Raw genomic sequence first — 111003 nt, 5'->3', positions numbered from 1 at the left:
CTTAACTATATGCTATTTGCTATATAGAGAGATATAGACATATAGATATATAAAAACAGGCTCTTTGTTCCCTCTTAGTGTGGCTCATGAAGGAGCTGGAGTGGAGAAGAGGCTCTCACAAATGGTGGGTAAATAACAGAAGTTCACTGGTTTGCTATATTTTTGAAAGGACCGTGTTAGTTTGCACATGAAACTAAAAATCGTTGATGCCCCAATGGTTAGCTTCCTTCCTTTCTTGCTGGCCAGAATGATCAACAGGGCTTGGGCATCAAAATATCTCCTATAAATCACATCCTGTCAGACACAACTCCTTTTTTCATGGTCAGAAGAGTTAAAAAAAATTATATAGAAATATATGATAACAGAATGCATGATGTGTACCTGTTACTTCCATTGAAGCAGGTGACCAACCCTATCATCAAAGAGCAGAATTTGGGATGTAAATACACAAATAAGAGCCTAATTATCATCTCTGTTGCCAAAACTCTCAGGGAATTCTGAGGATGTCTCAGGTATCCAGGTGAGAAGAAAATTAGGCTTTATAGCCAAAGCAGTAGTTCTCAGCAGCGACCAACGGCTTCTCCTGTCTGAATTCTTGGTTTTCCATCCTGCATTATTCTGGACTTTATTCTTTCAGATGCTCATGGCATTAACAACTTAATTTCTAATCAGTGGGAACTGCATTTAGCCACTCTTCATAAAATCAGGGCAAAAGGGGCAGCAGATTAAACAATCAAAAATAAAGGCACTCAAATCACTGTCTGATTTTGAAAATTTGTTTTGAAATAAAATGGAAAGAAATATCTAGACATTACTTAATGTGTCACACATGACATGCAGTTTGGTTTTATCTTATTGTGTTAGATATAAGCATAAATTGTAGAACATTCTTCAGTGGTAAGCTCCTTGCATATTAATATAATGATACCAGAGTTAATTTCCATTCTATGTTGCTTTTACATAAGTCCATTGGCTTCTAAAGCTAAGATGGAAAAACTTCCAAGGGAAAAAGGATTCTGAACATTTAAATGAATGTATGCAATTAGAAAGAATATAGAAATATCTGTACTACCAACCTTTTTGCATCATGAAAGGTGACAGAACTATGGTATTTCAAAGGCTGAGTTATGTATTGTAAAATGTCTCATTTAAAGAAGCATTTTTATATAGAGCGTTCTTATGTACCCTGAAAAATGTAACTAATAATTTTATAAAACAAACCCACAAATTGTGAAATCAGCAAAATTTAAATCTAAGAGTTGTATTTACTTTATTTGAAAAATAAGTAAAATAACACTATGGCACCTCAGCAGTGAAAGATTTGTCATCCTCTCCTATGGTACTGGTGGCAGCCTTGCATTAAAATTCAAAGTTTGGTTTTTTCCTTTCTTTGTCACTGATGTTGATGCGGAGGCCACTTCACTGGTGCAAGCCCAGCTGCGGGTCACCGGGGAGGCGAGCCGGGCCGACGCGCGGGTGGGCAGCACGGGAGCCTGCCCCACTGCTTGCCAGCGTGCCTGGCTGGAAACCTCCACCTGTGCCCCAGGGAGAGGCTCTGCACCAGGTACTCGTGCTGCCGGGCTTGTTCCTGGCTATATCCAGGTACAGGAGAGTCGGGATGCAGAGACATCCTGGGCTGGGCTAGTAGGGGTGAATTTAGCCCATGATATGTTGTTTCTTAGGTGAACCAGGTCTTAGGGATGCTCATTGTGGATACTGTGAACTCTGGCAAACCAATCCTTTAATTTCAGGATGGAGTAGACTCCACCGGTTAAAATGCATTTTCTCGTCTCCTGTGCAAGAGGATGCTTCGTCTCAGTTAATTCTGCTAGAGCTAAACTGCTAGCCTTGGGAGCAGTCCCATGAGTACCAGATTTGTCAGGGCCCCAGCACAACTTCTTCCAAGGGCTGATGCAAACAAGGCATATCTTGAAATGAAACAGGAATTCTTGTCACAGAGATTCCTAATTTCTTCAGCCAGGGCCTGATAGCTCTAAGGATTAACATCTAAAACTCTGCCAGTAAGGGTTTACCTAACATCAGGAAAAGTTCGTCTCCCTGTGCAGGTGGCATGTGTCCTCAGCATGGGGACCTCACCATCTAGCCTACTTCTTCTGGAAGATTTAGAAATGTGTGCTCTCCTTCCCCCTCTGAAACGCAGTAAGTACATTTGCCATGCTATAGCAACCGTTTGCTAAATCCAGAGCTAGGCAGGTGGTTCAGTGACTGGGAAAAGAGACTATAAGACTCCTGGGTTGGGCTTCGGTTCCTGCCAGTCATTTATTTGATGTCCTTGGATTCTTCTGTCACCTTTTTTGCCTTTTATCTAACTCTAAGCACTCTGCCACGTATAGGATGTTGAGGTTTACAGAGTTTGTTTCCGTTACAACCCTTTGCTTTTATATGCTCCCAACTTTGCACCACATCCCACTGGAACAGGAATTTTGCTGAATTTCGTGCCCTCCTGGAATAAGGAATTTCCCATTGTTCAAAGGCACAATATATTTTTATTTTGTAAATAAAGCTGCAGCAAAAATTAGTGTCTGTGCTTAGAGAATTTTCTAATAAAATATGAATGTCTTAAAGTAATTCAATATTGAGTTTACATAACAGGATCCCTGAACCCCTGTGGCCTAGCTCTTTAGAGAAAGGAAGAGCGGGGGAAGTCCTTTAGAAGCAGAGTCAGATCAGCTACACCTGAGTGCATTGGCAGACAGGATATGAGGGGCTGGGGGGGGGGGGGAAGGGTGTGCAGGTGAGGGGTCTCAGGTGGGCCTGCAGCTGGTGGTGTCTGAAAGCTCTTCTAAATACAGGTACTCTTGTTTGCTTCCCCCCCCTGCCCCCCCAAGTGTGAATTTTAAAAGTTTAAAGTTTCTGAAATTTGTTTGCTTTTGCAATAAGCTCTATGGGTTTCTTTAGAAACACATTTTAGCTTGCCTGGTTTTGAAACCAGGTAAACAGGTCCATGCCTTCAAGAGACACCTATAGTTTTTCTTAGAGAGAAGAGCATGGAAGAAGTACTGTGATAAATGACAGGACTGTGTTCCTTCTACCTCCCTTTTCGCCTTTTCCCATCCCATTTTCAGCAGCGCATGTGCTGTAATTGTGCTTGGAGTTGTGGGGGCTCTGCAGGGGCTGTGTGATCTAGTGCAGCGTGCAGCTTGTGCCCTATCACCACCTCTGCTCTGAAGAGCACTAGCGAAGGAAACTCCGGGCTTCTGTTTCTCTTGCTTCGACAAACCACGCCAATGCCTTGAGCTGTTCATGCAGCGTTGTGCACAGGCCCCTGTCTGAATAAATGCTTTACTGACAAGATAAACTGAATGCATAGGCTGTTGGCCATAAGCCAAAGGTTCTTGTTAAGCTCTCAAATGAGTGAAATCATAAAAACTTGCAGAAAGTCTCTTTATTTTATATGTGGAGATCATGTGCTAGGAGGTGGGGGGATAAAAATGTACAGGCTTGCATTTCACAAGCAAAAAAAAGTGAAGTTTTTCCTTTTTTTAACTACAAAAACTTGTATATAGTTAAATGAGATTGGCCTCATTAGTGAGTGCTAGTGTACAACAGTACTGTAACAAAAAAAAAAAAAAGAACTGATGTTCTCTTATCCTTATTCAAGCATGAGGTTATAAATATAGAAGGAACATATAAAATTTAAATTTTCTGGTTCATGGAAACATTGCCATGTTAGTTGCCTTGTTGTTATTTTTTGTTATTTGCCTGGAAGCCCTAAAATCAGTGAGCCAATAGTTGCTCTCCAGAGCCACGTTCCTCTAAAGTCTCCTGTATTTCTACAAAGGGTCTGCACTTTCTGCCTCTCCTACAAACACTTGGGTATTTCCAAAGGCTAATGTAGCTGACTCCTGCTGTGTGTAGAAAAGTCTAGGTCAGAACTGAAGACTTGCAAACTGAGACAACGTATCATGATGCTGAGAGTTTATTCATTATTCTCTTGCAAAAATGAGCTACAGCCCTTAAGGCTCCAGACTAGCTCTTGGAAACAGATTGGAGACATCTCATGGCATCTGTTCAGGCATAACAAGGCTTCTGAGCTGGCCTCCCATCCCATGTCCCTGCTGTGTTTCCTACCCTGACTTCTCAACAGCGGAGTTCAATTTGACCAGTGATTTTTCACCAAGCACACTGATACGGAGTTGATTCACGTATCTGAGGATGTGCATTGCCCTCGCTTCCATGCACTCCTATGTATTATGATTTGATGGTGAAAATGATTCTTTGGATCTGGGGGTAGTTTCTTTCTCTCTCTCTCTTTTTTTTTCTTGAACTAAGTTACTAAATAAGAGCAGCATAAAAATATTGTTGTATGTGATGTGGTTATTTGCAACTTGTATAAAATGGTTTCTTTTGATTGCCAATGCAGGCTAAATAATAATTAATACCTTATTTTGGTATATGTCCAAAATATATTTGGTGTATGTCACTATTGTTTTATATTTTCTTGGCATCTACTTCATAATATTAGCATAAAGCATATCCAATTTTACACATAGGCTTTCATAGCAGGTGCTTTTCTTACATTTTCCATGTGAAATGGATTGTTAAACAGCATTTATTTTGCTTCAGTACTGTCCACAGCAAGCCTTTACACACACACACACACACACACACACACACACGTTTGCTTTCTTCGGGATGGCCCAGTGCCTTGGGTGTTGATGTGGGGGATGGTTCTGCTCCCAGTTTAGCTTCTGAGCTGCTGTGAGACCACAGGGAAACACTGTTGTTGGTGGTGTTTTTGTTGTTTTTTTTTTTCTGTAGAGATGGTATTTGGCTGCAGTTCAAAGAATTGCTCTACATGATTAAGTGTAATACTTTATTGTTGCTATTAGGATAGCCCAGAGAACTGCTTCCCCCAGTGTAATTAGTACTGTTTCCAAAGAGCCTTTTACTAGCCATGAGAGAGTGAGTTTGACTTGGATTCTTGCTTCTGTGGCTTGCTGCTTGTTGTGTGTTTATTTATTAATTCTGGTATGCTTATCTTGTTCTTATGTTAAGGACACTACAAACAAAGATTCAAAAATGGTATCTCACTACTACTGATCTGCAAACGACTTTGAATCTCGTCATTGTGTGTTTTTTTTCCTCCCCCACCCTCCAAGGCTATTTTGCATTTTAAAAACTAGTTAGCATTGCTTATCCCCTGCTTCTGGGATTTTGAGTCAGGGTTCTCTTGAGTTTCATAAATACCAAAAGGCAGGCATCACTTCTCCTTACAGCTCCGGGACAGAGGCTGGGATTAAATACTTGCAAAACATAGTTAACAGCTGGAAAAACTGAATGGCTGCCAAGCAAGAGTAGGAAGGGGTAAATGCTTGAAGACAGATGAATGCAAGGTAGCTGTACTTCTTAAAAAGTTTGATAAGCAAGGCTGAACAACCTCCATGCATGCAAGACAGAGGACAGAGCAGCTGAGCTCTATTAAGCCAAGAAAATAATGGAGAGGCTTCAAAAAAACTTGCTGATGCCACTGTCCTGCTAAAACTTGTTTTTAGCTTGGAAGTATTTTTTTGTCTAAGGTGGTTATCAACTGACTTTTTTTCCTTCCTCCAGCCTCACTGTGCTGTGTTAAGGAAGCTTGTACCTTTGCTTCTCTAAAATGAAGCACTCCTAATTATGCTAACAGCAAGCTGTTAACTTCTCAAAGCTGTGCTTTAGCTACAGCCACTGCAGGACCCTGGTGGAAGGATGTGAAAGCTGGATGGCCAAGGGCCCAAGGGCTTGGACACAGTCAGCTCTGCAGACTGGTGGTTGGAGAGGTTCCAGCTTGGAAATTCTGGTCTTATTTCCAGTTTCATTGATGGAAAGTGCACACTGGAACCCAGATAAGAGCAGGCAAAATGGCACACAATTAAGACAAAAGTCTTTTACCATAATTCCTTGTGAACTTAACTGGTCTTATTATTATTACACCTCTTCCTCTGTACACAAATGCATCATGAAAGTATTGAGGCAAAGCTATTCCTTTTAACCCTTCATACTCCACAATTTAATGCTGATTAAATTCAAACAGAACTCATCTTAAAATGCATTATATTATGCCTACACATCTTTTTAGAGCAATGGAAAGTTTTGAGGGTCTTCTTGTTTGTTTTGTAGTGGAACAGTGAAGTGTTGATGTAGCTACTGTCCAGAAATACCAGGCTTCTGTGGGACTTGTTTTGGATACTCATCATCTTTACATACCACTATGAGTAATCAGGTAAAATATTTTGTACAGACATTTATCTCCAGGATAAATAAAGGAAAAGACTTCACTTTTTTTTTTTAATCTTTATTCTTCAAGAATCACAGGATAAAGTTACACAGTAAAACACAGCCCAGGCCCTTGACACAGCTGTGGATTTCTAGCCACTAAACCTGGCTTTCCAGTTCTCTAGATGACGCTAATCTTATCAGGTGACCATTTTTAAAAAAACACCACTTCAACCCCTTCAGCTCTCCATGCTTTTAATACCAACTGAAAAACAAAAAAATGAATGTATCTGTACTCAAATGAGACCTCTCTATCAGTAGTGTTAGAGTCTGTAGGTACTGCACAAGGCATAAATTTACTTGTTACTGCCTCACTGGGGTTTTTCATTAGGGGAAGAACAACCTTTCCCTGGCCTCTCTTCCAGAACAGTAGCACCACAGGCAGTGAGGTAAAACTCCCCACAGCATAATATTTTAAATAATTATTACTCTGTAGAAGTGCTAAAACAAGACAGGCTAATTATTTTTCAAATACTTAAAATAAAACACAACATAAAAGACTCACTACACATACAGAAAATATTAAGGGAGGCTAAAGATAGTCTCTGCAAAGATTTCAGTACATCAGCATCTGGCTACCAGTGGTGTACATTTATGGATGAAAAGTAGACATACTGAGTAAATGTTCACCTATGTTCTGGAATGTTAACTGTTTTGTTTTTTTCCTCCTTCTCCCTTGGCTAATAAGTTTTTTCATAAAAGCTGCCCTCAAAGCTACAGGATAACTATTTTAGGCTATACTAAATCAAAGATTAAGACCTTCATTGAAAAAAGAGGTCATGCTGCATGAAACTTAAGGCACGTGTAGTAAACCAAGTTAAAGTGCTTTATGTATCCTGACTCATCACTGCATCTCAACCTGAACTGAGACTTGGTCTTTTTTAATGTGCCTGCAGCAATAAAGTGGCCTGTCCTTTGTGGAAGAAACTAGGTTAACAAACCAAAAGACAAAGACCAAGCTCTAACCAAAAAGCATATGATGCTATTAAAAGGTCTGGTAGAGAAAATGTAGGAAAACTAAATCCTATCACAAAACAGCTTTGTGGCTGTAAATAACTGCCCCTGTTAGGAAAGAAAATTCCTCCACATGAAAGAATAATTTAGTAACCACTATTGCCAGCTATCATGGATTTTTCTTCTCCAGTAAATATCTGAGAAGACAAGCTATGTCACACACTGTAAATGAACAACTTTTGGGTTCTTGCATAATATGGGATTAAACTTTGGCAGCCCCAGATTGAAGGGCTGAATTTCTACTGAACTATCTGCAGGGCCCAGTCAATTATAGCTGTTAAGTGTCTTATTTAGTAAGAAGAGAGTTGCTTTGGTGAGAGGGCATTGCATCATGTAGCAGGAATGTAATTTAGTTAATTACAGCACCTAGACATGTAAGTGAGGTTATTCTCTGAAAAATGAGTGTGAAGAATGTAAAAGACTTCTTTCAGTCTTCTAGTAGTACTTCTTGGCTGGAGGTTTGTAAGACACCAGAAGACCAAAGGAAGCATACCCAAATAAAAGCGTCTGAATGAACCAATGGAACTGAACTGCGGGGTCAGTGATGCCTTTAGACCTGTAACATTAAGAAAAGTATGACATGTATCAAAATTTAGTCTTGTAGATTATACTGTGATACTTGCAAAGTAAGGTTAAATGTCTCTACCCATCCTTGTAACTGTGCTCTAACTTATTAATTTACAAGGGAGCTCCCTCTACTGATCTTTGCTAAAACAGTTCAGCTCTTCATTGTTAAGCATCATTTATACATGCAAAATGAACATCTAGCAAATGTTGATTAACACAGGTTCTTAAATTTCATTTCTTGCCAGCTGTGAAAGACTATCTTTTTATAATCAGAGCTGCAGTGTTTCCAACTGAGTGCAGAAATTGGAAAAACTAGGATTTCAGATTTTAATCTGCTTACATAAAATGAGGACAATGAACAGACTATATACACAAATATAGACAAACCAGCCAAAAGTAATGCTATTAATTAACAAATCTATAATATCTACTTCCTCTCTAGTTGTTTTTCATGCCTCCTTAGTGATGTTCACAAGCAGACATTAGCCTATCTTTTACATCAGTAAAGAGTATATGGTGTTTAGTGCTAATAGTAAAACATAGCTATTGATTAAACTACAGAAATATGCCTGAAAAAGATGCTGGGCAAACAAACACTAATTCATTTTTACAGTCTTAATCATTACTCCATAGGACTTCATTAAGTAACTTGATTACAATGTACCCATCTGGTATGTTCACTGGTAATGAAGTTCCCTCACACTTAAAAATCACCTTAAGCCCATATACCTATAATCTATCTGCAGAATCAGAGGAGTTTAACTTTAAAGCTATAACTATAACTGGAGCTTTGTAAATACAATTTCTTACTAATTTCCATTCTGGAGGCAGAAAATACTCATCCATATTCTATTATCTTGAGAACAAGATTAAATAGCTTTCAGTGGAACAAAGTCTTCTCAGGTAACACCTCTTGAAGCTAAGAGACTTGTGACACACAGAGCCTGAATGAAGTTAGGGTGAAAAACATCTAGCTTTGAAAACAGCAAATAGACTTGCTATCTACTTTGTACAGGTCACAAGAATTAAAAAAAAAAAAAAAAAAAACATGAAAAGTCATATCTGTATTCTTCTGAAACATTCTAAGCAAAATCCAAACGAATACAAGAATGACGTGTTTGGACAGCATACCTTTTTGAATAATCTGTTGTCCTAATGCAAGACTTGTTGGCCTTACATTTACGGTCCAATTAGTCTAAGAGTTTTATCCCACAAATCCCCAGAGGTACAACTAGATCTTAATTAGCCCTGAACAGAAGCATCCTGTTGTATTTTCACAGTATGGATGCAATCTGTTTAAGAGGGTAACTAGCAGTCTTAAAATTCAGGTGTTTGTTTCTCATCAAAAGTTATCAGATTATTTCTACACTACAGATTGTCTCCACTGCTTCCTAAAGTACTATGAACACAGTATCCGAGCTAATAATGAAGAATAAAAAGATATTCTGTCCTGTTATCTAAAGAACAAATCTCAAAAGCTATTAGCTAAAGAACAGTGAGTTCAAAGGCATGGACACACACCCTCTGGCAGACTTTGCTGCCACAAATTCTGTGAGTTACCATCTCCCACCTTTGACACCTTGTACAACAGTACAGAAGAGAGCACGTGTCTGTAGCTGAGTGAGAAATCTGCTGGCAATGAAGATGGGCTTAAGCTATAGTGCCAGATATAGGACAGTTGAGTATAGGTGTACAACTCAATTGTGGGGACAGTAACCTCTTGTGGAGGCTAGCAAGTTATCACTGCAGTAAGAACTTAAGAATTTTATCAGTGTCCTCAGAACTAATACTGCAACTGACAGTTGCCAAAATCAGTTTGTAGCTCAGGTGACATGCATCTGAAATCCCTTCCAGAGAATCTAAGGGGGGGTAGTGGTGATGACAACTTACTGGCATAACTTAACACCGTAGAAGGCTTCTACTATGTGAATCAACCAGGATACCCAGAACCTAATAAAAAGAAAGCATGTTTTGTTGAAAGTAACAAGGAGACCATTGCATCCAAAGTCCATTTTGCAGAGAATGTAAAACTGGAAGTAATAGTGCACTTTAAGCTAGAAAATGAGGTATGTTTCTTATCTTAGAAGCAAGTTAGGGGAAAAAAAAAAAGTATAGTCTTAAAAGAAACTAAAGTCCCTAGAGAAAATGACAGAGCAACTGAAACTCATACAATACACCTAGACCTGCGACTTCAAGGATCCACTGAATATTTTTAAAATTTTCAGCACTTAAGTTAAGACAAATGCTTACTGCAGGCAACACAAGTTGATCTTAGTTAAGCGTGCAAAACCTATCCTTCTACCCACCAAGGTATTTAGTAGTCCTAATGAGTTGCTGAATATTTTCATGCTTTTAGCTCTATGAAAACAATTGTGATTAGATTCAGAATATATCATGTGACTATTAGCCAAACTTGGTCTACAGATCTTCATATGAAAGCTTTATATATATTTAAAAAAACAACTACACAGGGTATTCAGTTAGGTTTAGTCAATGCCTTACTAAAGCAAAGGATGTTTTGAGCAAGCACTAAGAACGCTTAGGTTTGTCTGGAGATGTATGGCTGCAACAGACTTATCTTCTACGTGATGCATAATAAGGAACAAGTTAAAACAGTCTGAGATCCCATTTACAGAGAGTCAGAGACCTGGTTACAGGGAAGTGTTCTCCAACTCTTATTTGTAAGCTGAAATAACAGAAAAATTGTTCATAACTCAGCAAAACTTAGTGCAATGCACAGCTTCTTCAGTAGACTAGTTTTAATGCAGATAGGATCAAGGTAAGTTATTAGCAGTATATGAAGTGTTCTTTATTTGAAGCTGGAAAAAGTGGAACATTAGAAGACTCCTAAAGAGAGAATCAGAACTACCAGAGTAACAAACTGACAAAAGATGGGATACTACAGAAGGAAGTTTAAATATGGACTAGTAATTGTCTCCAGAAGTAGCATCTTAATTTTTTCCTTTCTCATTGTAATAAGACGGATGCCAAATTCTCAGTTGAGTTTTTAGCTTTCATACTGGCCTTGGCCCATCTGTTCTCCAATCTACTTATTGCCTCACCCCTTTAGTTGTACAGGGCTTGAAAAAGGAGCTCTTTAAATGTAATTAACAACTGGGTTACAGGAAAGCTTGTTAACACAGACTAACCAGAGAAGTCAGAGAAACAGCAAGAGAGATAGCAAAGAAAGTAAACAGCTAAATGACTTACCCATAGCATACCCATTTGTGGTAGTTCTTCACTAAATAATTAAGAAAGCTACCAAATATTCCCAAATAACTATAAGGTATAGTTGAAGGTGAGAGTGTCACCCACTAAAAAACAAAAACAACAAAAAACAAGATTAAAGTTAGCATACTTCAAGGCAGAATTATTAACAACTTAATCTTTAGCTTTCTCACTGTCATCCTCCCCCCCAATGTTTGTTTAACATGGTTTAGGGCTCACCTATTTATGGTATTGCAATTTGTTCATTTCTTTAACCTTGTCCAAGACCCACACTCTTTCTTAACAGCAAGATTACTAGTCTTTTAAAGCACACTTGCTACGAGGATTCAAACCTATGACATTTCTTTTGCTTGACATACCATGTGCCAAGCTGATGAGTTTAAGGTTGCTATCTGTGTACCAAGTGTGCATCAGCACATTAAGTGGTATTTAATTTGTAAGCCTGTTACCTATTACATACAATAGCAGACAAAAAAAAAGTACTGTCCTGAAGAGTTCAAACAATAACTAGACTGGGAATGAGGAATAACAGGATTTTTTAAAGTACTTAAAACTACGGGATCAGTTGTTTCTTCTTCTTTTCCTCAAAAAAAGACTCACATTTAGGTATATTTTAGAGAACAGGGCACAGAGGATAATCCAGCATGAAACTCAAGACCAGAGATGTAATGCAGTGTTTGGGTATCTTTCTTATCACCAAGTTGTCTCTGCAGTACTGACAAGCACAGTGCTTACCACTTTCTATTTTTATTTTAATAAGCTATGAAGGCATAGTCAGTGAGTTGTGCACTTTAAAGTCCATTGGGAATGTAAGGTTCACACTATGCTAGGCCAAAGTTGGCTTGTCCTCCCTTTCGTACCAACGCTGCAGTTTCTAACTATACTATAATTTAACTTGGGTTATGTAGTGCCAGGATGATGCATCTAAACACAGAACTTGCTTGAAGCTCATTCAATTTCTTGAAACAGTCCAAAAGTTGTTTTGTGAGCTGCTTGGCCAGCATCGATAACCATTTTTCAGTGGTGGCTCTTGTATGTAGAGGTCCACAAAAACAGAAGGAAAACTACAAGTGAAAGTCAATGGAAGACTTTCATAAACTTTTGTCAGACATATTAAAAACTGACATTAATCTTCACCCTACAGTAATCTGACCTGTCTTAACTGAAGCCCATTTTAGGACTTAAGACACCAAGACTGAACAGTGACTGAGCTAGTCTACCGTCTTCCACCAACAGCTGTAATGTCTATAACTAAAGCCATTGCTTGTTATTGTGCCTTATTTTTAAAGCAACTGGCAGCTCTCACAGGTGAGTTTTTATTGACAAAATGTCATTTCAACTTTATGCTTTTAAGATGTTTTCTCAGGCTGCCTGCAACACAAACTCACAAGAGTCACAGCACTTGTGCTGTTCTAATCATAGGTCAAGATGCTGCCTGTCTTTAATACCACATCCTTGGTTCACTCTGGAACCCAATCGAAGCCTTTCTATGGACTTTCTTTGTAGATTTGTTCAGTTACCTCCCCAGCTGACCAGGCCAGAGCACCATTTTTAGTTTCCTTTTTCTCCCAGAAGTGTATTTCACAGAGTAACTCCTCAGTGAGCACCGAGACCACTAAGCAGCAAACCTGTTCCACAAGCCCTGCGGCTGCTCGGCTATCTGCGAGCCCCGCTGAGGGCCACCGCGGCGGCGACAGCCCCGCCAGAGCCCCGCGGCCTTCGCGGCCCCGGCGCCGGGGAGCTGCAGCGCGGCCCCCGCGGCGGGGAGCGGCCGGTGCCGTCGCTGCTGCCGGCTGGCGGGCGCCAGGCCCCCGCGGGTGGCCGTTGGCCGGGCCATCTCTGCCGAGCGCGGCGGCCCTGGCCAGGGAGGGGGGAAAGGGGGAGGGGACCCGCCGCCGCTCCTTACGCCGAGGAAGATCATGCCGAGGGTGATGCCGATCATCCAGAGCACCCTGGAGCGCTGGAAGTAGCAGGTGCCGTCGCGGGCCCGCTCCGCCGCCATCGTCGCCGTCATCCCTGCTGTCACCCCTTGCCGCTGTGCGCGCCGCGCCCCGCCGCTGCCGCCGCTAAGATGGCCGCGCGGGGGGCGGGGCCGCGGCCGTTGGGGCGGGGCGGGAGGCGACGCGCGGCCGTTGGGGCGACGCGCGGCCGTTGGGGCGGGGCGGGAGGCGACGCGCGGCCGTCGGGGTGTCGCTCTCTAGCGCCAGCCCCCCAGATGGCCGCAGCGCCGTGCGGGCGGTGGCTCAACCGCCCCGGGGGGTGCCCGGGAGAGCGGGAGCTGCGGCGGGCGGGCCCCGGGCCCGTGATCAGAGCGTCCCGCCATTTCATGCGGGACAAGAAGGGTTGGGGTTGGTGTTGGGGTGGGAGGATTTCCTTCTGACCCGAAGCCACATAAGCTGCTTGTAGAGTCAGTAGCTTAGTTTTGCTTGAAGTAAACTTCAGCGGTTGATGCTCTTGCTAGAAATAAGTTATTAATGTGGGCCACGGTCTGGCTCCTGCGTGACAAGTGCCCCCTGTGCCGGTGGCTGTGCTGCGTGACCCATGCGTCAGCAATGCGGGAGTGGGAGCTGTTGGCTACACCAAGCCTTAGGTGCCCCGGGAGGGACCAAACCGGCAGGGCCTGCTGCAGGCAGCGGCACTGTCACAGGTCACCCTGTGACTCTGATGCGTACCCAGCCTCATGCCGTAATGGAAGGATGCCACCGGAGACTGCTGCCATTAACAGGCAGAGCAAGGCCAAGTCACTTCCCTCCTGTGGGCTACTCCCAGGGACTGCTCTCCCCTCTGTGGTATGCAGTCGTGTCTTGGGGCTGGTGGTTATCTGAAGATACTGTTGTGCTAGTCTTACGGTCACAAAGTTGGCCATTCCTGAGCGACTGGGTCTACCCCTAAAAGAGCAGATTAAGAACTGGAACTGATAACGATTATGAAACTTGGGGTGGACACAAAACTTGGAGTGAATTTTTTCAGCTCACCTCTTCATAAATAAACCACCCCAGTCTGTTTTAGGGATAGAGAAAACCTGAAAATTACCACGAATCTAGTTTGAAATGCCCTGCGTGCTCCAGCGTGCCTGCCTCTTTCAGGCAGTCCTCTTTCCTCAGCCATTTACATTCACCTTAATTACATAGGTCATTTTTAGACCATTGCTAGTCTGATACATTCACCTCAACTTTGAGGTGACCAATACTGTAGTTAAACAACTAGTGCTCTCTTGTGGCAGAAGTGATAAACTGACAAATTAGAGAAGGTGGGTGAAGGTGAAAGGCAGGCCCAAGGGGAGCACAAGTGCCACGGGGCCCTAGGAAAATGTGGACGAATGCCTCTGGCACCAATGTGCACTATATCGTTTACACAGCCCACCTCGTCTGTGCTCAAAGAGACAGTTTTTAGAGGATTTCAGGTAGTAAATTGATTGGGAGGGGAGGGCAGGGGAAGTGAATGTTTTCCCCATCAACCTGGCCCCTTCCTCTGCAATAGATGTTGGCAAAAAAACGACTGGAATCCCCATGCTGTGATATCAGGTAGAAACCTGTCTTGTGCTGGGCTATAAGAATTGAAATGGGGAGTGAAGCAGGCTGGAGACAAGCAGGCTGCAACTGCAGCCAAAGTACAGACAGCATGGACTTTCACTGCAGCAGTGATAACAGAACAGTTTTTCATAGGAGCTCTTAGGACAGGGCCCCAGAGGATGTTTGGGAATGTGACATGAAAGACAGGAGTGTCTTAAATGTTTTAAATTGGGTACAGCTACATAAGTCAGTTTGGTATAAGAAACAATACCCTTAAAGAAAAAAAAAAGTGTACAAGAAAAGTGAAATCAGTGGCTTACAGCAGTAAACTTACCCCACTAAATAAGTGTGTGAACTAAATACATGGATAAGCTATAAAGATTTGATATAGTTCTTGTTACCAGGCTAAAATAAATGAGTAACGATAATTCTATCTAAATCAATTTGTAGTGTATTTATGAGGTTTAACTGGTTACAATGCATATTGAGATCTATGCTTCATACTAAATAAATTATTTGAACTACTTCTGGTTTAGAAAAAAAGGAAAAACACACACTCCTGTAACAACACTCCTATTTCTATTATTTAGAATTCTGCACAAACCTTCATCTTTATACCTTCCTTTGTGAAAACTGCCAATTTGAAGTGTGTATTAAATGCAGCATCTTTCACTGTTTGTCCTGCTGGGACTTTGGCCTCGGTGGTGAGATTGCCCAAGTCTCTAGGCTCCTGGGAAAGTTGTCCACGGACAGAAATGTTTGGGGGTGTCTTACACTTTCCTTAGGACTCTGCTACCTCTTTGACAGTGACTTTGACAGGGTAATAGCTGTTCATGCAGGATAAATAGAGTGAGAAATGTTGACTATGTTGTTCTGTGTGACTCCTGAAAATGGAGTACAGCTGCTCTTGTCATTATGTGTTAATGATGTGTCTGCGAAGCTGTTTTCTGCAACAACCAATTCGGCAAGTCCTGAGATATTCCCAGCATGAGCAGTGTGCTGCATGAAGGGTGTACACTACAGAGGGAATTGTTTTTTTGCATGTGTGTGTTAGTTTTGTTTTGTTCTGAGACCGTTCTCTTTTCCTTGTCTCTGTATTTCATTCCCAGCTATTCCTGCCTAAAGCACTAGGCCTTTCATTGTCGTGTCCTGTGGAGACTACAGGAGAGATTGATAGGGAAATCCTACAGAAGTAAAACTGTTGTTGAGAGAAGGTGTATCTCAAGCCATCTATAAAAAAAGAGAGATTCACAACAGGGAATATGATCTTCATAATACAGCTGCCTCAGTTGATTTGCTAATGCAGGGAAAAAATATTATTCAGAAGATTTTGTATTTGATTTTAGGCTCTGGTCCCTGGATGTTTTGTTTTGTGCCTAGCTGCAGATAATTTACACTACTTCTGCCCCCAAAATGTAGAATGAGCTGCCCAAGGGACCACTCACGTTAAAACTGTGAACACTGTTGATGGTTGCTCACATCTGACTATAAGGCCCTGTTAGCCACTAGTGCCGAATAGCAGGATCGTGGAGATGACAGCTATTTGGAATGCAATCCAAAAAAAGGTCATTAAACTCTTCTTTGTTCTTGTTATTTTCTGAAACAGGAGAATTTGGCTGACTTTCAAATATAGTATAGTTTGACAAATGCGTCCTTCCATGTTACTTCATCTTGCAGCCTTTGCCTAATTTCATTTATTGGAGACAGGAGCTACAATAATTGGGCCCAGGTAACACAAAGATGTCACAGCTGCAAAGCCATCTTCTCTCTTAGATAAAAGACCTGAATTTTGTGTCAGGTCATGTGTATTTAGTTCACGATGACGTTTTAACCTTTGTGCCACCTTGGACAAGTTACTCAATCCTCTGAGATTCCTTCCTTCCTTCCAGTTCCTCCTTTGAAGGAGTTTTATGATACACGCAGTCGCTGCCCTCTCTACGGGGACTGTGTGTCCTTCAGAGGTAGGGATGCGCTCACTGCATTTGTGATCGCTGGAAATAGCATTCTGTTAGACCATGTACTTACCTTACAGTCATATTCGATCATGTCACAGCACTGCAGATGGGGAAATTTTAGTTGGTGACAGCCAGACCCTTCGGATTTTCAGTAAGCTATATGACAATTTGCTCTCTTTTGTCCTCTTTTAAGTTTTCATGACTCTGCATAGTAGGTCTTGATATCAGGCAGTATTTGCTAAAATTCAACTTATTTTTCGTAGCCCATTATTTAATTTCTTGCTCTTAAGAAAGCTCTATGCAAATTATTTCTGCCTGCCTGCAAACCCAGGCTCAAGGGTTGCGATGGGATCCTGAGATGCCCAGAGCTTTGCGGTAGGTGCGGCTGGGACATCCCCTGACAGGGAGCTCTACCGGCAGACCAAAGAGAACTTCTGAATGCCCCCAAAGCCAGGCTTATTAGAATGAAAACAAAGCAACTAATTGGGTAGGAGGATGGATGCGCTCGCAGGGGTTTGAGAGAATCCGAGTTCTCTACTGAGCCATGTCTTGGTTTGATTTCTGCTCGTGCCTGGCCGGGAGCCCCGGTGCGTGTTACACTAGGTGCTATTGCACTGAATTGACTGGGGAGGGCAGCGCGGAAAGAAACTGGGTATGGAAGACAGGGCGCTGGTGTGGCAGGAAGGTGTTTGGAAGAGGAAGGTGGCGCGGAGCTGCCGGTGGGGCGCGGGGCCGGCAGCTGGGCCCGGCAGCTGGGCCCGGGAGGCGCCGCTGCCGCCGCTGCCGCCGCTGCCCACTGCCCGCTGCCCGCGGCGCGGAGCGGAGCGGGACGTGCCGGTGCCGCCCGCAGCCCGCTGCGGCCTGAGTGCCTGCAAGCACCCGCATCATCTAGCCTGGCCATCACAGGCCATTATATCTTACCTGCTGTCTCTGAACTGAACTCAGTAACTTGCACTTACTTAAAGCATACTTTTCAGGGGGGCATTTGAACTTATTTTGAAGATCTCAAAAGACAAGAGAATCCACTGCTTTCAGTGATTAGTTCTACTCTTTCTTCCATCATATTTTGCAAAATATTTGAATGTCTACCTTCATGTCTTGGATCAGGTTAAGTGCTTCTGTGACTTCAACACGGGAAGTATTTTTTTGTTACTGAATTGCATTTGTTGGCAAGTATAATATGAATTAGAAATTGCAAATCCCAAACCCAGTTTTATGTGGAGTACTGAAAAATGCAGAACCAATTTACTTCGCCAAGTTTACAGGAAATATACTATTTTTGCATGCCTTGCTTCACCAACCTTAACTATGGAGTTTTCTGCTTTTTCCTTTCCTGTTCTCTTAATCAGAGTCACAAAGTGACTGAATTAAGATCTGGCATGCTGTTATGAGTTGGCAGCTCTCAACAGCAGGCCACGTACCAAAATATCACCAGGGCTTAGTGCAGACATACGGCTCAGTCAGCTCTGACCATGCTTATTAGAGGTCAAATTTTGATTTATAGATTGGAACATGTATCTTTGTGTGACAGAATTAGAACAACTTTATGTTCTTCCTAAGGCCTTTCCTATGCTAGAGTACATGCAGATATTGGTAGCTAACAATCAGCATAGCTGCCATGATGATGATAGAGCTGTGTATGCATTTGAAGAAGATGAGTTAATCTAGCTTTACTCCTGCTTCAGGCTACACTGATTGCTGAGTCTGTTTTATAGTAGTAAGGGCTGTAGGAAATTGAGGGAAAGCATAATCTTAAAAAAAAAAAAAAAGAAAAAGTGAGGAAGAAAAAATGTGCACCCCCTCATAGTCGCACACAAAAATTTATCTTTCACTTGCATCATTTGGTTTAGATTTCAAATTTAGATTGGTAATTAAAGCCATGAGTATTCTTTAATAATCTAAGTCTGAAATAGATATTATAAAGAGATCAATAGGTAAAGTTAGTACTAATCATATAGTTACATGAAAATGAGGGGTGCACGATCTCCTTCAAGATTTCGAAGATGAATACACCAGTTAAAAAAATCACTGAAGTTGTGTCTTTAGAATCCCGAGGTTTCCATAATGAGTAGGTATGTAAACTGAGGTGGGTTAGTTCTGCTGAAAACAAGAAACTGGACCCATGCCTTCTTTCTGTCTAATCCCTGAGACATATGTGGCTCATTTCAGACATTGTTTTTAGAAGTATGTCACTCTTTTCGTTCTTCAAATACTGAAGTTGTCTGTTGTAGTTACTGGCATAGAAAACTCGTTCCCCCTCCAGTTTAGAAATGTTTGCTATCTCTAACTTAGAGATATTGACTATCTCACTTTCATCTGGAAGTACAAAGGGTATTTGCCAGGTAGTCTGCCTCTTTTGTTTTGTGTTCTTGGTAGATGCCAGAGACTAGATAGAGACATGTTAGCTCTTCTGTGTCTTTTAAAATTCTTAAAAAAAAAAAAAAAAAAAAAAAAAGCGGCTTAGTCTAATCCAGACCAAGCCTTCACTGCATGAGTCATCTTAGTGGAGTCAGTGATGTGACTTGTGTAAACAGCAACTTTCTGTATAAATAAGGATAAAGGATTGGGCTCCTTTTAGGAAATTACTTGGAAATGAACTGCAGCCAACTTTAAACTGGATTTGAAGCTGGTATAAAAAAGATGAGATGTACTCAGTGAAAGTTACCTAAGGAGATGGAATTATCAATAAAATACTTTTTCTCAGAGTTAAATGACACAGTGCTGCAGTGAAACTTCTGCAAACAATGCCTGATTCCTAATTTAACTTGAAATTGAATTAACAAACAATTTAGTTCCTTTTACATTTTTAAATTTTTTTAATGGGGAGTTAGAAATTATTTCTGTTTGAATTCTAATGAAACAAAAGTATGGTCTTATAAAGTGTTTTATGTTACAGATCCACAAACATTACAGTATTAAAGTTAATGGTCAAGATTTTCATCACTAGAATGCCAAATTCACATGCCTGCAAAGTAAATCATTTTTAAAGAGCAATGAGAACCGCATAGGAAGAAACAAAGGAGCATATTAATTCTGCTTGTTGTTGTAATGGATGTCCTTTGTGACTTGGAAGTGACTAAACCTTCTCTCATACCTCTGATATATCCTTCTCATAGGTGAATGGATTCCATGAGTGTTTGATAAAGCTAGTTCTTTACTGTCACATTTTGAATAATTCAAGCCTCAGAAATTGTTAGCTATAAAGGCCTCAAACTAATTTTTGTAGTCTTTACAAAGATTAAGAACTAAGTAATGCCTATAAGCTGTAAAGGTGTGTATCTCTCATTGATTTTACTACAAATTCAGTCTGCTCCCTGTAGAGATGAATTTATGTCAGAGTTCCATATGCTTATCTTAAAACTATCGCTATGGTTTTCTATTATTAAAAAGCAAAAGAAAGATGAAACAAACTTTTAAGTCATGATGCGCTTCAACCAACATTGCATTAATAAGCCCTTGTAATTAGACAGTACAAAAGCTCACTGGTTGGAAGCCCAGGTTGCAAAAGAGCTTCAATTTTGATCACAGTTGTGCTTTTTACAGTTCTATAGTTGGCTTTACTGATGTCTGTTGGAAGTCAATAACTTTAGCCCTACTAAAAATATTCTGTGAACATCTCTGATGGCTTTCTTTTAATGTATGAGATGGTTTAAAAAAAGTGAAACAATTAACATTCATTTGAAATCTCAGTGTATAAAGGTTGGATTTATGCTACAAGTATTTGACTAAATTTTTTTAAAGGTGTATGGGCAAAAGAATATATTATGTCTTTTGGGGAAGCTATTTAATAATGCTAGCCAACAAACCTACCTTGTCATGATAAATTACATCTGACCAGGTAGCCTTGTTGATATTGGTTATGCTGGAAAGCTCCGAGTAGTTTAGACTATTCAGAAACTCTATTAAATATGGATTGCGGGCCCATGACTGCATACCAGTATCCTACAGCATTATACATTAAGTGGTTAAAATGGGCCAAAGGAGTAAGTCTCTGATAAACCATCAGCATTTTGATGCCTTGTTACCTACTTTAACCACTTGATGACAGTGCTTGTGTACTTAAATACATAACCTTCTGGTATCACTTCTTGATTTTCTCCAAAGGAATTCCTAACTTTTTCTTTCTGCTTCCTATTTTGAAAGACACTGCCTTAGATTGCCAAGTTCCTACATGCAGGGTAATAAACATGGGAGAGGATAGTGTTGGGAAAGAGGAAAGATTTCCAATTTACTGCACTATTCCTGAGGGTCGCTTGGGAACAGCTAATGCATTTTTAACATGATTCTCGGTTAAGGAAAAAGTCATGTCAATTGACACAATTTTCTAGCTCTATTTTTTTTTTTCCTCCTATGGGCCTGGAATAGGAATCTTATGAGGGGAAAACTGGCTGCAGTACAAAAAGCCAGCACAGATCCAGTAAAAAGTGGGGTCACTAGCAGATGGGTGAGATGGGTGGGAAGCACTTCCAGTACAACCACATGGGTGGGGATGTTGTTTGGGAGGCGGGAAGGAATAGGACTGACAAGAGAGGTTAGAGCGATAGTTCTGTGAACAGGGAGGAGAAGACTCCAGACAACTTGTCTCCAGTCCCAGCAGAATAGCCTTAAGGCCAAATTCACTCGTCTTTAGGTGACTGGTTATCGTAATCAAGTTTGGCAGACTATGATGTTGTGATTTGTATTATTTCTGTAGTATCATATGGGTGTGTTTGTATTCTGGCAACACAAAAAAGGTATAGTCCTTGTCCTAAAATATCTGCAGTTCAGAAGTCTGATCGTCTAAGGTGCTAAGAGTCCCAGCTGTTTCTGGAGCTGATCAGTCATTGGGCATTTGCCAGTTACACAAACAGCACGGATGGATGACAGAGATTCTGTTACAAAGGAAAAAGGGATACCGGAAAGGTGATGGTGGGGAGGACAAGGGAAAGGACTACAGTAAAGTGATGCAGACTATGAACCTGACCATACTGGGGCTTAAAATACTGCTGCAAACAAATGAAACAGTACTGTTTCCGGTGGTGCCAGCGCAAGTGAGGGCCTGCCAGATGGAACTGCATCCAGTAATGCTTTGGAGGCCCAGCCTAGATTTGGGGAGGACGTTCTATACAAAAGTATTTGATGTTTCTTGAGGTAAGATTTTAGTGAAGAGAGAATGTTTGCTATTGCACAGGTTACTGCACAGATTTTCTACTTACAGTTCAGAGGGGTACATGAATTTTGGTAATTTACACAATAGGCATAGTGGGGATCCTTCTCCAGCCCATCCTGTACTGGTGAGGACTCTGCAGATCTGTCCTTCTCTGTGGCAATCCTAACTCTTTGCAGGCTGAGGCTGAGCCTGTCCAAGCTCTAGGTCACTGTTTTGCAAGGTGTATCTGTCCCACAGAAGAGACTTATCTCCACTAACTCAAGAGACACTGTATTGCGTACCAGCAGGAGCACTAATTACTGCCTTCCCAGCAAGCCTGTAGCTTTCCTCCCTCTATACCCCAAGATTTTTTTTTCCCATAGCTCATCAGAGAAATGAATGGTTTGGGGCTGGGCTGGGCTACCTTTTAATATAAGACAAAAACTTTGCAAACATTTTGGCTTCAATTTTACCCCCCATGAAATTTTCTTTGAAAATTGAGGCAGTCTTCTCTTTGAAATGGATGCAAATTTCAAGATTGCCACACAATCCGAAAGTTCAACAGTAGGCAGCATGATGAGGGAACAAGTAGTGAACCATTTTCAGGTACAGACAACACTGTTAGGTGACCATTGTGACTCAGGAATGAGACCTTGGAGTTTGATAAATAGTTCTATGAAAATGCCAGCTCAGTGATGGTCAAAAAAGTGAAACAAAGGTTAGGAGTTATTAGGAAAGCAATGGAGAACAGAACAGTTAACATCGTAACACTACTCAAAACACCATGGTTCATTTACATCTTAGAAACTAAGAGTTATTCTGACCTTTCTTTCTCAGGAAGGATACAACAGAACTGGAAAAAGTTCTGAAAAGAGCAATGTGAATGAAGAAATGCACAGAACAAGTACCATAGCGTGAGTAACTGTGGATCAGCTACCCTGAGTAAATTAGGAGTTTTCAGTCAGGAAAAGAGGTAGCTGAGGGGAGAAACTGTTGGAGATGGGTGGAATAATGAACAGCTTGGAGACTCCAGGACCGGGGTAGGTTGTTTCCAAGTTCTTATGTTGGAGGCAGCAAGCACCAAATATGTCTAGGTGACAATATGATAAGAACAAATGAAAATGAGTGTTTTTCTTCATATAACACACAGTTAAGCTGTGGAAGTCCTAGTCAGAGGACGCTTTGGAAGCTAAAATTTTACATTGATTCAAAAAGAAGCTGGATAAGCTCACAAAATAGAAGCCTATTGTGTTTTCTATATATACAGAAAATCTCACCCACCTTAGGAACTCTCTGAGCTGAAAATGACAGCGAGAGTACTAGGTGAAAAGTAACATTATATGACTGACTGAGCTGTTTACATACACATATCTTCCCTGGACAGGTATCCATTTTTGGTCACTGCTGGAGAGTGAAATATTGAGCTAGACAGACATTTTGGTCTTAGCGAGTATGGCCATTTTTATGTGGTTAACCTCATTTCAATTATTGACAAGACCCAAATTTCAGATATTTAAATTCAGTGCTATGAATTATTCTATATTATTAAATATAAGAAAAACTTAAATGTGAGGTTTTTCAAAAGTTACGTGAAATTGGCTTAATGCCTTTCTCCTTGATTTTAATGAGAACCAAGTTAGAGCAACACTGGTATTTTTTGACTGTTAATGCCAATGGTTTTGGTTCTGGTTTAGACTTAATAAAATGTATGACAGCATTGTTGTTTCTTCCCACTGTTCACCCTGAATAAAGGTATAACAATGCTCTGCCATAATAAAGGTTTTTACTGCAAGGAAAAGCTCAGTGGTGCAGGTGACACAGCTCTCTTGAGCTGGTTTTGGACTGGGGAGTGAATGCTCTTGGAAAGGAAGGATTATCATAAGTTTCGCCCCTTTTTGCTCCAGCTGCAAAATGTGTCTCCGTCCAGCTTGTACAGACACATCATGGAAGTGTGCATATGTAGTGACTGAACTCCTTTCAAAACAAGGCACACCACTGTAAATGCTCCCTCCTCTGAAGAGCAGGTGAGGGCACAAACATCTCCTGGCTCCTCATGTTCTTTAGTGCACTCCTAGGGGGCATTTGCCTGTGACAGGATTGTGCATGGGCAGGAATCTTTTTAGAAGAGAAGCTATGTTGTTCTGCTGAATTCTACAGCCTCACACTCGAACATGAAATTTCTTAGCAAGTCTCTGGAGTTGTTTTGTAGCGTTTTTATTTCAGTGATGTAAGGGCTGTTTTTTACTGCCAAGCCCCTAATTAAAGCAGTGTTGACTGGTAAGTAATGGGCTGCAAAAGGTGTACCAAAAGATAATTAAAGATGCGCTCTAGATAAGCAGGGCAAGAGCATCCTTTTTATGAGGTGTAAATGTCTGAAGACCAACTAGTGAAATTGATCTGCCCTCCGCCAGGATGAAAGTTTGCTTAAACATCAATAGCACTATTCTGCCCTAGAAAATGTTTGATGTGGGGATGTCTGGAGGGCCACACTTCTCCTAAGAATCCCCAGGCAGGCGCCAGGGGACAGGGCCCAGGCGGCACTGGGGATTCCTCATGCCCTTCCTGCAAGCGTCTTTCTGGCGCCTCCCTTGCTTCCCCTAATGCTAAGGCTGCTCGGGAGGGAGGGAGAGGAGCTCCTGCTGCCCTGATCTGGACCAAGATCGATATAAACCTTTTCCACAGCCATTCTAAAGAGCACTATAGCTAGTCCTTCTCTAGCAACTTTGGTGCCTCTCCTAAATGTCCTTTGCATACATGGCCTTCATTTTTGCTCTGTTTTCAGCATTTCCCCTGTGTGATTTGGATTCCTCTGTAGATGCCCTTATACCCTGACTCTGGCATAAAGGGGCATTGGCAGAAGACCAAGCAGGTTCCACATTATGACTCTATTGAAATCCAGGGCAAAAATGCCATAGATTTCAATGGGAGCCTGAGGAGGATCTATGGATCAAAGAAATGTTTTTATTATGCATACCACTTTCAGGGGTATTCCTGCTTCTTTCATGACAATTGTCCTATCCCCCCCCTTTCAATTCTGTTGACATCTGGTTTTAGAGTGTGTTGTGAAATGAATCAAAAATACGGCAAAAAAAGACTATTACTCCTGATTCAGTTTAGAGGAGAGATGGGGAGGCTCACAAACAGTTCTTTTCATTATGACCAGCATGCAATAGCAAAAGATACCAAAGGATTATATGGGCAGCAAGGGCTGGTCAGTGGTGTTGCCTGTATCAGGGTATGGTCAAAGTGCAGCTGTAGCAGAAATTATCTCTTGCGTTAGGCCAAGTCCATATGTCTCGGCAGAAGGGGGGAGGAGGGGAAACAGAGATTGCCATCGTGCTTCCTGGAATCTCACTTAAAAACAAAACTCACAATCTAAGTCTCTATCAATTAGCATTGCAAAGAAAATCTCTGAAAATGAAGGGTGTAAAGAGGCTGCCTGGCAGAGTGCCTGAAACAATAACTCTGGGAAGTGTGAACTGCTCTCTCCATCGTCAGGGGATGTTAACAAAAGCCTCGTCTGTTTGACCTAGCAGTAGTGATGGACCAAGTAGTGGCAAGTCGGTGCAAGCCCGAAAGGTTATCCTCTGCTGACTCCTCCCTCTCTTCTGCACTGGCTATAGGGTGTATATGTGTGTGTTGGGGGACGGGGGGTTGCTCTCCTTTTGAGATCAATATTGCAGGCCGTCTGCAGGGTCAGCTTTGTGTTGTAGCCATTCCTATGGGATCATGGTTTCAGACTTTCTTTTCTGCCATGAAAATTGGAAATCCAGAAAGAAAAATAACAGTATTTGTTGCAGCCTTTCCATATGGCTGTGGTTCCTTGTAACACTTTCCCTGTGGCCAAACTGAGGAGTTCTCCTTGTACCCTGCAAACGGGGGTTATCCTTGTCCCAGTTCACTATGCACCCCATGCACAGCCATCCTGGAACTGGAAGGAGGTGGGAAGCTCAGGTTACAATTCCAAACTTTCTTGGGCCAGTTTAAATCAGGGATGCCCATGTCCCTTTTCCTTCTGCCTCGGTGCATTCCAACCCCATGCTGGTGCTTGAACTAAGCTGCTCCAAAATTAACCTGCCCCCCCCCCAAAAAAAAAAAAGTGATCAGGTTTTGGAAGGAGTAGCTTAATTAACTGGCTCCTTTTTCTAGTCAAGCGTGCCCTGGAGATGGCACGTGGGAGGGCGCAGGACCATGTGTGAAGGCATATGGGGGTTTAAGACTTGTGGCATTGCACCCCAAGTGCTTTGAATTCCATAGAAGGAGTAGCTGAAGTTGGACGCGCTATAGAGATCATCCATAAAATTTGCCACCAAGCTTTATGCATTTGCTTATTGTGTCTGACCCTTAATCCACCCCTGCCTATATATGTAGCTGAACATTAAGGGCGAACCGAAGCTCAAGGCCTAGCAGCACACACTCACTGTATTTAGCATCTCTTGCCACCTGGCTGCTTTTCCCCCCTTCTTCTCCCACACCCAAATTCTTGGCTATATACAAATTTTATTGTTTACATGGAAAGGAAAATCTTTGAACCATCCTGGAATTCTGAGGATGAAGAGGAATCTCATGGGGTGCATCTGTGCTGTGGCAGTCCTGGCTTAGGGGGACGGTAAGGTCGAAGAATGGGGAGGAGTAGTAAGAAATTGTTTAAAGCTGTTGTTTCCAGATGTTTTGGACTACACACTGCTGTCATCGCTCAGAGCTTCTCACTGCCAACATATACACGTATTTAGGTAAAGTGGTTTCTGAGGGCATTCAGCTAGCCTCACAGACAGAAGTTGAGTTAGGAGCTACAAAACAAATCTCATCTGGACTACTAGACTCACGGGGGATGACTGTCACCTCTGGGATGGCATTCATTTTTGTTGTGAAGTACTATGGTGTTGTGTGTAATGTTAAAACTCTTGCCCAGTTGAACCCAAAAGTAGTTGCATGGGTCATGGATCATGCAACAATCCCTGCAGAATGTAAATATTATGCAGTAGCTCTTAGACTTCATCCCTGTGCCCTTTAACTTCAGCGCAAGCTGAAGCAGGTCCCAAGGCTGACAAATGTTTGGGGACATGTTGAGACAAAAGACACATGAAGTAATGATGCCGTTATTCTTGAACACTTCCAGTGATAGCCTTTAATGACCTCATTTGACAAATTATTACATTAGCTAATTGATTTGCTGCTGTTCTGATCCTTTTCTAATATCTAATCCTTTTAGGCATTACAACTCTTGCTCCCTGTAAGTCCTTATGTCACTCTTGGCTCTCTAAATAATACTTCTGGCCTCTTTTGGATTAATACTTTGGTCATGATCTTACCTTGGGCTGAAAGCAGGAGGCTTGCTTGCTCTGTACATGTCTTGGATGTGCAGAACTGTCTGCATTAAAAGAAAGAAAAGTGTGAGGAAAGGTTGTGCGGAGCTCTTCAGCACACACTCCAGAGGGAAACTTCTCCTCCAAGTCGCCATGGAGTGCACTGGAGTGCGGCCTTGGCCTTTAGCATGAGCAGAGCTTTTTGATGCAATCTCTAGTAAAGCTGCTTTATTAATAACAGGATTCCCACTCCCCTCCACTAAGAGAGTGAGTGGAGCTGCCTGGTTAAATAGGAAGGGCAAGGAATTGTTTTCTGGGTGCGGTAAGAGCCGGGATGGTTTCCCTTCGAGAGAAGAGGCGAGCTGAGGAGCCCCACAGCCCTTTCTAGTGAGGGATCTCCACGCACTCAAGGGAGCCTGGGCTTTTCAGAGCAACCCTGTGGGGGGCCCGGGTTGCCTTCACTGTTGCAAAGCACGGGGAGCCCTTTCCGAAGGCCGAGCTGAAGCGGAGCGACAACTCCACCGAGTTATCGACTCCGGATGGGAATGAAAGGGCCTCCCGATGGGCGCGCGGCGGCGCTGGGGGAAAGGGGGCCGCAGGCGCTGGGCGACGCGGCGGCTCCGCGGCGGGGCGCGACCGCGCCGTGTTTGGCGGCGGGAGGACAATGGAGGTGTGGGCGCCTCTGAGTCACCGCCGCCGGCCCGGCCCGGACCGGCCCGGCCCGCCGGGTGGGGGTCGCCGCCGCCGCGGCCTCATAAGGCGGCAGCGGCCGGGCCGACCCCGCCGCCGCCGCCGCCCGCATGGAGCCCGCCGGCCGCCAGCGCAGCCCCGGCGCCGCTGCCGGCCCCAGCCCGCCGCCCCGGGGGGCGCCCAGCCCCGCCGGCGCCCCGCGGCCCGGCCCGCAGGGGTCCCAGCCTGGCGCGGGCCCGGCCGGGCGCGGCCGCGGCGCCTCGACGCCGCCGCCGGGCCCGTGGCAGCGGGCGGCCCCGTCGCCCCCCGCCGCGGCCCCCAGCGAGGTCCCGCGGCGCGCCGGCGCCCCGCGGGAGGGAGGCCGGCGGAAGCGCACCACCTTCAGCAAGGCGCAGCTGGAGCTGCTGGTGAAGACCTTCGAGGAGGACCCCTACCCCGGCATCGCCGTGCGGGAGCGCCTCTCCGGCCTCACCGACATCCCCGAGTCCAGGATACAGGTCCGCGGGGGCGCGGGACGGGGAGGGAAGGGAAGGGGGGGGCCGGGGCTGCGGCGGCGCCGGGACGGGACAGGCCGGGCCGCGGCCGTCGAGGGCCGCCTGCCCGCGGCGCAGCGCGGCGCCCGCCGGCCTGGCCGGGGCACCGGGGCGGCCCGCGCTCGCCCTGGCGGTGCCGCGAGCGCCGGGCGCCTGCGCCTCCGTGCGTGTGGCTGCCTGCGAGGGGCGCTCGGGCCGCCGCTGCTGCTCGCTGCTGCTCACTGCCTCCCGCCGCCTCTCCGCAGGTGTGGTTTCAGAACAGGCGAGCCCGGCAGCTGAACCACAAGAAGAGCGAAGCCTCCCCCTACGCCAGGCCCGTGTGTGGCAAGCAGAAGCTGACCGACTTCGGCGGCGGCTGCCAGGAGAGGCCCCGGCTGGCACGCAGCCTTGGGCCGGATCAGAGCCTCCTCGGCCTGCAGCCCGCTCTACCCAGGGGAAGTCCGAACTTCTCTGGTCAGCCGCTACCCTGTGCCGGGCCGCAGTACACAAGGCTCGATACTCATTTCAGGAGCTTGGATAACACATTTGGAGCCCACAGTCAGACCCCTTCTCACTTCGATTTGGACTACATGGCAAAAGGGGTCCAATTCAATGTGGGAACCATAGGGAGTTCCCCCCAGCTCTCACTCCCTGTGCAGCAAGTGCAGGAATATCCATACTTGAAGAAATCTTTCCCTGAAAACTACTACACAGATGCAGATGTTTTCCAGCCATGTATAGAAGATCACCAGTATCTGGCAGCTAAAGAGAACATGTGTAGGAGGCCTGTCTTAAACTACTTAAATGCTAATCAAAGCCTGGGCGATGAGAACTGTTTGTATATCAAGTCAAACACCTCTCCTTTAGGTAAGGGTTTCATTTCAGATTATGGTGAAGGAGAATCTAATGTGAAGCTTGAGCTTGAGCAGATGAGGCACAGTCCATCTCTGCTTGCAGCTCATGATGCTAGTCCCCCTTTGGTACTTGCAAAACATGAGGGGAAGTATCAAGGGACACTTTCTCCTCCAGCCCCGTTGTTTGGGCAGCAGCTGCTGGAGGCAGTAAATGACTATGACCCTTATTGGCTGGGCATGAGAAATGAAATTTGGGGAACTGGTTTAGATTCGGTGTTTGAGAATGAGCAAAATGGAGAGCAAGGTGGGCCAAAAAGTTACCTTTTTACTTTTGATGGCCACAGTTCAACCTGTCATTTGGGTCACACATGAAATGGTGACAAGTGAATCTGTTGGCCTGATGAAAACTTAATGGTTTTTGTTTGATTGGCAGTTTCATCCAAAGTGGCTAGAGGTTTTGCAGGTCTAAGTATGGAGTACTTGCTGTGAGTTTTGTGTGCTGTCCGGAAGGGAAGGAAAGGAAGAATACACAAACTTTGCAAGGCACACAAGCGAATAACCTGCTGTGTGTGTGTGTGTGTGTGATTCTTCCTTCTTCCTCCCCCGCCCCTTCCCAATCCTACCTGAATTGTCACCAAGCTGCATACAGTATTCTTGCATGCATTTGATTACTGGTACCCACACATTAACCTGCATGTACAGCTCAGCCTGTACGTTGTTCGCAAACATTTCAATAGTGAAGTCTTTGATATTCAAAGTGGGTTGGATTCATTCTGCCAGGAGGCCTGGGTCTACAGATGGGTTTTATGGCCTTAGTGTACTGGTTTTCTGTTTCCATCCTGGTCAGAAATCACTGTAACTTAAGAAATCTGTAGAAAACAGAGGTTATATTTACAGCTTTTGGTGGAGAAGGTGTAACACAAAGGGGATACAGACATGGGAAAAGCAACCTTGGTGGTGGAAGGGGAAGGGTCACAGGGTGTGTTAGTGGTTTAGGTGTGCTCCTGATTAAGGGCACTGCTGGTCTTTTCCTGGATATTTAATGCATAGTGTTTTTATTTAAAAATGACCAAATATGTAGCCTTTTAAAAGGCAATATTTTTGTTGGTTTTTTATAATTTTTTCAAATTTTTTGATTGTTAATATTTTAAAGGAATGGTGTTAATTTAATAAGAAACCCTCTAAACAAGTTGTTTACTATTTACTAGAAGGAGATTCTCTACCTGTGTATGATAATGAACTTGCTGAACTGGACTCACAGAAAAATGTAATTGAGTCCTGTCCTTGCACTTTGGATGTTGGGCCTATTTTTAGACTTTTCAAGACCACTGGCTGTCTGGAAGCCCAATGTGATCATATAGTGCTCTAACAAAACCAGTGGAAGGTGGGGGGCACACACAGCCATGACTGTGTATTAAAGCAATATTGGGGCTAGCATGTTGAAGACTATGTATGCAAATCCTTTATCATGCTCAAAACGTGGCTCTGGACTACTTTTAAGTATGCCTTGATTTTAAGATGTATGCTATTAAGCTAATTATTATGCTGCTTTTGCTCTGTAAACAAAATCAAATTAAATACAGACCATTATTTTTTATTAATAAAATTGATGTCTCTCTGAAGAAGCTGTCTATTGATGTACACGTAAGAAACCGAGAGTATTAGTTGTTATTTTGTCAGTAATTTTTATCTGTGGCTGGGAACAAATCCCTCAACTTTTCTGCCTCAGCTTCTTTATGTTTGATAATGAAGAGTTGTAACGAGGTGTTTCACTCTCATGTATTATGGAAGATCCATCAGACAATAGCTACAAGGCACTCAACACAAAAAGGCTTATCTGAGAGTTAAGTACAAGGTGATGATTGTATTTTTGGTTGTATATATGACTGCCTTAGTAAATTCTTTAAAGCTGTGTATTAAGACTGACTTTTTTTTTATATATGCCCTCTCCTTCGTTAAGATCTACTTAATGAGAAGTGAGACTTGTTCCCAGGCACAAAGAACAACAATTGTACCCATGAGAAAGATAACTGACAAAATGGTGTTCAAGAGTGTGTAGCAGTAATAACGGCCTTAACTTTATGAGGAAGGGTTGAGTTAGTTAAAGAAGAAGAGAAAACAGACATCCAAAAGAATAGTACTCCCACTAAACAAACAAGGATGGGGGCCTCTGGCCTGGAGTCAGCGGCCAGTTGGGAGGCAGCACTGGGTCTTCTCGGTCTATCCTCCCTGCTTATCTCGGCGTGTGATAACCAGCTCCCTCTTTCTTAATGGTGCTCTGCAGGTAAATATTTGGGAGGTCACTGACATGAATTCGCCTAAGCGAGCCTGGTCTCGTGCAATGCGTCCTGCTGTGTTTTCCCCCCTTCTTTGTCTATAGAGGTCCTACTCCGTCAGCGCTTGCAAAGCTACACCAAGGCCAACACAAACATAGCTGTATTAGGCATTTCGCATTAAGCTGTCACTACCGGTTGCTGCAGTAACACAGGGCTTTCCGACCCCTTCACGTGGTCTAGGGAAGAAACTTCCCTATTATCAAACTTGCATTTCTAACGTTGAAGTGGAACGCACTGTGGATACTTCTCATAAGCAAGTACCTGAAAAATCCTTCTCCCCTCAAGGAACTACTTACTGCACAGCATAGAGCTCTTCTGTAAGGAACTGGATTTCTTTATTTTGTTGCAAGTTGCTTTTAACTGACCTATCTAGCATATATTTCACAAATAAGAAAGTATGTGCGGAGCAGCTAGATGCAGTGCTCTCCTGTGACATTTCTTTAAAGTATCACATTCTTAAAAAATACTAGTTAGTCTGAGATGATTGAGAATGGCAGAATACAAGTCACATGTTTATTCATCATGGAGGAGGTACTTGCACAGCAATGACATGCATGTCAAAAGCATCTCTGCTCTGATACGAACAAATTACCCTGAGGAAGAAGAGGTGGGGCAGTAACCAAGTGTGCTGAATATTTGACCAACGCTCTTCTGCTGCCTGTAAGATGCCCTTTATTACAGGTTAAAGGAGGAGTTTGCACACTGAATATTTAAAGCTGTATTTTCTTTTATGTAACTTGTCAAAAAAGAGTGGGGTTCCAGGTTTACTAACTCAGTTTATATTCAACCTGGACCTAACCCATTGTTAGGCCTCCGAGTCATTTATTCTCTTACTTTGTTGGAGCCTATAAAGCACATTCCTGCCCCAGAAACATCCTCCCGCGCGGGGAACGACAGCGGGTGCCGGCAGCCCCTGTGATGGGGGCAAGCCCTGGCACCCGGCGCCCACCGTGCTGGCATCCGCCCAGGGGTCCTGCCGCATCCCACCAAGTCGTCCATCACCCGCACACCTCGTTAGCAGCCTGGCCCTGGCCCTCCCCGGCAGAGGGCAAAGGACCTCCAAGAAAAGGGCTCTTCACTTCATTAAGCAGGGCCTGTACCTGCAAATAGCTCCCGGAGGACTTGCCTCGAGGCATAGGCACAGGCCCGAGATAAACAACCGCTTCTCGCTTTACCTGAAGTGGCTCCAGCATGCCTGGTCATGTATTTGTGGAGTGGTGGACTTGGTATCTGAAAAAAAGACCCCGTCCAAACATGTTTTATCTGAGTTTATAGCATTAAAAATCCTTTATAGTCTTTCTGTCGTTTGGAACTGATTTGTCTGTCCCCTTAGTTCTTGGTAAGAGTCCGTATTTTTGTATTTATTTCTAGGACCAGAGGCGAGGTTCTCAGCAGGTAGTTCACAGAGGCACAGAGACCCAAATCTTGTGTGATACCTGAGACAGACTCACACCTCTCACCATGCTGCAATTCAGTTCCTCCGAAAACTGTGCTGTCCCAGGCTCTCCCCTTGCAGAAAAGCCCTGTGCGGGGCCCTGCTGGCGCAGAAGCTGCAGGGGGAAACACGGGGAAGTTTGGGGGAATCGTGAGCTTTTCAGGCGACTCAGCGCTCATCAGTGCCCGCGTCAGGACCTCGGTGGCTGGATCACGCTGGGGCTCGGGCTCGTGTCCAGCGCGCCGTTGCAGCCAGGGGGAAGCGGGGCTTTTCCCAGGCCTTTTTCAATTAACCGGCCCCGCTGGTCCGGCAGTCAGCACCCCCCCCCCGCCCCCAAAAGCGGGATTTAATGGAGCCTGGACGTCGCAGGGGGCACGAAAGGAGGGGAGCACGACCCCCCCCCAACCGCCGCTACTCCCTCAACCGTCACTGCCCCGCCAACCGCCACCGTTCGGCCCCGCCCCCGCCGCTCGGCCCCGCCCCCGGAACTCGAGGCGCCGCCGGTGTTTCCGGGCGGGCAGCGCGCGTGCCCGGGCGGCGGTGGCCCTGCAGGTACCCGCGTGTCCCCCTTCTCTCCCCCGCGGCGCTCGGGCGCCCGAGACTCGCCCTCCCCGTGCGGGGCCTGGGGCCGCCCCGGCGGCGGCCTGTGCGGGGCGAGGTGGGCGGCGGGAGCGGGCCGCGCCTCCGCGCCGCGTTGCCGCAGGCGCCGGCAGTGCGCTGGGCTCGCTGGGGCCCGCGGGGGCCCGCGGGGGCAGCCGCGCTCCCGGGGGGAGCTCCCGGGGCGGGGGGGAGCGGCGTTGCCGGGGCGGGGGGCTCCCGGGACGGGGGCTCCCGGGGGACGGGGGGTGGCATTGCCGGGACGGGGGGCTCCCGGGGGATGGGGGGCGGCATTGCCGGGGGGGGGCTCCCGGGGGGGGGCGGCGTTGCCGGGGCGGGGGGCTCCCGGGGGGGGGCTCTCGGGTACGGGGGGCGGTGTTGCGGGGGGGGGGGCTCTCGGGGAGGGCGGCGTTGCCGGGGCGGCGGCTCGCGGTGACGGTGCCTCCCTGCAGCTGCGCGGCGAGGGACAGGCCGGGAGCGCGATGGAGGAGCGGGAGAAGAAGCAGCACCGCGCCAAGCGGAGCGGGCCGCAGGCCGAGAGGAAGCGGCGGCGCTGCCTGGGCGCGCAGGGGCCGCCCCGCGAGCAGGACGCCCGCCGCAGGAACCCGCGCGCCTTCGCCGTGCAGTCCGCCGTGCGCATGGCCAGGACCTTCCACAGGTGCGAGGCCGACGCCCCACCCGCACCCACACCCGCGCCGGTGCCGGTGCTGGCCGGGCCCCGCGGCGCTTCGGGGGCACGTGGGCGGCGGGGCCTTCGGTGGCGTCCCGGCGCCGCTCGCGTCCTTCGCCACCGCGTGCCCCGCTTGACGCTTGCGCCAGCAGCACGGCTTTCTGCTCGCAGACCCTCGGGTGACACGTGTTGCTGCTTCCTAAGCCCTTCTTGTGTGCATTTACTGTAAGCTTCTCCGCAGAACGCAGGACTTGAAGACTAAGAAGCATCACATTCCCGTAGTTGACCGTACTCCCCTGGAACCGCCTCCCGTGGTGGTGGTTGTGGTTGGCCCTCCGAAGGTTGGGAAGAGCACTTTAATAAAATGCCTCATTAGGAACTTCACAAGGCAAAAACTGGTTGAAATCAGGGGTCCTGTGACAATTGTTTCAGGTGAGAACAAAGATATGAGCAATGGGAACGTTTATTTTACACTCCTTACTTGTCTTTTAGAGCTTGACAAAGAAGGGGAATTTGTTCCTAGGACATGGCCATGTTCTCTTGATTTTTGGTCATGTTGAAAAACCACACCATTTTGCTATCAGTCATACTTGCTAATGGTAAAAGAATAGTGATATTTGGGGTTTGGGGCACCTGCTCCTCTGAATTTGTTCCTTCTACCCTGCTGGGATCTCAGTTCTATTTTCTTTCTGACTGCTTGTCCAGTTTCTTCCTTCCATGGATTTTTCTCAGGTTTTCTTTTTCCACTGAGTTCTATTTTCCCCTGTTCTGTGTCCCTGCTTAAACTGTTTTTCTCTAGCTTTGTCTTAGTCTCTATGAATATTTCTTTTTTTTTTTTTTTTTTTCAGATACCCTGTCTTATCATCCCCTGTGTTTGTGTCTCTTTTCTTATTTTACCTAGCCATTTCTGGTTGCTTTTCTCTACCCAAGCCCCTGATCAGTGTTTTGTTTTGTTTTTCAGTCTCAATTTCCACCTGGCCTAGTCTGTTCCCTCTATACTTTTCTTGCGTGATACTAGGTGGATCATTGAGACCTTAGGAGGGCACAGCCCACAGCAGCTCAAAGAAACAATTTGTAAGGCAAATCTTCCTTGGCCCCAGACAACTGCATGTTTGGTGCAGGTAGACTGACTCTTCAGAGATTTTAATAACTAAATCTACTCTTTGAAAGGAATAATTGCCAAATATGGGAAAGAAAAAATTGGAAGGGAAAAGTGTTGTGTTAGGTTAGGATATTGGTAAAGATTGATCTATGAAAACTCTGGGACTAAATTTAGTAATTAATAATCTGAAGAAAAAAACCATGAACCTGTGGTTATCTAAAGCTCAGTTAGCTACCACAAGTTATCAAGCCAAGTTAACAGCATGCTTTCTGCTAATTCAGACGTGTTTAGAAATCGTTTGATATGGGAATCTGCTCTTTTTGAAGGCTAGAACAGGGTGGATTTTTCGTGGTAGTATTGTAAAAACAGAAGTATTTGGTAAGAGGAAGTCTGTGATACTAACTCTGGGACGCTAGAGATAAAAGAAAAGGTGATAAGAAATTTTCTTAAGTTAGAAACTTCTATTTGATGTTAGCCTTGTTCTTGGAAAGGGTAGAACAGGTTCCTTGAAAAGATGTACTACACTGATAATTTAAATCAAAGTTTAAACTGTAGCAGAATTGTAAACAGTTGAAAAAAGATACTTCTACAATGACAGATGTTTGACAGTTTGACTAGGCAAGAATGCAAGTCCCAGATAGTATTTAGGAACTTTAGGAATTCAACCTGAAAAGAAAATAGTGAATTATTTAGTTTGCACTCCTTCTGTTTCAGTTTTTGATTTTTCTTAATTTTTTTTTTCAGGTAAAAAACGTAGGCTAACTATTATTGAATGTGGATGTGATATTAACACAATGATTGACTTGGCTAAAGTTGCTGATTTGGTAAGTAAGCAATAGCACGTGATTTCTAATATGATTTATATTGAAAATACTACTTTTTGACTAGGTTACACCTATGTCTGATCTCTCCATCTGCTGCCATCAGAGGCAAAAAAGTCATTGTTTTCAGAGGGAACAAGACTAAGGTCTACAACAAACCTAATTTTCTGGAGCACCCCAGTAATCTTTAGGCCCTGCCTTGTTTTTTTTTGTTTGTTTTTGCTTTGCTTTTTGTTCTTTTTTTGTTTGTTGTTTTTTAAATGGGAGGAGGATGTGGAAGAAGAGAAATGCATGTGAACTTCATTGCTAATACAACTTGTAAATTTTTAATGGAAGATCTTTTAATAAGCCAAGATGATAAAGTGGCTTTTCGTTAAGGACTGTGGTCAAACTGTGTGAAGTCTGAAAATGTTTTTTGTTAAAGAAGTTTTCAATCAAAGTATAAAATAAAAACATATATTACTTTTATAACTGTTTTTTTTGATGTACTCTGGATCTGTCTTTGAAGAGCTGTGTGTATTAATATGATTGATTTTGGTGGAGTGTAATCATTCTTGGAATTTACTTACAACTTTTAGTTCAGTGAATTAAGCCTAGTGGTCTAGAGGACCCAATGCACAATCCATTTATCTTTTCAAATTTTCTGTTCAAATTATCTGTTCAAACGCATCAGCGAATTCAAGTGTTTTTCTACTTATATGATTTCTACTTGAGGGAGTGAGATGTATTTAAAAATAAAAAAATCTTCTAGTAAATAGGTGTGGCAGATGTTTAAGGTTCTGAATATATGTGGTGGTGCTGAGAATCTATTTGATTTTGTTGTTATGAGTCTGAGACTACACAATTGGCTGCAGATTATTATTTTCTGTTCCTATGCATCTTAGGTTCTTCATTGCTGACAAGCTAATTTGGCTTTGCTTCCATTTTCATGTGCCTGTAGGGTTCTAGTTCCCCATGTTAGTGGCTTTCAGTGATGTACAACAGTAATTGCAATGTGTGAAGGAAGTTTGTTTGTCTCACTTTACCAAAAGACTTGGTCATAGAGGAATTAGTGCATCTAAGATAAAGATACCCAAAACTGTGGGATTTTTACTAATTTTATAGGACATTCATACAAATATTGGAAGATGCTCAGTTTTGCGTGTTTTCAATTCACCGAGCAAACATCTGTTCAGGGCCATATTGTGATACTGTATATTATTGTATTCATAGAGCAGACTTATTTTTATTCTTCTGTAGTTTTCCTGGAGAGAACAAGCAAATCAAAACTATGTAAAGGAGATTTGATTGATTGAAAGAAGAGACTTGATTTCCTAAGCCCTGTTAGCTTTTAAAGCAGCTAAGATAAACATTTTAATTTAAAAGCCAATGTTAATTTTTAGGTTATATGAAAATAACAGATCCATATGCAATATTTTGGTGCCTAAATTTATGACTTGAAAAGCTTGATATTTAAAATTAGCTCCTATGTTTTTACTAGAGTAAATGATGATGTTATGCTTTCAGGTTTTAATGCTCATTGATGCCAGCTTTGGATTTGAGATGGAAACATTTGAATTCCTGAACATTTGTCAGGTGCATGGCTTTCCCAAAATCATGGGAATTCTTACCCACCTTGATACATTCAAGAACAACAAGCAATTAAAGAAGACAAAAAAGAAGTTAAAGCACAGATTCTGGACTGAAGTGTATCCGGTATGACATTCGACAGGCATTTTCTGTATATTTTGCATTATGGAACTTAACTGAAAAGTAGGGAAATACTTAGATATTTAAATTTATTATATTCTTATACCTTTTAATAATACTATAAGTGGAGAGTTCTGATGTTATCCAACTAAAAAACATGTGATTCCAGAAAAAATGTTCGTTATATGCAGGTATTATGCAAGGAGGATCAGCATCTAGGTCTGGAAAGCAGGTTAACATTTTGTATGAGGTTTTGGCTGTGAATTGTTTTCCCTAACAATTAGGGGACAATTCTCATGTTAAGGTAAATTAATTAGTTTCAATCTTCTGGAACAAACTGTAACTTGCAATATGCAATTATGATAGACAAATTAGAATTGCATTTGTTTTGTTTCAGTTTTGTAGTTATTTAGTTGATGTTTAATGTTTTTGTATAATTTTAATGTGTTTAGGGTGCTAAGCTGTTTTATCTGTCTGGGATGGTTCATGGAGAATATCAAAAGCAGGAAATTCACAATTTAGGGCGTTTCATCTCAGTTATGAAATTCCGACCTCTTACATGGCAAACGTCTCACCCGTATGTTCTTGCAGACAGGTATGTGCTTTTCTCTTTTCCTCAATCTCAGCATTGACAGCACCTTACTGTTTAAAGAAGTATGTTAATAGAGCCAGTCAGCTCTGTGTGTGTAATGGTTATCTAATTTTTATCTAAGATACAGTGAGTATGTTTCACTATATACCTAGATGGTTTTGAGGAAATGAAGGCGAACCTTTCCGGTCTGTGCCAATAACTTTGGCTGCTCAGTTCCTACTTGCATCGGATTATACAGATAGACCTTTGCTGTACTGTAAATCCCTTTGAAGTACAAAAAAAAAAAAAAAAAAAAAAAACCCAACATTTTAAATAATCCTGCTTGTTGGTGATGGTGTTGAATTTCTGTGAAAAAGAATTATTAAATTGTATTCCAGCAGTTTAACAGCAGCTGGTGAACTAGTCCCCTGTGTTCCCTGGAATATCCCTTCTGCTCAATCCCTATGCATAGTGTTTGATTCAAGGTCTCTGTTTGGGATATGAAAGCACATTGAGGATGGCTCTGTCTACCCGACAAATTACCTCTGCCTTCATGTTTCCTTGCCGGAATGCTTACAGGTGTGACTAAACTCTCACAAGAATTCAAGGTGCCTGGAACACATTTCTTTCAAAGCTCTAAATCTAAAAACAACAACAACAAAAAAAAGTTAGAGAAGTACATCCTGCGTCATGCAAAGTCCTGTGAAATGCACAAAGCAAAGACAGGGCAAAGAAGAAAAAATATTCTGTAGTCTTTCAGTAATAGTTGGTTTAGGTTGCTATAGCCATTACAATTATTTTCGTTGTTAGGCCGGTTAAGCCAAGGTAAGTGCAGGCTGCGTGCAGAATGCGTCCCCATGCTCGGCTGTCCCCCTTGTGCGGGCATGATCGCCGGTGCAGTGCCCAGAGGAGCTCCGGAAGGAGTTTCGACCTCATCTGGCTGAAAACTGCCGGCCTTCCCCTCTCCTCTTCCTGCCAGTGTGTTTTGTATAGTTCACTGTTGTTATAAGGGAGAAGAAGGTGCTGCATGGCTGAGGGGATTGTGTCTTTTGGCCATTGTCGCTACTTGCCGTGTTTTCAAGTGTGCCCGAGTTTAGGATGTTCATTCTGTTTTTCCTCTAATGGTAAAATTGATTTGAGGAGGGGTGTGTGTGGAGAGAGTATAAATAATGAAAATGTGCTAAGTGCATATTTATTGAAATGTCAATAAGACACCTAGAAATATATTGTTGAACATGATTATATAAGTTTTAAAATACAAATTTAAAATATTTTTGAGAAATCTTTTAATAACATTTCTCTTATATTCATATCATTTTAACTATTAGACTCTGCGAAGCACTTAGTGGCAGCTGTCTCCTATTGATGCAGCAACACTCTTTTCTTAAATTAACTTTTTTCAAAAGTTACTGTTAGGACTGCTTGATAGTCTAACATATTTTTAAATGCTGGATAGAATGGAAGATTTGACAAACCCAGAAGATGTCCGAATTAATCCTAAATGTGACAGGAAGATATCACTTTATGGCTATTTGAGAGGAGCACACCTGAAAACCAAAAGCCAAATTCACATGCCAGGTAATTTATAAGCTTCTTAAAACCGTGATTGTATTGATCTATAAATTACAATGTAGCTGTTGCTATTATTGTTACTATTATTGTGAGTTGATTCGTATTTTTAAAACTGTGTATTATAAAACTGATTTTTCACCTTTCTAAAAACATTATGCTTTTAAAAATTATTTTTCATAATACACATTCTTGTAAAAACCCTGTATCTCTGTAAATAGTTCTGCTTCTAATTTTGCAATTTTCCTGCAGCATTAAACACAGTAATATTGGCAGCATCTGAAGATTTTTTTTTAATTATCAGTAATGTTTTACTAAAAGATGCTTCAAGTGCAAAACGTGCCAGCCCTAATAGTGAAAGGTAAATGTGGCGTATTGAAGATTTCTCTTACTTGTTGTCTAAATTTAATATTTTAGGTGAATGATTAAAAATTTTAAAAATTCAGAGATGATTTAATAATGAATTTACACACTTACTCAGAAAAGTGAGTTGCTACTTTCTTTATTAAACGAACAAAAAGCTCAAAGCTTTGCAGTTCTCTGGTTAACTGTGCATGCCTCTCTATGTTCAGTGCTAAGGCAGAAGCATCAGATGCTGTTTGATACAGTGTTCGCTGTTGATGAATCAGTGAATGCTGCAATGTTCCTGTGTCTCTCTATGATAAATTGTACAAACTTTAGAATCAAAACTGTAAAAACCTTATTTCTCTTCTTGTCTGTCATCCTAGGTGTAGGCGACTTTACTGTGAGCGATGTGAGTTTCCTGCCAGATCCCTGTGCCCTGCCTGAACAACAGAAGAAGCGTTCTTTAAATGAGAAAGAGAAACTAGTCTATGCCCCTTTCTCAGGAGTTGGGGGTATTGTGTATGATAAAGATGCTGTTTATATTGACCTTGGTGGAAGTCATGCTCATGAGAATGAAGAGGTGAGGGAATGCTGTTGGTGGTTTGAATCTCTTCTCTTGCAGAATGTAGTTTTTACCTTTAGAGTTGAGACGATAGCGTTTAAAAATAAGTTGCTTAAAAATAAAAAAAAATCCCTGTATATTCATAACTTTTTTTTTTTGCCTCTTTTGGTAATTTTTTTCTTCCTATAGTGATTTTAGGGGAGGGATACTTTCATTATCTATTTGTAAAATATGGTGCAAAGCATTGAAGGATCACTTACTATTGCGTACTTAGTTTCAGAAAGTTCCCAAACACTGACAAAAGATTTATAAAACCCCTGGTTGTGGGATATGACCATTCTCATTTTGCAGGGCAGGGGATTGTGGGAGAGTAGTTACAGGTTTTGACTTGTGAAAGGGATAGGTGGAATATGTTTGCATGCAGATTGAATTCAACTGTTTTCCCCTGTGTTGGGCTAAATATTAAATACACTTAGGTCTGTGACATGCATGATTGCTGATATTTACCAATGTTTTGCTTGCATACTGTGAAGGAGGCCATCTTTGCAATTTTCTTGGGTTAACATTGTATGTGTTTTTTGAAATGTGAAGAGGGGAAGGGAGACCTTGGTGTTCTGAGAAAACGTTTATTTAAAATGCTTTGGGATTTCTTTTACTAGTGCATATTTCTACTCTTTTAGGCAGACTAATGTTTTTTAATTGTTCAGTAGACATTTGTGTATGTTTTAACTAAAAAGTAAAAATCTTGTTTTTTCAGGAGGAAGTGAGACCAAATCATGAACTAGTTCAGAGCCTCATCTCCACTCATTCAACCATTGATGCTAAGATGGCTTCAAGTAAGGTGTCTCTCTTCATGGACTCCAGACCATTAGATTCAGAAGATGTAGAAAGACAGGAGTAAGTTTTGGATTTTTGAGCAGTCTTTGAGCATGAATGAATCTCTGATTTCAGGCTCTAATTTAGGAAAATATTTCTCAACAGAGCATAGTTAGTAGTACTGCTTATTGCTTAACAGTTTCTCTTCTAAGACTGTACAAATATATCTTTTTAAGGTAGGAATAATTGAGATTACGAAAGAGTTGTAAAACATATAGTTAAGCCTTCCCAAAATTCGTTGCTGATACAGCCTTAAGCAATATATTTACCTTTTTCTTCAGTTTTGGAGAATGACAATGATAACCTTCAGTAAAACTCATTGTAATACCTATTTTCATTCCACAGAAAATGACGTTTCCTGGAATTATTTATGGCAATAGTATAGGACATTGCTCAACTTAGAGGTTTTCCTCACTTAAAGAACACTGTTGCCTTCTTAATGTACTCTGTCATCTCTCCTTGTTTTCGATATGCTTCTCACCAAAATATTTTTAAATATTAATGTGGAGCTTCATTGTTTCACTAAGTTTCCTTGCACTTTGCCATCTCTCCCCCAATGTGATCTTTGGGAAAACAGGTTTGTGATGCAGAAAGAAGAGAGAGAAATTGATTTGAATACTGGAAGAGTACGTCGGAAGGCAGTATTTGAGGAAGAAGAAAAAGAAAATGATGATGCAATAAGTGATGAGGAAGATGACCAAGAAGAAGAAGAAATGTCTGAGGATGGAAGCGATGGTGATGATGAAGATGATGCTGAAGAAGAAAGTGACAGAGAGCTATTAGGGGAAGAGGTGGCTGTTGGGAGTGCCAAACGCCTGAAAAGAGAGGCGACCAAAGAAGCTGCGAATGAACTGCCAGCATTTGCAGATAGTGATGATGATCTTGAGATGAGTTCTGAAGGGGAAGAAGGAAAAAATGCCCCTGAAGAAAATGAGATGGAGGAAGAAGATAATGATGAACAAGGATCATATGAAAATGAAAGCTCAGATAGTGAATCTGAAGCTGCAAGGAAAGGAGTAGCTAAATCTGAACAATATGAAATACGTAGAGAAGAGGAAGAAATGAGATCACAAATGTCGTGTCACAGTCTGAAAAAAAGAGCTGTTCTCACTACAGATTCTGGAAATTGCACAGCAGAAGAGGCATCAGAATCTGAGGCTGAAAATTCTTCCATGGATGAGGGAGATGATGAAGAAGGATCACATGAGGAATCAGAAGTTGAAGTGTTAGATGAGAAGGGATTTCGGCGCACTCAAGAGAAGAAAATCAGTAATGTTAAACAGACTGAACTTAAAGCTGTAGAAGATGAGGAGGATGATGATGTTGAGAATCTGCTGAAGGAGGAAGAGGAATTTGAAGAGAAAATAGATTTTTCTGCTGACACAGCAGGTAGATAGTAATTGCTAAATTTTTTTACTTTTCATTTTTTACTGGGTTCATCGTTGAAGGATATTATAAATGTTTTTCTATGTATATACACACACACATAGAGTATATATAGTACAATTAAACATTAGTTTTGGGGAGGCAACATTTTGTAGTTGTTGAGTAGGAAACTAATTTAGGAAACTTGGGATTATTCCCTATTAAGCCTTTGATTTGCAGTGAAATATACAGGTCTCGGGTTTTCTCTAAAATGGGAAGGATTTGTTTTATGAACTGTAAGATTCTGTGTGCGTTTCTTTATGCCTTTAATCTTTATGGATATGTCTGTAAAACAAATCAAGAATCTCTATTTAGAAAGAAGAAACCATTCTTGGGGGACTAGTATTAAAATGTATTAACAGGAAATGCGTCATCATGAAAAGAGTCAAAAGTATTATTACTACTAATAATCTCTTATGCTTTTGCCATCCTAAAACTAGGACTCATCTAAAAAAAGCTTTTCAGGGATTTATGTTTCTGTGTATATATGGATTATGAAAAGAAGATAAACTGTGGGTTGTGTCTAGACATTTTAAGACTATTGTGGTCATGTCCTTATTTAATTTATTTGTGTAGCTCATAAGGCTTTTCTGTTTTTTGGAGGTGGAATGTGAACTTTTCCATTTTCAGGTGCGCTTAAGTGGAAAGAGGACCTCACACAGAAGGCAGCTCAGGTCTTCCTAAGACAGCAGCAGTCAACCCCCAATCTCCGTAAACTCATTTATGGAACAGGTACAAATCTGCTAGAAAGTTTCTGTCGTCCTAATATGTGATAGCTTTTTATCCATGGTCATGTTTGTAAGTCTGAATCTTTGACGACTGTTTTATGATAGGAGGCTTGAGATTTGATTTTCTTAATTGCTGATATTAATTGTTCGCCTATAATTGTGAAAAACACCGTTTTGTCTTTTCCAATAAAAAGCATTTTGAACTCATTTGACAGACTACTGAGTTGCTACTCATGTTTTCTGTTAAAACAATTTTTCCCCAAACATTTTAAGAATGGTCATGTATATAATTGTCTAGTAGGTGTTACACTAAACTGTTGTGGTAATTGGTATGTCTCATAAAGGGATATCTTTTGTTGGCTGTTTTCAAGAATTTATCTCATACTGACTGAGAGATAGTGGAATGTTCTTTTAGAACATGATTTAGTATTACCATATCTGTAATAAGGATGTTTGTCAAGATAATCTATCAAAAAAATCAGCTGGCTTAAATGAAGATAAAATTGCTCTTTTTGTAACGTATCCTATTTAATTCACAATCTTCCAATAATTGTCTGAATGTGCAAGCCTCATCATGCAGAACCTCTGTAGAACACAATGAGAATTAGGCTTCTCTAGGGTTTTCACAGTACAGTAGAGGGGAAACTTGCTAACAAACTTTCAATTCTTGATTTGCAGACTAGCTTAGTGTTGTTTCTATTGCCAGATCATTTTGGTGTTGTTTCTGCTTATGGTATTGAGCAAACATTCTGTGGTTACTTAACTGGAGAACTTTTTTTCAGGTATTTCTGGTTATCCAAATGGAACTTTGAACTACGTGTAATTTGTGAAGTAAAATCTATGTTTCCATACAGACCAACTGCACAACTGAAGTTGGCTTATGGTCACAGTATACAGTATCTCCCTCATTGCTGCTTGCCTTATTTGGTCCTTTATGAAGGTATTAGTTTAACTCTTAATCAGGACCAGAACCCTGCCCTCTTTTAGTCTTTCATATTTAAAATTATTTTTAGTTTGCATCTTATTTTCCTCAACCTAACCTGAAACTTAAGGCAAAAGAGGGATTATTGATGATTGTAATCCGTGTACTATGGGGAAAATAATCAGATCTTGTGTGTTTCATTTAGTTGTGGAGGATGAGGACCGAGAAAGTGAGGAGGAAGGTGATGAACTTGGAGGTTTGTTTCATGTCAGCCGTCCAGACAAAGAATCCAAACAGAAGGCCAATGCTCTTGACTGCTCCAAATTCCTGATAGAAAAGCCTCAGGACTGGGATTTAGAAGAGGTAATACCCTTGGATGATTGCATTTGCAAGTCCTATTCCGGTTATAGCCTGACTGTGGATCATAAAGTACTACTAAGTTATCATGGAGAAGTGTCATTGAAACAGACTTATGTGAATTACAGCCAAGGTGTCCTATCTTTTGCTACTTATCATCATTAGAAATACTTACTAGCTAACAGATTCCAAGGTTTGTTTTTATAGGAAGATAAAGGTAGAAGAGTCAATTTAGTGCTACGCTCTCTTAACTTACTATTTGGTGGCTCACGGTTTGCTGTTCGTTTATTGAAAAGTAAAAAGTAGGGAATCATAAGTGAAAATGCGGTATGTTAACCCTTTCTTAGGTAAAGATCTTTGGGCAAGAGTTGAGGTGGTTTCACTCTCCTGCTTTCCACTGAAGTGTTTTATAGTTTGGAAATGATGTCTTGATGTGGAGCTGTATGTGAGAAGGTCAAATGATCTCTAAACTGGGAAGATGACTGAGGAGTGGAGAACGTACCAGAAAATATTTGTATTGATGAGTTGTAATTGTATAAAGCAGTGGCACTTCTATTTCTCAGGTTATGAGCAGTATTCGAGACTGCTTTGTTACGGGAAAGTGGGAAGAAGATAAGGATGCCGCAAAATTGTTGGAGGAAGATGGTATGTGTAAGACTTCTCAAAATGATAATGGGTACTAGTGTTTTAAGAAAAATATGACTTTATATTTACTGTAACGTTTTAGTTACATATTTAGAATGTTTTCCATTGGTCATATGCTTGCAAATTCTCAAACTGTTTTACATACTTAAAGCATTATACAGGTATTAATGTAACCAAACACTACTACAAATCTGTGTGTAAACAGGAGGCAAGTAGAACATTTTGAAAATCTACTTTCTGAAAAATAGAGTATATCATATAAATTAGGAAATAGTCTTTAGTCAATGCTTCAGTTTTGAGTCATGTGTATGAGTTTAACTATTCATCATCTTTCTGTGGTTGATTCTTTTGGATAGTTTGGGTAGAAATAAGAAATATTTCCACAGAAAGAAACTGATCACTCACATTTGACTGAAAAGTGAGATCTTTATTCAGATGTTTTGGAGATATTTTTAGATACACTCTTAAAAATATGGCTATATCTTTCATGAAAATTGCTTGAAGCTTGGCAGCTTTTTGTAAGTATTTGTTATTAACTTAAAAATTGTTTGCTGTATTTGAATGTTACTTTGATAAAGATAGAGGCTCCATAGCTCTGCTGGTGTCATGTCATTAGAGTACTAAGTAATTCTTCATGCACTCCTGTTGTGTGAGATTAATATTGCGAGGCAGTGGTATCTGATCTGGCTTGATCTTGGAATGACCTAACCTTTATTTGCATTTCTGAAACCGTAAAGTATGCATATTGAAAGGAAAAAGGAGAAGCCACTGGAGACTGAGTTCAGCTGAGAATTTTCGACCAAGAATGTAGAAGACAGAACACACTTCTAAAACTGTTGATAGAAAATAAAAAAAGAAATTTGGGCTGGAACTGATCTACTAAGCAGTACTAAAAGTATACATACAATACTGAAAATAGGAGACAATGTGGAGAACACTAACAGAGTTGTTAACTGTCTTTTTTTGGGGGGGGGGTTACTTGTTGCAGAAGAACTGTACGGGGATTTTGAAGATCTTGAAACAGGTGTTGTGCACAAAGGAAAGCCTGCTGCTGAAGGAGATGAGGTATGACTTGTATTTGCTTGTTCTTGAGAAATATGTGTGTGTATATATGCATGTGTGCACACACACACGTATGTACATATATATATATATATATATAAAATAAAATTTGAGTTTCTGATAAGTGATAGGCATCCTATGTAATATATATAGTTTTCATGACCCAAAAGGAAATAAATTAATATTGTAATAGGAACAAGGCAGTGAGGAGGAGAAGGTATATATTGTAAGGTATATATTAAGGACTTAAAAATATCTAGAATTGCATATGGTTTTAATCTCAAGCTGACCTGTTCTTTAAAGTTAATTATGTAGGAGAAGTCACCTCACTCTTTTTAACAGTAGAGGTCAGGCTTAATCAAGAGCTTTAGAACATGGAGTTATGAGGGAAGTATTTAAAACCAAATGTGATCATAACAGTTCGTACTATGTCACTTCATCATTTAGATGCAAAAAGCTCTGTTTAAACACAGCTGATTGTGAAAACTGACACATTTTCCTAGCTATTCCTCATGTCTGCATGAAAGAGGCTGGCTGAAGCACTCTATGCTGGATTTGCTGTGACTTGACTATCTTCTAAAAACAGAGCTGTGGTTGTCTGACAATACAAATTGAAGAATCTTAGCTTTCTTAACTTGAGCAACTTTGTCTTTGCATTTGATTATAGAATTATGAGTAATGGCAGCATTTTGGTGGTAGTCAAGCAGTTCTTGAACAAACTTCCTCTTCTCTGGTGTCTTCAGAGTACTGCCTCCCAGAGCAGATTACTTGATGCTATGAATGATTACTTTTTTTTATTTCCTCTTTTATTATGTGTTTATTTTAGCTCTAGAATAAAAGGCCAGTTCTAGGGTCTGCTCCCTGATGTGTATTTTGATGTTAAATCAAAGTGTTTTTTAGTGAAACAAAAGGGATATAATTCAATTATGAAATGTTTCAGTTATTGCTGAAGATGTATCTTCTTGTGTAAATAACTTATTTCTATCTAAAAATGGAAACATTTTATAAGTCTCTAATCATTTGTATTATGGCTCTATATTGCTTTTTTTAGTAATATATTAAACTGTTAATCAGAATGGTTTGTTTTTAATGAACACTTTTTATGTTTGATAACTTACTGTTGGTTAGTCTGGAAGCGAACAAGAGGAGAAAGAAGGAAAAAAGTCCAAACCAGAAGCCGAGGAGGAGGAAAAGAAAAAGGAACGCATGGACAAGAAACGGAAATTGAAGGAAATGTTTGATGCAGAGTATGATGAAGGGGATGCCACATACTTTGATGATCTTAAAGAAGAAATGCATAAACAAGCCCAGGTATGAGCTGTCAACCTTGCAATTTATCACACTATACATCTTCAGAAACATCCCCCAGTGTTTACCTGGAGACACACCTGACTTTCAGCAGCCTCTTCAGAAAGTACAAACAAAGAAATACACGCTTAGAATCTTTTATTGTTGAACCTTTTGATTCTATAAGCTTTAAAGAAAAACCAAACAACTGAAAGCTTAAATTTAAATGACATACTTGGTTAACTACATTCTAAATAGCTGAACATATCAGGATTTTATTTTGCACAAGGAGGTGTTGGTTCTTCATGATCTCAATAAGAAAGGCACTCACTTTGTAAAGTATCACTTAAAATGCCATTTGTTAGCACTAACGCTATAAGGAGAAAGAGAACTGGTGTAGATAGTCTTTCAGCCCTTCAGAAGCTGGGAACCCTACGTTGTCCAGCATCAAACAGGTCTCCAGTCAGGGTGCAGCACTCTGTGCAGATCCTGTCTGTGGAAAAGGTTATCCCATTTCAGGCTTTTGACCTCTTACAGGATTTCCTTAATATAAAATAATTCTATTCATTATTTCTAATGTCAAATGAAAAGGATGCTTCCATGAGAAATTGTTGCTGCACTTCTAGATAAAGACAAGGACATGTAGGTGGTGTAATTGCCAATGCCAAGTCAGACCTGACTACAGGCTCCTTCATTACAAGTAGCCAGCTAAGTTTATCCTGTGGCCAACAGATAGGTGCAGCACAACACAGGCCTGAAGGCCAAACTATATGTGCAGTATAGCACAGTAGAGCATAGGCCTGCGCCTACTCAGGTTAACTGTTATGTGGATCACCAGCTCCTCGATCTACAATGGTCTTCCAGTTAGGATTATTACAGATGTCATCTAAACTTTATTCATTTAGAAGTTTTTTAGTTATCAACTTATTTAATGGTGGAACTAGGATGACATAAGATTAGAAAAAAAGAAACGGCAGAGAGCTAGAGATTTTTAAAGAAGAGAGAAGAAAAAAAAGGCCTTCTATCTGAAAAAAGGCCAAAATCCTTCTCATACTAACTACAGTCAAATATTTTCGCAGTGCTATTTTTAGTGTGGTTTTTGCAATGTTATAAATGGATAAGGAGGTTCAGCGAGGCAGCCTTTTCATCAAGCTGTCAAGTTATTTTGAGAAAAATAATTGATGACCACTGCTCTGTATGTGTGGTGGGAGTCTTTGGGTAACAGGATGCAGAATTTGAGGTGCTGATTTTGTTCCAGGCCTTAGTTTTTAGATAAAAACCTGTAAGCTTAAAAGTAGCTTTTTTCTTAAGCTGACTTGTAAGAACACTGCCTTATTTTAGTAACAATTTCACACTGTCTTCTCTTCTGACAAAATCTTGCCCTAAATATTCATTAAATTAATCGTTACCCTCTGGCATTAAGCTCTGACATAAGTGACCTTATGAGCCCTGGTATGCTGATGTGCTTACTAAGAACACTTGAAACATAAACAAGGTGATTCCAGTAACAGAATATGAGGCAACTTACAGTTGTTTCACTTGAGGTCTGTTACAGAAATATGTATCAACAGTCACTGTGATCCTGCTACAGGAGGGAAGGACAGGGACCTCAGTCTGTAAAGGCTTCTTAAAAAATGAACTTGGACCACAGCATTTGTTCTATATCTGAGTACCCTGAGGAAGGAAATAGTTGGCTTAGTTAAACATGGCATCTTTATATGCTTGGTAGCCAAACATCAGGAGCCACCACAGGAAGATAATGCTTCTGTTATTTACAAGGATATTTTGTTAAATATTTACACAAAATCTGCACGCATATGGCACAGAAGAGCTTTAAAAGACCCTTCTGAGGACACAGGGTGTCTGAGGACACACAGAAATATTTTTAAGCTGCTTGAGTAAGATAGGAGCCCAGCCTTCTCATAGGTGGCACCTTAAAGAGCAGGACGTTAACTTTAAAAGGTACTTGGGCTCCTAAATCAAAAAGGTACTTTTGACAATTGTGTCTTTAAAATCCAAAGTCACCATTATGAAAGGTATACCACAAGTCCCTGAGTCATTTGCTTCTCTTGGGCACTGTCTTTCAAGTAGACTAACAGGCCCACTTGGGATTTCAAATCGGATGGAATTCATGGTGGTAGAGATCTTACTCTGAAGAAGAAGTCAAAAACCTATTAGATCCTTCCCAAAAGGTACTATATAAAGGTTAGCATGTTTTAAATAGAACTAGCACCTTCTGAACAAGTTGTTAATACTTGAATTTTGTAAAACACTTGGTGTCTTTTCTTTGTCGCGTAGCTTAATCGAGCTGAATTTGAAGATCAAGACGATGAGACCAGAGTACAGTATGAGGGCTTCCGGCCTGGGATGTATGTTCGAATAGAGATTGAGAACGTCCCATGTGAATTTGTCCTGAATTTTGACCCTCATTATCCTATTATCTTGGGTGGCTTAGGCAACGGTGAAGGAAATGTTGGATACGTACAGGTACGTAGCCAAAGCTGTGAGCGCACTCTGTATCAGCACAGGTGTGTTGCAGCGTAGCTGGAGTCATTTTTTACTTTCTGATTGTTAAGGATAGGGTAAATGGAGAGAAATCTTCATCTTTGTCTTGAATAGGAAAATTGCTTTTGACATGGTATCTTTACAGTCACAGACACTGGATTTTTACAGGCTTAACGGGATGACTGGAAGAGAAAGTTGTTATTGTTGTTCATATTATGATTCTACAGAGAGGTCTCAGTCAGGACTAAGTTCCACCATTATTACAATTGCTAAATCACAAGCTTAAATTGTACTCTCAGTTCATGGTATAGACAAGTGACTAGAGAAAAAGTTACTCGCGTGTATATCTTTAAATAGCATACATGCTCATATGCACACAAACATGATTTTAAAATAAGTGAAATATTGATTAGCTTTATCTTTCCAGTCAAACTAATGTTAATGAAAATGTTCTAAGATATAAAGCTTACTGAATAAAAGTTTCTGGTGTTGAACGAAAGTTGCTTTCGATCATTTCTAAAATTAAGGCTTGAATTTCAGAATTAATATTGTTATCCTGTAATAGGATTGTTCATCTTTTCTTCTAATTAGTTGCGCCTGAAGAAGCACCGATGGTATAAGAAAATACTTAAGACACGTGATCCTTTAATCCTCTCATTAGGGTGGAGGCGATTTCAGACTATCCCTATGTTCTACATTGAAGATCACAATGGGCGTCACAGGCTTCTGAAGTACACACCACAGCATATGCATTGTGGAGCAACCTTTTGGGGTGAGCGGGGGGTATGGAGTTACCATCCCCAGTCACTTAATTGTTATAATATTGTCAAGCCTTAGAGTATGTATCAGAAATTTCTTTAAAAACAAACAGACAACCCTCCCACTTCACCCCACCTACCCCCATAACCAGCTAGTCGCTTTCGGGCTGAGAAGAAATCTTTAAAAAGTTGTTTTCCTATGGAATATAAAATAACACTGAATAGTATAGCAAAATAAGCAATTGTTAAAAGGAAGAAGGGGGAGTGGGGCTAGATTATTTGGCTTTTAATCAAATTCTGAGCATTCTGCTAGGTGGTATCATATTTGATGCTACATAGCCAATTTGTTGGCTGTGTCTGGAGAGACAGAGTGTGAGAGCTTGTGCACATTATGGGCCAAACCCTGCAAATGGTTCCATAGATGAGTAACTTCTCGTGCAAATAATTTCTTGAACTTCAGTGGCACTATTTAAGTGAGTAATGGATCGAATGCTTTACTTAACCTGTCTCCGGTCTTACTGGTTGGGAATATTCAGCACGTATTTCTAAGCTTTCTGGCTTGCTTTCAGTATACTAAGCTACCTTTAAAATAGAGGCTAGATGTTATGTAGTAAAGCACTTCATAATTTTTTATTTAATTCTCTTGTAGGCCCCATCACTCCTCAGGGCACAGGGTTTTTGGCGGTTCAGTCTGTCAGTGGCACAACGGTAGGTCTGACACGTGGATTTTGGGAGGAAGATTTATGTATGTTAAAGCAGTGATGTTGCGGGATCCGAGAAGGAAGGAGAACTTTAGCTTTTGAAAGATACATGGTGATGAGATAGGGAACTGGATGAACACTTAATTTTTGTAACAGTTTTCATCTGCTACACTGAAAATGACAAATGTTGCTTTACTGTTTTCTGTGGAAGATTTTACATCTACTTATTTTTCAGGTACTAAGTATTTAGATAACTTCAAAATCCTTTTCACAGGATGAGCTATTGATACTTCTGTTGAAAAAGTTTGTCCTCAGTGCGATTTCTTTGCATCTTATTAGAATGCTTATGGTTATCTGAATTATTTTAAAAAATGATTAAACAGCATTTATCAAATGTGATCTTTGTTGCCTATATATTACCTAGAGGTAGATTCATGTTTACATACAGCACATAACAGAAGTTTCAGAAGGCATGAGCATGACAATAATCAGAGTGGTAATCACTATCTCCCTTCTAAAATACACCTTGTGTAAGTCCTATTGCACAGTCATCCTGTTAGGTGTATTAGAAGGCTATTTTCATGATACATCAGTAGCATAATAGTGACTTACAGTAGTGCGCAAAGCCCTGTTTTGCTCTGAGATGTTCTGTCTGTGTAAGATTCTCTTTCAAAAAGAGAACACAGTAAAGCACATAAAAAGGACTCTTAGATTGCTTCCAAGTTAATTAGAATGGCAGTTCTGAAAATCTCATTAGTGAATGGTAGGAATGTAATGTCAGCAGTAAGTTAACTAGTCTGTACGAAGTAGATTTGTATTTGTCATGCTGCGTTGCTCCTGTGAAGGTTATAAATTCTGAACTCAACCTATAAAAAGCTGTGAAATTGTACCAGCAAAATTGTTTCTTCAGGATTTGGTAATGCATTCATAGTTGCACACACTCAGCAGTGTCTGTCATCTCTGTTGTATGTTTCAGCCTGATTTCCGGATAGCTGCCACAGGAGTTGTGCTCGACTTAGATAAATCCATAACTATAGTAAAGAAATTAAAGTTGACTGGTTTTCCATTCAAAATTTTTAAGAACACTTCTTTTATTAAGGTATGTATGTACATTTGTATACTGTAAAACCATAAGTACCGATGTTAGGAAGAAATAAACTTGAGACTCTGCTCATCTGGCTTTCCTGAGGCAGAAGTTTCCCCATAGTCGTTGCAGAGTTCTGGATCTCAGCAGCTGCTTGTGTGTTTTGAGCACTGTTCAGAATAGTCTTTAAAGGTACTGGTCATTAGTCAATGAATATAAATTAATACTAATTACCAGACAAAAATGCTGGAACAGTCTCCAGCCCAGGTGTCATCCAGACAGTTTGACCCTGCCTAACTTCAGCTGTGGGATCAACGATGACTTCCAACAGTGCTTAGGACTTCACAGCTACAGTAATGAAAGTGTTTGGGTCAGAAAGTGTTGCAGGAGTGAATTTTTCAGCTGCCCTTAATCAGGTTTTCAAGCTGAGGAAGAGGTTACGTTATTCTGGATTTGGGGCAGTAAGCAACTAAGTACTCTCATCCTAACCAGCCAAGCACTCAGGTCTTCATGTTAAGCATCCACAGAGGTTTTTCTGACTTGTGATTTATGGAAGGAGAAGCATAAGTCCTGGAGAGCTGTATTGTACTAGAGTCTTATAGCTAGCAGTTTAAGGCAGCTTATTTGCTTTAAGGTACTCTGTCTTCCAGTGAATTACTTTGAAAGTAGACTGGACAGATTCTCTCAAATTTGTTCAGTTTGAGACAAACAGACACACACACACACACACGGAGATATATCTCTCTCTCTCTCCCTCTCTCTCCATACTGTTAATGTTAAAAAGCCATGTCTTTGATTATGTGACTCAGATATTTTTAGTAACTTATCTTAAAGTTGTTTCAGTAGGTTTTGGTATGATCAGCACACTTAGTGTAAAGACAATATTCTGTTCTTCCGATTTCTTCATAAGATGTGCTGGTGGGAATTACTTACGTTTTTGTGGCCTACATAGACAGGCCAAAAAGATAGACTTAACATCTTGAATGATGGTGGGTAATTCTCACTTTCAGGGGATGTTCAACTCTCAGTTGGAAGTGGCTAAATTTGAAGGTGCAGCAATTCGTACTGTAAGCGGTATCCGAGGACAGATCAAAAAGGCCCTCCGAGCTCCAGCAGGTGCTTTTAGAGCAACATTTGAAGACAAGTTGCTGATGAGTGGTAAGCTGCACTTTCCATGTAAGATTAATAAGGGACTGTTATCACATGACTTTCAGCCTGCTTCACAGATTGAAAAGCAGCATCCCAGAATCACTGGAAACTGATAATTGAGATGTGAAGTCAAAGAGCATGACACCTCTCATGAGACACAGAATGAAATAAGAAAAAAAGTGTGTTTTATGTTGAATTGCTTTCAGTTATACTCAAAAGTTATATACTACACAGATGAAAAGGTTTGTCTTGGAGATCTGTTTCTCTGAGAGTTTTGAAGTGTTTATACAGCTTACTACACTTGTCTTCCTGAATATGTAAATAAAATGTATTTAGTGGTGCTGGTGCTAGAAGGTCACTTTTGTGACAAATCCAAAAAGTGGCACTGTAAGTCTTTAGCTGAGAATTTTTCTTCTTACTTTTGGGGGAAATTGTGTGTGTGTGTGTGCGCGCGCATGGCGGGAGGGCTTGGTGATCTGTTGTAGTTTCTCAGTATAACTGTGATCATGAGAACATGAGTTTGATTATCTGGGTTTGTATGATCTCTGTTTTCCTAAACACATTGCAGTTATGGATAGTGCAAAATAAAATCAAGTTATTTTATAAAAATAGGCGGAAGAAAGACAAATTGTTTTTATCAGCCAATAGGATGGGCACAGATACGTATATGAACTCTTGTGCTGGTTCTTTAACTGAATAGGAATAATGGATAGGGTGGTATTCAGCTGGCTTGTCTTCAGGCTTATGTACTCTTTATGACTTTATATATGGGGTCTTGCAGAATCCAGGTGTGTAAGTAGTTACGTTGCTCTTGTGTGAAGTTGAGATGTAGGGTTGGAGAAGGACTGTGCCGTCTAATGCGTAAGTGAAATACTGGCATGTGGTCTAGATGTTAGTTATCTAATCTGTTCAGATAATCTTTGTTTAGACTGCAGATGTGATGAACTGTGGTGTCAAAGCCAAGTAATTTTTTTTTTTTTTTCCTTTCAGATATTGTCTTTGTGAGGACTTGGTATCCTGTTTCTATTCCAGCATTTTATAACCCAGTAACATCCTTGCTGAAGCCAGCAGGTGAGAAAGATAGTTGGAGAGGAATGAAGACAACAGGCCAGCTGAGGCAAGAACGAGGCATCAAACTGAAACAAAACAAAGATTCCCTCTATAAGGTATATTCGTTATGTCTGTGATCACTGGTTTAAAAAAAAAAAAATCTAGTTTACTCTAGGCCTGTGCAAATTGAGAGCAGTGTAAGCACATGTTCATTGCATAGGCGTATGTGGGTTTGTATTTTTATCCTCAGGGCACAGTCTTTCCTGGCATAAGACAGGAATGAAGCGGTGGAAAGCCAAGTGTTGTGGGTCAATGAGAGTTTATAAAGGAATCTGTGGAGCAGAAGTCTCCTCCAAAAGCATACTGAGACTTCTGTCATAGTAGAACAGGGGTGAACATACCATTCACAGCCAAGTGCAAAGATGTTGGAGAACTATTTTTCTGAAAGGTGGAAAATAAAATGAAAGCTTTTTGAAATCATGAATCTTACATGCTTCATATCCATTCTTTTAGCCTATAGTGAGAGAGAAAAGGCATTTCAATAAGCTCCACATTCCCAAAGCACTGCAGAAGGCACTGCCTTTTAAGAACAAGCCTAAGAATCTTGAGAAGAAAGGCAAGACTCCAAAAGACCAGTGGAGACCAGCTGTTATCAGGGAGCCTCATGAAAGGAAGGTAAGGATCACTTACTCTGAAAACGAGCATTCTCCAAGAGTAAATATGTTACTTAGACCATTTCTAACTGTTTTAGCACTTAAATGTACTGCTTATAATTTTTCCACTAGGCTCATATAAATAAAGTATCTCCACTATTTGTTTTATTCCTTTTCCTCCCTTGTTACATACATGGAATTGGGCCTGAGGGGATGGTGGCTATATAGTAAACTAGTAGGTCACCTGAGACCTAAATGCTTACCTTGAAAATGCCATGACAAGGACATTTCAGCTGGGCGCAATGCTCTCACAGTGCGGGTGACTTAACAGCTACAGTCTTTCATTTGTCTTGTCATTGCTATTCATTATTAACAAAGACAGGACTCGAAGCAAATAACCTACTTCAAAAATTGAGAATTGTAAAGAGCTTACAAAGGCAAGAGGAGCCAAACTTCAGTTTAGCCTTCCTAAGAAGTTATGTATTTTATGGTGGCAGTTAGGCACAGCCTTTTAAATATCTAACCAAAATCAGAGTTCCCCAAAATTAAGCCATTGATTAACTTCCCAACAAGTTAAATAATTAAACCACTTTAGAAACTGGGAAACAGGTGCAGAAATAATTAGGAACTTGCCCTGAATCTCTGATTCATTGTATGGCTCTTTGCTGAAGTTAAACTATTTCTTGCTCACCAAATTGAACTGTTTATATATTGATACTTTGTTTTCTGTTTTAGATATCCGCCTTGCTCAGTGCTTTGAGTACAGTGAATAATTACAAGATAAAGAAAGCCAAAGTAAAACATCGGCAGCAGCTTAAAGAATATCTCAAAGTTAAGCAGAAGGAGGAGGAACAGAAATTAAAGAGGCAAAAGGAGGCTAAGAAAAAAATCTATCGAATGTTGGGACAAAGAGAGAAAAAGAGGCAGAAGTCAAGCTTGAAAGGATCTAGTGAGGGAGAGAAGAGTATGTAAACTTTCAGATTTCGGGCCAAATCATAAAATAGGGTAGCTATGCAATTTTCTTTGGAAGAAACAAAAAGGCCTTGGACTGCAATAAAATTGTTTTCAAGAGAAGGAAAAAAAAAAAGCGCAAATATGACCTTATTCAAGCTCTTGAATACTTTTGGAAATGTATATAAATAAAATGTAGAAGTATGGATTTGTGGGTTTTTTAAACAGTATTCCAGAGGACTTTGTATTTCAGTATATTTCTATCCATACTGCACACCCTGTCCACCTAATAAAGTATTTTAATGTCAATGACTGAATATTGTTTGTTTGTAAGTGCTTTGTCTTAGTTTCAGTGGACTTCCATGGAAAAGGAACTCCCCTGAGTAAGAGTCTCTGGGCTTCTGTCTTGGCAATACTATGAGCCATTGTCTTAATTTTGCCCTTGGCAAATCTTCCATTAAAAGGCATCAAGATCAGCTGTTGCTGGGCAGGAGTTTTGCATTTTCTAGCTTTGTGCTAGTGTGTGTCATCAGTAGTGCTCTCCTGTTCTTAGATCATCTTGTCCTGCATGAAAGCTTCTCAGAAGTATTACTCAGGCTTATCCCTCTCTCACTGTATCTAAAACACATTTTCAAAAGGGTGTTTCATCCAGATCATCTGTTACGGGAGCAGTTTGGGGGCACCCTGGCTGTGGGTAGGACCCTCAATGACTACAACTTTCTGGGCAAGCAGTGTCAGACCTTTCCCAAGTGTGTTAACTCCAGGTGATTTTCTGTGAAATGTGTCCCGATGAGGTAAGTTACCTCCTTTGGGAACATCTTCCCATGTCTGACAGCTTGATTTAATGGTATTATATTAGACTTTCTTCAGATAAGTGGAGGTAAGAGGTAGTAGAAGGTTTCAATCTTGTTAAATTAACTGATAGCTGAAATCTTTCTCAACATGAGAAGATGCTTTGAGCTACCATTCTGTGGAAGAGCGGGGGAATTTATTTTCATTATATCATATATGGCTTCAAAGAGTTACTGTGGTATACCTATTTTTAATACTTCATCCTCAAACTTGCAGCGAGTCAGACAAAATCAGTAATTTCTTGGTCTCTTTCCTGAACGATTTCCCCCTTTATCATCAAGCCAAAATTCATTATTATTATTACACTGTGGTAATATTTGCTATCTCAGATGGGAGGTCCCAGCTGGGAGCAGGTTCCCTTTCACAAAAGCATTCTGCTGAATGGGTTTGTAGACTTCCATGTGAACGTTTAACATTTCAGGATTTTCTTAATTAATCTCAATGTTCTGTGCTGCTAATATTGAAATTCTAATGCATCCATTTTTGCCTATATGATACAGAGCTGAGACCAAACTCAAATTAATTTGCCTGTATTTTTCCCCATAAGGTTCAGCTGAGGTCGTATGAATATGAAAACATGAGATTTCTTTTTAAATAATAGAAGATTCTTTGTCAAATATACAATTGCTGCCCCCAGAGTGGTACAGCAAAGCCCCTGGCCGCCTTGCGGCGCGGAGTGGCCCACTATTACTTTGTTCTGCAGTGTTGCTTCTTCTGTCGTGCTGTGCTAGGTTATGTCTTGATAACTAGCAAGGAAATGCTTCCCGTTAATCCCATGGTTTTGATGCTGTTGTGAGCAATGGGGATCTTCCAGTTTATGTGCTGATACTTATCTTCTGCACGTTCACCCTTGCAGTCGCACTGGCAGTTTATGGTGAGCAGCTGCAGTTTCATGAGCACCTAAGAAAGTTACCACTGCACCATGTGACTGAAAGTTTCACTTCTGCTGTTTATATTTAATCAAAAATAATTTTGATCTCTTCCTTGCATATACTGAAATGTGCAGCCTTTTGCTAGTTTGCTGAAAATAGCTCTGCCACAGACAAATATGGAGCAATAGCATTCTTCAGTCATTTTTGTTGTGGAGATGTCCATTACAGAGAGCTGACAAAGGATGGAAATGTTTCCTCCTGCAAAGACTATACGAAATGCAAAGCCTTTTTTATTTTGGAAATTTATGAGCCAGAGCATCACGGCAAATTCTGTCATTGCAGTGGACTTGAGGAGGCCTCGCGCTGCCCAGGTTTTACGGTGATAGAGAGCTTGGCCGCGGTCCACCACATTTGCTAATTGTTCCCAGGCTGCGATTTACAATGCTCTGGGGAAGGTCACTATAAATCCTCTGCTGCAGCATGAGGGAAGCAGCATACAATGTATAGATTAAAATCATTGCTGTGGATATTTGTCTGAAAATAATGACTATTCTACAGCTTTTGCATAGCTGAGAGATCGCATTAATATTGTACGTGAAGACATCTACCAGAGTCCTGGTAACAGAGGTATTTGTTTTTCATCCAAAAAGACTAGAAAATAATTGGTTTTAATAATAGCAATGGCCTCTAATAGAGCTTTTGGCCTGTTTTTCACATTGCATTTCTTAGTTTTATCCCCATGGAATATGAAAGGGAAGTGGTTAGTCCTGAAATGTCTAATGCTAGAGCTGGGCTAAGTCCTAAATTTGTCCCTGGTGCTGCAGCACTGCCGCTGGCTGGATTGCAGCCGAGAGGTTCGGGCTGGGGAGCCGCCGCGCACCTGCACCACGGTCTGGGTGGGCGAAGCTGCTGGCCGTGGCCAACGTGACGGCGTGCGCCGAGGTGGCCTTGGGGGCCCGAGGTGACCCAAAAGCAGAAGGAAACCTCCAGGGGGGGCAATATTTCCAGCGCCTGCCGGGAAGTCTGTTCTCCAGGGCTCTCGGTGCTGCTGCAGAGCCAACAGAGTAAAACTGTGTCTGTTGGGGGAAGGAAAAAAATCAGTATTTACCCCTGCTAGGCAGCTGGTGGAGCAGAGCAAACAGCCCGGGTTATCTGAGAGACCTGCTGGCACCGCTCGCGCGCTGGCAGGTGGCTGAACTAGGGCTGAGCCGCTCTTATCTCGAATAAATGTAGTCAGCCCCGCGGGAGGTACAAATAATTAGCAGCCGTGTTCATGATTAAGCCCCAGGCAAACTTTAAAAACTGCAGCAAAAACAAAGTCTTTTGTGCAATGGCTTCTATGTTAAAAGGGAAAAAAGAATCTTTTGGAAGGCTGCACCATCACCATCGTCTTTATGGAGTAGTGCAAAGGGAAGCGTGTCCCAAAGTGTTTCACGTAGACACTTATACTAATGACCAGTGATGCCGGGGCAGGGCAGCCGGGCTCCCTGGCGTCGTGGGTGCTCCGGGGAGCAGGGAGCTGGATACGGAAGAGTTTCCACGCTGGATTAATGTCACAGTTTCATTTTTCAGGGATTGGGCCTCATTTCTCCTGACTCTTATTGTCTTTTCAAGGTGACTTGAAGCTGCAACGGGGGATATACAACATACGGACACTGCAGCAGACAGGGTCTCGGGTGCCCCCTTCGGCGGGCTGCAGTGGGGGGATCCAGCAAACACCGGCCCCCGCCATCCGCAGGGCGAGCGTGTGCCTCCTCCAGCCCTGGCGCCGCTTGCTCGGCGCGTTTTCGGGAATCCGCCCCCTCCCCACCCCCAGATTATCGGCTCACCTTGGTCTTTATTTCTCTTGCACATCTCCTCTCTGGCTGACCTAAAGGGGGGTGCCAAATAAGGGTGAACGTAGCTGTATAGCTATGGGAGGAGGTGGGAATCATCCCAGGGCTAACTAGCTCTGGGGAGAATTATTTTGTATCATTTGCTACATAAAAAGGGAAATTATATCCTTTTAATGATTTGGAAATAAAAGCTTCATTCACATTGTATTTCAGACTAAGTTAATTAATATGATATTGTGGCACAGTTATTGGATTCAATTGATATAATTAAAATAAGCATGTCAGGCTGTTAAAATGCTTTGCTCTGTATGCAATAGAAGCAATGCTTGAAGTCACTTGCGTGTACAAAGCTAAGGCCGATCCTGACTTTATCCCTCGCGCTCGGCTATGCCTGTGTTAGGTGATGTCACTAAAAATACAGGTCCTGTTTTCCACAGCTGCTCGGGCGCCGCAGCTCGTGGGGAAGGCAGGGAGCTCAGCGCACGCTCCTTGCTCCCGCGCATCCGGGCTGCAAATTGTTCTCGGCCGCCAACAACCCACCTTCGGAGAGTTTCAGGGTGTTGTAGCACCGACACAAACTAATGCAATTAGGCATATTAGACACCGGTTTCTCTGCAAGCAATCTGAAGCAGCATTCCTGCTGCAGCTTAAAGGTCACTGTTGATGGAGCCTCACATTCACAAACACCAGGATTAATTTGTTGTCTGTTTTAATGTATTGTCCTGAAGTTACTGGGTTTTGAGAACACAGAAATCTATTAAGAAGCGTAACAGAGCAGCTCATTCCAATTATAAGAAATATATCGGTGGAGAAAATGGAAATGCATGGAAGATCAATGTATTAAGCAGTCGCCTGAATGGAGGAAGCAGAGGAAATAGATTAAAATTAATTCTGCTTAGTGCAAAGAAGATATTTGCTTCTAGAGAGTACTGAAATGTGGGGCTGCTTGTACTGTAGGGGAGGACAAAGCATTTCTTCGCTGCTTGGATCAAAAGCAGATAAAGAGATGCACAACTTTTTCCTTCATCATTTTTTGTGCCTGATAGAAGCGAAATAGAAGGCCGGCTGAATCATTTACCATATCGTATATCTACTAATTTCACCTTTTGTGGTATACAAATGGTCTAAAAAGAAGCGATTGCCATTTAAACCTCAATTTGCGTTACCTGTGGAATAAGGTCTGTGAAGGATTTCTTTAGATTTTTTCCACGTACTAGAAGATTATCGCCGGTGTGTAAGCGCTGCAAGCGGGAGACTAGCTGACTCGCTTCCTACCGCAAGCAGAAATTGTGCATTTGCGCCAAGTTCTTACTTTGACTCCTCCGAACAGATATGTTTTTGTTTCCCCCTGAGGGTGCGTAAGCGCTGCAGGCAGAAGTGCTGCCGCTGTGTCGGGGCGAGGGCTAAAGAGCGAGCGCGAACCCAGCAGCGGCCCCCGGCCTGGGGCCCGGCCACACGGACCCCGTGGCCACGGGCCAGGGGCTAAACGGCCTGGCAAGTGGGTGCATCGTGGCTGGGATTAAAGCGCGACGTGCTCGCATCGTCCCTCAGGGCTTTGCGCCCGGCCCGGCGTTTGGGTGCCCGAGGAAGAGCGCGGCTTCGCTGCCGCAGCGCGGGCAGCTGCCGCAAGCCGGGAGAGGCTCCAGCGCAGCAGCTGCAGCTGAAAACCAGCTCGGTCTGAACGGGCCTGCTAAGAAGTCTCAGGTCCTTCTCCCCCTGGTTTGACCATAAGAGCATAAGTTACTTAAGTCTGGTCTTTTTTCTTTTTAATATATATTTAATGTTTTCTGATGCCAGAATGGAACACAGCTAGGAATAGGAATTACAGGAGTTCTCCTTTTTTCAGCAAGCTTTCAGTGTGCTCACAGTATTTTTACACTGCTTCAAAAGTTAGCCAGAGAGCCTGCCAGCTTCACAAGGCTGCAGCCTGCTAAAGATGCAGAGGCCTTGAGCTCCTGCGATGGTTTCCAAGGCACAGCGCTCGTTTCAGGCACTAACAAACACGGGGAAAGGGGTGGTTTCGTGAGGATCTCGATAAACAATTCCGTGATCTGATGCTGGTCACACCTTGAAAAGAAAGGTTGAGACCTTTATTCCTGACAATGTTAAAACCCAACTTAGATGGGATAGCTCGTATTATTTAAATGAAAAACACTTTTTTTGGAGGGGAAATAACTTTCAGTCTATTTGAATGTGTGTATTTTAAATCGTTTTATCCGAATTTTGCTGCTTTATCCTCTGTTGCCAAAATTCATAGTGTAAGTAATCAAAAATAGTTTATCCTGTTGCTCTATGCAGCAATTTAACACACGTAGATTTCCAAAAAGCTTTTTACAAAGTTCATTACAAAAGACTCGTAGGGAAATAAACAGATCATGAGTTCAGCCCCTCTCCCCATGATGCTCCATCTGGCTAGACTACATCTATTCTAGACACACAATAACATTTGTTCACATCCAGGAAGGAACAGACCCTCCAAAACTACTCCCAGAGTTGAGCTACGTATGCTTTGGGGGTAGTTTTATATTCTATAAGGTGTCCTTTCTGGCAGCGACGCAGTGAAAACATATGTAGACGTGTTGGGAGGGAGCCTGTAATTATTTTGCTTTGCAAAATGGATTTACAAATGTTGGACGTTGTGCTAATATTGGCCTTATTCGCATCTGTTGCACCTGGTTGGTGGGCGCCGTCCTGGAGGAGCGGGCGCTGCAGGGGTTTGGGAGCAGCCACCGCTGGTAGATCCGGCCCCGCTCCTGCGCAGTGGGAGATCCTGTCTCCACAAACGCCACAAAAGCAGAGCTGGGCTTAAAAAGCATCTTTCCAGAAAGCAGACCAGATTTCTACAGCTTTAGCATTAGTGCTTTAGGGAGGAATAGCAAACTACTGAGTATACATATTTTTTGAATTTTTCTTATAACATTAGCTAAAGCAACTCCTATTTTTCGAGGCACCCTCAGGTCTGGGTGCTGGTGTGTCCCTGGTAATGAGCAGTATCGTATCCCTCAGCGCTTCTTTCTATTGGCAATTATTTGACGGCAGGTGCTTATCCTATGTAAAGGAATTTCCTTCTACTCTATTTGTGATACTCTTTCAACAAACTGATTCCAGGGCATGTTTTGCATAATAGAAGAATAAACAGATGCACTAGGAGATGCAGGGGATTTTAATACATTAAAATATGGAAATATTTAAGACTGCCCAGTTTAATTCACCATGCAATTGCCTGTGCTGCTGCTTTTCAAAGAGGGAAATTGCTCCCGTTGCTGCTTTGGGAGAGAAAGCCAAAGGACCCGCTTCTTTTTTTTCTGAGCATCCGGCTTTGCTCTCGGCATTTGCATCTTTGTCGGTGCCTCCTTCTGTTTTCCTTCCCCCAAGCCGGTCGTCGGCGCGCGGCCGTGCCCGCCGCGGCGGAGCTCAGGCCGGCCTCGCTGGCGCCGAGCCAGGCCGCGGGGCGAGCGGGTCGGCTGGAGCCTCGCGGGCCGGGCGGTGGTGAGGGCGCGAGGCGCAGACACGCGCCGTGGCACCCGCTGCCTCCAGCTCCGTCGCGAAGCTCCGCGCGCTGTGCCCGGCACAGAGCCTGCCGCCTCTCGCTGCGGTGCCGGCGGCGCCGCGGGCTGGTTGCCCCCCGCCCGCCCTTGCCGTTGACCGCATTCGCGGCGATGGAAGAAGGGAAACAATTAGCTCGCGGGGCGATTCTGTTACGTGGTGGACGCTTGATCGATCCTCCGGGGCGACGGTCTCAGCTGGAAGGGCAGACCGTCTCCCCGAGGGAGCGGTGCCTGCTCGTCCCCGCAGGCTTCGCACGCAAGGAAGATAGCGATCCGAGCTTTCACTCCTGGGCAACGAGAAGATAACATTTCAATCTTCTCGAGTGGTGAGCTGGAACGTGTATTGAACCTAATTCATCGTGATGTTATAGGGGAGCTCGTTAGGGAGACGCGCCCCGCGTTCAGCGATGACGAAGCGTGTGAAGCAGCACCCGCCCCAGCGCGGCAGCGATTTCTAGCCTCGCGTAACGTGCTCTGTTCGTGCCCGTAGTAGGTGCTCTGCGCAGCCGTGGCCCACGACCCAGCGCGGGCGCGTTGCCGACGTGCACGGCTCGGCCTGCCGACGGCAGCGATGGCGACACGGGCTTCAGCCCCGACTCCAAAAAGCCTCTTTGGCAAATGGGAGCAGGTGGAGCAGATCTGGCTGCTCTCAAATCTTGATGTTCTCATTGAAGCAAATGAGCGTATATCAGAAGAGGCAAGGATAAGCGGACTTTTGCCTTTGAAGCTACTGTTGCATGATTGGAATCATTTTTTTTTGCTAACCAGTATAGAAAAGTAATGGCTATATATTTTTTTAAGGTTTGTTATTATGAAACAGCAGAGATGCCAATATTTTAGGATTCAAGGTGTAATTTCTAGTGAGTGAAGTGTTGACAAGCTTTAGAAAGGTATGGCTGATTTGCTGTAAATTTAAAAGCATAAACTAGCACTGTTCATCTGGGGAAATTCTTGCACCTCAGTTAATGCCCTTTAACGTTCACTTATTATTTTCATGCCACTAGTTGCCCTTTGGAACGGATAATTTGCCATACAGAGTAAAGCAATTACTCTGCTGAGCCTCTTATTTTCCTTCCAGCCATGGCTAATGTGGAAAGTTAATATAATATTTTGCATTTTTATTCTACCTTCACTCTAAGAGTCCCAATGTTTTACTTGTGGAAGAAGCCTCTGAGCTATTCTAATAACAGAGTGATCATAAATTAGCTCCATTTGCCAAGGTAGGAAATAAAGCTGCGATTTCACAATACGGTTTAGCGTTCCTGGTGCTGTATTAAGAATGCCATGGCTACGTGACACCAAGCAATAGTTCAGCGTGCCTTTCTTCTGCCAGCTCAAATGTGCTTGTTTCTTTGTTTATTTTTTAATCACGGTGGTTTAACTTCACTTTAGCAGGCTTTATGCCGGCTCGTGTGTCTTCTTTGCTTTCCAGAGCACAACCGGACCTTCCACAAACCCTTTTACAAGTCGCTTCTTGCCCTCTTTTGCCGTTTTCCCCCGCGAGGCGCGAGGCGGGGTGCAGCGCAGCGTGCCCGCACCGAGCAGCCCCGAGGCGGGCACCGCGTGCCGGCGCCGTCCCTCGGCCCCCCTTCCTCCCCCCGCTGCGCTGGCCAGGCCCGGGCACGGGCTCGGGGGCTCGGGGAGCAACGCAGGCTTCGGCCACCAAGGCGAGCAGTAACGGTGATGTGCTGCACCTTGGTTCACAGGTGCTTCTGCCCTGCAGTGATTCGGCCTTGAGCAGCGGGGCTATAAGAAGGCTGAGCAGAGCAGAGCAGCACTGAGCTGGGGTTGGGGCAGGTTGTGCTGGAGCAGGGAGCCTCCCCACCCCTTGTGGGGCTGTGCTGCGAGTTGTGGGTGCTCCAGGATGCCTTGCTGCTGCTGCCGCTGAGGAGCAGGCAGAGTCTGTGCGTGGTGATGGGACCAGGTGACTTAGAAGGGTCCCCTGTGCTGGCAGCTCCCTGGTGTTGCTGGAGGCCCCCTTAGGAGCTGCTGGGTAAGGTGAGGAAAAAGGGTATTATTGCTTTTTGGGGGGGGGGGGTGGTTTGTTTTTTCCCCCTTCTCTCATTTCTTGGTTGGATGCTGCAGCACGAGGTGCTGGGCAAGCCGCCGGTGCGTGGAGCGGGCCTGGGCACAGCGCAGGTGTGCTCCAGGTCGTGGGCTGCCCCAACGGGAGCGGGCGCCAGCCAGGGGACGTGTCGGGCGCTGGCAGCGGTGCGTGAGCCGGCGCGGCGGAGGGAGAGGTCCCAGCCCCCGGGCGGCCTTGTTGCAGGGCCGCGTCCTGGAGGCGAGCGGCTGGGGAAGCAGGAGCCCCCGGCTCGGGAGCCCTCGCGGCGCAGGCACCATCTGGGCTCGCAGGTGGCCTTGGGCAGATGCGCCGTCGCTCCTGCCGCGGCGCTCGCTGCTGAGCCCGCTTGTCTGGAACCTCGTCCGTGCTCCGAGTGCCAGCACAGAAACCTGGCGTTAGCTGTTTGCCGAGGCTCAGCCGGAGCCGCGGTCACGTCGTCCGGCTCGCTTCAAAGAAGCGGTGCCCACCTCTGCGTCCCGGCGCCCTTGTCCTGGCGTTTGCAGGCTGCTGCAGCCCCTCGCCGGCCCTGGGGGGTCAGTGGAGGGCGGTGGCTGTGAGCCTGCGCGCAGCGGTACACAAAGACTCCTTAAAAGTTTATTAAGCTGCACTCCACTACACTTTTTTTTAGCAGTGTTTCTAAACAATCTGGAGTGAATTAGACCTTTGCAATTGGAAATTTAATTTGGGGTCATCTTTAAATTGAACTCTAAAATCATTAGACCCTTTGGCCAGGATCTCTGCTCTGGGCTGAAGCCCAACATGTATCTCCAAATCAATTCCAAGGTCCCTTTCCAGCCCAAGCTACTATTGATTTTTTTTTCTTTTTCTTTTTTTCTTTTAACAAAAAGTCATCTCTCTAGTGATCGCATTGTACATCTCTGCCGGTAAATCAGTAAAGCTGTATCTAGGCAGAGGAAAGCTGCTGTGGCTTGTGCACGGTGCAGAGGAGCAGATGCTGGCTGGGTCCCCCAGCACAGCTGCCTTCCCGGGCTCCTGGGCTCTGCTCCCTTGGGAGTCCTGTGTGGTGGTTTCTTTTCTTCATTTTATTTTTTTTCCTTTTAAAAGACAGGGGAGCACATGTAAAACAGGCCAGTTTCACCTTTGACTCACTTCAGAAGCGCCTCACTACTCCAAAGGAGAGCGCGCAGCAAATTAATGTGTTTTGCCCATGATCAGTTAATGTTTCGAAGGCAGTGGGCGTGCTCGGTGCTGCCCCTGCAGTGGCAGACAGATGTACATGGGGAGATCTTGTTCTTAATCCAGCTGTGGTTGTTCCTTTGTATTTTATATTTTGGCAGAAGTCTCATTAATTCATTTGCAAGTGTTTTGGCATAAGGAGCAAATGTGAGATGGCAGAGAACACGTTAATGTTGTGCTGAAGGAAGTAATACCTGCTGAATATTCCCATTTCTGGGAATTCACATGAATAATTGACAGATTCATAAAAGCAGTGTACAGTCACAGTGAATTGGTTTCCCACTTGAATGACTTATTTTTTAAACATGTGAAGTTCTGGAAGTAAGCACGTAGCTAGAAGATGGATGTTTTTCCTCTGAACCACATCTAGCTGTTATGTACAGTGGTTAATAGGATTCTTTTTTTGAGAAACTCCTAAAATATACCTCTTAGAATTGTTTCTGTCATCAAATTTTGGACTCTTGCTTCACAAGTACCAGTTGTAAAGTACCGCTAGCAAGTGTGGGTTTACAGAAGGGCCTTTTCCCCAACAGGGACCAAGCTGGCCAGCAGGACAGGTACCAGGCTGGATATGTGCATGGGCAGTTGGCAAGTGCTGCTTTGCAGCAACGTTTCACTACTGATAAACTTGCACTTTTTTTTTATTAAATTTTAAGCCAGTTTTACTCAGGGCATATCTTTGTGCACAGATCCTCTCTTAAACTGCCATTGAAGGGACCTCACTTCTTTCCATACTTAAACATATAGGCAGCCCCCACACATGGTTTTAACTGGATTAAGGTCAATAAAGTGGTTCTAGCCTGCATGCAGGTCAAGCTAGCGCTTCTGCTAAAGGGCTGAAGTTTAGCAAGCTCATTGCATTGTGGCATATCGGAATGTATACTATACTGTCAGCAGTGCTGCACAGATGTGCCTTTCTCTCCTCTTGTGCTGTCTTGCTGTTTGTAAACGAGAAAAGCTATTGCAGCTTTTCCCCCGTGGTGTCTTGATGCAGTGTTTAGTCATAGAGACAGGAATGGAAAATGGTGCTGTGATAAAGGTGGAAGACTAAAGTTATTTTTGTTTGAGTAATATGAGGGTTTTTTATATGATAAATTAAAATTTGTGAAGTTAATGTGGTTTTCTTTTCAGGTGAGAAATGGTCCCCTTCAGTGTAAGTTCTCATTGAGTCCAATGGAAAATAATCACAAATAAGGAACTGATGGGAGTTTGAGTCATAGCATATGAAATAAGAATAAATCTCTTAAAATAAAGACCAGGTGGCAATACAAGTCAGCAATGGTGTCCTGTGTGCTACTAACTTAGTTAGTGCAGTTACCAATAATTACCACATCCTTAAATGACCGTATTGTATGCAGTAATGTCAGTAAGGTCAATTCTCAGTCGTGGATAAAAGGGGACACTCCAGTAGCTCTTAATGTGCATCAGAAGGAGAAGATTGATACTGACAAGGTGACCTTGGCTCCGAAGGGGCAGTGTATTTTGAATGCCTGGAGTTTTCCTTGCTTATGATTGACAACCCCATCAGCATGACTGCTTTATTTCTTTCTGATTTTCTTTCCTCTTTGTTAAGTTGCAGCACAGACTAAGCTAGGTATTTTGAATGGCATGGCAATAGCACAAGTAAAGACTAGCAAATTTTTTTTCCTTGTGGAAAGTTGCTGCCCCCTTGTTGGTGCCCCATGTCCCCCGGGTGCCCTGTGGCCGTTCTCCGGATGACCCCAGCTCGGTGCTGGTGTCTGGCAGGCAGTTCCGCAATTAAAATGTGTGGCTTGACATCAGTTCCGAATTCATCTTTCCTTCAATTTTTCATGTCCTCCCAATTCATTCTTTTGTCCTCTTAACCTTCTCTGTGTCCAACAGCTGTGCGTTTTATTCCTTGGTTGCCATCAGTGGAAAAGTTTACATGCAACTTATTTTTTGGTTCTGAGCTTTGTTTCACTTTTTTCATTGTCTTTTATGGAAAAGGATTTTAATTGATCCTCTGTTAACATCTGGAACCATCCACACTGTTTGACTCCCTAACTTCTTTTTTTCAAGTAAATGGATTTGTTTAAGATAAGTTTGGCTAATTCTGAGGGAACTATTCTGTAAAACTGTTAAAGCATTTTTGTCTGTGATGTGAACCTCTGTATTTGCTGCTGGAGAAAACCTTCCTTTCAAAAGCAGCTAGTGAGCAAAGAAATGCAATGTTTCTAAATACTTAGAGACAGGCTAAGAAACTGCTTTTTGAGAAGGTTTAGGCAACATTTTGTGCTTGGGATTATATGTGCTGAAAAAGTTTAGATTTCTCTGCCTGAAGAAAGCACAGGTGCATGTCAGCTTGTAGGTTTGGTGAGCCAAATATAGGTCTTGAAGACTGTTCTCTGATGATATGGGTTAATGAAGTGTTTAGGCTTAGTGAGCACCATCTTTGTCAGCAGAAAAAGAAAGCTTTTTAATAATAGCAAATATCTCTTTGGGGATCTGACCCTTTGACAGTATTGGCTATGGAAGGAGGTTATGATATCATGTCTTGAGTAATCAGCAAAACTTGTGAGGCAGGTGGAGGAGAAAGGGAAATTAAAGTGTAGCAAATTGTTGCAAAACACAGGTTTTGATAGAGGGCTCCTTGACCTAGGTTCCCTTGGAGGTTATGTGTGCTTGGTCATGAAAACGGTGCCCCCACTTCCCTCCCCTTGACTTAGCAGGGCTGTAGGTGGGGTGTTTTATGCTCTACAGACCACCTTCCTGAGGACTATGGTATCGCGAGCTCAGGAAATGCTGTGCGCTGGATGAAGTCAACTAGACAAATGTCAGTTGCATGCACCTTTCTGCCTAAGCCTGTTGGGTTGGCATAGTATAGTGTGAAGAGTAACTGTAAGACTTGAGTAATCCTGAGAAGGCCAAGCTTGTGGTGGTTGGGGGGGAGGGGGAAGGGGGAGGTGCTTTGACCAACTTCTTAAAGTTCATAAATCATACATTTGTAATAACTTAGAAAAATCAAATGTAAACTTATTAAGATTTATTCTCTAGAGTGTCATACATCCATCTGTTTTCCACCTCAGATTTATGTCATGGGTTCCCCTTGGAAGTGGAGTTTCCCAAGATGGCTGGTCTGCAGGCTCCAGCATCAGCCCAAACCCCCCTCAGAAAAAGTTAAAGGCTTAACTATAATGGCTACATGCTTGGTGTTTAGGCCAGTAAACCCCTGTACCTTTGAAAACTGCAATAGAGACAATAAAATTCAGATGTTGGCTAAGTTGGTTTCTGTACATCCCAGGCTTGGGCAAGCTTGTGCTCTGCTCTTTTTCCTTTGAGCAAGGCTCTCGTACCAGCTGAGCACCAAAGTTGGAGGCTGCTACTTGGCTGGGGACACTATTTCTGTGCAATGGGTTGAAAGAGCCGATCAGCTTTACACATTTCATAAAGAGCTTGAGAATTAGATTGCAAGTCTTGAATTTTGCTAGGTTTTCATGCAAACTATACTAAATCCTTTCCAGCTCTCTAAATCATCTCCCTTATGAACTTTGTCACCAATAGATGTGATGAAGCTAAAATCTGTGACTTGTTACAAGGCCCAACATAGGGAATATCTATGATATACTGGTGTAAGATGCCAGTATTGGATATTCTGTTGCTGTCATAGATCACTCATGTAATTTATCTGTTAGAGGTCTTCACCCTTAACAGCTATTCATCAGCAAAGAGAAATGAAGATCTGTCAGGTCTCCTCTCTTGGGAAGTCTTCTGTCTTCAGGCTTTCTGAAGTTGTAACCTGGAGCTGAAGAGCAGAGAAGCTGTCCCAGGTTCAGATCAGGATTGGACAAATGAATAGGCACCAGGTGAACAAATGGGTACCAAAAGGACTAGGCAGAGGTGTCCTCAGGGGCTGACATCTCTACCAAAGCAGGTCAGATGCTGGGGGAAGCAGAAGAGTGGGTTGCAGAAAGCAGCTGGGCTCGTGTTCCTCCCTTTGGAGCACTGACTGCTGCTATGAGGTTGCATGGACCAACAGTTGGACCAGCAGCGCACCTCCTGGGTGCGTTCTTGATTATATTGCTTCATATGTTCATTCTCTCCAGATGTACTCTATATGTGTTGACCTGACTCTGAGGAAAATATTACTGGTATTGTTGGTACAGGCAAAGTCCTTGTGAACAGTTACAGCCACAGGTAATGAACTTTGTTTCTTTAAGTTAAGAGGTCAGGGTAATATGCAAATAAAACAGGATTTTTTTTTTAACTAGGTATACACAAGGTATCTTTTTTCCTCCCACTGATGGCCAAGAGTCCTGGCAAAAAACTTTCTTTCCTCCCAGCCATTTTGCCATTTCAACTATATATATTCCTTCTGTCTTATTTTCCTGCATAATATTGTTAGAGCTTTGTTTCCCATCTCTTTATCCTTCTGTATGAAGGAAACTCAACCTCACAGATGTCAAACAGGATGAAAAAGGAAACTTGGAGCAGAAAATACTGGCTGCTCCTGATGGTCCATATCTCTTAGGCTTTGCCAGGTCTTCTGGTTCATCAGTCAAATGCAACTCAGGGAAACTGGCCACCACCCTGCTGCTTTTGCTGTTAGCAGTATCGCTTGGGCACTGGCCATCGAAGGAGGTGGCTCCTGAAGACCAGCACTGTCCTTGCCACCTTGGGCAGGGGGTCGCACTGGGAACTGGTGAGTTTGTCGGGGTGTCCCTTGACGGCCACCAGCAAGTGCTACCGTGCAGGAAAAGGGCTGTAGGGTGCCAAGAGTTTTTTCAGAGCTTGGCAGTGGTTGGAGTCATTGACAATTTTAGTGTAATTCCAGGCTGCTTTCTTAAAACATGATGTGAGGGCAGAGATGAGGACTGCTACAGCAAGGAAAGCATGCTGTTGCAATCTCTTCTCTTCTCCCTCCTATGCTAACAGGAAATTTTGTTGTTGACTTATTTCAAACTTCTGGCTCTCAAATCATTTGCTGAAACTGCTGGCACCTGTCACCCCATGGCTGTTGCAGGAGGCAGCACAGCAGTGGGGCAGTGCCATCGTTCCTGCTCCTGTGCTGTTACCCCTCTGTTGGGCTTTGCTGGCAGCAGCAAGGACCTGGGTTGCCTCTTAGTGGTCAGTAACAAATGCTGGCTTAAGCTCCTACCTGGAAAAATCAAAGTTAAGGAGTTTGTTGAACAAGCTGTTCTCTCCCACGTACCTTAATAGAGCAGCCCTTTACTGCAGGGAGGAAAGGAGAGGACTTGGGGAAGGGGACCAGATTTGTACATGCTTGCCCAGGCTGCGTCTTTGCCCAGATATGACCATTGTGGTCAGCAACGTCCCTGGCCTGGGCTGTGCCCATGGGAGCTTGCCATCTGGCTTGGAGGCTGCAGCTTGGTGCAGGCTCCTTATTGGTAAGGAAAAGGCTGTAACAGGTCTGCTTGTAGCCCCTGTTTGCTGGCCTTGGGAATGAGCCTTCCTCAAGATCATGAATCAGCAAGGCCAGTTTCTCATATGGGCAGGAAAGGTAGAAAAAGTATAAAATATTTAAAGCTCATTCTTATGAAAAGTGATTGAAACATCTTAGTCTTGAGGAACTCTGTTAAAATCATATTTCCTTACTGAAATAGGAAGTATATTTTCAAAGTATACTCTAGTGGGGAAAAAAACATTTTGTTCTACCTGTTCTTCAATAGTTTTGTGCAGAATATGGTTGTGTTGGTGATGAATTTCATAAGAATGGAAAAAGATGTGTCTTATATTGGCAATTAAATACAAGACTTCTACAAATTCATAGTTTAGTATATTCAGTTGTTTCTGAATGGTATAATTAGCAATATTATTACTTGGTTTTTTTGTAACTTAACTGAGCAATTTTTTTGCTGTGTTGAAAAGCCTTATACAAAGGTGTTCTCTTGGGCAGATGGATTTAAGCATATGCTTTGTGTGTTGAAGCTGCTGTGCACCTGGAAGGAGGGTTTTGGACCAGGAGGGTTTTGCCTTTGTCCCTAGTGTGCACACAGCTACTGTGTGCTGAGCCCATGGGTGTCTTGCATGTTTGGCACTGCCAAACCCAGTGGTAGATCAAGAGTCCTGTGTTGCAAGATGTTGCTGCCCAAGGACATTGCTATCACATGTGAACCTGCAGCATGCCCCTGCTATCCTGCAACAGGGCGCTTTCTTCTTTATTGTAAAGTTAAAGTGGGGAAGAATGACTGTGTACTTTTTTTGCACTTTGGGAAATCTGACACCATGCATGAAAACTGGTAAACCCCTGTTGATTCTTCTGGATGCTGTATAAAATAATGAACCCTGGCTTCAGCAACTACATGACCCTTCCTGATGAAGAATTTAGGCTATAATAAACTTCTTGATTATCAAATTCTTTAGCCTCAAATATATCTAGAAAGGGGAAAGAGAAAGCAAATATTGTCTGTATGCATCTAGCCTGCCAACTTGCAGATTGAATGGGAAGAGAAACTTTTATTCCATTGAATTCTCCATGACAGGTTATTGCAAATACCCTGTCTCTTACTGTTTGACATGGTTTCATCATGTAACCAATAGGACCACAGATGTTGGTTTCTCCTGCTTTTCTTTTTCACAGAGAATGAGTTTAATGCATTTTAATACTGAGGGTAGCTCTCTCTAAAATATTAGATGCAACAACTTCTGAATTATAACTATAGGTAAATACTAAAAATGATGCTCACTGTCTAAATTTCATGGCTGGGATATTTCCCTCCCTCTTTCAAAAAACACCTGAGACTTTTTACAGCTTAAGTTTAGAAGCTGATAAAATTCAGAGGGCTTTTTCTTGGTGCAGTATTAATTTGACTTATGAACAAAGCAAAGACATCCAATATTGACCTGACCTATAGAAAATATTGACATTAGAAGCAGAAACCTTACTGGATAAGGTGCAAGATGAGAACAGAAATCTTTTACCCAGGCCGCACTGAGGACTTAAAGGCAGCTTGAGGCTAATGCAAAGAGACAGGATGTCTGGGTTAATACCAGCTGGGGAAGGACATCGAAAAAACGGAAGGGAAGAGGATGCAGAATGTCTTTCTAAATTCTGATCAGCTTTGGGGATCTATGCTCTGTTTTGCAACTTAGAGCAAAGCAACTGATAGTTTTGCATACTCCTCTCCCTCTGCAAAACTTTAAGCCCCCGTCTTGCTTTCAGAAGGCAAGGTGGCCACTGTATGTACAACTTACTACCCTCATCGAGTTTCCTTACCTATGCCTCATGCTGCAGCCATTAAAATTCTAGAGAACTCTGCCTTTATTGGACTTGTGTTAAAAGAAAAGCTAGAACTCAAAATGTTTCAATGTATTTGCATTTAATAGTGTTGCTATTCCAGTTACTTCTGTAATAGGTATCTTGTGTTACTTTTAATTGATCTGTAAAGGAGACAAGAGGCATGTTAGTTCTTCTGAGAAGACTGAGTAGAGGGAGGTGGTAATTACAGTTTGTCATTGTGCTGCTTTCTAAAGGATTAGGTAAAAAGCAAATGACCTCAGACATCAGTTTAGGGGCCACAGAAAAAACAGCCCAAGGGGGTGAAGAAGGCTTCATGGCCTGATGAAAGATGGAAACATCTGGAAATAGGGTGATCTGGGTCCTTCTCCTTGCTTAGGCAGTATAACTAGGAATCCTACATCTTGGATTTCTTCCTTATTTGTTGTCTAGTTACTCACTTCTTGCTCATTGCTCTGTGTGCATCTGACAGCTCATGACCAAGTTCTGCCTGGGTTTTGCCTCTTTCTACTTTTCCTCTCAGAAAGGCTGAGATGTCTTCTGTCTCCTTTCCCTACTAAACCAAAAGCAACATAAAATAGCTAACTGTTAGTATTACACAAGTATTGTACTATAAGATCTTATTGCAATATGAATAATCGGTAATCATAATAAGTAAAATTGATCTGCCTGAGGTCAGAGCCAGGAATATCTCTCTCCTGGCTCCTGGTCCAGTGACGCAGCTGTTAATTCACACTACTTCTGTTTGAGTTCATTAAAAATCTCTTCCCACAGCCCTGCCTCAGCAGCCAAAAATTTTCCTTTTAGTAGAAGGAAGGTGCTTCCTTTGGGATTTTAATTCCCTGCACAGTGAAAACCTCTCCACTTAAGAGTATGCACTATCTTTTGAAGTACTGTTAGCCTTTTTTGAGCTGAGAAATGAGAGAAGAGGACTGAACTCTTAGATATAAGCTTAGAAGGTATCCCTAATAAAGGCAGCATATGTGCACTAGATGCTTTTCTTTTCATGTTAAAATGCTGCAATTGTGTTTAAAACCATTCTTTTTTTTAATGAAATCTTAATTTATTTTAGTGAGGAGGATGCCCAATCCTGCTTCAAAGCCAACTAAACTTTTAAGTAGAACTCCAGAATGGGAAAATGAGAGCAAGTTTAGCTGAAATATTTTGGAGTAATAGATTAAGGCCAGCAGGGGCCATTATGATCTTCTAGTCTGATCTTCTAGTCTGATCTCCTATAGAGCTCAATGATATAGAACATCTTCCAGCAATTTATTCATTGAGCCTATGTGAGGTTGAACATACTTTTTTAGGTAAATATCCATTTTTGATCTAAGTTGGTCCTAAGTGAAGGATGATTTACCTCATCACTTGGCAAGCTGTTCCAATTCTTAGGTAAGAGTTTTAATGCTGATGGCTAAGAAATGGAAATGTGCATCCGTTTAGAAGAGACCAAATACACTTTACCACAGCCCTAGATGGTCAGAGCATATGTTCTGGAGTATGCTTTGGTGACAAGCAGCGTTACGCCTAGAGCTTGCTTCAGATAATGCACCAGTTCAGAGCTATTTAAATGAGTTGCACAATAATATCGTCCTTTGCTTACAGTCCTTAAAACAATCATTTGTGGGGGAAGGGAACTGCATTGACACCTTTTGTTTTAGCATATGTCCTTACCAAGAAAAGATGAAACCTGTATATTTCTGGATAAAGTCCCAGATATGTTTTAAAATGGTTGTTAAAGATCTCCTTTTATTGTTGTATATTAACTATACAATTGTAAAGGACTGTTAGTGTTTTCAGTTAAGTATAACAATTTCTAACAAAAACTAGCGTTAGAGATACTTACATACTCAGCTTGACCTTGGATCCTCTTAACCTGCTTTAGAAACATGACTTAGATTTTATATTCTGTAGCCTATTCCAAAGCTTTAATTTCAACAGTAAAACAGCCAGTTATTTCTAATAAAATCTATATGGATCCTCTTTTCACTCCTTGTAATTGAACAGGTTCTTAAAGACTTCTGGATGTTCCATTTTGTGCGCATTCTCAGTCTAATGCTTTAAAAAGGTTCTATGGAAAGATATTGTGTTATGAGCTTAAAACTAAGTAAATAACTAAGACTTTCTACTGCCAAATTTAAGTCAGTATTGCAGTATGGTGTGTCCACAAACATAGCAAGTGCTTGTTGAAAGTGGCCAAGAAGGGGGAGAAAGGATGGGGGGGGGGAGAAAAGAGTAAGTCCCTTCATTATTCCTGCAGGTGATGGAGCTTGCTGAGACCAGAGCACTTTTGCAGTCTGTGCTTCCCCTCCTTCCCAGGAGCGGTGCCAGCGCTCAGGAATGGGAACTCGGCTGTCATGCTGGTTTATTAGCGCTCTGTGCCGCCTCCGCGCTGCCTCGCCTGGCGCGGAGCTGCAGCAGGGGCCCTGCGTGCTGGGTGCTCAAGCAATCTGTTCCTGCTAGAGCAATGTTTATTTGCACGTTTTGCTTCTTTGTAAGATGTTGCCCACTGTATGACATTAAATTGCAGTGGTTAGTGATGTGAAAGACTAGCAAGAGTATAAGACCTGCCTTTTTCAGGTGTCCTGAACTCGGAGCCTGTGAAATGCATAGGAAGGGACATCTAATTGACAGTGGTGCTCAGTCTTTTTTGAGTGTGTCCTTGCGAGCTTGGGCCACTGCACACTGACAGCAACAGAAAAGCAGCCCAGTTTGGGGGGCAGAGACCTGTGCTCCTATACTAGCTGAGTCTGCTTTTTCTTTTTCTAATCTGTGACAGTTACTTTTTAATTATAACTTCAAGTCTCATATATATATATTTTTAGGGGGGTAACAGTTTGTAGGATGTGCTGGGCTCTATACAGACCCTGTAGAAATTCAGCCCAGGTCAGGATCAGCAAAACTCATATTTCCCTTTGATAGCAGTTTAAACTACCTAGATGAAGGACACAGGTCTATGCTTAACTTTAGTATGAGATTTAAACTAAGCATGTGCTTAGTGCATATGCTGAACTGGAATCATATGAGATGGTGCCAGAGAAATTTCTGTTAATGAGTTTGTGTGTGTGCTTTTTTTATGTGTGTGTGTATATATATATAGAGAGAGAGAGTATGGATGGATGCATACTACAAAACTGTCAGTGTTTTGGTAACTGCAACATGACATAGACTGCTCATATGTTCTTCCTGGGAGAATGTTAATTGAAAGAATTGATAAGATAAAGGATATGCATGCAGGACACTAATGTCTGAAGGACAGAGGACTGCCTTTTCTTGTCTAGCCTGTCTGTACTTTTACCAGCTTTTAAGGCAGAAATGATCAAATTTAAGAGCAACATTACCTAAGTGAATGGGAAGTCCTGCTCTAGACTCTTAAATGCTGATTTTGTCCTATGTTTTATATATGAAAGAATAAACTCACTATAAACTAAACATCGATTCACTCTTTTTTTTCTTGAAACTTTTGTGTATCAGGAAATAGAATGTCTTTTTTTTTAAAAAAAAAAGCATATTCCTTTTAAAGTTTGTCTTTATGCAGGCTGCTAAGATATTGCTGCCAGGTTTTGCTTATCAGTGATTTTCATTAACCAGTGTGTGACTGGTCTGGATGTGATGGTGTTGCTTGGAAGTGTAACCAGACCTTGTCAGTGTAAAAGAGCAAGTGAGATGATCCTGGCTCCGAACTCTTCGTGAAGGCACTGTCAGCCACTCTTTGGTTTCTCCTATCTAATTATGTCAAAGAGCTTGTATCCTGTTAAATTTCTGGCAATGAAAGAATGTTAACTGTTAATTTTTTCTATAAATACAGTTGAATTCCAAAAAAGAAACAGACTGACTTGCGAGGGTTTTTTTTTTTAAACCCTGGTCATTCTTCCTTGAAATCCTGTTGGTCTGGGTTCTGAGGTGTTAAATACCAGACATCAGAAAATACAAGGCAGTCTGTACCTCAAAGTTCAAAATGAAATAAATGTATGGACAGTGTCATTATTCTCATTTATAGGTAATGAAGCTGTAGGTGAGGGATTATGGATTTCTCTAATGTTGTAAGAAACCTGGCTGAGTCTAGACTGGTCTGTCCTGTGAGGACACAGGGCTCTTGTGTCTAGACTGGTCTGTCCTGTGAGGACACAGGGCTCTTGTGTCCTGATCTAATGTCTTAACTATAAGACCAACTTTATTTTCTTTAACTCTTTTTTCACTTAAAGGTACAATGCATTGTTCTCTAAGCTTTTTGTTCTTTTTTATCTGATATGATAATAGGTTGGAAAAGGTGCATCAGAGAATGTGTGTGAGAGGGGGAGGAGAGGCACCTCCATCTGTTGCAATGATATGGCATCTAGGATGATGTGCATCACTTGGAAAAAGAATCCATTAAGAGCAGCAAGCTTGAAAGCCAAAACAAATGACAGGATATGTGAGGGATTAGTTGGAAGGAGCATCTGTTATTAATACTGAGCAGTGCTTTTTGAAAATGAATATGAAGCGTTAATGTGGTTGTGAGAATTAATTTTAATGCTTTTCCATGAAAGAGAGAATGAGTAAGATGCATGCTTTTCTTAAGCTTATTTAGAAGTATTGTTTTCATTTCTTGTTTTATCTGAAGTCTGAACCCAAATTCAATTCCTAGCAGAAAAGCAATGCCTGGAATGCCAGCTATTTCTGATTCCCTGGAGGAAAGCAGCTCCAGTGCAGAGAGTGGATTACTACTTTTAGGTGGAGTTAATGACATGCTTGATCAAGGAAAGGCAGGCTGGCTAATGCTTATTTATTGAGTGATAAGCAATGGAAAATTAGCAAGCAACTGTGGCACATCTCTAGGGCTTTATTGATCTGATTTCCCCACAGACTGATTTCTCCATGAAAGCAATCTACCTGCCCTGAGGAAGGGGGGGCACATGCACTGGAGTTAATAATTGAGTCTAGCAATCATGATAAATGCAGATTGTGCTCAGGATTTTCTCAGGTGGCACCAAAGAACAAATGTTCCAGAATCTCCTACTAGTTTTGTTATTGATGCTTTCCTGGAGCTTACCTGACCCTTGAATGAATGAGGGATTTATAGAATGCTTTTCTTTAAAAAGTGCAATAATCATCCCACCCTTTGTCAGGACTGCCTTGACGGTTGACAGTGGCAGACTGTTCTGAATGCATGAATGATGCTGTCTGTAACTAGTGAGTGTTAAAGGTTCAGTGCATCTTAAACTGATGCAAGTTAACCAGCACAAATCAAGTATAGAAAGATTCAAACTCGGCTAGGCACTGTGGAGATGTTAGTTGCTGCTGCCTACTTAGATGATGATATTTTATGCAATTCTATAACAGCAGCTTTCATTAATGTATCTTAGACCACAATGATTAAGCATATTTTATAAGTATGTGAGAGTATATATGTATTATTTATAAAAACATATAACACTATATATTGAACACTGAAATAGCCCCTTGTTTTATACCTGTTTTGGAGACCCAGCGTGGTTGAATGGCCAGATCTTAACAGGAACACAGGTGACTGGGTTCCTCTCCTCTTACTTTGTGATGAAGCTTGTGTTCCTCTAGTCCTCTCTTCACCCCATCTCAATGTGAGCTTACATAGAAAGTTACATTTCCTTTAGATTGTGCTAATACAGCACATAGAACAACAGGAATGTATCTGGCTTACAATATAAGACTACTCTAAAACAAAGAGGACTGATAATAAAAAGTATCTTCCTGCTTAACTTTGCCTTGTGCTATTGAAATGCAGTTGCAGATCAGACGCTGCTCAGGTCTCCTGCCACCCTTCTGTGAAGTGAGCAGCAATTCCAGCTTGTTACTTGCAAGTGGAAAGGTCGTTGTGTCTCTTTCTGATTAGATGGCAGGTAAATGGGAAAGACGGATCGCTGAAGCGTGACAGGGAAGACAGTGGCAAGCGCTAGCCGCTAGGTAGGTAGGCTATTGCATACACAGCGCTATTGGCCAGATTGCCTGGATTTAGACATAGTACTGCTAATGGGTGCAAGATTGCAAAATGTTAGCTGTATTGAAGTCTTTGGCAATATGAACCTAAATGAATTTAAGATTTTTACTTATGAAATAGAATTTAAGTCATTTCAAGTCACATTAGTATGAATACCTTCATGGGAACTGCAGTGTTCTGTATTCAGATATGACTTTTTAGATCATTAAGAGAAAACGCTAACTTGAAGGGCTGAGTAGTTTAAAAGATTACCAACAGCTTGTGAGGTTGTACCTTTCCAATACCTCATTCCAACTGGTATCTGGCAGTTGTTCTGATAATTGCAAAAGTTATTTGTCCACTATAGCTCCAGAATCTAACATTCATATTAATATTTTCATTTCTAGAAAGACCAAGGATGGGATGATTGTGGGTTTTGTACATTTGACTTGTTAGCTTGTAGGGGCAGATGCTGTATGACACCTGGCTTCTGTGCTAACCAATTTAAGACTGCTTAGCCTTGCACTGGCTTGCTGGAGTAGACAAACACGGAACTGTCTCAAAGGAACTAAAGATGAAATGGGATGAGCTGCAGGTTCTTCACTTCAATATTTATTGGGCTTTAATATCAGTGGTGTTAGAAAGTACTTTTACTAAAAATAAATCTAAAATAATCATGAAAGATCTGCAGTGACTTTTGATCTTAAAGCTGCAGAGTCCTCATCCATGAGAACAGTCTGTTGTAATTTCTGACAACAGACAAAATGACTTTGGTTCTCTCAGACAGCACTTTCTTGGTCTAACTGCTGATGGGATTTCTGGTGTGCCTGTGCACCAGCAGGGGCCACCATCCTCCTCTGCAAACAGAACCATGTGGGAAGATAACTTGGTGATGTGGAAAACACTTGTTTCCTCAGGCTTCCTGAGTGCACTTTAGAGGAGAATAGCCTACTGGAGAGTGGGCTTTCCTCCCCAGTATGTGGAGGGTGAAGACCTGAGTGGCAGGAACACATTTCTTAGTTTCTTTCAAAGTCATCAGCTGGCTTGTGACAAGTTATGGTGCCTATGTACCCAAGTGCCTGAGGTCCTGAATTAACCTCTTGGTGAATTTCATCCAGACTTTAAAAATGGCTTTGCAAAGTCATTTTAAGTGATTTTTGAACTGCTTGAAGCTTCATGAGTTAAAGCATGCTAGCAAAGGCTTGCCTCAGTCACAAAAGACCCCTGTTACTTCTGTCACTTGGCATATGTGTGTGCTAACTCCTCTGCTGCATTCGTTTCCCCCCCCATGTGGACAAGTCTTGGGGGTCATCTTTGGGGTTTTGATGAGGAGCAGAGTTTCATCTTTTCATGAGCATATCCATGCTCCTAATTCTGTGTGGCCCAGAGGCACAATTTGCTTTTTTTTTTTTTTTTTACAACACCATTACCCCTAATCTGGGGAGCTCTCCCTTCAAGGAGCTGAGTGTTTCCAAGGTGGGCATTACCCCAACAATCCCACAGTGTGTCTGGTCCACCCAGCTGCAAATCAGCATCAGGTGGCTTGCTGGAAGGAGGATGGGTGGGAGCACAAAGATTTAAGAGTCTGGGATTGCCTAGGCTGGGTCCTGTGTGCTCAGGCAGCTGCTGACCCAGCTGTGTGCAGCTGCTCAGCATGGCATGCTTGGGTGGAGTCAGTGTTGCTGACCCTTTCTGCCCACAACACTGCTCTGTACCTGGCTGGCATGGCTACCCAGGTTAACTTGGGTGTTTTAAACCGTCTTTTCTGGCCTTGATGACTTTTGGCTGCAGTTTAGTCAGGTAGTTATTGCTGGAGGTGGAGCTCCTCCTCAGTAAATGGTGGTGAGCCCTGATGGGCAGTGCAGTGGCTGTGCCCCCCCCACCCCCCGTTTCCCTCCACCACCTTGACATGGTGTGATGAAGCCACCAAGGAGGTTGGCTGAATCTGGGGGATGAGGTGGCTCCTCTGGCTGAACGCAGTCTTGGCTTTAATGATCATCCTAGCTTGCAGTGCTGTAAGGAAATGCTGTGCGCTTGAGTGCCTTGGTTCACGGTCGTCCCTGCAAGTCCCACCTCAGATGTATTAATGGTGCAGTGAGACAAGTTTGCCTGCAGGTTGCTCAGCCTGTTTCTTACAAAAGTAATTTGAGGTTTGTACCTGGTAGACATAATATGGAGGTATGGGAGTGCTGCCTTAGTTAAAACCTATCAGCTGAAGTCTAGTTATGTGTATTGCACCTGTGAGTAGGGCTTCTTGAGCAAAAGCATTAATGTTTTCTGGTCTCTTGTATAGCAGAGGAACATGCAGCAGAAGAAAATTAGACAGACTGCTTTAAGCACGATTGTGTTGCTCCTAGACCTCTTTAAAGAGCAGACAGTATCATTAATCTATTTAAATGAAAGTTATTGCTAATGTTTTGCTAATGTCCTATTCTGTTCCCCACCACCACCTCTTTTTTGACCCTGTTTACAGGAGATTGTTGTAATTCCTAGTGCTTCTGCTGGCTTCACTTGGGTACTCTGCATGGGAACCCTGCAGAATTGCACCCTTTATGTCTGAATTACAAATGAAGCAAACTGAAAATAGCAATCTTGCTTTTAAAAATTTCTCACACTAATTTTTCCCTTTGGCTGCTTCTTGGGGTTAATTCTGCCAGCAATTAGGAAGTAAACACAGGCAGCTAATATCAGATCACTTGCACAAAGAGGGATGTAAAAGTTATTTCAGGATACGTATAACAGCTCAGCCAGAGTATTCTTATTGCTTTATACTACAGTGACTAGAACAAAGTTATTGTAGAGATGTATACAAGAGATTTATTTCCTTATTTCAAAGAACTTGGGGGGGGGGTGCTGGGGAGGGAGATGCTTTCCTGACTTCCCCCACTTACTCTGTTTTCTGATGTTTATCATATTTGAAATGTAAGTGTTTCTGATTCAGTTTTTCCTTTTTTGAATAATTTGACTAAACTAGGTTTACCTTCACTTCAGCTTTTGGTATATGGGCTTTACAGCCCACACAGACTAGGTAAAACACTTGCAGCATTGCATCAACTAATTGTGCTTGAATGCTGAAGGGGTAAGGATTGGCTTGTCAGGTGAAAAAATTTTGAAACAGGACAATGTAAACTTTGAATTAATCTAAGCCAATTTACTATTCCCTGACTTATTTTCAGGAATAGACCTAAGACTCTTCTAAGTAAGACAGGGAGAAAGCAGTTAAGTGTGCTTATGCAAGATTTTTCTGAGGTAAAAACACTACTTTCCCAGCTGGGATCTGTTTTCAAAATATAAATTTATCAGAGATGCACACATAAAAGCATTTCTAGTTTGACAGCAATAGCAAGCAGGGGGTCTCAGACCATTTGCTGGTGAATGCGATTACATATCATAAAGCTGTCATGAGTTGGCATTAATTTGACAGTTTGTTGGCTCAGGAGACTGCAGCCGTGTGAATGCAGGGGATAGAAACGCCTTGGTGATGCCCCGAGGTTCCTGGGAAGGGCATTGATGAATGGCAGACAAATTGGATGGCTAAGTAAAGTTGTCTTGTGCCTGGGGGGGGAGGTGTGCTGCGGGCATGTTAAGCCCTGCAAATTTTAGATGTAAAATATGGAATGGAAGGCAATGGGAAACAGATTCCTTAAGTTGGAATGTGCTGATTTTTATGTTGTTCTAGGTCTCTTTGGGCTAATCTTAAATATTCTAACCTTGCAATGAGTCTGCATAGTGTCTCCCCCCCTTACTTGGCTGCTTCCCTTGGACTCTTTTATACCTGATAGAATTTATTAGCTATAAGCTAGATAACTCTGGGCAATATGCAGGCTGCTATTTGTGTCTCAGAACAAATGAACAGAGAGTAAGAAAGGGAAATAAAGAGCATTCAGATTAAGGAAGCTAGGGGAAAAATGAATGGGTGGAGAATAAGGGAGAGAAATAGTGGAAAATAAGTAATCTTCATGGAAAAGCCCCCCCCGACATTTTGTTGATTGCAACCATGTTTTCAAGGAATGTCAACAGAATATTTCAAAAGCCACTTTACTATCCATTTCTGCCCATTAGTGAAATTATCTCTAAAAATACTGGCTAATGTATTTATTGTACTTTGCCTCAAAGGGCACCATTCACATTACTGTTGGGCTTATTCTCAACCTTTTAATCTATATGGAATACTGGGGACATTCAATCTGAACTTTCCAATTTTCCAGGTGCACACAGAACTGGAGTTTTTATAAGCAAAGAATAACCAAGCTAGTCCAAAATATTCTATAGCTTTTGAGTGCCTTAAAGTTAATCAGATGGTATTTTCCAGAGAACAGTATTTTCTTTGAGCTCAACACTTTAAATTGGATGGCATATAAACTTAGCATGGCTGGGGACATAATTATCAAGCCATGGTAATATGTCAGTTTGGTCACTTCCCTTTGCATGAATTGTTTGGGGTTTTTTGGTAGTTCAGCCAAACAAGCAAGAAATTAAAATATCTGTTTTTAGAGCTTGTTTGCTTTCTGACTTTTTTCTTGCTGTCCTTGTACTGTGCTCTTCTGTACAGAACTTGCTTACAGCCACTGGGCAAATAATCAGTCTGTTGTGCATTGTCTGCTGCTCTAAATCAAATATTGACTGGATGTGCTGGTTTAACAGTATAAACTTGCTCTGAGAACAAAACTCATTTGTACAGTGAAGCTTACTCTTGTATCAGTTGAATTAGGCACCTGTATAAAGAGTAGCAACACGTACGGACTTTCCTGAGACACAAAACTTGCATTGTGTCTAACTGACCCTTAGGCCAAGTCTGGTATGTGAAGGAAGTCTTAGCAAAAACATGCTTTGATATCTGGGCCATACTAGAGGCCATATCTTGATAAAATGTTTATTTTCATCTCTTAGGTGAGACTTAGATTGCTGAGATAAGTTTCTGGGTCAATGATTGTGCTCACTTTCAAACACATTCAGCGTTAGCAGCTGAATTTCTATAGTAAATCCATATGTTATTTCAAGAGTGGTTATGTAAGTGAAGCAAATGGAAAAATTGCTGAATGACTAGAGAGACCTAATGTAGATTTGGGGGAAGTTCACCTTCACTGAACCTGAGTCTGTCCTCAGCCTGGCTTTTATATGTAATTGCAGGCTGCTAGGCTAGGAATCCAGAAAAGATGAAGGAACCCTAATTAAAAGGTATTTAAACAGCCCAGTTTTAGCTGTCCATGTCCCTTTGTAGTGAAATGGAGGTTACATAGCTTAACCCAGGGAAACCAAGGCTTGGACCTAGCAGTTGGGAGAAGGTATCATCAGCCTCTTGTAGGAAGATCTCACTGCAAAGCATTGGGGAAACGCATGTCTCTACATGAAAATCTCAGCCTAGTGCTTCAGTCAGAAGGAAACTTCAGCTCAGCCAGGCATGTGCTTGGGGGTTGCCTCTACTCAGCAGTGTGGTTGGGAAAGTCGTTTGAGGTACTTATTGATTTTTTTTTTTCTTTCTTTCAGTGTCTGGTGTGCTACAGAGAAGAACATGAAAAGGGCAAATGTTTGTGCCTGTTCAGTGCCTAAGAGAGACTGTGCTTAAGCTGCATCAAGTTGCTACCAAGACTAAGCAATAATAAAAGTTAAAAATCAATATTTTGCTTAACTTAGGTTTCCCAGATTTCTTCCAAATAACTAAAGCAAATGGACAGCTCTTTCACCAGAAACGATTGCTAACTTTAATTTTCTCAGTCTTTGTGTGCTTGGTCTAGATAACAAGGAGGTGAAGTTTAGCAGCTACAACATGCTTAGTAAAGCCATAAGTGTTAGCTGCTTATTTGACATGTGTGCTACTAATTATTAGAACAAGGCTAAACTGTAACCTGTGTGAGGCATTTGCACTGCTTCGGGGTAAAGGAATAACACAAAATGAGACCTAAACTGTACTTCCATTCTCACTAGAGTAAGGTGTAGCTAACCTTAAAATGATTTTTGATTCAAGTGGCTCTAAGTTTAAACTTGCACAACAAAACATTAAACCTATAATATGAAAAAATAGTTCAGAACTACAGGATTGTGACTTAAGAGCAAATATTATATTTTCTAGAGAAATGACAAAGGAATCTATATAACATGTTCCAACAGAGTCCAGAAACAAATAGGAAGATGGTTTTAGTTATGCTACAGGATGTCTCGGGCTGCAATTACTTTGATAATAAAATCACTGGGCATGGGAACTGAAAGAATAGATGTAAAATATTAAAGGCAGGCTGCTGCTTATCTGCAGGCATGGTTTTATCTCACTGTCTATGTTGCAATATAGTTGAGCTCCAAATGGAAAAACCATGTAGTTTCTAGGTGACAGCTTAAGTAAACATGGTTGTACTCTGACAATTGGTCACTCAATAGTAACAGGATATGAATGGTAGTTGGTGAAAAATATCCTGTTATTTAAATGTCATGAGCCACAAAAAATAAAAAGGTAGAACAACTTATTGTAGACAATGCACTGAGAGTGACTTTTGGGAATAATTAGAGGATAAAAATCCTCAGTACTTCTGGATCAGGCAGGGAGCAGAGCTGGGATCGGGAGCATTTACCCCCTTCGCAAGCCTGTCTTTGGGGTCTGATGTCTAAAGCACTGCAGATCTGCAGCCAGATATTTAAATTGCTTCCAGGTGAAGTTAGATGTTAACACCATTCATTTGGACAAGCATCTGGATCGGAAGCTGAAATAGGATTGTAGCAGTGGGGTGTGGGGACCTGATTTCAGAGCTGGTGGTAGGAGAATTGCGCCTGGACAGTCCAGCTGGATACACTTAACTGGACAAAATGTGCGAAAACCTTCTAAAGAAGGAGCAGAACAACAGTATGCTGAGGAAATGGCTGAAAGACAGGATACAAGCTTTGAATATAGAAGATTTGAAAGTCTGGGGGGGGGAACAGTTGGAAGCCAGGCCTAGACTGGGAGTGAGAAGATGGGGAAGGGTCTCCCTGGTGCCTGTGTTGGGTGAGCAGCTGCTGGTCCCAGCCCAGCTCCTCTGAAGGTGCGGATGGATTACCAAAAACAAATCAGAAGGGACTTCGGCACCACATTGCTTTTGATCCTTCTCTTGGGGAAAATTACAGTCCTAACCTTCAAACCAAGGGAGAGACCTTGGTTTCTCAGCAAGATGTACAAAATTCAACAGACCAAGATGCGTGCCTACTAAACTGCACTATAAAGCTAATAAGTCAGATAAACTGCACAAATGTGCACTAAGCACAATATCTGGTAAAGCTCCTTTCCATACCAGAAGGTACTCTACTTGTTTGAATTTTGTAACTGGGAATCCTTTTGCCAATATTACAGCTTTTTTTAATGGACTAAGCTGTCTGATAATTTGTCTTTATGAAATAGCCTAGTGACTGAAGATGCCCCTAGTATGTAGGTTCTTGGTATTGTTCTCACTCCCTCTCTCCAAAGAGGCCTCAACCCCCATCCTCACCAGAGTGCCCTCAGGCTGGAAGGTATTTTGCATGGAGGTGTTGTCCTTCTCTCCTCTTGAAGTTAGTCTGTTTTCTAGAGATTCAAACGGGATTTTCAGGATTCAAATGGAGTAAATGGAAGAGGCAAAAGAGGTGATGTCATGGGCTGTAAAAGCAAATATGTCTGTGCAGTGATGACTTGTATGAAATCACTTTTGAATTTAAAATATTTCGATCAAGAGCTTTTTTACCCTGGGTGAGTGCTCTGATGGCTAGGATATTCTGTAAAAGAATGAATGAGAGGCATGTCAGTGAGGCTAAAACTGCTGGACAATCCTTCCTTTCTGTGGTGCTAAATGTGGTTAGCACACCATGGCAATGCCAGCTAGACCACCACCTCAGCTAAAATATGTGGAAATACTTTGCTTTTATGGGTATTAACAAGATACAGATGCAACATTATGAATTTCTCAGCCTTCCTCACCTGCCCAGGATGGAAATGCAGAAGCTGAGCTTTAAGCACATGGGGAATTTTAAATGTTGAAAACTAATGTATCAGAGGAGATCAGGCAGCAAGTGAACATGGGTTTTGAATATTACAGTTTTGGCTTAGGTCCCTAAATTCCAGTAACTCCAGTTTTCAATACATAAATCCCTCTGGGATTTAGGACTTGATTTGCTTTACAAGTCATTTCTGTGTGCAAAAAGGAGATGAATGATTAAATGGTACTTGGATTTCTTGGTGGTGAGAGCCATGCGAGAAGGAAGCTGTGATGAACTTCAGGCAAAATGTTTGTGCTTAAATAATGGAATGGAACAGATTTTAACTGTTATCTATAATTGCAAATCTTAGTGAGCTCTTGTATACAACAGGAAAGGCTGGTTCTCTGTTATGCCCATCTACCCTAAAACAAAAAAGTCACAGAGCAACAGTAGTAACAACATATCATTAAAATAAACTTTGGGCCAACTGGTGACTTGCATCACGACTTTACATTATATTTGTAACCTGGTTTCTTTGAATTAGTTGTTGAGCAAAATCTCTGCTGGGTTTGAAGCTGAGCCAGTGCTTAGGAAGGAGGAGGGAACTGCAATACTACAAAATGTGCATGGGTGGGGCACCAGTAAGAAGCAATTTTGCTTAATCTACAAGTTATATTCTCACCACTTCCAACTAAATGTGCAGCTCACAGGCCCCCTTGCTTTTCCTTTGTAGTCAGCTCCACTCATGTCTGCGCTTGGTGTGAAGAGTCTGTTATGGACATTAGCATCTCCTCTCAGGCAGCGGAGCATCAAACCTTGAAAGTTCAAGGCATTCCATCTGCCTTCTGTTAATTGCTGCTCTCATTCCTTATGATTTTGTTTCCTTTTAAGAGAGGTTCTTTTTATATTAAAGGATGATTTCCTATGGCACTACATGTAAGCATAAGACATGTATTGATCTTTTCATGACCTTTTCTAGTAATAATATGTAAGATGTACTGCTACCCTCAAAGAAGAGAGTGCATCTCCATGATATTACGGAATATTAAATAATGCAGTGTGAAATGTGCAATTCATTTAAAGGCACATAAATACAGCTTATAGCACTTGTTAGCTTTAGATAAAGAGGCAGGAAGATACTGTGAAAGGCCTTTAAAATTTGAAAAAATTTAGAAATATTTTCCAATTGCTTGTAAGAGTTGCATAAAATGAAAACCTCCCAGTATATAAATTCACTTTTGCCTGAGCTGAGTTGTGCTACTTTTTCCAATTTATAAGAGTTCTAAATAGATGTTTGTGCCAATAAAATCTAATAGTAACCTCACTAGTAATTAATAATGTGAAGAAATTTAGAGGCAAATACTGTACTTCTATACAGTGTCTTTCAAAAAAATACATGTTTTCACACTTGAGATCAAGGCAGAGGCAAGGAAAGTGTTTTGCTTAGCAGGCTAATGTCAGCCACGAGGTGTACTGGGTGGCAGCCCAGTGCTCTCTGTAAAGGCAGAATTAGCCTCTCCATCTGGTACTTCTGTCTGCATCTAATTGTTCTTTGTTTTTTTTTTTTCTTTACTGATGACTTTCTTATGCTGATGTTAAGCAGCATATGGTATACAGTGAAACAACTGTGGGCTTACTGCAGGATTGAAAGCTACCTGCAGAAGCCAGAGGGGTGCATCCCCACTGCAGCTCTGCTGGTGCCCTCTGCCATGCATTGGTGATGCTGCAGAATTGGCTGAAAATAGGCTCCTCTGCCCCATGCAGCTTCTGGGCTGTTGCAAGGGCACCACGTTCAGGCTTAGGAAACCTGGTCAAGTAAGCAAGCACATCCTCCAGCAACTTTGTCAGAATTTCTGGGTTGTTACGCTCCAGTTGCACTCACATTAGAGACAACCGGACAGAAGCAAAGAGCAGGTTTAAGTGTAGTAATGCTCCTGCACCTCCTGAACTCTCCTGTTCTTCCTTGTTCTCTGTGCACCCATTTTCCACCTCTTCCCACCCATAGGCCTGATGGATGAATTCAAAACTCAGTGGTATGAGATCTGCAGAGGAAGGTGGTGCACTGGTATTTTGGGAGGATGCTTTGTGGAATTGGCGCATTAGGTCAGTGATGAGCAGACCTGAGGTGTAGCATGTATTGGTGAAGTTGGAAATGGCCTTCTGCATAAGGCTCACATGTGCCCCAGCAGCTACTGCTCACAGACAACAGGAAGGATATGCTTCCTTAGAGGGAGTCCTAGGCTTTATTTTAGTTTTCTGAAAACAAATCTTCATATGCACAGAAAAGGAGGACAACTCCTTAAAAATAAGAAATTTTGGGGCACAGCTTGTGTTCTACTGTATTGCTATTGATTGCACCCTACAGTATGTTAAGCCCTCAAAGCCAAATATCAACCTATCCCAATTTGTGCCTGGCTTGAGCAGGAAAATGCAAAAAAATCTAGAGATAATAGAATGTGTTTCTCTTAGGCTCAGCACTTTGCGTTTCCTCTGGAAATAACCAGGGAAAGCTCTCTTGGTGAACAGACCCATGGCATGACAGCTATGATTTCTGGTCACTTCTAAGGATGGAGATCTAATTAGGATGTAGATTTTAATTAGCATGCATTGCAAAAGTTGACCATATGGTGATAGAAGTTGGTTGAATTGTGACAGAAACCCTTCTTGCCTAGTGTAGAAAACAAAAAACACGGTTGGTAACTGGCTTTGCTAACGATCTTTAGGGATTCCTGGCTGCCAAAGACCTTTATTAGGGACTGAAGAAAGCATCATATTTTAAAGCTGAGAATAAACAATGCTTGGGAACACAGTGGCCTATGCCTGACCTGGAATAATGTGCTCTGTAACAAAGCAAAGCTGAGGAAATTGTAGAAACCTTTGTTTTTGTTTTGTTTCTAAGTGCAGCCAGTTACAGCACCTCTTAACACATGACCTGGAACCATTCCAGAAAGAATCATTATAAACCCACATGTGAAAGTATTTTGGACAAAAATATTAAAAAAACCCCCACCATTTTGGAATACTTATCATTTTGAGGTATTTTGCACCTGTCCCTCTCATGTCTTAATATGAGTAGTCTCCTTTGGATAGTCACAGCTCATGTACGAGTGCATTAACATTCACAAATGTTGCTTTGCTTTTCTTAAAGGAGAAGTAGCGATGCAGTACAGAGCCTTGATTAATGTCAAGCTTAATGCCCAGATGTTTATTTCTTCTACCTGCTTTAGGATGAACGCTGGTTTTCTTGGAACACAGCTATAAGCAGCCCAATGAAAAATAATAAGCAGAAATATACAGAAAGGAATTAAGGTGTTTCCCATCTGCTACCAGAGAAGTAGAAACAGCTCTTGATGAACTTGCTCTGTCTCAGCAGCTACCTGCTGGCTGTTAAATTCCCCCAAACGGGTATTTTCAAAGCTGGGTAAGTGTTGGAACACAGAATTAATTTACTGCACTTTGAAGGCAATTGGAGGGAACCCCCCAGCCCCTGGTAGGGTAGTGTCGGATCTTCTGCTTGTTCCTCTTGACCCTTGCAGGCTAGAAAAGAGCAAGGAAAGTGATGCAGACCCAGGGTCTTTGGGTTTTGTCTCATTCTTAGTATCTTCAGAACCAGAGAATTTGTCTATACCTCGAAGATTATGCTGTATCAGAGTAAACTATAGTTAAGTTAGACTCAGTCTGCATGTGAAGTAATGGTATTTTAATGGATCCATTTTACAGGTAAGTAAAACAATGGGCTGAAGGTCAGGGACATGCCCAGGGTCCCCACATGATGGTTGTGATAAGTGCAAAACTGATGGCTGAGTAGTTATGATAGATATGATTTAGACTTAGATATGACTTGCTTGTGTGGGAATTCTTGTGTATTTGTGTTTTCTTTCAGCATCTTAACTTGCATTGTGTTTAATGCAACTGCCAAAAGCAATCATTTCCAATGTTAAAGTCACAATATGTTTTCTGGATGTTTCCTAAAAAATAAAGGACACAGTGAAGATAAATATACAAGTAAACTTTATAAAATAGTCATTAGCTGTCCTTCTGCTTTACTTTTTTTTAAGATTTTTCCATTGGTAATATTAAATAGACTACTTCTAGACTTACTAGGCCAGTGATTAGAAATGTCACTTCCCCTTTTTTGGCCTATTTCATTTCCTTGTTTCTCTTGGACTGGTACATGAAAGAAAAACAAGTGATAAAGAGTGAACCACATTCATCTGTGTAGCTCATTCACCTCACTAACATTACTTCAAGGATTATGTCCTAAGAAAATATATATAAAGATTTAGGTTACATAATTTTATTTAAAATATTCTATGTAAACCTATAGAGGTTTTGTTTCAGATTAATCTTAATGAAATTGTTGGAATCATTAAATATATACTATATATAATATTAAGTTTGTTTAATCACTTGATTTTCATTTTAATGCCAGACATGTTCCCAAAAATCCATTCTAATTTCACTGCTAAAGGCTAGCCAAGAGCAGACAGTATCAACCTTTTGACTAAAGTCTCTGAGAATCCTTCAAAGGTTTCTCTTCTCTTGCCAAAAATGGGAAAAAATATGATGACAATAATTAAAAGCTTTTGTGATCTAGATATCTCAGACAAACACCTCATTTATAATGCAGGCAGGCTATAGCTGATGCACAGTTAATCTTGCCCAGAACATGAGCTGTTGCTGGTGTCTTGGCTTTCTGTAATAACACTCAAACAATCTTTTCCTCCTCCTTTCTTCTTACTTTTCTCTATTCTGGGTTATGTTCTTGCTTTCCAGCAGCCTTTGCTTGCTTTATACTGACTGACCCATTTCTTAATTAGCATGTGAATGAATGGAGAACGTTAGAGGAAAAATTCTCAATTCCTAGAGGAAAGACCTGCACCATAAATATGTATGTACATGCCATGTAGGTAGATATTCATACCATGTGCAGGTGGATAACTTCCAGATAGGTTTAGTAGAGAGAGTGGAGTAGTGCAGAGTCATGACTTGATATTAGCAATCTGCTTTGAATGCAGATGTTAGGAGGCACTTGAAATTTCCAGACTAGCTGTTGCACATGAGATTGCTTTGAAGGCTTCCTGTTTCCCTTCACGTCCTCAGCTTAAAGGCTTAAAGGGCTTCTGCTAAGAGGTAAACTTAGTTGCATAGTTCACTCTCCTTTTTTATTTGCAAACCTGAGAATGCACCTAAGTTGGAAAACAAGTAGGTGTCAAATGATGAGTAGCGCTGTCATTGCTCCCTTTGCCAGGCACATAATCTAGAGCAAAATTCTTCTGCTGAACAAATGGCTCTTACAAGAATACAGGTCCTGTGTTCAGTAGTCTTACTTAAAGTGTACTCTGAATCACAGCTGGCTTGACAGTCAAGCATTTATCCCACACTCTTCCTCACAGTTCCCCTACAGGAGTCCCCATGTTGAAAAAAATACCTTTTGTTTGCAATGTGCTTGTGCCTTAGTGAAGTTTTATTGTTGTTTTGAGCAAACTAAACTTGAGAAGAACAGGAGACTGCTGCTTCTGGTAATAGACTTTTTTGTGGAGAGGAGTTGGTTAATGGAAATGATCCATCTCAGCTCCATCAACCTTTCCATTATGAAAACTTTTTATTAAATGCTTGTAATGTTGATTGATAGTAAATATTGGGTCTCTGCTCACTGATTCAGCATGAGGCTGCAGCAGGGGATTTCTCCCTGCAGCATGCAATTAACAGGAAAACTCAAGCTCCTTTTCAATTATGTGAACCTGTCAGTCTGTGATTCACCACACTGGGTTTCCATTTATATCACTCCTATGAAATTCTAGTGAAGATAAAGCTCCTGCTTGAAAGATTTCGACAGCTCTTAAACAGTGGCTGTGTTATGCCCCCTTTTGGTACCACTGATTTTCCTCTTGCCCTGAGGGACAAAAGGAAGTGGTGGTGCGAAGAGGTGAGTAAGAGGTGTAGGGTCCCAGGCCCACTTGTGATTCAAGGCTGCTATAAATGCCCTCTGGAAGATGATGGAGCTGGTATTGGATTGCAAGCAGCCCCAGGAGCTTAAGAAAGAGATGGGACTAAGAATACAAGGGTGAGAGCACTGTGCTTTAAAAGGCTCCTCTGAAGACTTTAACCTTTCCTTGGGAAGATGAGAAGACATAGATCTGTGCTTTTGAATCGGAAGTCGTGCACTGGCTGTGCAGACCAGTCCTGTGGGCAAGAGGAGGGGTTTTGTCCGTCATCAGATTCTATGAATTCTATGATTGTCTTATGTGCCTTTAAGATGAGGGGAACTGGGTTTGATTCCTGATACCATGGTGAAATTCTGGTTATTCTGTTTATTTACTTAAATGTATGTAGGGGAATAACTATAAAGTCTGAGGTTGTTGTGGATTTGCTAGATGATTATTAGAGGCTGACTTGTAGACTGAGGAGGAGAAAAAATAGAATGAAGCTTTTCTGGGAAGGTGAATAGTTGCTAGACCTGACGCTTATCACAAGGAAAAGATAACTTTTGTTTTTTGCCTTGAAATGTTTCAAAACATTTTGCACAGTTGAAATATTTTTTTAGCACTCAATTTTCAAGTAAGTATCTAAAAGGAGATGCTTCAAAATCTAAGTTGCTCACAGATATGTTTAAACAGATTGACTGTAAATGAGCCAGAAAATCTACTGCTTGTATTTTTTTTGGCCCACTCCAGTCTTTGAAAATTTAACTTTTGTTCTGAGTGCTTATATTTTCATATATATTCTCTTTCCCCCCCCCCCATGCTGAGTTTTCATGAGATTAAAAATAGCAACTTTTAGCCAACCCTATCTGCTAGCTTTCTGATAACATCAGTGTCTGGGGCCATCCCAGAAAGCTGGTCCACACAGTTGTAAGCAACATTCAAAAGTCTTGCTCCTAAGCATGTATGCAAGGGGCAGTTAGTTGCTTGTAGAGCTCCTCATGCAATGAAAGATACTAATCCCAATAACTGAATTTCTGGAAACTATTCACAAGCAACATACTGGAGTATTATTCAGGAACCTGCAGAGCTGGCTGAAAAATGAAAAAGTGCTCTCAGGAATAATTTGACAACAATGCAGGAGAATAGATCAACTCCATTGTGGAATATTATTAATTCAGTTCTAATCCTTATGTTAAGGAGTACCCTTGTAAAACAAGTGGTTGCCTTAATCTTTATCTACTGTCACCTTACTGACCTGTTCCATGGCAGGAAAAATGAGTGATCATTTGCAGTAAAATAGGGGGAAAATGCCCTGCAATCCCACTGCTCGGTTTCACTCAGCCTTCTCAGTAAGACTGTGCTTTCATGCTACATTAATTCTGAACTTAATTGAATGCTGTCATCTGTGTGCCATTTCAGTGCAGGGATTTAGTCTGAAAAAGAGGAGCTTTAGTTGATGGAATAAGGGAATATGCTGGCAATTTCTTCTTGAAATGGAGAAACTTGCCTCCTTAACAAGTATGCCTGCATGTTACCTCATCAGACTAACTACAAAAGTTGAAGTAAAGGCAACTAAAATTATGCTGTATTGTAAATTCAGCTATGCTATTAAATTCAAAGTTGTAATGTATGCTATATACAAAAAGCATTTGAAAGATGCATTCCTCTGAACTTCCAGCTACTGGGGGTGGGGGGTTAATTTTGATTGCAGGAATAAAGCTGTTTCTAACAGAAGAGGTTTTGCTGTCCTTTAAAAGAGGAAAAATAAGTTCCTAGCACTATTGCTTGTGGATACAAGCTTGCTTATATAACTTAAGCTATGACAACAGAATACATATAAATCGTGATTTTGGGGGACCTGAGTAACACTTTGAATGCTTGTTGTTGTTTGTCTTTTGCTCTCTTGACCCTGAGCATCTGCTTAACCTGAATGTGTGTGTGTATGTATGTATATATATACACATGTTTTAAGAATGTTGAGAAGACTTTAGAGCAACTTTAGTGGTTCCTAAACCATTTTTGTTTGTTGAGAGTTGCTGTGGTGCTTAATGCAGAAATGGTTTTTGTCATATCTGGTATGCTCAGTCACCTGGGGAGCTCTGTTCACTTGATGTGATCTGTGAACTCCTGTTTGGAAAGTACCAAGCATTTTATTATCTTAGCTTACCAGGCACATATATATATAAGCCAGTGAAATGTGGCAGACTTGCTTCTGTATTACAACTCACCCTAAAGGAGTTATTTAAATCATCTTGAAGTCATTATGAGGCTCCCCCTGCACAACGCGGGAGTGACAGCTACCGCCTTGCCTAGCTAGAAAAACAAAGTCTACACAGCATGTTACAAGGATCAACATATCAGTAAAGAAGGAATTTTTCCTGTTGTCTTATTTTGCTTTCACCTGCTCTGCATATGTATATAAATAAAAGTACTACATGAGAGAATGGCTAATCAAGCTGTGTACACACGCAGAGGACTTGTGCTGATGCTGAGCCACAACTCAGCTGTGGTTTAAATGACTTCCACTAGAAGAGTTGGTGACCTGAAGAGCGTGGAGCAGAGATGCAGTTAGCCAGTCAATATCCTATCTGCCACCTTAGTGTTCTTCCACCTTCAAGTCAGGAAGGGGCTGTAAGCCTTCCACATATGTTTACTTTGATATTTGAAAAAATATGCACCATGGCAATGGATTCTGTAGCTTATATCTTTTAGCAAACTATAATCTTGCAGAAATACGAGAAAAGTCTCTGAAAATACTGGATGTATGAGATGTATATGTGATCACATATACTTAGGGGGCTGGGATTAAAGCCCTGACTCTCTATTTTCTTAGTAGTTGAAGATAGTGGGCCATCCCCATGGAGTAGCTACTGTAACACCCAGTAATCCAGTCACTGCACCAGTCCCAGCAGTGCAATGTTGTGGCTACCTAGCGTGCCAGGCCCCAGTCCTGAAAGCTCAGCCTTTAGCACTGTGGGAACAGCTTGCTCTTCCAAGCTCAGTACTTGCAGGAAAAAAATGTGCTCTGTGTGTGTGTGAATTCTTTTTGCATGAACTTCTGGTGATGACATCACCGATGCTAGGGTATAGAGATCATGCTGTATGTTAAAAGGGCATTGTAATTTCCTTTTGATTATGAAATTCATTAAATTCATTGTTAGACACATTGATTTAATAAACAGACAAGTTGCTATGCTCTTGATACTGATAACAGCCTCATTAACATCATTATTTTGCTAGAATAGGCTGAAATGTATCAATTCATTAGTGTTTGTAACTTAAACTGTGCACCTTTTTAACAAATCACTAATGCTAACTTTTGTTTAAGCAAAATTACTTAATGATGAATGAGTAATTATATTCTTCTATAGAATGAACCTCCTAATATTTTATATATCACATATGGAGCTATAGAATATTTTCATTGAAGTACCTATGTGCTTATTCTACTGCTTTTTCAGAGCTTCACATCTCACACACAATGTCACCTGGTAGTACAGATGGATTTTCATAGGCAGATTTATTTCTTAAATATGTATACTTTTTTTTGAGAGATCATTTGCTCATTATAACCCCTGTAGTTGCAGACATGCTTTGTTCCTTATATACATGCTATCTGAAAGTCATTTGACACTGACCTTTTCCTGAGTTGTATTCATTTATTAAATAACTCTTCTTTTCTAGTGTGAACTCTGTACTTCATTAAATGTTATGATTTTTATGATCACCTGGATTTTAATTAACCAGTACTGAAGTCTTATCTCTGGTTAATTTGTTCTCCTATAACTTCTATGAATAGATGCGCTATATCTGGAAAAGAACATGTTATACATATATACAATTAAATATATTCTTTTCCGCTTTTAAGTGCTATTGTTAAAGTAATGGAGAACAAGCCTGGTAACACAAACATTCTTGAAATAAATTATTACTTGGCACAGACTTTCACTTTAGTACAATATCAGTGAGTGTCATTTTTTTAAATTTACTTCTAAGGAAAATTACTACTAATGCCATCATTTTTCCAGAGTCTGTTTAAGTTTACCCTGTCAGTATGCAAAATTTGGTATATCCTGTTCCATCTGCTTCTTTCTACTTCTGCAGCTGTCCCTAATGCTAGCTGCTATGTATTTCTTGCTTAGAGCTTGCAGCCCAAGCTTTCTAATGATGGGCAATATCTGTGGTCCTCCTTATCCTAATAAGGAAACATTCAGTGATCATCTAAGTTACAGCATTAGAGGCCAGAATCTTTAGTTTTGTTCCTAACTATATTCAGTTATTTCCAAGCTCCTTCCCTCTGCTTGAAATGAAACTGTCACTGGCATTATTGCTCATTTACTTTCTATGGAGACAGACTCTAACTCCAAGGACTTGGAATGTGTCACCTTCACCAAAGTGGAGTCCAGACTGAAATCAATCTTGGTGACAAAAGGCGAGTTTCTGTCTGCGAGTTTCATTTTCCAGTGAGCAGAATTTACAAAGAGGTTAGCTGCAAATTCATCATTGTAGAGTGGAATCTGGTTCCAGAAAGAACAGAATTATTCCTCAGTTTCAATTCCAGCTAGAATTTTTAGTAGGAAAGTAACTGTCTCTTACTTACATGAACAATATCTCCTGGAATAGATTCTGCCAGCCCTTTTTTGGGGACTGCAAGTTTTATAGGCTTGGAATAGATAATTTTTCCATTCTTTTGTACCCAGCAGGGCAGAAAATGTTGTAAAGCCTTTGAATTAATAGGTTATATAACAGAATCACAGAATCACAGAATCACAGAATCACTGAGGTTGGAAGGGACCTCTGGAGATCATCTAGTCCAACCCCCCTGCTCAAGCAGGGTCACCTACAGCACATTGCACAGGATTGCATCCAGGCGCATTTTGAATATCTCCAGAGAAGGAGACTCCACCACCTCTCTGGGCAACCTGTTCCAGTGCTCTGTCACCCTCACAGTGAAAAAGTTTTTCCTCATGTTAAGATGGAAGTGTCTGTGTTTCAGTTTGTGCCCATTGCCTCGTGTCCTGTCGCTCGTCACCACTGAAAAGAGTCTGGCCCCATCCTCTCGACACCCTCCCTTCAGATACTTGAACACATTGATAAGATCTCCTCTCAGCCTTCTCTTCTCCAAGCTAAACAGGCCCAGCTCTCTCAGCCTTTCCTCATAAGAGAGATGCTCCAGTCCCCTAATCATCTTTGTGGCCCTTCGCTGGACTTGCTCCAGTAGTGCCACATCCCTCTTGTACTGGGGAGCCCAGAACTGGACACAGTACTCTAGATGTGGCCTCACCAGGGCTGAGTAGAGGGGGAGAATCACCTCCCTCGACCTGCTGGCAACACTCTTTCTGATGCAGCCCAGGATAACATTGGCCTTCTTGGCCACAAGGGCACATTGCTGCCTCATGCTTAACTTGGTGTCCACCAGCACTCCCAGGTCCTTCTCAGCAGAGCTGCTTTCCAGCAGGTCAACTCCCAACCTGTACTGCTGCATGGGGTTATTCCTCCCCAGGTGCAGGACCCTGCACTTCCCTTTGTTGAATTTCATGAGGTTCCTCTCTGCCCACCTCTCCAGCCTGTCCAAGTCTCTTTGAATGGCAGCACAGCCCTCTGGCGTATCGGCCACTCCTCCCAGTTTTGTATCGTCAGCAAACTTGCTGAGGGTGCACTCTTTCCCTTCATCCAGGTCATTGATGAAGAAGTTGAACAAGACTGGACCCAGGACTGACCCCTGGGGGACACCGCTAGCTACAGGCCTCCAACTAGACTCTGTGCCACTGAGCACAACTCTCTGAGCTCTGCCATTCAGCCAGTTCTCAATCCACCTCACTGTCCACTCATCTAACCCGCACTTCCTGAGCTTGTCTATGAGGATGCTATGGGAGACAGTGTCAAAAGCCTTGCTGAAGTCTAGGTAGACAACAGCCTTTGTATGCTTCTTAAACTCTGTTCTCATCCATGGTCAGTGAGTGTTACCCACTTCCCAACTCCTATATACCTGTAGGACATGTATTTTAATCCAAAGTTCTCTTAACAGGGAATCCTTCAGTGGTAAGATTCAAGGCACTTTTTGAAAAACAAACAACCCCCCTCATAAACATCCCCTTCCTCCCAACCCTTCCCACCCACTTTTTTCTTCCCCAGAATTCAGGATAATTCTGTTAAGGGCATTCTTTCTAAGTTCCAGACAGGAAATGCCTGTACTGTTTTTTAAAAATAAAAACAATAAAAGTTGAATAGAGAAAAAGGACAAACCAGACTATTGGTGCTGATATAATGCAAGCTGCAGATTTTGGAAGCAGCAGAGCTAACCAGTGCTGAGAAATGGGAACAGAAGTCATCCTTGGACACTGATATGGAAGACTAGAAAACACTGTTTAATTTCAGTGAATCAGAGGTGTTGGCCCTGTGCTTTAAGCTTCCCTTCCCCCAAAGTTTGGGTGTCACTCTTCCAATTCCTTACTGCATCTTCAAATGAGGGTGACAATACAGCATGGCAATTATGAATACCTGTAGCCAAGTATCATATCAATATCAGTGCAGATGCTGCTGTTCAGACATGTATGAAGCTATACTTTTTCTTTTTTCCAATCTACTTATGATGTAGTAGATGGGTACGAAATTCCCAAAACTCTAAAAAGAAGGACCTTCATAAAAATGGAAAAAAGTTATTTAAACCCTAATCTTCAAACCAAGTTTTGTGCTTAGTATAATCAAAAGCTGTGGACAGCCTACTTATTGCATCACTTGATTATCATGCAAGTAATTTCTGTACCAAGGAAGTAAAGCAAACAAAGGAATGTGTGAAATCAAAGATACCTGATGCATCTGCAGTTGTATCTATCCTTTATTTCAGTTTATTCTAATATTACATGCATAACCATAATGTTCCAGCATGACTCACTGTCTTGATAACTTTTTTTCACATTATATAATCGGTTTTATCCAAACACATTCTCTTTTTCCTCCCTGAGAAGCCTTGCCTGGGTGTTCTTTGGGGAATTGCAGCCTGTCCTTGAAACTGCTGCTGTAAGCAGCTCCTCTCCCAGGAAGAGCCTGGGGACGTGGCAAGTCTGACTAGCCGCAATGGGACGGCAAGGTGAAATTCTGGTGCGTTCCAGTGAATCACTGAGCTCAAGGGTAATGCTGCATGCAACGTGGAGGTCATAAAGAGTTTATTTCAGGTAAACCTGAGTACTGCCTGGTACTTGCTTCTAATGTTGAGTGGCTGGCATGTTCAGGCAGAAAATGTTGGGCTTTTTAATAACAAATGGAGGGAAAAAAAAGACTTTTGATGTGGAAATTCTCTACTGCTGGGAAACCCAGGATAGCAACAACGTTGATAACTTGCTTTTGTTTGGTTTGGTTTCCAATTGTTGAGGGAGATGGACAAGAAGCTTTGCAAGTGATGGTTTCTGGGGCAGTAGATGCCCAAGTCTTCTACTTGATTAACCTTGTCATGAAGAGTGTGAACCAGCCATTTCCACCCTTGTTTCTCCTCAGTTCCCAGATTCTTGTTGTCTTTTCTAATTACAGCTGGGAATACTGTAATACTAAATCTGTGGTGTTTATTATGTTGACAGAAAATTACGCTATTTTAATATTGCTGTTATCTCTTGATTAATATCATTGAAGAATTCTAGCCTAGGGCTAAAGCCCTATTTTACTAGGTAATATTGTCCTGAACAACAGTATTGTCCTGAAGCCCAGATTATATAAGCAGGATAATACAAGTAGAGATGGGAGGGGGGAATATAAGAATACAACAAAATGTTATTGGTTAACAACACAGGCTGCAGTCTCATTTACGCTGCCTTAAGGCGAGGCTGTCTGGCTGCTCAGTTAACAAGCCATAGAATACCCACCAGAGCCCGGGGGAACCAGCACGCTGGAGAAATCATCTAAAGGACAGTGGAGTGGATGGGAGACAGCACATTCAGAGAAATGTGCCACTGCAGAGATTGTTTCTTCAGAGCAGTATCAATCTAAACAATAGTTTTCCATTAAGAGAATGACTTCTACTGTTCACTCAAATTTATTGTTCACTCAAATCTGTGTAATAGAATTTTAGAAAAAAGTATGTGGGTAGTTCCAAATTTCTGTGTTTAAATCAACTTTAAGATACTGTGCCTTGTTCATGCACAAACTACACACATATGCAGAATTGCAAAATCTGTACAAATGTAGTGCGTCGAAACCTCTCAAATAGATTGTCAAGGACCTGTATCTCCTTTCCAAAATTTAAGGGTTTGAATGGTAATAGTTTACCCTTTGGTTTAGATGTATACGATATACGGAACTATACAGAATTTTGGATAGCTTCTTGCTTAGCTACTGGTATAATACAGTGGTGGCAACGTTCTCGGTTAAGACTAGCAGTTTCACAATTCCTGTCCTGTGAATTATACAGTTACAATGCACGCTTTTATTTTTCACGTAGTATTACGGATGTGTTGAATCTGGCTATATGGCTGGAAACCATTGCCATGCGCTGATGCCTCTTCTGCTTCTCCCTCATCCTTCCCTCCCTCTTTGAATGATATGAATTTGTTTAGGTACTTTCTAGAATAGTTTACTTTCTAGTAGCTTAGCTTGCCATATGCCTTCACAATGCCTAAAAGAAAATAGCTATCTTATCGCATATGTCTATATTCAGTCTCTTTATTGCCCTAAACTGAAGGATTAGTCTCAGTAAACAGATTTCTCTTGCGTTCAATTTTCTTCAGATTCTGATTAATATCCGTTCCCTTTGCCTGCTTATTTCCCATGGAGATACATGCATATTGTATAGGGACAACTGTAATGTTGCCTTTATAATGGAATCTGACAGCTATCCCCATGGTTAGGACCATTCTGGATCATTTGTCTCTGTACAAACATCACTTGAAGGCAAGGAGAGCTTCCTTATAAAGATATAGACTCCACTGTTTCTAAGGACCGTTTGATTAACAACGTACATATGGAGAACTGATAAGAGAAATCTTTACATGGAAAACAACCTTGGAAAAAAATGTTTAAAAATCTCAAACTCCAAACCCTGCATCTTTCAGGGCTTTTATTGGGAAAGGGTAGAAATGATAGCAGCTGTTGGAGTCTACTGGAAAATTGTTTCTATTGTCTATAAAAAAAAAAAGGGGGGGGGATCAGATACTGTGGGGTGAACAGCATTTCCAGGTTCCACATAGATGCTTCTAGATAATACAAGAGAGGGATAATCTAGAAATGTAAGGGGTTACTGGCTTTAAAATATTTGTATTATAGATCTTAGTCCATTTTTCTATAACTTTTTGCAAGGATTGTAAAATAAAAAACATTCAACTATCTTGCTGCTTATAAATGTATCCTATTGCCTTTATCTAACTTTGCTGTGGGAAGACTCATAAATTTTATTTGAGAAAAGGAGGGGAAAGACTGCAGAATCATTGTTGACTAGGCATCATTGATAAATCAGCTTTTGGGAACTGTGCGGAAGAGGAGGATTTGGACTCTATGTGGATTAATTTTATCCTAATGGACTGAGGGTCAGATGCTGTATATGGCAGTAATTAAAATATTATGTTACAATTCTGAGAACAGCAATCTGTTTTTCTAATCAATAAACAGTGTCAGACAGCTGAAGAGCTGCAAGTTACAATTCCCCAATCACATGTATGGGGCTATTACACTGCAACTGCACAGTTAATCAATTGAGTAACATCTGTGAAATGTCTCTTCTGTTAGATACTGGGAGGCTTCCTCTGTTGGATAAATTCCTGAGTAAGACTGAATGCTGGTAAACTCCAGCGAGGCTTTCAAAAGTGCTAACACAGTTCCTGTTTTTTACCTGATAGAAACTGGAGTTGATTTGGATTTGTGCAGTTTTCTCTAGACAAGTGTTGCTGGGGAAGCTTTGGATTTTTCCAGGAGAGGTAAACGCCAACCTAGGGGAAGAGGAGAGAGGAAAACTATATAGTATGAATTACTTGTTGGATTTTTTTCATTAAAGGTGCAGCCAAGCAGGAGCATCACTTGCATCACTAGATATTACTCAGGAAAAAAAACACTGTGGCTGAGCAGTGCTTTTAAAATACATTGCCAAAGGGATTCACCTTCCAACACACTCCTTTAAACATACTGAAGGAAAATTCTCCGTAGCTTCATTTATTAAGATGTTTATATCACAATCACCAAATTGTTCAGAGAGATTTCTACTCTCTAGTTAAGTTACATGAAGCCAATCTAGATACTTCATGGTGAAAAGTCAGCTCTTGTGATTTGGTTGCTGGCTGGCAGAAAGCCAGCTGGAGTCAGAGTGTGAAAATTGGATAGAGATACCTGCTAAAGATGTTGGTAGCTCTGTCTGCCCACAAAGAGAATATGTAATAGATCTAAAATAGATGCAGGAAAAAAATCATGGACAAAATGTCTAAGAAATCAGCAAGGAATTACATTAAGAACTTAAGTTAAAAAAAAAAAAAAACAGTACTTACTGAAAAATGTGTGTTTCTGCATGCGAATATTAGAAGGGCAGATTAACTAAGATGCCTTACAGTAGGAGGAGTACCTTCATAAAACAGGCATTTTTAGGAGCATGGTAGAAGGTTAGAAAACAAATGGCATTCTGTAATAGCCGGATTACAAACTACACAGAATGAAAGGCTCTTTCTCCAAAGCTTTCTATGAGACCATTATGATGTTTCTTGGAAATAGAAAGTGTCTTTCTGCTCTATCTGTATAGAAGCTAAATTCTATGTTGTAAAAATGTAAGTTTATTTGTAGAGTAGTAGTGCTGATCTTCAGATCAAAACAAGGAGATGTTGGGGACCATGTGGATAGAAAATGAAGGTTATCACAGAGGCAGGAAAAATCTAATGCTCTTCAGTGAGGCACTTCATGTATCCTCGTAAATGAAACCAATCAAATGTCACAACTGGAAAAGGTGAAAGTGCCAGAAAACCATCCTTCGCGGTGGTTAACTCCTGCATGTCATTCAGGAGCAGGAAAGAGCGTAGGCCAGTCTCTGCTTAGTAACGTGCAGGAGTTGGTGGCTCAGCTAGTGTTTCTAGATCTGAGTAATGGTCATCAGAAGGAATTAACTTAAGATCACAATAGTGGCGGAGGGGTACTAAGGCAGAGAAATAACAGAGTAAAAACAAAAAATCGTGGGGAATGAAACCATCAGCATTAAAAACTTTTAGAGGTGCCATGGGTCTGAGGGCACCAAGGGGCCACGGTGTCCCCGACCGGCCTCCCCTGGGGCCTCAGCCCAGCCGGGGGCCATCAGTGCCAGCCCTGTGATGCCGCGGCAGTGCCGGCTCCAGCCCTGCCATGGCCCTGCCCGGCCTCGGCCCCTGACCCGCGGCGGTGCCGATGCTGGGGCAGCCCCTGGCACAATTCAACGAGGAGGGGGCCGTGGAGGTGAGGACCGAAGCACTGCTACACCCAAGCGGCAGGAAAGCTGGCTCCAGAGGGGCTATGGTCTGTTGGGGCAGTAGGAACCACAGGGAGCTGTTAAGAGAAGGGTAAGGGTGCAGCAGAGGAGCGAAGCGACTGGTTGGTAGCAGACTTCATCAGGGAGCATGGTTTTTTTCCTCGCTTTGATCACCAGCAGCCTCCGCGCTTGCACAGCGGTGTGGCGTGGGCAGGCCCCCCACAGCGGGCCGCAGCTGCTCCCCGTGTGCAGGCGTGCGGGTTCGGCTCCAGCTCTCCCGGCCGTGCGGGAGCGGGGTTGGCCAGCGCTGCGCTGGTAGTTCTAGGGTGGTGGTTTGGAGGAATACATGAAACCTGAAGGCTTAACTTGCTTTCGAAGTGTCGTCATTGACAAGTTTCTTTAATGTTTTTTGTTTGTTTGTTTTTGTGAACAGCTGTTGGAGATGAAATACATATTGTGCCACAGCTGGTTTGCAGAGCAGCCTGGTGTGACCCCTCCTGAACAGGGACCTAGCCTGAGACAAGACAAAGCTGGACCCATGGCAAGCTTTACTACTACTCATTAGTACGTGTTTTGGCAACACCAGTAATTACTTCTAGTAACTACTGGCTTTACACAAAGGAATTATCTGAACATAAAATACCAGCTGACTGAAATGTTGAGGCATGGGAAATAGAATTTATAGCTAAATCACAGCAAAGGGCTTTTTAAGATAATTCTGTAGTTAGCTCAGCAGTGTTTTGTCCTTGTGCTATTGTTTTTGATTTCCTGTAGGCTCATGAGAACATCTTGTATTCAGTTTTTAATTAGATCACCCAATATACAGTATTTATTTTAAAACCAGCTCAACAGCTGCAAGGTATCTGTCAACATTTGGGGCAGAAAGGAGGGTGTGGTGCAACACTGCTGTGACCCCAGAGGGGGTTGTCTCATGGCTGGCACTGCGAGCCCTGGCTTAGCATCTGGGTATGCGTGCTCTGCCTGGATGAGGCGAACGTGCACAAACAATCCCCTTCAGAGAAATAATTTGGCGATGCGAATAAACTTGAAGAACCAAAGCACGAAGGTAACGTGGTATCTGAGGTCATATTTGTTTTTAAAAAGTGGATGCCTCTTCAGAGTTGGTCTTTTTTTGAACTGTGTTTTTTTGTACATCATCTGAGAAGTTTCTCCTGTCCTTTATGTTATCTTGCCATATACACTAGGACAGAGTAGGGTCGTTTTGTAGGTGACAATTCCCCCTGCTGCCCCCATGATTTTTCTGCTTGTAAAAGGTGCACTTAGCTTCGTTGCCTTCTAGCAGTGGTGGCGCTTCAGTAGATGAAGATGAAAGATTTAAAACCCAGAGGGGATTGCAGGAAGGCGTTGAAGGTGCAGGTGGGAGGTTCATTCCCTCAAACTTCCTTTGTCACCTTAGGAAATCATCTAGGTCCAGACCCTCAAAAAATTAAAAGCCCAACCCCAAATGATTTTAGTACACAATGGTACTAACACTCAAATATTTTCAGACTTGGATTTTATTCTCTCCTTTCTACTGTTCCTCTGCTTATCTTACTGGATTGTTAAATGCTTGAAGGACCCTGAGGCACTGAATATCAGAGAAAAGAGGCTGGTGGTATAGGAAGCCTGACCTCACTTACTCATATGCTGTTTCACCATTACTTGTAAGCAGCAGGACTTTATGTTCATTTGGTGGGTACCTTCTGTCTATATAGTGTTTGTATATGATGCATGCCTTGCAGAACTCTTCTGCAGTTCAGGGAGCAATGTACTGTGTATCTTTAATATGAATCTTAGAATAATTTGACTACCGTCAAGCCATAGTCATCTTAGGACCTAAATAATTTAGGGAAGCCTGAAATCTGATCTGATACTTTTCCTTAGGCATTCACAAGGGGGGTAAAAAAAAAAAAAAATTATAAGTCTTCCATGATCCAATCAAAGATGTCCCAAAATGAATGAATGTCTTTCAGTGCATCTCCATTACTCCACAGGTGACTACACAAAAGGACACTTGGGTGTTGGAATAGGATACATGGTTGTTGGAAAGGGTTCTAATATAATGAAATCTTGCTTTGATTTTTTTTGCCTGTTTTTTTTAATGGGGAAAAAAGGTGTGTTTTCCTTCTTTTGCAAAAGACTGTTTTGAGTAAAAGTAGTATTGCAAGGTCTTGATTATTTTTCTTTGGAACAGTGTGTGTGTACCAGTTAATCAAGGTCAGCTTCAAGAAGCAAAGGGAAGTCTGTCAGAGGCAATATTTATGAATGGACTTTCACTCTGCTGTAATTTAAATTAATGTTGAGTCATCTTTTCCAGTAACTTCACAAGCAGACAAATTGGAGTTGACAAAGGCATAAAAGGTCTGAATGTAGGCTCTCCAAAAGATAGCTCAAAATGTGGCTAAGGTTATGAATCGCTTCCTAAAATGATAATGCAAACATTAATCGATCTAGAAACACTCTTGGAAGTCACGTAGCAAAGGCACATCTTCATTTTTATCAGGAACTGCTATTTGGAGAGAGTGAGACAAGGAGAGCAAGTGGAAAAGTTAAAGAAAGATAATAGTTTTGTTTTGTTGGCGTTCCAAGTGTGCTTCCATCAAAGGATACAGTAGCTGTATTATCTTTGTGTATAAAATGTTAAAGCTATAGTTGGATGTTACCTGTAATAGGCTTTGTGATGTATTATCTACATTTTCCTGTTGACTTACTAATTCACAGTATTTAGTCATATTTGGTGAGATCTCTTTGCAGTAGATCTCAGCAAAACATCTGTGTTCCATTGGGACAAAATAAATTATAAATAATTATAAAGGATTAGGAAAAACATGTAAGAACAAACAAAAAACATTTTTGGTCAATGGAGTTTTTGGCATTAGAAAAAATTCAAAGAAGAATGATTAATTTGGATGAATTTTGATCTGTTTAAAGTCTCCATTTTCTGCAAATTTGCATTCAGAGCTTAATTTTGTGCATATTATTTTAAATTAACACTCTGAAGACCCTGGGACCAGCTTTCTACTATAGGTGGTAAAGAATTGAAAGAAATAATATTTGTAAAGCATTATAAATTTTTTAAAAGTAGAGCTGGCTTGAAACAAGTAAAGGAGAAAAGGAGATACCTCTGCTGGAAACTTAACTATTGAAGAGCCTTGTTGTTTTGAGCCATAAAATGGTAATAAATCCAATAGTTGCAACAAACTTAGCTGTCTATAATTTCTAAGCAAGCTTATGGTTGACTGAAGTTAACTTGAAAAACTGGTTTCCATTAAGAAATAACATCGATGCTCTAGAACTAACTTTTCCTAACCTCTGAGGCACAGAGTAAACTGCAGATTTGTTTTTGTTAAGGTGTTGGTATGAAGCACACTGGTACCAGTAGAATAAATATAATCATACTAAAGGATCTTGAAGTTCAACTTTTTCAATCCCTTTAATTTTTTTGTCAGCTGATAGCTTTTTGTCAGTGCTTTTTTAGATTAATTAGGAGTTTGGAAAATATACTTTTTGTGTTTTTTTTTTCATTTTTATTGAATATTTCTTTATTTCTGAACAAATTCCACGGAACACAGGCTAAGGTTTGCAGTTGCTGTGACTAAAGCATGTCAGTTAGAAATCTCTTGAAGCAGCATTATGACTTACCATTAGGAAACCATAATATGAATTTTCTATTCTCTGAAGCTTGATATTCTGGTCTTATTTTCAGTAGTGTTGCTCACTTTGTTTTGATTATCTTCTGGTACAGAAGAAAGCTTTTTACTGGGCTGGTCAATCTGAAGGTTATGTTTATTCCCTGGCTGTTCATTTAATGTAGAAACCAGTAAGGTATCTGGAATTGCTGAAGAGCTGGCATGGTTCTCAGTTCCTGCAACTGGGCATGTGCCAATGGTACGTTCTGTCTACCATTTGCCTACCAGCCTCATGTTAGTCCTTCTGAACTTTTTGAAGCTCTTCTGATTTAAATTGTGTGCTCTGCAAACTTAGTCATCTGCTTACTTCTGTGGATCACTGTCAAATATCACCATTGTTGCTAGACTGAGAATTAACTATTTATTTTCTTCTGTTTTCTGTGTCTTAATAGTTAAAAATAGCAGCATGCTACCAGTTATCCTATAACTACTTGATTATTTTTAGAATGTTTCTGATGAATTATGCCCTACCTTTATCCATTATTTTTGGTATGACTAAATGTTCTTGGAGAGGCACCACTTCTTTTATAGAATCTAGGCTGATATTTCTCTTTACCTTATGAACTTAACTGGTGACCCCTTCCCTAAAAGAGGGCCATCTGGATCTTCCCAGGCTGCAAATGAACATCTGATTCTGTACCATGCAGGTCTTTTCTGCAGTTTCATTGAAACTTGGTACTAAGTGGGTACAAAATGCAATTGTGCCAAGAGCATTGCATTGTGTGTAGGTTTAGTTTATGTTTGCATGGGAGATTGTATGGTTAGGCTTACTAGCACTGTCAGCATGCTCCAATAAAGAGCCTGCGTCAGAAGCTATGTAGTTTGGACAGATCCAAAGCCTCTGGATCAATCTAGTCTTAGGGGAGTAGTCTCATTGCCCTTGCATTTTTGTTTCAATTTTCCCTCATCTTCAAGTTGGATTGCATCCAAGTATCTAATTTAATATGTAGCTTTTTACAGGTTTGTCTTGCTCTCTACAGAAACTCAGATTCTTAAACTAATACATGGAAAATGATGAGGCAGAATATTACACTGTCATCTCTGTGACAATGGTTTATATTTAGATTTTTTAAAAGCAAAAGCATATTTTCTTTCCGTAGATAACACAAAGGGAACGTTCAGTTACTACCAACACCATGTAGAATTTAGGTGTGTAGTAATTCACATGCCACATTTTTTTAACATAATATTTCCAGAATAAAAGATACAAGTAATGTATTCTACTTTGCCTGTACCTTGTGTTATTCAGTATCTTGCAAATCAGCAAAGTAGGAAGTGTGCTTTTCAGCTTTAGTAGGAATTGGGTCAACCAAAGGGGCAAAACTTTGCTTTTTAGGTATGGAATAGACACTGGAGACACAGCCTAATTCTAAACAAACTAGACAATTGCACAAACACTTACTGCCTATGAACACTGGGAAATTATTCATGGAAACTGCCTTTGTAATTTATTATAGCATTTTTTTAGTTAGCATGTAGGGGTTCCCTGAAGAAATTAAACAGTGCATCACTGCACTGAAAAAGTAGATTTTGGACATGTTGGATGCGGTGAGGTTAAAGTTGTAGTGTAAGTCAGGAGCATAAATGAATAATAATGTTTTTAAACTACAGTGAGTAACCTAAGTTCCAGGTAACTCCAAACATCCTGCTTGGAGATTCT

At 41.8% G+C, this 111003-nt stretch overlaps 3 protein-coding genes across 3 annotated transcripts; 2 read left to right on the top strand and 1 right to left on the bottom strand.

The window, feature by feature from the left end:
- Positions 1-6928: 6928 nt before the first annotated feature.
- On the bottom strand, positions 6929-13170 carry TMEM254 (transmembrane protein 254). Its single transcript, XM_067299852.1, has 4 exons — positions 12992-13170; positions 11068-11171; positions 9748-9807; positions 6929-7846 (listed from the first exon to the last, which is right to left on the bottom strand). The coding sequence occupies exons 1-4, from the start codon at positions 13097-13099 to the stop codon at positions 7726-7728; spliced, it is 393 nt and encodes a 130-aa protein (XP_067155953.1). The 5' UTR covers positions 13100-13170; the 3' UTR covers positions 6929-7725.
- Positions 13171-27786: 14616 nt separating this feature from the next.
- Positions 27787-30962, top strand: LOC136992439 (uncharacterized). Its single transcript, XM_067299596.1, has 2 exons — positions 27787-28173; positions 28455-30962. The coding sequence occupies exons 1-2, from the start codon at positions 27787-27789 to the stop codon at positions 29412-29414; spliced, it is 1347 nt and encodes a 448-aa protein (XP_067155697.1). The 3' UTR covers positions 29415-30962.
- Positions 30963-33288: 2326 nt separating this feature from the next.
- BMS1 (BMS1 ribosome biogenesis factor) lies at positions 33289-57028 on the top strand. The gene is made up of 23 exons (XM_067299851.1): positions 33289-33365; positions 33863-34068; positions 34322-34512; positions 35927-36006; positions 37510-37698; positions 38145-38287; positions 39720-39841; positions 40561-40757; positions 41497-41636; positions 42193-43004; positions 43671-43772; positions 44896-45053; positions 45611-45692; positions 46681-46757; positions 47883-48065; positions 50340-50528; positions 51138-51318; positions 51954-52012; positions 52982-53104; positions 54100-54247; positions 55229-55404; positions 55802-55963; positions 56677-57028. Exons 2-23 carry the CDS (start codon positions 33893-33895, stop codon positions 56911-56913), a joined length of 3927 nt encoding a protein of 1308 aa, XP_067155952.1. The 5' UTR covers positions 33289-33365; positions 33863-33892; the 3' UTR covers positions 56914-57028.
- The last annotated feature ends 53975 nt before the right edge of the window (positions 57029-111003 follow it).

This window comes from Apteryx mantelli, chromosome 7 (assembly GCF_036417845.1).
Source record: "Apteryx mantelli isolate bAptMan1 chromosome 7, bAptMan1.hap1, whole genome shotgun sequence".
Classification (NCBI taxonomy): domain Eukaryota; kingdom Metazoa; phylum Chordata; class Aves; order Apterygiformes; family Apterygidae; genus Apteryx; species Apteryx mantelli.
This window is presented reverse-complemented; position numbering and strand designations above follow the sequence as displayed.

What these genes read in the sequence shown, in the direction of transcription:
- BMS1 (XM_067299851.1), top strand. Translation starts at nt 33,893, where the DNA reads ATGGAGGAGCGGGAGAAGAAGCAGCACCGCGCCAAGCGGAGCGGGCCG. An exon ending in ATGGCCAGGACCTTCCACAG is followed by an intron (nt 34,069 to 34,321) that starts GTGCGAGGCCGA and finishes GCTTCTCCGCAG; the next exon opens with AACGCAGGACTTGAAGACTA. An exon ending in AGGACTGGGATTTAGAAGAG is followed by an intron (nt 45,054 to 45,610) that starts GTAATACCCTTG and finishes TCTATTTCTCAG; the next exon opens with GTTATGAGCAGTATTCGAGA.
- TMEM254 (XM_067299852.1), bottom strand. Translation starts at nt 13,099, where the DNA reads ATGACGGCGACGATGGCGGCGGAGCGGGCCCGCGACGGCACCTGCTAC. An exon ending in TCGGCATGATCTTCCTCGGC is followed by an intron (nt 11,172 to 12,991) that starts GTAAGGAGCGGC and finishes TTTGTTTTTTAG; the next exon opens with TGGGTGACACTCTCACCTTC. An exon ending in TACGGTGTTAAGTTATGCCA is followed by an intron (nt 7,847 to 9,747) that starts GTAAGTTGTCAT and finishes TTAATGTTACAG; the next exon opens with GTCTAAAGGCATCACTGACC.
- LOC136992439 (XM_067299596.1), top strand. Translation starts at nt 27,787, where the DNA reads ATGGAGCCCGCCGGCCGCCAGCGCAGCCCCGGCGCCGCTGCCGGCCCC. An exon ending in TCCCCGAGTCCAGGATACAG is followed by an intron (nt 28,174 to 28,454) that starts GTCCGCGGGGGC and finishes GCCTCTCCGCAG; the next exon opens with GTGTGGTTTCAGAACAGGCG.